Source organism: Rhinolophus hipposideros (assembly GCF_964194185.1).
Source record: "Rhinolophus hipposideros genome assembly, chromosome: 2".
Classification (NCBI taxonomy): domain Eukaryota; kingdom Metazoa; phylum Chordata; class Mammalia; order Chiroptera; family Rhinolophidae; genus Rhinolophus; species Rhinolophus hipposideros.
In genome coordinates, this window is record NC_138048.1 from 31,953,171 (window position 1) to 32,097,349 (window position 144,179).

At 36.6% G+C, this 144,179-nt stretch overlaps 1 pseudogene across 1 annotated transcript; it reads left to right on the forward strand.

The window, feature by feature from the left end:
- Window positions 1–36,541: 36,541 nt before the first annotated feature.
- On the forward strand, window positions 36,542–36,998 carry LOC308508325 (synaptosomal-associated protein 23-like; annotated as a pseudogene). The gene has a single exon. The product of its transcript is annotated as a synaptosomal-associated protein 23-like (transcript).
- The last annotated feature ends 107,181 nt before the right edge of the window (window positions 36,999–144,179 follow it).

Here is a 144,179-nt window from a genome sequence, read left to right on the forward strand (position 1 = left end):
GAAGTGGGCACAGACCCCCATCTTGCCCTGGCTAAGGAGAGCTTCTACCTCTGTGGCTAATTCCTTCCCACATCCTGCTTAAGAAGAGATTCAATGACATGATAACATCAGCTCTCCATCTATTCATATTAGTAAGTTTCAGCATAAAGGTTTTGTCCCTTGGAAAGGTACTTGTAACAATTACTAAGACATCCTGGGCTTTCGAATCCAGCTGTCTGCAGGCAAGGGTGATTTGTTTGAATCAATTTCCTAGTATAATGTATGAGATTCACAGATCTTGAGATTAACAAGCTTTATTTCCTTTACTTCCTTATTTGTTAATCAATAAAAACTATGTGTTGGCCTGATTTGGGGCTCAGTCCTTTGAGGCTCATGTCCCTTCACCCTGCTTGCTCTCTATTCTTGGCTACTGTATTTCTTAACCCTGTGCCACCCTCCTCGCTTCCCATAGCTCTTGTTGCGCTGGATGCGACAACTTTGAGTCATCAAATGCTAGGATATAAATTTGATTTACGCTTTGGTCAGTTTTGCTTTGAAAAGTATTCTTCCATCGCTATAAAACTTACTCTTATATTCTGATGTTGTGTTATCAGTCCAGGTAAGAGTGAATGAAAACTTTGATTCAAACGCTTTCCTTGGGTTGGAACAATAGCTCAGTACACACTGCTGGGTAGTTGGTGGCCATGTGTTTACATTATCAGTAGAAAAGAGTACACAGCTGAGAGTAGCCTACTCATAAGCAGGAAAACACAGGGTTGTTAGCTTGTGTCAAAGGCCATATCTAATGATTAGGTTGGAGGAATTGTGGGAATAACTCTGGACTCGGAATTGGGAGACCAGCATTCTTGATCTAACTCTTCACTGACCAGCTAACTTACTGTAGGAAAGGCACTAAATTTCTTTGAGTCTCAAATTTTCATCTTGCAAACATAGCCCATATTGACTGTGGAAGAGCAACCTCCCTCTTACTTTTCTTCTTAACACAGGTATTTATAATGTCATGGTTGTGTGTGATGGATTGCTGGCTGCTTCTTAACAACCAGCAAGGTGAGCTGGTCTATCAGTCAGAGAAGTGACTGCTTTGTAGAAAAGAAGATCAATTTAAAAATAATAGTAATACTAGATTTGTGCTTCAAGGTTTGGTAGATTCACTTACTTAAATTCCAATCTGTTAATTCCATGATGGTAAGGACCCTTGGCCTAGTGCCATGTACAAGATGGGCACTTAAATTATTGACAAAGGTGATAATGGAGGTAGAAAGCAGTCTGTGATCATCACCTAGAGCCAGATACATAGTAGGTGCACAACAAAACAATAGTTAAGAGAATGAATGAATCAGATCAATGATGGTTATTGAGCCACTGCACACTCCTTTTCTGTTTCCATGGTGAGCTCTAGCAGTAGAGAAGTTACCTCATCCCCACTGTGATCTCACAACTTGTCCGCCTTTCAGGCTTCCTCTCCTCTGCTGTGCCTATCAACACTTGTGAATTTTCTAAAATGCTCCCTGAGTGCTATACACTGGTGAGAAAGGTCTGTGTCCTCATAACCACATTCACATGACAAATGAGCCTGGGTTATTCAGGACTGTCAAACTTTTCTTCAACTATCAGTAGGGTCTGTAAAATTATGATCTTACACCATGACTTTCCAGTTAAAAATAATCTCTTTATTGCTTGTACAGTAAAACAAATGAAAAAAAATATCAAGAGCCATGCATTTGCATAGATAAATGTGAAGATTTGAGTCAGCACACACTCTTAGACATTTAAACAAAGATAAGTGGGAAGGAAGGTGATCAATGAGGCATAAGCATAAACTGTCCAGAGTCTCCATGATTTCAGATTTAAAAGTAAACTTTAGGTAATTCCTACAAGGAATTTCACTCGTTAGCTTTCTCTCTCTTCTCATTTCCTTCCCCTTAAATGAAAGAACATGATTGTTTTGATAATTGATATATAACTAATTAAAAACAATTTTTGTCTTAACAGCTAAAATAATGCTGCATCTCTCCTTTTATATTTGTCTTTACATTGGAAAAGCCTTGTTACCACTGACAGTAGGATGCTCTAGATTTGTAGTACCTGCTAGACTCTGGTCAATAACTTACCATTCTCTGCTAAATTTCTCAGATAATGCAAAATCAATTAATCCAAGCCTGATTAACTTCTGACAGAAGGTTTCTTTTAAAGATAACACAACTGGGTGGTGAACACACAATGTGATATATATATATAGATGATGTATTGCAGAATTGTACACCTGAAACCTATGTAACTTTACTAACAATTGTCACCCCAATTAACTTTAATTAAAAAAACCAGAAGCCAAATATATATAGCTCCTTCTCTTCAGGAATTTAGACTGCTTATTCTTTTCACTAAAAAAATTAATCGCACTATTATTTCTTAACTCCTGTTCCTCCCTTGCCTACCCTGGCTCACTTCATAGCAGTGTCCCAGCTAGGGGTACTGCATCAGAAAGTGGGGTGGGCCACTACACATTTCAGGAAGAACGGCAGGCCATTCTGGTGCCTGCTTCATTTTGACATTTGAGAAGTGTGGTTTATATCATCACTCTCCACAAGGTCACCTAAGCAGAAACCTGGAAGGAATTCTTTTTAATTCCTTTTCCTTACTTCTCACATTAAATTTATGTGTTCAAACCTCAAATAGAGCTTTTAAAAATCCCTTTTTTTTCTACATTTCCATATCCACTGCCTTAAGTCAAGTCCTCCTAATTTGTTTCCTGGTTCATAGTGGTGACCTCCAATCAGTATCTCTGCTTCCTTTTTCAGCCCTCCAGTCCAGTCTCTATACTGTGATCAGAATAACTGTAAAACACATGTGGGGTTAGGCCCTTCATGGCAAGCAAGGTCCCTGTGTGCCCTTAAGTCCATGCTTGTGGGCATGGTATAGAAATCCTTTCTCTGACTGTTCCTAACCTTGCCCATCTCATTTTGATATCCTTGAGTCCTTCCCTTTGCTTGTATCCCAGGTTCCAATTACTCTGGGCCACTTCAGACTCTTCTGAATATAAGAGTCTGATATAATATAATGGGTTCATCTATTGCCCTGTATTTTCATGTTCTTTACTCTGCTTCACTTTCTTTGTCTATTTGGCATACACTTAATGATTCTTCAAGATCCATTTCGCAGGTCACCTTCTTTCTGGAACTTTATATCACTCCCTCCCTGCCCGTCTTTCTTAACATAATTAATTCCTTCATATCTGTATTCCCAAGGGACTATGTGCATAGCTCTATTACAGTGCTTAGTGTGGAATAAAATGTATGAATGTATGTGTCTGTTTTCTACAAGAGGTTAAAATCTCTGAGGGTAAGGGTCAGTTTTATTCATCTTCGTATCTCCTGTTCTTGGCACTTAGCAAAATGTTCTGTACTGTGTATTGAATTGAATGTGTCAAACCTTGTTGCTTTTCCCTTTAATATATGAGGAAGAAATTGCCAGCCCTGTATTACCAAAGGAGGGAAAATTCTTGCCCCAGAGCCACAAGCAGGCCAGGCAAAGTCCTTAGGAGGAATGCGGTTTTCTGTGGGGCTGAAAAATTGACCTTGGTACTGAGGCAAATGTAGATCTATAACCTGAGATTATCCATCCCATTTGCCTATGAACTTCTTGAGGACAAGGACATGTCTCTTTTATCATTGTGTCCCCAGAACCTAGTAGTATTAGTTTTCCATTGTTGCGGTAACAAATTATTACCCAGTGGCTTAAAAGAACACAAATTTATTGTCTTTTAGTTCTAGAGGTCGGAAGTGCAAAATGGGACTAACTAGGCTAAAATCAAGGTGTAGCAGAGCTGAATTCCTTTTTTGGAAGCTCAGGGAAGAATCCACATTCTCACCTTTTCTAGCTTCTATAAGGTTGCCCATATTCCTTGGCTCGTGACATCCTTCCATCTTTAAAACCGGCAATGGCCGCTTGAGTCTTTCTCACACTGCATCACTCTGACACTTTCTTCTGTCTCCCTTTTCCACTTACAAGGACCGTTGTGATTATATTGGACCACCTTGGTAATTCAGGATAATTTCCTCAATTCTATCTAGGTCAACTGATTTGCAACCATAATTTCATCTGCTGCCTAAATTCTTCTTTGCCCTTTTACGCAAACATATTCATATGTTCTAGAAATTAGGACCTGGACAGCTTTTCTTTCTTTCTTTTTTTTTTCAGTTTTAGATGCACAAGACAAAGTAATACTTAGACGTTTATCATTTAAATCCCTCACACTGTGTGAACGCCCCTCTCCCCATCCACTATCCCTCTGACATTGCACAGAGCCATTACATTTCCACTGTCTCTGTTCCAAATGCTGTACTCCAGTACTTATAAGTACATACATATACACATATATACATATATATACATATACATACAAATTTGTAGTTGACATTCATTATTGTTCAGCTTCAGCTTCAGGTGTACAGTGCAGTGATCAGGCATCTAAATCATCCCTGAGGTGGTATCTCTAAAGAGACAAGTGTCCATCGAATACCCTATAAAATCTTTACAACATTACTGTTTACATTCCCCAAATTAATTTTCAAAACCCCATGGCCATCTTGTGGTTACTGACTGTTTTCTAATCCCCTCACCTTCCCCCTTATCCCCACCCCCTCATCTAGCAAACCTCAGTTTTTCCTGTTTCCCAAACTGTTCCTGATTAGTTCATTCACTTCTTTTCTTTAGATTCCACATATCAGTGAGATCATATGGTATTTGTCTTTCTCTGTCTGACTTATTTCACTTAACATAATGTTCTCTAGGTCCATCCATGTTGTTGCAAATGGTAAGATTTCTTTCTTCTTTATGGCTGTGTAATACTCCATAGTATAAATGTACCACAGTTTCTTAATCCAGTCATCTACCGATAGGCATTTTGGTTGTTTCCATAGCTATTGTGTATAGTGCTGCAATAAACATAGGAGTGCATAAAGTTTTTTGAATTAGAGTTTTAGATTTCTCTGGATAGATACCTAGGAGTGGAATTGCTGGATAATAAGGTAGTTCCAGTTTCAGATTTTTGAGATACTTCCATACTGTTTTCTGTAGTGGCTGCACCAATCTGCAATGCCACCAACAGTGCAAAAGGGTTCCCTTTCCTTCACATCCGCACCAACACTTGTTGTTTGTTGATTTATTGATAGCCATTTTGACTGGGGTGAGGTGGTATCTCATTGTGGTTTTTATTTGCATTTCTCTAATGATTAGTGAGTTTGAGCATTTTTTTCATGTGTCTGTTTGCCATCTGTATGTCCTTTTTAGAAAGATGTCTCTTCATGTCCCCTGTCCATTTTTTAGTTGGGTTGTTTGCTTTTCGGGAGTTGAGTTGAGTGAGTTTTTTAAATAAATTTGTGATATTAACCCCTTATCAGATAAATCATTGGCAAATATCTTTTCCCATTCAGTAGGGTCCCTTTTTGTTTTATTGATGGTTTCCTTTGCTGTGAAAAAACTTTTTAGTTTGATGTAATCCCACATGTTTATTTTTTCTCTTATTTCCCTTGTGCGAAGAGATATATCAGTAAAAATCTTACTTCGGGTAATGTCTGTGAAGTTCTTCCTATATTTTCTTCTATGAATTTTATGGCTTCAGATCTTACATTTAAATCTTTAAGCCATTTTGAATTTATTTTTGTATATGGTGTAAGGAGGTGGTCCAGCTTCATTTTTTTGCAAGTGTCTGTCCAGGTTTCCCAGCACTATTTATTGAATAGACTGTCTTTACCCCACTGTACATTCTTGCTTCCATCATTGTAGATTAAATGGCCATATAGGCTTGGATTTATTTCTGGACTCTATTCTGTTCCATTGGTCTATGTCTCTGTTTTTATGCCAGTACCATGCTGTTTTGATTACTCTAGCCTTGTAGTACAATTTGATGTCAGGTATTGTTATACCTCCTACTTTGTTCTTATTTCTCAAGATTGCTGAGGCTATCCGGGGTCTTTTATGGTCCCATATAAATTTTAGGGTTATATGGTCTATTTCTGTGAAAAACGTCGTTGGTAATTTGATAGGAATTGCGTTGAATATGTATATTGCCTTAGGCAGTATAGACATTTTAACTATATTAATTCTTCCTATCCATGAACCTGGTATATGTTTCCATCTATTTGTATCTTCTTTCGTTTCTTTCTTCAGTGTCTTATCATTTCCTGAGTACAGATCTTTTACTTCTTTGGTTAAATTTATTCCAGGTATTTTATAGTCTTTGAAACAATTGTAAATAGGATTGTTTTTTAAATTTCTCCTTCTGATGTTTTATTATTGGTATATACAAATGCAACTGATTTCTGAATATTAATTTTGTATCCTGCTACTTTACTAAATTCATCTATCAGCTCTAATAGTTTCTTGGTAGAGTCTTTAGGGTTCTCTATATATAGTATCATGTCATCTGCATATAATGACAATTTTACTTCCTCCGTACCGATTTGGATGCCTTTATTGACCGACAAATGACACACCCAGAGGGAATTCTCTACAGGCACAAGAGCCCATAGAGGCCAAACCACAATTAAGCAGTCAACCTTCATGCAACAGAACACCCTGTGGTGGGCAGAGCCAAGTCTCACAACTCATCAGCCTAGGAGTTAACCCCACCTACTTACAAGCGAAGAGCAATTAAACATCTTCTTTAACAGGACAATATACACAATGCAAGAGTCATCATTAGAGCATATGCAGAGGAGAAGAACGAAGTAGTGCAAGTCAAATATAAAGGACACATACTACATAAGATAACCCAGCAAGAACTAAGAACTCTAGGGGATCTACCTAATACATCAAAGCAAACACAGAGAGTCAGCCAGAATGGGGGAAACAAAGAAACATGTCCCAAATAAAAGAACAGAAGAAACCTCCAGAAATGGAACCAAATGAAACAGAGGTAACCAACCTATCAGAGACAGAGTTCAGAACACTGATGATAAGAATGTTTAAGGAGCTTAGAGACGACATAAAGGACAGAGAAATCATAATAAACAACCAGTTAGAAAAAAAAACCACAATTACTGAAATAAAGAACTCACTTGAAGGAATTAAAGCAGGTTAGATGAAACAGAGGATCGAATCAGCGACTTATAAGGTTGTTGTTTCCATATTGATTTTTCTGTCTGGAAGACCTGTCCCTTGTTGTCAGAGGTGTGTTGAAGTCCCCTACTATGATAGTGTTACTGTTGATCTCTGTCTTTATGTCAGTCAATATCTGTTTTTATATATTTAGGTGCTCCTATGTTGGGTGCATAGATGTTTACTAGGGTTATGTCCTCTTGTCAGATCAATCCCTTTATTATTATATAATGCCCATCTTTGGCTTTTAATATGTTCTTCATTTTAAAGTCTATTTTGTCAGATATAAGTATTGCAACTCCAGATTTTTTCTCATTTCCATTTGCATGAAATATCTTACTCCAACCCTTCACTTTCAGCCTGTGTGTGTCTTTTGATCTGAGGTGAGTCTATTGTATAAAGCATATACAAGGGTCTTGCTTTGATACCCACTCAGCCACCTTATGTCTCTAGATTGGAGTATTTAATCCTTTCACATTTAAAGTGATTATTGATAGGTACATAGTTATTGCCATTTTAAAATTTGTAGTTAGGTTGTTCTCATCTTTCTTTTATTTACAGAAGTCCTTTTAGTATTTCTTGCAATGCTGGCTTGGTGGTAATAAATTTCTTTAGCTTATTCTTTTCTGGTAAGCTCTTTATCTCTCCATCAACTTTAAATGATAGCCTTGCTGGATAAAGCAATCTAGGTTGTAGGCCTTTGTTTTCCATCTCCTGCCACTCCCTCCTGGCCTTCAATGTTTCTGTAGAAAAGTCATTTGATAGTCTTATGGGAGTTCCCTTGTATGTAACCCTCTGTCTTTCTCTTGCTGCTTTTAGGATTCTCTCTTTGTCTTTAAGCTTTGCCATTTTAACTATAATATGTCTTGATGTGGACCTGTTTTGGTTATTCTGGTTGGAACTCTCTGCACTTCCTGGGCTTTTGTGTTGGTTTCCTTCTTCAGGTTAGGGAAGGTTTCAGACATTATTGCTTAAAATATGTTCTCAATCCCTTGCTTCCTCTCTTCACCTTCTGGTATTCCTATGATGCGCATGTTGTTACGCTTGATGTTATCCTAGAGGTCTCTTAAACCATCTTCATTTTTTTTTTTTTTTCTTTCTGTTCTTCTGTTTGGGTGATCTCTGCTTACTTGTCTTATAAGGCGCTGATTCGATCCTCTGTTTCATCTAACCTGCTTTAATTCCTTCAAGTGAGTTCTTTATTTCAGTAATTGTGGTTTTTTTTTCTAACTGGTTGTTTATTATGATTTCTCTGTCCTTTATGTCGTCTCTAAGCTCCTTAAACATTCTTATCATCAGTGTTCTGAACTCTGTCTCTGATAGGTTGGTTACCTCTGTTTCATTTGGTTCCATTTCTGGAGGTTTCTTCTGTTCTTTTATTTGGGACATGTTTCTTTGTTTCCCCCATTCTGGCTGACTCTCTGTGTTTGCTTTGATGTATTAGGTAGATCCCCTAGAGTTCTTAGTTCTTGCTGGGTTATCTTATGTAGTATGTGTCCTTTATATTTGACTTGCACTACTTCGTTCTTCTCCTCTGCATATGCTCTAATGATGACTCTTGCATTGTGTATATTGTCCTGTTAAAGAAGATGTTTAATTGCTCTTCGCTTGTAAGTAGGTGGGGTTAACTCCTAGGCTGATGAGTTGTGAGACTTGGCTCTGCCCACCACAGGGTGTTCTGTTGCATGAAGGTTGACTGCTTAATTGTGGTTTGGCCTCTATGGGCTCTTGTGCCTGTAGAGAATTCCCTCTGGGTGTGTCATTTGTCGGTCAAACCTGGTAGTACTCTGGTTTGATCTGGAGTTGGCCTCTGGGTGTGTTGAATCTTGTGCCTCTTAAGCTGGGCCCTAGTAGGGCAATTTCAGAACAAAGAAAATCACCAAGCACAACAACAACAAAGAAAAAATCAAATACATTCACATGTAAAAACAAGCGACAACCCACACTCAACACAGGCAAAGATATCAAAGATATAAAGACAAAACAAAACAAACAAACAAACAAAATGTAGCACCATTCTTGGCTTAAGCCCAGCAAGTAATCTCCAGGTTGTCCTCTGCTGTACCAAATAGTCCTTTGTGTATTGTGCAGGCAGATGCGGTCACCTGGTGCCCAGAGTGACATTGAGACTGCAGATTTAGATGTGTGGGGCTGAGGGGTCTGGGTGATAGTTTCTACAAAGTCAGTGCAATTTCTGCCCTTGCCTGCAACTATGTGTACTGAGAGTAACACCACCAGCCCTGTGTCTAGTTCTCCTGAGTCTTAGGACACTTCTTCCGTGTGTGTGGTGGGTGGGAGATTTCTGAGCTGCTGAAAGCCCAGAACTGCATCTGCCACCTACTGCTGATCCCTGGGTGTGCCTCCACAGTTGTAATTGCCCTGGCTTAGGCAGGCCAGAAAGGGTGGGGCCTGGGGATGGAGGGGTTTTCTCTCTCCCAGCCCAGCCGTGTCACACTCTTCCCGCAGGCCAGAGAAGTGGTGGCTGGGGGTGGAGGAGTCTCTTCTCTCCTAGCCCAGCAAAATTCACACTCTTACCAGCCTCTTCCTGGGTCAGAGCTGCACGCAGGTCTTCTCAGAGCCTGAGCACTAAGGCTCCTCTGTAATCTGGCACTACTCCTCCATTCAGGGGCCAGGTTAAATCTCTGGAAGTGTGGGGGTAGGATTGGAAGAGTGGGGGGAGGGGCCCAGGTATGGAGTTTGTGTCCTTTGTTCAACCTAGGGCCCAACTTTTCCTTGGCGGGAAAGATCAGCTGTGGGACTTAGGGAAAGAGACTACCTGCTGGCTTTTGTGTTCTCTGTGTGATCCATCTTGGGATCCCCTGCATCTCTGCAGCTGCGGATGCTGGCTGCTTTTCCACTGCTGCAGATGCCGCCGTCTCTCCACTCTGCTCCCTTCACTCTTCCCCTGCTCGCCCAATTTGCCCACCTTCAAGTAATCCTTGCATGAGTCTCTTAGCTGTTCTGCGTGATGAGCAGAGTCCTTTGATGTGTTATAGATGTCCCATTTGTGATAAGTTCCGGAGGAAAACTCAAAAAGTGTGCCTCGCTGCCGCCATTCCTATGACGTCCCAGCTTTTCTTTTTTTGAATGTTGATATGACATTATTCTGCCTGTCATACTAGTATGGGGCCTAGCTCACATTAAGAGATAAATAAACTTTGCAGATTGAATGGAGAGGGTCTATGGTAAGTGTGGCCTGGCTTTAAGCCTGAGGGCTGTCAGAACAACTGTAAAAACAATGCTGATTGGAGTGTGGTTGGGGGTGAGGGAGAAATCCCCTGATAAGAATTAAGAGCTTCAGCTACATAGCCTGATGGTTGGTTTTTCTGTTAGGAGCCAGTGTCACAGACTGACCCTAAAGTAACCCCCAATGAATTCCATGTCCTGGAGTTCACAGATTTGTGTAATACTCTTCCCTTGACTGTAGGCAGGATCTATAACTGGCTTGTAAGCAATGGAACATGGCAAAGATGTTGGGATATCACTGTCATGGTTACATAATTTACATGGAAAATGTGGTAGGATCTCATTCCCATGATTATATTGCATTATATGACTTTGGCTTTAGACTGGTGGCTTTCCTTATGGGCTTGATAAAGTGAGTAGCCACATGGGAGACACCTACATTGCAGGTGGCTTCTAGAAATGGGAGACAGCCTTTAGGACCTGTGAGCCACCTCTAGCCAGTATCTAGCAAAAAACCAGGGCCATCAATAGTGCAGCCCAAAGGAAATGAATACTGTTAACAAGTTGAATGAATTTGGAAGCAGATTCTTCCCCAGATGAGCTTCTAGATGAGAATGCAGCCCAGTCAACACTTTGATTTCAGTCTTAAAACCCTAAGCAGAGGGCCAGTTAAACCATGTCCAGACTCCTGAGCTACAGAAACTATGAAATACTATATGTGTGTTGTTCTAAACTGCTAAATTTGTTTTAATTTGTGTGCAGAAATGGAAAACTCCTGCTGGCAGTTTGGGAATCATGGAAGAGATGGAGATAGAGCTGGGCTGCCCATGCTTGTGGGGCAAAAAAGACCTGACTGTATTTTGCTGGAAAAATGAGGAAGAGCAAGTTGAAATTCATTACTCTATCCAATGGTAAGTGAGAAAGATGGGAAGAGAATGTATAGCTCTGACTTCTGCGGGGCTTCCTCCTAGCCCTTCCTGAGGCAATCAGTTGGAATTTAACTTCATAGCGGGAGACTTTGCTTCATTAATCCTCACAGTGCTCTGAAAGAAGGCTTCTTAGGCTTCCATTTTCTTTCAGACAGAATCAGAGAGAGGTCCCACTTTCTAAAACCATAAAAATGATTCAGGAAAATAGCTAGGCTTAGATGAATAACACTCATTATACCTAACAGTTAAGTTATTAAAATTGTGTGCTGGGCATACTGAATATACTGTTTAACATCCTATTCTGTATTTATAAAGATCAGTCAAAAGTCAGCTTGGATTTTTGAAAAAAAAAATGTATTTGAAGAGTCTATCTTAAATTCATCAATAATATTTAGATGATAGATTTTTTAAAAAAATTTTTATTAAAATTTGGCTGACATACAATATTATATTAGTTTCAGGTGTACACCATAGTTATTCAACATTTATATACCTAAACAAGTGATCACCATGATAAATCAAGCAACCACCTGACACAGTGCAACACTATCAGAATATTATTGACTATATTCCCCATTTTATACATTATATCCCTATGACTTGATTTGTTTTATATTTGCAAATTTGAACCTCTTATATGCCTTCATCTTCCCCCCCTTTTTAAAATTTTCATTTACACTCAATATTATTTCATATTAATTTCAGCTGTACAGCATAGTGGTTAGACATTTACATAATTTAAGAAGTGATCCCCTTGACTAGTCTATTAAGCACCTGGCACTATACATAGTTATTGCCATATTATTGACTATATTCCCTATGCCTTACTTTATATTCGCATGACTATTTTGTACTTCTGCCAATTTGTACTTTTTTTGTTTGTTTGTTTTGTTTTTCCTCTTTGAATTTTTTTTTTTTAATTTATTTTTTGGGGTGACAATTGTTAATGAAATTACATAATTTCAGGTGTACAATTCCGTATTACATCATCAATAAATCCCATTGTGTGTTCACCACCCAGAGTCAGTTCTCCTTCCATCACCATATATTTGATCCCCCTTACCCTCATCTCCCTCCCCCCACCCCCGTTACCCTCTGGTAACCACTAAACTATTGTCTGTGTCTATGAGTTCTTGTTTCTCATTTGTCTTGTTTTTGGTTTATATACCACATATCAGTGAAATCATAGGGTTCTCTGCTTTTTCTGTCTGACTTATTTCGCTTAGCATTATATTCTCAAGATCCATCCATGTTGTCACAAATGTTCCTATATCATCTTTCCTTAACGCGGAATAGTATTCCATTGTGTATATATACCACAACTTCTTTATCCATTCATCTATCGAAGGACATTTTGGTTGTTTCCATGTCTTGGCTACCGTAAACAAAGCTGCAATGAACATTGGAGCACACGTGTCTTTATGTATAAATGATTTCAGATTCTTTGGGTAGATACCCAGGAGAGGGATTGCTGGGTCATATGGTAATTCTATTCATAATTTTTTGAGGAACCGCCACACTACCTTCCATAGCGGCTGCACCAGTCTGCATTCCCACCAACAGTGTATGAGGGTTCCTTTTTCTCCACAGCCTCTCCAACACTTGTTGCTATTTGTCTTGTTGATGATAGCCATTCTGACTGGGGTGAGGTGATATCTCATTGTGGTTTTCATTTGCATTTCTCTGATGATTAGTGATGTTGAGCATTTTTTCATATGTCTATTTGCCATTTGTAAGTCCTCTTTAGAGAAATGTCTCTTCAGGTCCTCTGTCCATTTTTCAATTGGGTTGTTTGTTTTTTTGTTGTTGAGTTTCATGAGTTCCTTGTATATTTTGGATATTAGACCCTTATCGGAGGAACTGTTTGCAAAAATCTTCTCCCATTCAGTCGGTTGCCTCGTTATTTTGTCGATGGTTTCTTTTGCTGTGCAGAAGCTTTTAAGTTTCATATAGTCCCATTTGTTTATTTTAGCTTTTACTTCCATTGCCTTTGGAGTCAAATTCATAAAATGCTCTTTGAACCCAAGGTCCATAAGTTTAGTACCTATGTTTTCTTCTATGCAGTTTATTGTGTCAGGTCTTATGCTTAAGTCTTTGATCCATTTTGAATTAATTTTGGTACATGGTGACAGATAACAGTCCAATTTGTACTTCTTAATGCCTTTACCTTTTCCACCCTGTCCCCCAATCCCCCTCCCATCTATTATCCCAACAAATCTAGTGCCCTTCTGACACCATTTGTTGTTATTACAATATTATTGACTATATTCCTTATGCTATATCCTACATCCCCATGACTACTTTTTAACAACAAATTTGTACTTCTAAATTTCTTCTCCTTTTTTAACCTGCCCCCAAACTGCCTCCCATTTATCACCCCAATAAATCTAGTACCCATATGACACCATTTGTTGTTATTACAATATTATTGACTATATTCCTTGTGCTATACCCTACATCCCCATGATTACTGTGTAGCAACCAATTTGTACTTCTTAATCCCTCCCCCTTTCTCACCCAACCTCCAAGCTCCCTCCCATCTGGCAACTATCAAAATGTTCTCTGTATCTATGAATTTGTTTTTGTTTTGTTCATTTGTTTATTTTGTTCTTTAGATTCCACATATAAGTGAAATCACGTTGCATCTGTCTTTTGTACTGTCTGTCATACTCCACTCAGCACAATTCCCTTCAGGTCCATCCACACTGCTCTAGATGGCAAGAACCCATTCCTCTTCCTAGCCGAGCAATATTTCATTGCATATATGTACCAGCTCCTCTGTATCCATTCATCCATTGACAGACACCCAGGCTGTTTCTACATCTTGGCCATTGTAAACAATACTGCAATGAATCTATAGATGCACACATCCTCTTGAAGTAGCATTTTGGGTTTCTTCAGATAAATCCCACCTAGAAGTGGGATTACTGGGTCCTTCTTTATCACTTGTTATAGTCTTTGTTTTAAAAACTATTTTGTCTGGTATAAGTATCACTACCCCAGCTTTTGTTAGTTTGTTTATTTCCATTATCATGAAACGTGTTTTTACCATCACTTTACTTTCAGTGTGTGTCTTTTGATCTGAAGTGAGTATCTTGTAGGCAGCATATAAGTATCTTGTAGGTTTTATTTTCTTATCCATTTAGCCACTCTATCTTTTGATTGGAAAATTTAAACCATTTACATTTAAAGTAACTGTTGATAGATATGTAGTTACTGCCATTTTATTATTCATATTTTTGATCTCTCTCCTTTTTTTTTTTTCATCTTAAAGAAGTCCGTCTAAGACTCCTTATAATACTGGTTTGGTGGTGATGAACTCCTTCAGCTTTTCCTTGTCTGGGAAACTATCTATCCTTCGATTATTGTAAGTTCTTGCTTTTCATCACCTTTAATATTTTGTGCCAGTCCCTTCTGGCCTGCAATTTCTGTTGAGAAATCAGTTGACAGTCTTCTGGGTGCTCCCTTGTAGTAACTAACTGCTTTTTCTCTTGTTGCTTTTAAGATTCTTTCTTTGTCTTTAACCTTTAGCATTTTAATTATAATGTGTCTTGGTGTGGGCCTGTTTGGGTTTATCTTGTTTGGGATTCTTTGTGCTTCCTGGCTTTGTATATCTATTTCCTTTGCCAGGTTGGGGAAGTTTTCCATTATTATTTCTTCAAATAGGTTTTCAATTCCTTGCTCTCTCTCTTCTCTCTCTGGTTCCCCTCTGATGTGAATATTGGTACACTTGATGTTGTCCCAGAGGCCCCTTAAAATCTCATTTTTTAAGATTCTTTTTGCTGTTCTGATTGAGTGTTTTCTGTTACCTTATCTTCTAAATGACTGACTCAATCTTCGGCTTAATCTAATCTACTGTTGATTCCCTCTACTGTAGTCTTCATTTCAGTTTTTATATTCTTATTTCTGAATGGTTCTTTTTTATGCTTTCTATCTGTAGGGACGGAGTCCCAGAGAGCAGTTTCCAGGTTCTTGGCCTTACATGGAAAGGTGCTGCCTCGGTTATTAGATACCCATCAGCTGTAATCAGATGGCTATCAGCTGTAACCAGTTATCCACTAGCCACTAATAAAACTGCCATGGATACGCACAAGGTGGTTGGCAGAGAAGCAGATGGAGGATTGCAGATCGTGTGGATCCTGTTTCCAGTATCTCCAACCCAGCTGCCAGCAAGAATATAGTGGTATGAATCCCCTATCCATGGCTCCATTGGTGTTCCTTTTTGGCCTCACCGTATTTTGTGTCCACCCACCGAGAACGGAACATGAGTCCCTGTATTACACTATCTCCATTTTTATGTTTTCTATCTCTTTGTTGAAATTCTCCCTTAGATCACTGAACATCCTTACAACCAGTGTTTGGAAATCTGTGTCTGGTAGATTGCTCGTTTTTATTTTGTTTGCTTGTTTTTCTGGAGCTTCGTTCTGATCTTTCATTTGGGACATGTTTCTTTGTCTCCCCATTTTTGCTGCCTCCCTGTGTTTGTTTGCATGTATGAGGTAGGGCTGCTATGTCTCTTGGTCTTAGTAGAATGGCCTTCTGTAGTATGTGTGTTGTGGGGCTCAGTGGCAGTCTTCCTGGTCACCTGAGCTGGGTGCTCCAGGTGTATCCCTTGTGTGGGTTGTGTGTGCCCTCCTACTATAGTTGAGCCTTGCTTGCTATTTGCACATCAGTGGGAGTGATTGATGCTTGGGCTGATTAGTTGTGAGTACTGGCTGTGACTACAGTGGAGGAGTCTCTTTTCTCCTTGCCCAGCAAAATTCACACTCTTACCAGCCTCTTCCTGGGTCAGAGCTGCCAGTGGAGGAGCTGTTGTGCAGGGGATAACCCTATGGAGCAGGATTTGCTTGAGCTCTGGTACTTGCCCAATGTGCCCTTTGTGTGTGTTGTCTCTGGAGGTGTTGCTCTGGCTGGGTTGAAAGCTGGCTACCAGGCATGCCAGTCTCAGTGCCTCCTGGGAGGGGCCTCATCACAGGCCAACTTCAGCCACAGCCTGTGCCCTACCTGTGGCTACTTGGTATGAGCCACAAAGCAATCTGGTGATTGCTGCCACCTGCATTGGGCTTGGAGGTGCCATGAGAAGCCAACTGAGGCTGGCTGTCACTAGTGCCGGGATTGGGATTGCTCAGCCAGGTATATGGGACATGCTGAAGCCAGGTGCTACTTATTTGGGTTTTGTGAACCTTTCAGAGATTTTAGGAAAGTCTGTAGCATGTGCCAAGACAAGCTGTTTATATGGAAAAGCCACTGGAAGCAACTTGGGTGGGCCTGAAAGTTGGATGTGGCAGGGTCTCAGGGAATGAGGGCAAATGAATGGTGTTAGCCAGGTTTATGGAGACACAGATATGATGGCCACCTGTGTCTGCATGCAGGGAGGGGGCAAGACTCAATTAAGAAATAATGGCTTCTGTCAGCTCCTGCTGTCTGGGAGAAAGTTGCACATCAAGACCTCAGCCTGAAGCCTGACATTTCAGTTCCTCCCTGTATATCCCTGGTGCCTTTCGAGTTGCTGCCCTAGCACTGGAGCTCAGAGCAAGTGAGTTGGACAGTGAATAATTCCATGCCTGGGCCCTTTAAGAAGAGCACCTGGGAGATTGTGTCTCAGCCTCAATCTCTGCTGCTTTTCACAGCCAGAGTTGTGGAGACTTCTCTCTCTGGTACTGAAACCCTGGTCTTCCAGGGAGGACCTCTGTAGCAGAGATATCCTTTCCAATTTTTAATGGTCACATGCACATTTGAGACCATACCGTTACATGTCTCTGCCCCTCTTGCCAGTCTCAAGGTGGCTTCTTCTATATATTCTTAGCTGTAGGGCTTTGTTTCAGCTAGACTTCTGTAGTTTAGTTGTGATTTTAATGTGGTCATGAGAGGTGGTAAGCACAGCATTAACCTACTCTGCCATCCTTACCAGATCCTAGAGGATAGATTTTTATACAATGACTTTTGCCTAACCAGTTTCCTCATTCACATATGGAATTATTGAGTGTGAAAGATTAATTGAAGTGTCCCACATGATTGCATGGCTAATTCTTACTAGAATCCAGTTTGCAAGTTTTCATATATAAATTCTATTATCAGAATTTATGGAAGATATTAACAGCCTGCTAAATCCATGCTCCTGCTTTAAAAGAACTTAAATATATCCAAATTATCCCAGACATATAATGATCTCTCTTTAGAAATATTTCCAAAGGAGGTGATATGATTCTTTAGTGCCTAAGCTTCAATTTCAATTGATGTCTCCTGGCATTTTGAATAATAATCATCCTTATCTTCCTTGGTTAGGTATTGATTATGGCCTGAAGTTTGGTGCCACTTTTCATAGGCCTGTTTCATAGACTTTCTTGTTTTGGACTGAGGGACAAAGGATGAGTTGCTTGGGTCATGCCAACTTTGCCTTGGGTAGGGCATCAGGTTGTATTTGGAGCAGAGCTAAAAGGGGCACTCCGTATGGGCTGAGCATCTAGATATGATTTGATCTAAACTTCTTGTATGGCAGCAAGAAGAACGTGACTGTTGTGCCCGGATGAAGAGCTACTAGGTTGTTTGATTCTGGCTCAGAAAGAGGCAGAGATGAGGTTCTGGCATAACCTCCTTCCAGAACTAAATATGGAATCACAGAATATTAGGCCTGGAAGACACTTTAGAATTTATCTTGTTCAACCCCACATTTTACAGTAATTGGTGTGAGGCCTGGAACACGACTTTTCTAAGAATCTATAGCTGGTTAGTGGCAGTCTTCGAACTTGCAAGCTCCTAAATGTCATAACTATTGTTCATCTGTTTTTGTTCATTTTCTTTCTTTTTTTTTTTTTTTTTTTTTTTTTAAGGCAGGACCAACTTTTTTTTTTTTTTTTTTTTAATTAATTTTATTGGGGTGACAATTGTTAGTAAATTTACATAGATTTCAGGTGTACAATTCTGTATTACATCGTCTATAAATCCCATTGTGTGTTCACCACCCAGAGTCAGTTCTCCTTCCATCACCATATATTTGATCCCCTTTACCCTCATCACCCACCCCCCACCCCCTTACCCTCTGGTAACCACTAAATTATTGTCTGTGTCTATGAGTTTTTGTTTCTCATTTGTTTGTCTTGTTCTTTTTGGTCTATATACCACATATCAGTGAAATCATAGGGTTCTCTGCTTTTTCTGTCTGACTTGTTTCACTTAGCATTATTCTCTCGAGATCCATCCATGTTGTCACAAATGTTCCTATATCATCTTTCCTTAACGCCGAATAGTATTCCATTGTGTATATGTACCACAACTTCTTTATCCATTCATCTATCGAAGGACATTTTGGTTGTTTCCATGTCTTGGCCACCGTAAACAAAGCTGCAATGAACATTGGAGTACACGTGTCTCTATAGAGAAATGCTTTTATATTTTTGGGGTAGATACCCAGGAGAGCGATTGCTGGGTCATATGGTAATTCTATTCGTAATTTCTTGAGGAACCTCCACACTGCCTTCCATAGCGGCTGCACCAGTCTGCATTCCCACCATGTTTTTGTTCATTTTCTATCTTTGCTATTTCTGTTTTTTATCTACCTCATTCAGTTATTGACATAACACAACATACACACAACACACACACACACACACACACACATCTTTGCTTCTCTACCAAATTTCTGGGGTTGATAGTGGTGCTGATAGCCAAGGTCCAAATCTACAAAAATGTTTTGAATGCTTATTATGTAGGTAGTGTGGTAAAGTAGTGTGGTAAAGTAGAAAGATCACTAGATTTAGGGTTAGAAGAACAGGACTTGCCTTCGGTTCTCATATATTTATAGAGGGAATATGCTTTTTTGAGTCTAGGTGTCCTCATGTATAAAATTCAGATAGAGAGTTAAAGGTAAGATAGACAGGAGAGGAATGGCTTGGGAGCGTTTCAGGGTGAGGCTGGGACAGTGGGGTCCAATGATTATGTTGCTGTGAGTTTGGCTACCTTTGAGACCTGTTTGTGAAAGTGCATTGTATACTTCAGTGTGCTTTCCACTGCTTACAAAGTTTTGCTTAACTTGGCCTTGAGACTGGGGCTCTAAGCGCAGCCTGCCACCAGTAGCACCATAGGCTATCCATTGTGATTCAAGACATTTGCGCCCTTGGTAACTCTTCTGTGGCCTTGGCTGTGGCACCAAGCAGCAGGTATGGTGGTGACAGTAGGGAAGAACATTCCAGATCTGCTGAAAGGGAAAGCACACAACTTGGGGAGCTTTCCAATCGGAGCCTCATATTTACCAACAAAATTGTTGTGAAGAGTTAAAGAGGAAACATAGGTTAAAATACTTTTAACGACTATGGGGAGGTAACATTGATTAAGAGTCTAATTTCAATGGCCATCTTATTATTTTCCTTTTTATTTGTTAGATTTGTAATGAAGCAGAAGTAACTTTCGTTACTCAGGGAACATTGGAACTACCCTCCCTTGCTTCCTTAGCACTCGAGAAGTTGACTTTGATATCGCCATGTAGGTCATTCCAGGCAAGTACAAGGAGAAGCTCAGAGCAGTACTTGGCACGGGAGAGAATTAGAAAATGTACCAGAACTATACCTCACCATAATGGAAATAAGAAAACAATCTTGGATTCCGGGGAGAAATTTACCAAAATGAAAATTCAACCATGGGGAACTCCAGTTTGGAAAGATTTTTTTGAGCTTTGTAGTTCTTTTACTTCACTTCTTAGCAAAAAAGGGAAATCAGTAAGCCACAGCAGTTTATGAGGGGCAAAGGAAAGCATGAATTTTTTTTTTTAATTAATTTTATTGGGGTGACAATTGTTAGTAAATTTACATAGATTTCAGGTGTACAATTCTGTATTACATCGTCTATAAATCCCATTGTGTGTTCACCACCCAGAGTCAGTTCTCCTTCCATCACCATATATTTGATCCCCTTTACCCTCATCACCCACCCCCCACCCCCTTACCCTCTGGTAACCACTAAATTATTGTCTGTGTCTATGAGTTTTTGTTTCTCATTTGTTTGTCTTGTTCTTTTTGGTTTATATACCACATATCAGTGAAATCATAGGGTTCTCTGCTTTTTCTGTCTGACTTATTTCACTTAGCATTATTCTCTCGAGATCCATCCATGTTGTCACAAATGCTCCTATATCATCTTTCCTTAACGCCGAATAGTATTCCATTGTGTATATGTACCACAACTTCTTTATCCATTCATCTATTGAAGGACATTTTGGTTGTTTCCATGTCTTGGCCACCGTAAACAAAGCTGCAATGAACATTGGCGTACATGTGTCTCTATAGAGAAATGCTTTTATATTTTTGGGGTAGATACCCAGAAGAGCGATTGCTGGGTCATATGGTAATTCTATTCGTAATTTCTTGAGGAACCTCCACACTGCCTTCCATAGCGGCTGCACAAGTCTGCATTCCCACCAACAGTGTATGAGAGTTCCTTTTTCTCCACAGCCTCTCCAACACTTGTTACTATTTGTTTTGTTGATGAAAGCCATTCTGACTGGGGTGAGGTGATATCTCATTGTGGTTTTCATTTGCATTTCTCTGATGATTAGCGATGTTGAGCATTTTTTTATATGTCTATTTGCCATTTGTATATCCTCTTTGGAGAAATGTCTCTTCAGGTCCTCTGTCCATTTTTCAATTGGGTTGTTTGTTTTTTTGTTGTTGAGTTTCATGAGTTCCTTGTATATTTTGGATATTAGCCCCTTATCAGAGGAACTGTTTGCGAAAATCTTCTCCCATTCAGTTGGTTGCCTCATTATTTTGTCAATAGTTTCTTTTGCTGTGCAGAAGCTTTTCAGTTTCATATAATCCCATTTGTTTATTTTAGTTTTTACTTCCATTGCCTTTGGAGTCAAATTCATAAAATGCTCTTTGAACCCAAGGTCCATAAGTTTAGTACCTATGTTTTCTTCAATGCAGTTTATTGTGTCAGGTCTTATGCTTAAGTCTTTGATCCATTTTATTTTCCTGACCCAACCCAATTTCTCAAATTCTACATCCTACGGGAAGATCAGTTGGGTTAACATCCATTATTATTGAGCTTCAGCTTCAGGTGTACAGTGCAGTGATCAGGCATCTGCATCGTCCATGACATGGTCTCTCTAACAAGACAAGACAAATATCCTTTGATTTGGGAGAAAGTGTTATCACTTTGTGAGGGATATAAATATCTAACTATTATATTGTTTTGTACACCTGAAACTAAAAAAAACCCCAAATGATAACCAGTAAATAAAATAAATAAATAAAAGATAAAGAATAAGTTGGGTTAAGACTATGAGTTCCCCAGGGTTTTCTTCAGTATTTGCTTTCCTTATTGAGGTCTCCTTTACCTAAAAATTTTACAGACAACCACACAAGTAGAAAACAAGCAAAGCCCAAAACGAGAGAAGTGATGGATTTTACCAGGGATTACCACCCCCCCTTCCTTCCCACTCACTCAAATTTAAGCTGTCTTTCAAGGGAGTCCTATTCAACAGTTTCTGGGCAGGTTTTCCAAGACCACTCCTGAATTTTTCCATCTCTGAATTCTTATAATATTAATAATCTACCTCATGCTACTGGGATTAGTTTGACTCATGTCCTTCCTGATCTCTTGGAGGTATGTATTAAGTAGTCATATATCTCAACTTGAAATTATGGGCTCTGTGAGGGCAAAGACATTCTATACTTCTCTTCTATACCTGCACATTATAGGATGTAATAACTGCATTTGAGTGCTGATAAGTACTGAAGAACAGAGAAAGTCCTCAAAGATAAGGATATATATATATATATATATATATATATATATATATATATATATATATATATATATATATACATACACACACACATACATATATATCTCCATATACAGAGGGTGCCAAAAAATGAATACAATTTTTTAAAAAGGAGAACTGTATTAAAATTGTAATATTCAGTATATACCGGTAACAAAAGATGAATACAAGTCACATTTGTCTTCTGCAATTGCAAGAGATGCTCAAAGTGGTTATCATCAGTGTCCAGACACTTCTGATTACGGCAAACTACTGTCTTTTCAGTCTTATTCCTGAACTGTATTTCCTCTTACTGTAAGTAACAAGCACATTGTTGGGCTACATGATTCTTCTATTTAAAAGCAACTGTTCTAAATTCAGAAAAACAAAATAAAATGAATTCTGAGAAGGGAATGAGCAATGGTAATAGGCTCAACACCCTTTTGTTAGAGGATTAAAGCATTAATCATCCTATTATCTGCTATTTTGAGCCTTGCCAAAGTTGCTGGGGGTCGATAGGAATTAGTTCCAATTAAAGAACTTTAGAACTTTCCCTCTTGTATCACCCACTGTTTTGGATTGAAAGACGATGAATGATGATAACACGGTCTCAATAGTCTAACTGCCGTTGCTTTCCATTTTTTTTGCTAAGAAATTGTAGAAAAGGTCACTTAGGATTTAAAAAATTAAAAGCTTCATTGTCAGCAAGTATCACTAATGCATATAATTACTATTTTAGATTATCAAGAAGGCCTAAAGACAGACATTTTATTTTAATGCTCACTATTCAATTGCATTAGTGACATTTGCTAATAACCCAAGGAAGTTTCCTACTGTGCTGGTGAGTTTTGAGTTGTAAAGTGTCACATTTTGACATGGGATGCCAGCCTGTGTATAATACACATAAAGAGAGCAAGAATCAATAAGCATGTCAATTTAAAAATGTTAAAAACCTGCAATATTCCCCAATAACTCCATTAGGAAAGACAAAATGTAATGGACAGTAACAGTAATTTCTTGACAGACTGCCCACTAGACTGCTTTGCAGAATTGGCACAATTTACATTTAAAAAGTTAGGAGAATGCTGGCAGATTGAAGTTGGCAGGTAAACTAATTCTGCAAAGTAGTAAACATGGGTAGGTTAATTGCTAAAGCTTCAAGAAACGTTCTTCCTTGGTGCATTGATTAAAAATAAAAAAAATTCAATGTTTCCAGCCTTTAGAGAATAACCTTGTATGATTAAGAAAATATTGGATAGTTAATTTATTCAGTCTTTGATATCTTTCAATTATTCCTCTAACAGCCTCCCTGGACTTTGAGATGAAAGCTCAGTGTGTCATTACCAGATGTTAAGTTTATTTTGTTATTTGGAAAAAGAAGAAAGATGACTCAGTTTAGAACTTTAGATGTACTCCAATATGGTGCTTTGGCTGAAAGAAAGTGTTGTCTAGCTTCCTATAATGAGGAATCTACTTATTGTGCCGAGTGGGATGTCATGCGTATATATTTTAAAAGTTTCTTAATTTTCCTGATTATGAAAGTAACAAGTGTTCATCATGGAACATTTGAGTTGAAAAGGAAAAATAAATTACTGGAAATCTCATATAAAAAACACTTAACATTTTAATTTTATTTTTCACTTTTACTGTGCAGAGCTTTTTGTGCACAGTTGTCCATCTATGTGCTCAGTTTTGGATATTTTTTCCCCTAGCTTAACATTATAACCTAAGAATGTGTCTATGTTGGCTCAAATTATGAATGGATAGGTGAGTTCTGTTGAGTGGGGGGTTCCATAATTTACCTAGCCATTATCATATTGTTGAATATTTGAGTAGTTTTTAATTTTTCACTATTTTAGTAGAGCTGCAAAGGAAATCTTTGTGAATATCACTTTTTGGTATTTTTGTATTATTTTTCTACGGTTGAGTCACTAGAGTAGAATTTTTAGTCAAAGGGTATGATAATATATGGGATTATAAAATGGAAGTTGTGGCTGAGGCAACATAGTACAAGACGTAATATATTCCTTAGGAAATGTTAGACAAGATGCCAAATTTTAAGGAGATTATTAAAAGCCAGTTACATTTGACTTAATTCTTTTATAACATCGAGTGTAAAAGGGTTATGATTTGATTATTAGAGGGAATTTTGGGTGCAAGTTTTCTTTGCTGTGGGTTTCCCTTCTTTCCCTCCAAGGAAATGAATAGGGTATGCCTGCACCTCACCTCACCTTAGATAACTTATTAATGCCTCTGTTGGTTTGAATGACATGTTGAACCAGTTTCTGACTTATATCCTAGAGATCTAAATGGTGGGTGACAGTCTGGCTAAATGCTGTGATGAGGGCACAAAGGAGAAATTGCCAAATGGGACAATTTGAACTCCCAAAGTTTGTCCAGGAAAGGATTTGTGGGAGTTTCTCATGGGCCACATGTTGGCAGTTACATGAGAGAAAGCCAGCTTAGCTTCATCTTTGGTTCCATCCAACAAAGTTATATGGCAATGCAGCAGATTCCTGGAGTCTGAAAAAGTACAAGCCTGGAAAAAGATACATTTGCCATTGTTGAGGATACTCAGGTCTCTGAAAACCTATGGAAGAAAAAAGAAAGAGGGAAAACAAATATGGTGGCAAAATAGAAAAATTTTAAAAATTTGAACATTTGTTGAGTCGAAGGTACCGGTGAGCCATTTAGATGGAGGTGCCTAGAAGGCAATGGAGTGTCCCAGTTGGAGTTCAGAGAGGTCTCAGCTAGAGATGTGGATATTGGCTCAATCATGTGTACAAGAATGTTGGTGGCTTGAAACTGTCTAAAGAGGGTATTGAGTGAGGTGAGAAGAATCCTGGCTTCTGTCTGTCTGGAAATGGATGAAAAACTAGCAGAAGAGCCTGAGAAGGGAAAAAAAGATAAATCCAAGGAGATCCAGGACTGAGCAGTTTCCTCACCAAGTTGGGAGAGGATTCTAAGTAGGGTGTAGTATATAAAGAGGCCAAGTAGGTTGGATTTTAAGATTAAGTTGTTGGGGCAAGTAGTGGGACACTGGGAATTGTATTGGCTAAGCCTCCCTGTAATGATGGAAGCAGGCGCATGACTGAATAGTGAATGGGTAGAGAAAGTGACTCTGTGTGAAGATCATTTTTTCTAGGATCTTGATTGTGAAAGGCAGACCAGATATGTTATAGTGAGAGAAAGGCTTAAAAAATCAAGGGAAAGACTTGAGTACTTGTGTAGGTCAAGGTAAGATGTCAATGGAGTGCTTTGCTTTATTGTACTTCACAGATTCTGCATTTTTGACATTGAGATAAGACTCTATACCAGCAAAAAGATTATGTCTCACTGAAGGCTCAGATGATGGTTAACATTTTTTAGCAATAAAATACTTTTTAAAATTAAGGCATGTATATTTTTTTAGACGTAACGCTATTGCACACTTAATAGACTATGTAGTATAACATAAACATAACTTTTATATGCCTGGGAAACCAGAAAAATCATGTGACTTGCTTTATTGCGATATTTGCTTTGTTGTAGTGGTCTGGAACTGAACTTGCAATATATTAAACAGAAAATTCTAGAAATAAACAATTCATAAGTTTTAAATTGGGTGCCGTTCTGAATAGTGTGGTGAAATCTCATACCATCCTACTCTGTCCCACCAATAATGTGACTCATCCCTTCATCCAGAGTATCCACAGTGTGTATGCTACCTGCCCATTAGTCACTTGGTGGCCATCTCTGTTATCAAATCGACTGAAATGGTATCGCAGAGCTTGTGTTCAAGTCACTCTTATGTAGCCTAACACTGTATCACACTGCCTGCGTTATTCATCTCACTTCATCTCATCACGCAGGCATTGTGTCATTTCACATCATCACAAGAAGAAGGTGAGTGCAATACAATGAGATATTTTGAGAGAGCGAGACCACGTTCATATAACTTTTATTACAGTTATTGTTATAATTGTTTTATTATCAGTTATTATTGTTAATGTCTTACTGTGCTTAATTTGTAAGCTCTATCATAGGTATGTATATATAGGAAAAAAACAGTATATATAGGGCTTGGTATTATTCCAGTTTCAGGCATCCACTGGGGTTCTTGGCATGTACATTCCCTGTGGATAAGGGGGTCTACTGCATGGGAGAGAGAAGGATTAACTAATGGATTTAGAACCTAGAGAAAGCAAGGAGAGATTAGATTAAGAGTCTCCCGGTCCTCTGAATTGGGAACTATTAGATAATTTAATGTACATAAAGCAAGGAATGCTGTGCAACCCTAAAAAAGAATGATACCTTTCTTTAGCATTGATATGGGACAGACTCCAATATATATTGTGAATGCCAACAGCAAGATAAATAGTGTATTTATTAATAGTATGCTACGAGGGCTATGATAAATGGTAATGCAGATTGTATACCAATATGTGAATGATGCCCTCTGTAATTGTGCATTGCACGGTCCTCTAAGTGACATACTCCAGGTGTGAGATAGCACCTCACATTATTTTTGCTGGGGGACACTTTTCAAGATTCTTGGTATTCCTTTGTTCTGGTCGATGTTCATAATAGTAATTTTTTGATCATCTAACGTTTCATTTATTTATTCATGGATATTCACCAATCGAACTGGTGGATAAGAATCTCTGTTCTGCTTGTAACCATGTTTTTAAATTGAACTTTAATAAAGTGGCCTACTGGGGATAATTTGGTTCTTCATGTCACTTGTTCACAGAAAGAGAATGCGTCGCCATGCTGACAAGAGTAACTCTGCTTAATGGTCAGGCCTCTCCTAAATGAATACATTGTCATTCTGGTGTATATTATTAATATCAATCTGCGAGAACTTGATTAATGAGAGTCTAACCCTCAGAGTCAGACCTACTTCAGTGTTCTAACAAAGCCACGTATCCCCCCCTGTTCCTGCAAGTTAAAGGCCAGTTTGTAGACTGTGGTGAATTCATTAAGCTCAGTTTTACTTGTGCAGGCTCATTGCCGGCAGTCATCTGGCCTTTCTTGTTGAGGCTATTAAATAAAAATTTACTTATGACACTTATTGAAGATTATAAGGAAGACTTTATTCAAATAGGGACTACCTCAATAGGTGTAGGGACCACTGCAATGGGGTTTTGCAAGTGGGGAGACAGATTGAGTTCAACCCTGAATACAACATAAGCAAGTAGGAATTTATGGCCAAGGAGTAGGGTGGGGTCAAAGGATGGAAAATTACTAAGAGGAAACATCAGGAGTAAGTGGAGTTTCTTGTTAAACTGCCGTAACAGGATTCTTGTGGAAAGCAGACATGGGTGATCAGGCATCCCCTGGGGGATGATGGAGGATGAAGAACCTCATCAGATATTGAGGGTTATCAGATACTGAGGATGGGGAATTCTGACTAAACTGTTTTAGTAGGATTCTTGCTAAAACTGGACAATGCAGAAACAAACAAGACCGAAAGTCAAGGGCTAGTTTAAAAAGAGTTCAGAGTAGCCTGAGTAGAATTTGGTCAAGAAGAGAATTCTTGTCAGTGTCCCTTTGTTATACGGGTCACTTTCTATTCAAATGCAATGGCTTGATGGCCTTGGTCTTCTCTGTAAAGAAGGAGGAAAAGTCATGTGCGTTGGGGAGTGTGGGACAGTGGAGGGTGTGTGAAATGGGGAGGAGAACTGAAAAGAACTATTGAGCCTTGTTAAAAACCTAGCTGGAGTGTCTGAGTTGGCTGAGGACTGTTCAGTTTTTAAGTTCCACATTCTAGGAACCCCTTCAGGTTTAGTAAACCAGGCCCACTGGTCACCCTAGATGCAGCTGACATTGGAGACTAAAAATTTATAGAAAAATGAATCAGTAGGATTCAGTGATTTCTTCTAGAGGATTTCAGTAGCTAGGGAGTTGAGCCAAAAAGATGGGTGTTTGGATTGAACCCACATCACAGGGAGGTTGCTAAATGAGACAATGGATCAGGGATGTTGAGAAAGTTGAAATGATCTAGGTGGAGCAGGGCAGGATGTAAGGTGAGGTTAGTAAGGTGAGGTGTCTGAGTGGCACCTTTGGTCTGTGTCTTCTGAGTCTAGTCTCCTGTCCTATACTTGCAAAGGGAGCAAACACTGACTGAAGAGGAGCAGACTGTCCTAATCAGCTAATCTTGTTTCTCAATCAGTTAAGGTGTGGAAATACTGCTCTGGTAAGAGAATTTAGGCAGACAACAGCAGGGGACCTCAAGCAAGAATAACAAATAAGAGTCCTCCTCACATCCTTTTGGAAGGTTCTGTAGAATGAAATGTTGGAACTTGAAGTGACTTCAGCATTCTTCTGGTCTAATTTCTTCCTTAGATATCTGGGAAGGTTAAATAAATGTTTCTATTACAAATGAGTATGTAAAGGTTCATTGACATTTTCCCTATTATTTTGAGAGTGATTGAATCAATCACTGAATGAGCAGTTCAGTTTGGTTAAGAAGAGAACAGAAATAACCACACAATACTTAGCCAGCTTTTTGCATGTGTCTTAACAATATTGCTCCAATGCTTAACATTTTGATTCATGCTAAGATAATACCAGATTGGAGAAGAGTTAGATTGATTCTACATACTATATAGACCGAGATTCAGACCAGTCATACTTCTGATAAAAGAGTGATCAGTGTTTTAAAAAAACAAACTCATTGCTCAATATTGAATAATATTGTGATTAGCATGTCTACAATAGTAGTCTGAGTTGCTATTAAATTCAACTCAGAGGCAATTATTAAGTGTCTATAATTATGGAACAATACTTAGATGCTGTAGGACAGAAACTGACAATTCAGTTTGGCTGCATGGGTTAGTCAAGCGTGGTAGGTAAAACAGGACCACTTCTCTTCCCTGTCCCCCTCCCTTCAAGATGTACATGTCCTAATCCTCGGAACCTGTGCATATGTTATGTTACATGGCAAGAGGAAATTAAGATTGCTAGTCAGCTGACTTTAAAATCGGAGATTATCTTTTATTACCTGGGTGGGCCTTTTCAGAATCACAAGGATCCTGAAAAGATGGAAGAAGAAGGCCGAGTCGGTATCTCGGTATCAAAGTGACGCAATGTGAGAAAGCCATTGCTGGCTTTGAAGATGGAAGGGAGCCAGTAATCAAAGAATTCATGAAGGCTCTAGAAGCTGGAAAAGGCAGGGAAACAAATTCTCTCCTATATCCTCCAGGAAGGAATGCAGCCCTGCTGACACCTTGTTTTTAACCCAGTGAAACCCATTTAGGACTTCTGACATCCAGAACTGTGGGACATGTTGTTTTAAGAACAGAACATGTTTTAAGCCACTAAGTTTTTGACAATTTGGTAGTGCATTCCTAAGAAATGAACAGAGCACATAACATAAAGTAGTGAAGGGGTATCTTGAAGACAGCATGGGGAAGTAACACTGTAGCAATCTAGAGAGTGCCTACTCCACAAACAGCTCTTCTTCAGCTCCAGCCAATGGTTCATCATGGGAATAAAAAAGCTCAGAGTTGCCAAATTTTTCCATTTTTCAAAATAAGGTGAAAATACACTGAAAGTTACTATTTTTATTTAACTGTTCACAATGAATTCAAATAATAAAAACAAACTCTTGCACATGTACTTGTGTAGATGTTTAAGACGATATTCATCACAGTATTGTTTGTGACAGCAAAGAATTGGAAACAGACTAATTATCTATCAAATATGGGTTTATATAGTAAATATAAATACGTATGATGAAAAATGCATACTGTAGTCAAAAGCAATGAATTGTATATTCTAAACATGTAAGTAAAGATGTACATAACAGGATAAGATATGTAGCATGACACCTCATTCATTAGTATAAATTATACCCTTAAAACAATATGTATTGGTTAGGGGTAGTTATGTGTGTAAATAATGGGAGGAATGTGATTAAGGATGGTAGCTGACTAGGTGATAAAAGCCAGGATGAAAGAGATAAGAATAAAAGGAGGAATGTATAGGACTGCTGATGATCATGTGCTATGAACTGAGGGGCCCTGCTCAGTTTTGGTTGATTACTGTTGGCCAGAGCAGAGAAGACTGGAGGTCAGGTTAGATCCATGGGTTTCCACTGACGGTACAAACATAACAAGGACATAGTCCATCTCTTTAAAAGTTTTATGGAGAATTGGGGCAGAAAGATGTGTAAATGAGGCAGAATTAAAAACAAAGCAAAACACAATGCAGTTATAAAAAAATGAACATTAAGTAGTTAATTAATTAATTAATTTTATTTATTGATCCAACAATTCTTCAAATATTTATGAAGGACCTGCTGTACTCCCAGCAGTTTGTTTCATTGCAGTATATCTGTGTCGTATAGGATTTGGTTATAAGAGTAGTAAGAGCTGTATGTGATTTTGTTTTTAAATTCCACCCTGCCTTTCACTCTATGAGCAGGTTCAATACTAGTGGCACAAAAGTTAGCCTTTCTGAATTTTGGATTCCTCCTGGCATAAAGGGCAGTACTTCTGTTCTAACTCCATGTAGGATTGTTGTGAGAAAATAAGTGGGAAAGCTCTTATGAAATGCGAAGCATTCCGGAGATGGTAGACACTTTTCCTGGGCTTCGTTTCTCCTTTTGGCATGGTTCTGTCCTGACTCTACTTCTCTGACTTTGCACTGCCGCTGCCTGGTACTGCCACTGCCACTCCCCAAGTCACTGCTATGGGCACTCAGGCTCCTTGCTCCATTTCCCTTCCACCTGGCTTGTGATTTGAGCAAGACAGGTATTCCTAAAACACCTACTTTATCGCTGAGCCATGAACTCACAAGGGAAGCCATTTAGATGTTTTCCTCAGTTTTATGCACATTACAGGAAACCCAGAAGGCTCACCTTGCAAATTTCCTCTTTTTATCTGTTTCCAATCGTTCCATTAAATTTTTCTAAATTGTCTGCTGTGGTGAGGATGTGGCCTTGCTTTTCCTTTGTTCTAGATAATTCCTTTATCCATGTTTCACCAACTAAACGATCCTCTCCCCTACAAGCAGTTATGAAGATTCATTTGTGGGAGAAACTTTCCTGGAGTCGAAGTATTCATGCTGTGATGTTGCCTGGAAAAAAATTTATTCCTGATAATAAGCCTCAGAGTGTCTGCCTAATTCCCACTGATACACATCTGTTCTATAAAGAGACATCTCTTTGGAATCAGTGGGATTTTAGAACAACTCATCAAAGGAGGTATGAAAATCAGGTTGGGGGCAAATTTTCACTTTGCAGCCAAATACCTCTACCAGAATAATAAAGGAATCCATATGTTCAAATGTATTAGCTCTTATTGACAATCTAAACTATAAGCCTCGGATGAAATGAAACATTTACCTGAAAGTTATGAAAAGATGGCTCTGTTTCATAGTTGGAGTTCTCAAGCATTTTTGGTGTTAAAGCAATGCATAATTATATGAGTATGTTAGCTATAAACTGAAGCTGTTTCCTGGAGGGAACACATTTTTGCAATAACTCCCATTCAACCGAAGTTCTCTGCAAACCAAAAAAGAGTTGAATTCCTCATATTTACTTTTTATTGTTTGAAAATTGCTATAGCATTACAAGTGTTATAGATGTTTGGAAAAGAAGAATGGGGCATTATTAGGAATATATCTCTGGGGCATAATTTAACATCACTAGTAGGAGATGGGAGATATGGCTTCATACTGAAAAAGCAATGTCTGAGAAATATTATCAGTAACATACTACTAAAACTAAAGGCTGGACTGATTAAATCAGTGAGAGTTTGGCTACATAAAAACAGCATTATTGCAACTTGTGGAAAGAAGCGAAACAGAAAGTAGCTATACTGGTAAGATAGGTTATACTAGGATAAAGAACACATTCCAAATAATTATTAAAGGGTGAATAAAACACTAATAAGCCCCTTGCAGAGTTATTGCACATCAATTTATTTTTCCAAAGGACTCAGTTATGCAGGTGGGAAATATAAAAAGGGGAAGTAAGATCACTAAAGTTTTGATTCGCCTGTGGACATAGAAAGTTGAAAGTGAAACTAGGAATCCAGGTTTTTTTGTTTTGTTTTCCTTTTCTTTTTTTCACAGAAACTCGTTTATTGCTAAATGTGATATTTGAAATATTTTTTGCACAAACTGAGAACTCACTTACCAAAACATTTAAACTATAGTATTCCTGATGGCCTTTCTTTATTTATTCCGACAATATAAATTATTTTTATTGCAAAATAATTGCAATGAAAAGGAAATTAACCTAAGTAATTAGGGCAGTAAAATATTTGATTTTTGAGTCATACCTCCTAGAATCTGGGTTAATTAAAACAATTTTTAAAATTTAAATTATGATTTTAATTATAAAAAGTAAATCATGCACATATTAAAAATTCAAATAGTGCATGATTAGTTTAAAATTAAAATTAAAAATTTCTTTTTCTCTGACTCCTATTCTCATATTCCAGAAGTTAACAATAACTTTCTTTTGTATGCCTTTTTATGCTCCTGTAAGATTTTACTGTGTTTATATAAAAATTATGTAACATATATTCTAAATTCCTTTGGTTATACAAATTGAATGATTATATGCATAGTGTTTTATGCCTTGCCTTTTTTACTTACCAGAATATCTTGGCTTGTCTTATCTTTCTAAATCATTGCCTTTAGATATCTCTTTTTCAATTTTGGTACATTATTCTATTTTGTGTTTTTCCTGTTTTTGTTTAACCAGTTCTTTATTGATAAATATTTAGGTCGTTCCTTTTGTCATTTGTGTGTGTATGTTTGTACACGTGCACACACATGCATACATGAATGCTAAAAAAACAATGCTAACAGTTTATATCCTTGTATATGCATTTGTAAATGTATTTGTACACTCCTGCGAGTATTACTGAAGGAAATGTTCCTATGTGCAGGATTTCTTGGCCAAATGAAGGATGCGTATATTACAATGTACCAGATGGTTCCAAATTGTCCTTACAGAGATGTATCAGCATTTGTTCTTTAACAAAAATGCAGCAGAAGAACTGCTTACAAATCCCTCCATAGAACTCATCCAAGTATCTGAAAGACAACAATGGTAACTTATTGCTACATTTTTATATCTTTAATAAAGAATGAGGTTGGGGATGTTTTCCTATGTTTGCTTCCCAATTAAGTTCTTTTTCTCTGAAATGCTAGTTCATATCCTTTGACTAATTTTCTAATATGTTACTTAACTATTTTTTATTGATTTGTCAGAACTTTTATATATTAAAGAAATTATTGATGAATAATTTCTTCTCTCATATTTCAAAAATACTTTTCCTGGTTTGTTCTTTGCATTTTGACTTTGTAATAATTGTTTTTTGCACAGTTAATTAAAAATTTTTATATAACAACATTGATCAAATTCTTCTTTTAGGGTCTCTGGAGTTTGTTTGATGTTTAGGAAGGTTTTCCTCACTCTAAATTTATAAAAATATCCACTCACATTTTATTCCAGTTCTTTTAAATTTTAATTATTTTACATTTAAATCTAGAATATATTTTGTAGTAAGGAATAAGGTAGGAAATTTTTAAAATTCCTTTTCCCAAATGGCTAGATTATCTTAGCTTACTTATGAATAATTTATTACTTCCTTGATAAAATAAAATTCTGTGATTATTAAAAATGAAATTCCTATATATATTTAGCTTTATTTTTTCCTTCTTTTTTTTAAAATTAAAGTTTATTGGAGTGACAATGGTTAGTAAAGTTACATAGGTTTCAAGTGTACAATTCGGTAATACATCATCTAGCTTTACTTTTATGCTACTGATTCTGTCCCTTTTAGCTGTGTATATTATTCTTTGCTAGTACCAAATAACTTCAGTGACAGTTGCTTTAAAGCATGTTAACTATTTAATGGGGCCAGTTCCCCCTCATAATTCTCCTTTCACAGAATTTTCCAAGCTAAACATGTGTGTTCATTTTTCTAGATGACCTTGATCATCGTTAAGAGACATTGCAAAATAGTCAATAAGATTACATTAATTTCATAGATTAATTTGGGGGAGAAATGACATCATTGCAGTATCAAATTTTCTTCATATTAATCTTGTATCATTCTTGTGAAGTTTGTTTTTGTTGTTTCCCCAGTTTTGTTATTGTGAATGGGGTTTTTCTCTTATTGTACTTTGAATTTTTTATTGTATTTAAAAATTAGATTGATCTGCAGTATTGTATATATATGATTAGGTTGCTCTGCCGTATTGTATGTATGTGTAGAAACTATTATATATTATCTATCTATCATCTATTTTTGTAGTTGTGTTATTCTTTGTAATAAGAGTTTGAAAATGTGTCTTCTTTTCCATGCTCTGGAATCTTGAGCCTCAGAATTATGTTTCTTGTAGTTTGGATAACATTCACACAATCTAGACAATAACTTCACACACATTTCTAATGGATTTGCACAGTATAGAACAATGTATCCTACTATAATTCAATTTCTTTTCTGTGTTTATGTCCCATATTTTAAATTTTGTCTTTTTTCAAATCTTGATTAGTTTATTTAAAAATAATTTTTATTGGATTTTTAAAGGAATCAGCTCTTGAATATATTTCCTTGCCTAATTTATCCTTTTCCTATTTAACTTTTATTTTCTTTCTTTAATTTTCAATTTTTTTCTTTCTTTTTTCTAATATTTGGTTGACTTGTTAATTTATTTTTATTTTTCCATGTTTAGTAATGCAACGTAGATTATGATTATTCCATTAGAACATTACTCTGTTTTATGAGTTCCAATGTGTAGGGTGTTCACAACTGTTATTTTCCAGATATGCTATAATCTAAAATTTTGATTTTTTTTAAACAATTTTTCAAGTGGTTGGAAGGTTCTTTTTGTTTCATTTTTGTTGTTGCATTTAGTGTTAGTTTTATTGTATTATTGCCAGTGAATGCTTTCTGTACTATTTACGCTTTGTATACATTATTATGGTTTTCTCTGTAGCTTCATACACGATTAGTTTTTGTACACATTCCATGGGTCCTGGACAAAAAGATACACTCTTTTTGGGAGACATATAATTCAGTGAATCATTCATTCATTCACTTGATAATTAATTTATGAATGCTTGTTTATTCATTGTAAAAAGGAGTGTTTATATTTGCCAGATTCCATTCTAGGCACCAAGGATGAGGGAGTGAATAAGACAAAACATAACCTCTGTCTTAGTGGAGTTTCTATTCTAGTAAAAGAGACAGAAACTTATCATGCAAATAAATGCAGGTAATTTCCATTACTAACAAATGCTTTGAAGAAAAGTAAATCAGGCAAGGAGGTGGGGAATGGCTAGGTGAGGACTATGTTAGAAAGTCCTCAGCAAAGTCCTCCTTGACTTGTGACATTTGAGCTGGGACTAGCATGAAGTGAGTGAGGGAGCAGTAAATATTGAGAGAACAGCATGCCTGCCAGCGAAGAACTGGCAGTGATAAAACCTGGGTATTTGAGGAGAGCAGCACTTAGGTCCATATGACTAGTGTGGGATGAGTGAAGTGGAACCTTGTAGGAGGTAGATCAAAGAGACAGGCAGGAACCATGATAATGAATTTGGAAAGCCATTCGAGATTTTTGAAGTAGAGGGTGACACAATCTTATTTATATTTTTAAAATATAAATGGCACCCTGGTAGTTGCCTATTAAGTTTGCTTTATTATGATATTTAAATATTCTGTGTATCTTTTCTTATTATACTTTTGTATACGTGATGTGTCAAAAGTTCAGAGAGGTGGGCTACAAACTCCTACTATGCTGCTTTCTATTTATTTTTGCCTTGCATGCCATATTTTTTATACTTGCTTTGGTGCTAAGTTAGTTAGGGATAAAAGTTTCAAGCAGATTAGATCTTTATTGTAAATTGTATTTTCATTATTTTAAAGATCTCTTTCTTTTCCTGTGTAATGATTTTTTTCTTTCAATTCATCTACTATGTGTTAATATTGCAATGCTTGCTTTGTGTTCATTTGAATTTGTTTGGTATGCCTTTGCTTATTCCTTTTTTAAAAAAAACATTGAGTTATATATTTTTTCCACTTTATCTGTGTTATTGCAGTCAAATAGTTGGATTTTTAAAATCCAATCTAGCTCTTCCACTATGTGGGGATGCAGTAAGAAGGCACCAGCTTTACATCAGAAAGGGTTAGGGGGAGGATGAAGAGGATAAAGGGGGTTAAATATATGATGATGGAAGGAGACTAGACTTTGGGTGGGAAGAAGTACTAGGCAGCACTTTGAGTTCAAAATGACCTTGCTACCGTGCCAGGAGTGACTGTTCATATTCACCTCTCAACTACATCTGATATTTTTGATAATTAGAAAACAGAACTCTTGGAATTTTCAAGTTTGACAGAGAATATCTCCATTTCAGTTTCTGTGCCTATCAAGAGTTTTAACTCATCAAGGATAATATTTCATCAGAAGAAATTCAGTTGAGGGCTCACCAGGTTACTGAGGAGTCTTCTGGAAAAATACAAGGAGAATCCTGGGTTTAGCTATTGAGTCTCAGGTAGCAGGATTCAAGACTATCACTATGAAGGATGAACAAGGGGAACAACTAAACTGCACAGAAGAAAGCATGGACCAAATAAATAGAGACATGGGAGAGGCAGAAAAGACTTTAACAGAGTTCAACAAGTGCTGTGGTCTTTGTGTCTGCCCATGAAATAGGACAAAGAACTTTGAGTCTGGTAAGGCCGATAAGGCAACATGGGAAGATGGTGGAGATAACTCCTCTAGCAATGTAGCATCTCAGCCCACAGGCCAAGTGACAAATGGTCAGCCTTAGCAAGCAACCACAGGAGCAGACAGCAGTAGATACATTAAACGTATAACAATGATGCCAGAAAAGATGAAATGGAAGAGAGTCTGACTCAAGTGGGCAGTATCCTAGGAAACCTAAAAAATGTGGCCCTGGACAAAATGAAATTTAGGCGCAAAATCGAGAAATAGACTGGATCACAGAAAAGGCTGACACCAACAAAAATCGTATTGACAATGCTAATGCCAGAGTAAAGAAACTCATTGATAGCTGAAGTACTGCTGTACTTCTCTACCATTTATTCACTTGCTTCAAAGTTGTTGCTTTTTCAGAGTTTAAAATTTTGGTTCCACACTCTTCTAATCAGGAAATAATGTGGAAGAAGTATGAAGAGTAACAGCGCCCCCATTTTTTATTTTGTCTTTTTTCCGTTGAGGGTAGATTCCTGTTCAGATTTGTAGTATTTTCTTTCTCAGTTTATACTCTTAGATTGGTTTTCATACATTACATATAGCATTGTTTTTGTTTTGTTTTGTTTTGTTTTTTTCACCCTCCTCATTTACTGTAGCAGGTTCTTCTACTTTCAAGATGTGGAAGCATTGCCAAAGACAACCATAAAGAAGGGAGCTGTGGACAGGGGCGGGGGAATGCAAGGAGAAACAAAAGATAAGAGGTTGTTACCTCAGTAAAACTTTCAGGCCACACAACAAAAGGTTGTATAGCCACAGCAAACATTTAGTTGGGTTTAGTTCTTAATTTAAGTTGCCATTATTGCCAATTTAGGTTAATACTTGGTTTTGGAGATTTTATATGCAATGTTTTGGTTACATAATACATCACAATTTGGCAACTTTTGCTTCAAAAAGGAATAGAATGAGTTTTCTCAAAGTGAGTTTAATTCCTGAACTCTTGGGATTCAGATATGTACATAGATTCTGTGATCACATTTCATATTGCTCCATACAGGAACACTTTGTGTAAATGAATACCTTTTTATTTTCGTGTTATTAGTATAATGGTTCCATTACAGACCTATTAACCTCAGACATTTATCATTAGTCTCTGAAGAAAAAATATGTAAATATGTATGTGTAACATGAAAATTTTTCTCTAAAGCAGGGCTTAAATTTTTTTTTGGAAAAGTTTGACAGTATATCACGTGAATTCAGATTTACCTCCATGCCAAGAATCATGTTTTAGATAGGAAAAAAGAAACTTTTTTGAATTGCATGTAGAAAAATTATTAGATTTCTTTGAGTTTTATGTAGATATAGACTATTAGAAAGCTAGAATTCTGTTTAACTGTAAAAGTTATTATGTAAAAGTAATTTGGAAAATTAAAAAAAATCCAATCTATTTTTTCTTTTGCTGAATGATGTTTTGTTTTCTGTTTTTTAATAATTAGGAAGATTTATAATCTGTGTTTAAGTGTTGGTGGTTAGATCCCTAAATTTGCATATGGATTTAAGTAAATTTATTGACTTTAGATGGTTTGTATTGAATTGATACTCTGAAATTTGCATAAATTGACACACTCACATATCTCCACCATTTCTCCTCTTAATAATCTGTCTCCTTTAAGAATGTTTTTATTCTGCTCTACAATTCTAATCCCCTCAGTTATTTAGACATTTCCAGTTTCTTCATTTCACAGCAAATTTCCTGGGATCTTTATCTTAATTTTTTTGTTTGTTTTTACTCAAACAGTTTAAAAAAATTTCAAGAAAACCACAGAAGTGTTGTATATCTATTAGATTCTTGCTTTTCTGATAAAGTCTCTCTGCTACTTTTATCCCTTAATCAACTTTGGCTAAGTATAAAATTTTGGGGCTTAATTTACTTCCCATGACAATTAATAAACATTGTTGTACAGAATTGGAAAATTTTTTCCTCTATTATATCTTCCCCATCAATATTAATGTAAGTACTATGATTCTCCATGTGTCTCTTCTCAAGCTATCATCTTCTATTTAATTACACGCATCTTTTGATCTTAATCCCGTTCTCTCTGACTATATTTTCAAAACTGTCTTCTAATTTTAAGTGCTTCTCATGTGGTTTCATTTTTGTAATGATTTTATTTCATTGTTTGATTCCATGTGTCATCTATTAAATTACTTATCTCTCCTTCAGTTTCTTTGTCCTCTTTGAGCTCTATTTTCCCCAGTGTCCAACTTGACTTTATTTGGAATTTACTTTCTTTGAAATTTATGTTTCTTTGAAATCTCTCGTCTGATGTTTAGTTTTCAACTAATTTTTTTTACATTATTTTCCAAATTCTATGCAATACCTCAATAAAGACCTTGTTCTCTCTCTACTGTTCATCTTTGAGTGAGATCTCCTGGGCAGGGCCACCTATTTGCCCAACAGTGGTGTGGTGAGGGTCAGGAGGAATGAATTGATCTTGGATTGCAGTCTCACACACTTTCTTGCCAAAACCTCCCTGTCATCTTCCCTCTGAAGCATGTCTCCTCTTAGTTTGCATGCTTCTCTTTTGGGGCATAATCAGGAGGTCCTAATGGGTTTCAAGGAAGGTTGGAAAGTCAAAAGTCCTTCATGAGCATATCTCACTGCCACCAACGGTAGAACTGCATTTGCCACTTACCCTCTCTGCTGTCCTCTGCTACTCCTCTAGTCTGCTTTCACACTTAGGAGACCCAATCATTGTTTTGGGTATACATTCTTCCTAGTTTCAGGTTTGGAGCTGTGCATTTCCAGTTTTGTGAGAAATTTTTTCTCCCCCTACATTTTGCTGCTTTTAGTGTACTTTGGGAGGACTGGTAAACAAAACACCCTTTACTGCTTAACCTTTAATTGGAAATCCCCATACCAGTAGTATATTGTTTTTTGTAGTCTAAAGAAATCTCATCACAAATGATTTTAAAGAATTTACAGTGACTCAGCTGTGTGAAAAATTTATTAAAATATAAATCCACAGGGCATTACCAAAATCACTGAGAAGACCAAGGGTTTCCAGTTAGCTATAGTATCCATTCAAGCTCATATTCCCAAAACATTTATTATTGAATTATTAATGCATGAAATGATGGGTTAGAATGTATAAAAGCAAAGACTGGGATCAGACTGACTAGCTTTAATTTTAGCCTCATTAGTGTCAACATTATTTAGTAGGGAATGAGGGAGTCATTGACGTTTTTACCAGGGAAGTCATTTGATTAGGAGTCTGTTTAAGAAAGACGGATTGGAGAGAGAGGAGGGGAAGGATTAACAGAAAGGAGTCTGGTTAAGACTACTTTTGAAATTTGCATCGTGTTTCTCACTCACTACTTGAGGTTTACCAATCCTGAATTATAGAATAAAAAGAATATTACTTACAATTTGGCAAACTCTCTAGTATAGATGACATTTCTAACAGTGCCTCTGTTTACCCATTAGTAAAATACTACAAATTATAATTTTTAGTCAGATACAATTGATAACTACCTGAAATACAGGTAGACTCTGGACCAAGGTGGTGACATAGGAAGCTCCTGAATTTCTCTTCTCCCACTGACACACTGAATATGTAGCTACACATGGAGCAATTCCCTTAGGGAGAAATCCAGAAACCAGTTCAGTGACTCCTACACATTGGGACACTGAGAGACTACCCACACTGACACGGGCTGAGACACACGGGCTGAGACACATTCTTGCCATAAACCCCACCCAGCACAATACCATACAGTGGATAGGGAATCCCCAACTTCCAGATGACCCTTGAGGTGTGAAGGGTTTGAATCACACACACAACACACCAGCTTTTAAGAATGCCACCTTAAAAGTTGGGGGCAATAGGCTTCCCAAATCGCCTAGTTCTGAAAAGCCAGTGGGGCTTGTATTCATGAGTCCTACAGGACCAAAGCAAACAAAAGAACAGTTGTTAGCAGGTGTGCAAACACTTACTGCTGCTATCAGCTATCAGTGTTCCAGGGCTCAGTGCACAGGGAGCAGTCATAAATGCCCATTGTATATTGTTAGTATACCAATATCCCAATGTATATTATGGATACACAAGGTAAGCAAATTTAAATTGTAACTTCAAAAACATAAAATGTGGGAATGTAAAAATGTCAAGCGTTTGTATGCATTTGAAGTTAACTTGTTGTCAGCTTAACATAGGCTGTTACAACTATGTTTTATGTAAGCCTCATGGTAACCACAAAGCAAAAACTATAGTAGATACACAAAAGGTAAAGGAATCAAAGCATACTACCACAGAAAATCATCAAATCACAAAAGAAGAGAGAAAGAGGGGAAGAAAGGACCAGTGGTACTACAAAATAGCCAGAAAACAATGAATAAATTGGCAATAGTAAGTCCATACTTATCAATAGTTACTTTAAAAGTAAATGGATTAGGTTCTCCAATTTAAAAACAAAGTGTGGATGAATGAATAAAAAGAAAAGACCCAACTATATGTTGCCTGAAAGAGACTCACTTCAGCTTTAAGGATATACAAACTGAAAGTGAATGGATGGGAAAAAAATACTCCATGCAAACAGAAACCAAAAGAAATCAGGAATAGCTATATTTATATCCGACAAAATAGACTTCAAAACAAAGACAGTAACAAGAGAAAGAGAAAGTCATTATAATAATGATAAATGGGTATATTCATAAGAGGGTATAACATAAATATTTATGTACCCAACATCAGAGCACGTCAATATATAAAGCAACTATTAACAGATCTGAAGGGAGAAATAGCAATACCATAGGAGTAGGGGAACTTAGTAGTCTACTTGCAATAATGGCTAGATTATCCAGACAAAATCCATAAGGAAAATTGGACATAGACTACACGTTAGACCAGATAGTCCTAATAAACATGTATAGGCACATACATTCCATTCACTAGCAATAAAATATGCATTATTCTCAAGTTCACACAGAATATACCCCAGGATACATCATGTTAGGCCACAGAACAAGTCATAATTTACTTAATAAGACTGTAATCATATCGAGCATCCTTTCTGACCACAATGCTGTGAAACTAGAAATCAATTACAAGAGGAAAACTGGAAAATTTATAAATATGTGGAGATTAAATAACATACTCCTGAATAACCAATGGATCAAAGAAGAAATCAAGGGAGAAATAAAAAAATATCTTCAGACAGATGAAAATGGAAATAAAATATACCAAAATTTATGGTCTAGGAGACCATACATTACTATGAGAGAAGGTTACAGAGATAAATAGCTAGCTTAAGAAACAAGAAAGATCTTAAACACCCTAACTTTACACCTTAAGGTACCAGAAAGAAAACAGCAAACTAAGCGCAAAGTTGATAGAATGAAGGAAATAACAAAGATCAAATCAGATATAAATGAAATTGGAACTGAAATATACAGTGGGTGCCAAAAAAATATATACACATTTTAAGAAAGACAAAAACTGTATTAAAATACACTGATGGTAACCACTTTGAGCACCTCTTGTAATTGCAGAAGTCAAACGTGACTTGTATTCATCTTTTGTGATTGGTATATATTGAAAATTACAATTTTAACACAGTTTTTTCCTTACTTAATGTGTATACATTTTTTGGGGCACCCTTTGTAAATATAATGATACACTTATTAGTGACATGCCTACTTTGCAGAAGGCACTGTTAGACATTGTGGAGAAGAAATAAGAAATAGAATATTGTTTTACCCTTGAGAAGCTTACATTTTATAGTGTTTAGACAGAATAATGAACCCCTGAAGATGTCCAGGTCCTAATCTTCTGGAATGTGACTATGTATGTTACCTTATATAGCAAAGGAACTTTCCAGATGTGATTAAGGTTAAGGACTTTGAGATGAAGAAATTAACTTGGATCATCCAGGTAGGTCCAATGTAATCACATGAGTCCTTAAAAGTGGAGATCCTGTCTTGGCTTTGGTCAGAGAAAGATATAACGATGAAAGAAGGGGCAGAGAGATGTGGCATTTCTGGCTTTGAAGATGGAGGAAAGGATTCATAAGCCAACGAATGTGAGTGGACTCTAGAAGCTAGAAAAGGCAAAGAAATGGATTTTCCCTTATAGATTCTACAAAGGAATGCTGTCCTGCTGATTCATTTTTGGCCCAGTGAGATCCTAGGCTATGGACCTATAGAATTGGTGGATAATAAATTTGTGTTGTTTCAAGCCACTAAATTTATGATGGTTTGTTATGGTAACAATAGAAAACAATGCTTATAGGAACAAAAAGTCTAGAATTGTGGCACAAAATATGGCACTCCCTTTATTTTTCCAATTCAATTTTGACAATTTGAAACAAGATATGGGAAGTGCACTAGAGACATGACCAAAACCCTGTAAGTGTTGAGAGCAAAAGAGGGAACAAGGAGGACTTCAAGAAGGAGGAGGTATTTGATCTGGATTTTTGAGGTTGAATAGAAATTCAAGAAGTAGAGATGAAGTCAACAAATTCCAGGCTGACAGAATGAGATTAACAAGTCAAACAAGTGTGAAAATATGTACTGTGCTTGGGGAAAAAGTGGATTGATCAGTGTTGTGGTATGGGTGATTAGATTAAAATTGCTAAAATATTTCCATTATTGAATATTTTTATTAAATCACAAATATATAAAATATTCAGAATGCAATGATATAAAGAAGCTCCGGTTGGAACCAGATTATGAGCGGTTCTATTTTTTTATTTAATATATATTAAAATAGTATAGGCATATATTAAAAACCTGTTGCTTTTTAAAAAATGTAATGCTTTGGTCAAAGATTACTTTAAAGAGAATTGGCTGGGGCAGAAAGAGGAGAAAGATTAATTGGCAGGAGAAGAGTGAGGAGGCCACTGAGGCTGTCTAGATGAGGTAGTAGCATCTCAATAAAACACAGAACAGATGCCAGCAAATTTTTGCACCCATTTTCTGCTTTGTTTCTTTCAAGAAATATTGCTCTATGGTTAAGTTCCCTTATCTTGTGGACCTTTGGACATATGTGAACTGCAAGACAAATAGGCATAACAGAAAAGTATATTTACAAGCAATTTGACTAACTTGAAACGCATTATTTCAATGCCTGGCAAATTAAGCTGGTAAATCCCTTTCCCCCATGCGGACATTTTTCTGATCTTTAGAGCCTGCCTGCTTTTCTTGGTTGAACCAGAGCAGAGTCTCCTAAATTTTCCACTTTCCTTGCTTTGGTCACAATCCTCCCCAATACTCTGCCATGATCCCTGGCATGATCCTACTTCCACCCTGTGAGATCCGTTACCTGTATCACCAGGCGCTGCCTGCCTCAGCTGTGGGCAACTTGCACTTCAAGTATCTTGAAAGCTTGCCAGTTTCTCCAGGAAGAATAGAAATAATTTCCTTGAGCTTACTTTTGCTCTCTGTGCCTTTCTATTTACCAACTGCCTCCTCCTCTTTTTACCAACTGTCTCCTCCTTCTCCTCCTTCTCTTCATCTCCTGTTTTCCATGGAGCTCTTACACCTTCAACCATTTCTACAGACTCCTTTCTTTAGGCCACTTCTCACATGGAAGGTGAGCCTTCAGCTTTATTTTGATGGTGTCATTACAGACTGGAAGCATTGTAAGGATTGGTGATCGAATAGATTAGGATGAGAGGGAGTAAGAGGAATAAACAGAGGATAAAGATGGTTGGGCTTTTCCAGCCTAAGTGCCTAGCAGAATATGATTCATCGACAGATAATGAAAAGTAAGAAGCTGGCTCTGATGGCCAGGGTTTGGTTTTTGGACATGTTAAATTTGAGGCTCTAAATGCCTAATTTAAATGGAGCTGTATGGCAGACATTTGGAAATGACCCACTGGCCTGCCAAAGATAATGAGTCTATGGTAAAATTTGCTGGCAGACATATAGAGAGGATAATTTTAAAGGTGAAAATATGTGAGGAGAATGAGTTTGAGAGGATACATGGAGAAGGAAAGAGGGCAAAGGAAAGCAAAAGGTCATGGACATGTTGCTTTTTCATTATGTTTCACAATCTTCCTTCCTTTCTACTGGTAAGTAGTCTAGTTGACTCACTGAAGGTGTCCTCCTGGCCAACTTTTAGCAACTGGAAGCCACTATTCTTACTCTTGGACCCACTGCCCTTCTTGTTGGCCTGGAATATGGGGAGTTCACATACCTATTCTCTGTTGGTTTATCTCATTCAGTGCCATTTTTGCCTAGAATTAAAATTCCCCAATCTGAGCTGCATATCCCAAGTATATATTCTGCCTTTACATCATAGCAAAGTTCCTCCAAGTTAATCCACAGAGGGAAAACCCAAGTCTTCTTTTTCCCTTCTGAGTCTATGACAATAAGCAGTAATGAAAGTGCAGTCTTTGTGAATGAAAAACATGATCTACACCCATATTGGTATGCTCTGAGAATACTCCAGTGCTTCCAAATAGCTTTTGCTCTAATATATTTCTTTATAGTAATGGCCATCTCAGCTGCACCCCTATGAAAAGCTTTTAATTTGGTTAAATGTATGCTAGGAGCTGTTGGAAATTGAAGCCTTGTGGGGGTTTCTCCCTGCCTCTCATTGTAATTCTCTTGTGAATTTCTCCCCTGCAAAGTTATGCAGCTCTCCATCTGGCCATATTCATAAGCGATCTTTCTCATAGAACTTTGATAAAATGCATCAGCTTTCCTAGAATTAGATTAGCATCTTGATCTGAGAGCTTTCCAGGCTCGTGCTGATGACAGGAGATGAAAGCCTCATAAATAAAAATGCTACTTTGTTTGCTTCTGTGTTGTGATGGACCCTATGGAAGAGGAAGACAATTAGATCTAAACATCTTTTTATTCTATGTTACAGATATTCTTTTGTTCCATAGCTTGACACTAATGCCCTCTCTTAGAGAGTTATCTACTGTGAAGATTGTATAATAGCCCTGGAAAGTTAAACAGCACCTACAAACTAGCATTTGCTTCTTTTAAATACTTCAGAATCTTCACAGTACAGAATGTGAGTTCTTTGTGCTACATTATCAATTACCATCATTGTGAAAAAGACAATAATGAGTTGATTTATTTTTTCCTCATAATTTTATGCTTTTTTAAATTAAAGTTTATTGGGGTAACAATTATTAGTAAAGTTACATAGATTTCAGGTGTACAATTCTGTATTACATCATCTATAAATTACATTGTGTGTTCACCACCCAGAGTCAGTGCTCCTTCCATCACCATATATTTGATCCCCTTTACCCTCATCTACCACCCCCTTTACCCTACCCTCTGGTAACCACTAAACTATTATCTGTGTCTATGAGTTTTTGTTTCTCATTTTTTTCTCTTGTTCTTTTTTTGTTTTTGGTTTATATACCACACATCAGTGAAATCATATGGTTCTCTGCTTTTTCTTGTCTGACTTATTTCACTTAGCATTATAATCTCAAGATCCATCCATGTTATCACAAACAAGTCTGATGATTTTTTTGTTCTATTTCTTTTAAAAATGCCATTGGGATTTGATGGAAATTGCATTAAATCTGTATATTGCTTTGGGTAATATGGCCATTTTATCTATATTGATTCTTCCAATCCATGAGCACGGACTATCTTTCCATTTCTTTGTGTCTTCTTCAATTTCTTTTAAAAATGTTTTATAGTTTTCAGCATATAAATCCTTCACACCCTTGGTTAAGTTTATTCCTAGGTATTTTATTCTTTTTGCTGCAATTGCAAAGGGAATTGTTTTTTGTATTTCTTTTTCTGAGATTTCATTGTTAGTATATAGCAATGCAATTGACTTTTGTACGTTGATTTTGTAGCCATCAACTTTACTGGATTCGTTGATGGTTTCTAATAGCTTTTTGGTGGAGTCTTTAGAGTTTTCTATCTGTAGCATCAAGTCATCTGCAAAGAGTGACAATTTAACTTCTTCATTCCCAATTTGGATGCCTTTTATTTCTTTCTCTTGCCTGATGGCTCTGGCAAGGAATTCCAACTATGTTGAAAAGCAGAGGTGATGGGGGTCAGCTCTGTCATGTTCCTGAATGTAGAGCAAAGGGCTTCCATTTTTTACCGTTAGTTATAAGATTAGCTGAGGGTTTGTCATATATGGCCTTTTTTATGTTAAGGTATTTTCCTTCTATACCTACTTTATTAAATATTTTAATCATAAATGGATGTGGTATCTTGTCAAATGCTTTTTCTGCATCAATTGATATAATCATATGATTTTGTCCTTTATTTTGTTTATGTGGTGTATCACACTAATGGATTTGTGGATGTTGAACCATCCTTGTGCCCTGGGGATGAACCCCACTTGGTCGTGATGAATAATCTTTTTAATGCATTGTTGCATTTGATTTGCTAGAATTTTGTTTAGGATTTTTGCATCTGTATTCATCAGAGATATTGGTCTGTAGTTCTCTTTTTTTGTGTTGTCCTTACTAGGTTTTGGTATCAGGGTAATGTTGGCCTCATAAAACGAGTTAGGGAAGAAAACAAAGACGAGGACGGAAAAAAAAATGGCTGCGTGAGGTGAGCCTCTGTAACGCTCCCCTGGAATTTACAACGAATCGGACAACAATAACTCCACAAAGGACTCCTTGCACAGCAGACAGGCAAGACGAAGAGGCCGACTACTGAATTCACCTCCAGGTGGGTGAATCGCGCGAGCGGGGGAGGAGGGAGAGGAGAAGTGCGGAGACGGAGCCGCGCGGGCGCAGGACACAGACCTAGCTCAGTGCTCGGAGCCCGCTGTGCCCGGATCTTCCGCAGCTGCGGGAGAGGGAAGGACTCGGACTGCTAGGGCTCCGCTTACGGCCCACAGGGCTGAGGGGGCAGCATACAAAACCGCTGAACACAACGCTCGCTCACGGCAGACCTCGGAGCAAAGACTGAGGGAAGAGGGCTGAAATCGGTGGTTTAAGCCCTCACTGCCGAGCGGAGAACGGAAGCCTTAGGCACAGAGACTAGCCGCCCCCTCCCTACCCTCCCAGAGCTCGCCCCGCCCCCACCTGCTCGGTGCTAGAAGCGATAAAGTAGCAGTGTCGGATCAAAGGACAGAATATTTGCTGCTCTGAGAACTGTGGACCGCAGACACAGATTCGCAGCTCAACTAGTTCCGGCAAAGGGGAGGGAGCTGTGGAAGCAGGACTGGCTGCGGTGGTGGTCGCCGCCATTGCTCTGGGCCACCTCTCACAACTCACCCCGCCCCTGGCCCCACCTATCTGGGCGGATCCCTGCAGGAGTAAACAGAACTGCTGAAACAAATGGGCTCTGAATCTGGTGCAGAAAGAGCTTTGGAACTCCAAAAGCTCTTTGCATACCTATCAACCTGTTGCAGAAGACACTCCTGTAGATGTCTAGGAAGAGAAATAGTAAATCAGTGATTGCCATGAATAACCAAGGCAACAAGATAGCTCAGAAAGAAAGTGAAAAGTCTCCAGAAAAGGAACTTAGAGATATGGACCTTTGTGATTTAAATGACAGAGAATTCAAGATCGCAATTCTGAAAAAACTGAACGAAATGCAAGAAAACACAGAAAGGCAGTTTAATGAACTCAGAAACACAATCAAAGAACACCATGAGCATTTTACAAAAGAGATTGAAATCTTGAAAAAGAACCAAATAGAATTTCTGGAGATTAAGAACTCAATAGAAGAAATTAACAATAAAATATCCAGCTTAGGTAGTAGAGTTGACCAGATGGAGGAAAGAATCAGTGACATCGAAGATAGGAACCTGGAATTTACACAGAGGGAAGAAGAAAGAGACTTGAGACTTAAAAGAAATGAAAGAACTCTACAAGAACTTTCTGACTCCATCAGAAAGAGCAATATAAGAATAATGGGCATACCAGAAGGAGAAGAAAGAGGGAAGGGAACAGAGAATATATTCAAACAAATCGTTGATGAGAACTTCCCAAACTTGTGGACAGAACTGGATCCTCGAATCCAAGAAGCAAATAGAACACCTAATTACCTCAATCCCAACAGGCCTTCACCAAGGCACATTGTATTGAAGCTGTCTAAAATCAATGATAAAGAAAGAATCCTCAAGGCAGCCAGGGAAAAGAAGACGGTAACTTACAAAGGAAAGCCCATTAGATTATCATCAGATTTTTCAGCAGAAACTCTACAAGCTAGGAGGGAATGGAACCAAATATTCAAACTATTGAAAGAGAGAAATCATGAGCCAAGAATAATATATCCAGCAAAGATCTCCTTTAGATATGAAGGAGGAATAAAGATCTTTCCAGACATCCAGAAGCTGAGGGAATTTTCTAATACACGACCTGCACTACAAGAAATACTAAAGGAGGCTATTAGACCACCATCAACAGGGACAACTTGTGGCAACCGAAACATAAAAAGGGGGAGCGTAAAGGCCTGAACTGAAATATGGGAATAGAGAAAGTAAGCGTACTGAAGAAACTGGAATACTCTAAATATCAAACTTTCTTTTATATAAACTCAAGGGTAACCACTCAAAAAACATCCAAATCTGAAATATATACTGTAATAAAAGAAGAAACAGAGGGAAACATCATAGAATACTACCACACAGAAATAACAGACAACAACAAAAAGGCAAAGAAACAATGGAGACACAGCCTTACCAGAAAACTAAAGACAGAATGACAGGAAATCCTCACATATCAATAATCACCCTGAATGTAAATGGACTGAACTCACCAATAAAGAGACACAGAGTAGCAGATTGGATCAAAAAACTAAACCCAACCATATGCTGCCTACAAGAGACACATCTCAGCTACAAGGACAAGCATAGACTCAAAGTGAAAGGGTGGAAATTGACACTCCAAGCAAATGGTACCCAGAAAAAATCAGGTGTAGCCATAATGATTTCCGATGAAACAGACTTCAGGGTGAAAAAGATAACAAGAGACAAAGATGGACACTTCATAATGGTAAAGGGGACTATACAACAAGAAGACATAACAGTCATCAATATTTACGCCCCCAATCAGGGAGCACCGAAATATACCAAGCAACTACTAACAGAACTAAAGGAAGAAATTGACCAAAACACAATTATACTAGGGGACTTAAATACATCATTGACAGCTATGGATAGATCATCCAAACAGAAGATAAATAACGAAATCGCAGCCCTAAATGACACATTAGATGAATTGGACATAATTGACATATATAGAGCACTTCATCCTAAAACATCAGACTATACATTCTTTTCTAGTGTACATGGAACATTCTCAAGGATAGACCATATATTGGGACACAAAATCAGCCTCAGCAAATTTAAGAAGATTGAAATCATACCAAGCATATTCTCTGATCACAAAGCTTTGAAATTGGATATCAACTGCAAAAAGAAAGCAGGAAAAAACACAAATACATGGAGATTAAACAACATACTTTTAAAGAACGACTGGGTCAAAGAAGAAATTAGAGGAGAGCTCAAAAGATACATAGAAACAAATGACAATGAAAATACATCCTACCAAAATTTTTGGGATGCCGCGAAAGCAGTTTTAAGAGGGAAATTTATATCATTACAGGCCTATCTCAAGAAACAAGAAAAATCCCAAATAAATAACCTCATGTTACACCTTAAAAAACTAGAAAAAGAAGAACAAGCGAAACCCAAGGTCAGCAGAAGAAAGGAAATAACAAAAATCAGAGCAGAACTAAATGAAATAGAGAACAAAAAGACAATAGAAAAAATTAATGTGACAAAAAGCTGGTTCTTTGAAAAGATTAACAAAATCGACAAACCCTTGGCTAGACTCACTAAGATAAAAAGAGAGAAGACACTAATTAACAAAATCAGAAATGAAAAAGGGGAAGTTATCACGGACACCACAGAAATACAAAGGATTATCCAAGAATACTATGAAGGACTATATGCCACCAAATTTAATAACTTAGAAGAAATGGACAAGTTCTTAGAAACATATAGCCTTCCAAGGCTGAATCATGAAGAACTGGAAAATCTTAACAGGCCGATCACCAGTAAGGAAATTGAATCAGTCATCAAAAACCTTCCCAAAATCAAAAGTCCTGGACCAGATGGCTTCACCAGTGAATTCTACCAAACCTTCAAAGAGGATCTAATACCAATCCTGCTCAAACTCTTCCAAAAAATTGAAGAAGAGTCAGTACTCCCTAACTCATTTTATGAGGCCAACATTACCCTGATACCAAAACCTGGTAAGGACAACACAAAAAAAGAAAACTACAGACCTATATCTCTGATGAATACAGATGCTAAAATCCTAAACAAAATTCTAGCAAATCGAATACAACAATGCATTAAAAAGATTATTCATCACGACCAAGTGGGGTTCATCCCCGGGGCACAAGGATGGTTCAACATTCGCAAATCCATCAATGTGATACATCACATAAACAAAATAAAGGACAAAAATCATATGATTCTATCAATTGATGCAGAAAAAGCATTTGATAAGATACAACATCCATTTATGATTAAAACACTTACTAAAATTGGTATAGAAGGAAAATACCTCAACATAATAAAGGCCATATACGACAAGCCCTCAGCAAACCTCATAATTAATGGTGAAAAGCTGAAGCCCTTTGCTCTACGTTCAGGAACACGACAAGGTTGTCCCCTATCACCTCTGCTTTTCAACATAGTGTTGGAAGTCCTCGCCAGAGCTATCAGGCAAGAGAAAGAAATAAAAGGCATCCAAATTGGGAATGAAGAAGTTAAATTGTCACTCTTTGCAGATGACATGATGCTATACATAGAAAACCCTAAAGACTCCACCAAAAAGCTATTAGAAACAATCAATGAATATAGTAAAGTTGCTGGCTACAAAATCAACGTACAAAAGTCCATTGCTTTCCTATATACCAACAATGAAATCTCAGAAAAAGAGATAGAAAAAACAATTCCTTTTGCAATTGCAGCAAAAAGAATAAAATACCTAGGAATAAACTTAACCAAGGATGTGAAGGATTTATATGCTGAAAACTATAAGACATTTTTGAAAGAAATTGAAGAAGACACAAAGAAATGGAAAGACATTCCGTGCTCATGGATTGGAAGAATCAACATAGTTAAAATGGCCATATTACCCAAAGCCATATACAGATTTAATGCAATCCCCATTAAAATCCCAATGGCATTTTTTAAAGAAATAGAACAAAAAATCATCAGATTTGTTTGGAACCACAAAAGACCCCGAATAGCCAAAGCAATATTAAAAAAAAAGAACAATACTGGAGGTATCACACTCCCTGATTTTTCCTTGTACTACAGGGCTACAATAATCAAAACAGCTTGGTATTGGCGGAAAAACAGACACATAGACCAATGGAATAGAATTGAGAACCCAGAAATAAAACCACATAAATATGGACAGATAATTTTTGACAAAGAAGCTAAAAACATACAATGGAGGAAAGACAGCCTCTTCAATAAATGGTGCTGGCAGAATTGGATAGCTACATGCAAAAGAATGAAACTGGACTGCTATCTGTCACCATGTACCAAAATTAATTCAAAATGGATCAAAGACTTAAGCATAAGACCTGACACAATAAACTGCATTGAAGAAAACATAGGTACTAAACTTATGGACCTTGGGTTCAAAGAGCATTTTATGAATTTGACTCCAAAGGCAATGGAAGTAAAAACTAAAATAAACAAATGGGATTATATGAAACTGAAAAGCTTCTGCACAGCAAAAGAAACTATTGACAAAATAATGAGGCAACCAACTGAATGGGAGAAGATTTTCGCAAACAGTTTCTCTGATAAGGGGCTAATATCCAAAATATACAAGGAACTCATGAAACTCAACAACAAAAAAACAAACAACCCAATTGAAAAATGGACAGAGGACCTGAAGAGACATTTCTCCAAAGAGGATATACAAATGGCAAATAGACATATGAAAAAATGCTCAACATCGCTAATCATCAGAGAAATGCAAATGAAAACCACAATGAGATATCACCTCACCCCAGTCAGAATGGCTTTCATCAACAAAACAAATAGTAACAAGTGTTGGAGAGGCTGTGGAGAAAAAGGAACTCTCATACACTGTTGGTGGGAATGCAGACTGGTGCAGCCGCTATGGAAGGCAGTGTGGAGGTTCCTCAAGAAATTACGAATAGAATTACCATATGACCCAGCAATCGCTCTCCTGGGTATCTACCCCAAAAATATAAAAGCATTTCTCTATAGAGACACGTGTACGCCAATGTTCATTGCAGCTTTGTTTACGGTGGCCAAGACATGGAAACAACCAAAATGTCCTTCGATAGATGAATGGATAAAGAAGTTGTGGTACATATACACAATGGAATACTATTCGGCGTTAAGGAAAGATGATATAGGAACATTTGTGACAACATGGATGGATCTCGAGAGAATAATGCTAAGTGAAACAAGTCAGACAGAAAAAGCAGAGAACCCTATGATTTCACTGATATGTGGTATATAAACCAAAAAGAACAAGACAAACAAATGAGAAACAAAAACTCATAGACACAAACAATAATTTAGTGGTTACCAGAGGGTAAGGGGGTGGGGGGTGGGTGATGAGGGTAAAGGGGATCAAATATATGGTGATGGAAGGAGAACTGACTCTGGGTGGTGAACACACAATGGGATTTATAGACGATGTAATACAGAATTGTACACCTGAAATCTATGTAAATTTACTAACAATTGTCACCCCAATAAAATTAATTAAAAAAAAAAAAAAAAAAAAAAAAAAAAAAACGAGTTAGGGAGTACTGTCTCTTCTTCAATTTTTTGGAAGAGTTTGAGCAGGATTGGTATTAGATCCTGTTTGAAGGTTTGGTAGAATTCACTAGTGAAGCCATCTGGTCCCGGACTTTTGCTTTTGGGAAGCTTTTGCATGACTGATTCAATTTCCTTACTTGTGATCTGTCTGTTTAGATTTTCTAGTTCTCATGGTTCAGCCTTGGAAGGCTATATGTTTCTAAGAACTTGTCCATTTCTTCTAGGTTATTGAATTTGGTGGCATATAGTCCTTCATAGTATTCTTGGATGATCCTTTGTATTTCTGTGGCATCTATGATAACTTTTCCTTTTTCTTTTCTGATTTTGTTTATTAGTTTCTCTTCTCTTTTTATCTTAGTAAGCCTAGCCAAGGGTTTGTCAATTTTGTTAATCTTTTCAAAGAACCAGCTCTTTGTCACATGAATTTATCCTATTGTCTTTTTTCTCTCTATTTCATTTAGTTCTGCTCTGATTTTTATTATTTCCTTTCTTCTACTGACCTTGGGTTTCATTTGTTCTTCTTTTCTTAGTTCTTTAAGGTGTATCGTGAGGTTATTTATTTGAGATTTTTCTTGTTTCTTGAAATAGGCCTGTAATGATATAAATTTCCCTCTTAAAACTGTTCTTTACCAAAGAGATTGAAATTTTAAAAAGGAACCAAATAGAATTTCTGAGATTAAGAACTCAATAGAAGAAATTAAGAATGAAATAGTCAGCTTAGGTAGTAGAATTGACCAGATGGAGGAAAGAATCAGTGACATCGAAGATAGAAACCTGGAAATTACATGGATGGAAAAAGAAAGAGACTTGAGACTTAAAAGAAATGGAAGAAGTCTACAAGAACTTTCTGACTCCATCAGAAAGGCCAATATAAGAATAATGGGCATACTAGAAGGCGAAGAAAGAGAGAAGGGAACAGAGAATATATTCAAACAAATTGTTGATGAGGACTTCCCAAACTTGTGGACAGAACTGGATCCTACAACTCACCCATTTAAACCCATCAGGCAGTTCTGGGACATAAGATTCATACTTAGGATCCACTTGACTTGAGATGTAACTGAGTAAATTTGAGATGGGACTTGATTTTATTAATATGGTATTGTTTGTGATTATTCTACTTTTGCATTCACAATAAAGTTATTTCTCATGATAATTTGTATTATTTAAGAATATGGTGGTTAGGATCTGGAAGAGAACTGTGGCCATAAGATTTCAAGAAATCAGTCTTTCTGAAGACAAAGTTAAGGACATATAGGGAGTGAAAAAGAGGATTGTGATATCATGAACAGAAGTCTGAAGGACATCACAAAGAACAGTAGCAGGTTTTAGATAGTGGTGTATCTCCCTGGTCCTTGGAAAACTTGCTTTGATTGAGGGATGAGGAAGAAGACAGCTTAGGAATAATCAGACTGATTCAAGAAAGAGCTGATGTAGGGCATGTGGAAATGGCACTAGAAATAATTTTGGGTCAATGAAGCATATTCAAATTCCTCATCCTGGAATAAAATAGAATTCTAAAGTTTTTCTGAAAATGAAGTTTTAAATGTGATATTTGTCTGATTTATATTCTCAAGACTCATGTCTCTTTCAAACTACTTTCTACATTTCTATAACTCCCATTTATCTTCCACACCCTTTGAACACAATTTTTAAACAAATTTTAACAGAAAATAAGTTATTTTATTTTCTGAAGTATGGAGAAATTTATAAGGCATTGCCTTTACATAGAAGGATTTCTTTTTTTTTTAATTAAAATGTATTGGGGTGACAATGGATAGTAAAATGACATAGATTTGAAGTGTACAGTTCTGTAATACATACATCATCTCTGTACAAATATTAGGATTTCTTAAAATTTAACTCTATTTCATGGAAAAACAATGCCTAAGAAGGTAGTTAAAATTACAGGCCATTTTGATCAACAATTTATACCTTAGTTATGCTGTCTAGTGATAGACAACCAAGAGTGAGTTTTTTAAAAATACTAGCTACGATTTCAGAAAACTGCCAGTTTCATTGTGTTTTTATTATGGGAAGAGATCCTAATTGCAACAGAAAAAAAAATAGACAGGAGCCATATGGAACTTTATGCATTTGCTGCCAAGAAATTGTTTTCTGTTTTAAAAACCAATGACATCCATGATGTGTAGAGAAATGCAATCCTTTATATTCAATGATGCATTTGATTGAGTAACATTGACTGGAAAGATGGAATGAGATGTTTGTTTTTAAGAAATTATTTAAATGTACTGGTTATGAATTGAATTATACCAAATGGATTTTCTGACTATAGGTTTTTAATTTGTTTTTGGTTAACTTTAAATTTCCATTTATAAACATATGTCAATTGGCCCTTTACTTGTTAACTTTTACAGGATTGTGTGTATGAATGTGTGTGTGTGTGTGTGTGTGTGTGTGTGGCTGTATGTGTGAGGGAGTTTTTGTTTAACCTGTAGAAAGCAGAATGATTTTATATTTTGTAGGATATTTAAAATATATGTAAAATTAGTATGAAATAAATTGGCCCTAGGAACTTGTACTGGCTTTGAAATCACAGCATGAAACTGAGTAGTAGAATCAAATTTAAGTTTTATTAAATTTTATATACCAACTTTTGACATGAAAATTATAGACTGAGGAACAGAGGAACAAATGGATAATAGCTTCATGTGAGATGGTGGTTTTCATAGTGTAATAAGGTCTTATTGCAGGAGGACTCAGTTTCATCTCTGAGGAAGTTGGAACTTCTCATGTGAGAAAATTGAGTCCATCCCTGTTGTGGGGGGATGTTGTGGCTATCCCTGCTGCTGGGGCCCATCTACTGTCACTGACTTCCACAGGTTTTTAGGAATTTATCACTCATCTTGATGGAATTTTTCTTCTTTATAGTGGTCCTTACTTTTCCTCCTATCATCACACAGATTGAGTATGGGTACTCTCCTCATTTTATTCTTCCTTCTTTAGAGTGTAATGAAGGACCTTATTCTTTGTTTCTTATAGAATTCCTTGTGTTAAAACTCTTTCCTTCAGGTTGCTCTTTCAGTTTCTCATGGCCTCTTGGGGATGTGTAGTTTGTCTTAAGATAACGTGAGCCATACTGTATAATTCAGCACCCCCAATCTTCTCTTGCAATATGCAGTTGCAGATGACCCCAAATGGTATGGAGCAGCTTGGGTTCCCTTTTACCTTAGGATGCCCTCTTACCTATCAGGTTAGAACTTCTGGGACCACATATGAGGTAGATTAATTCTCCATGGTGCCCGTGGGTAGACCTACTACACCAATGGAACAATGAAATGCTAAAAATGATTGAGTGATAGGCTTGCTGTGCTGATTTTTTCCAAATTAAATTCTCTTTTTCTCTCTCTTCCCCAGTTAATGGGTATATGAAAGAATGGGTGTTGTATGGGTGACTCACACATTTTAATGTAGAACTTTATAAAAGTGAATTTCAGTAAGATTATTTTTTTTAAACACAAGACCACATCAAAGGAAAAGAAACACTCTTTTAGCTGTTGACTGGCTTTCAACACTTGTTATGTGAAAAAGGAAATGTCAGTAACTTAAAAGAAATTTTAAGATCAATGTGCTTGAGCTTTTCTGATTTTAAAATTCTTTACAAAAGCTTGTTAAAAAAGATTATGTAATGGAAGCAAGATGGCTGAAACTTCTCAAGGCACTGGGGAAATTTCTTTGTTTCTCATAAATGCAAAAGATAGAGAAGTGGAGTCTTATTCTGGGGAGACCACTAGCCAGGGTCGGTATACATGTTAAGTTATGTGCAGGCATTGCTTTGTAGGAACTACTGCTCTGATTTACACAGAAACGAAGACTGGGCTACAACCACGTATTCACAAGAGCTATGGTGAAATAATTGGAGAGGCAAAGGTGGTAAATGAACGAGTTGTTGGGGAATTCAGATCTAAATGGATTTTCTGCTGAGGTGACCTGAAGTGGCCCCAAGTCTTCGTTTCTTTTGTTTGTGGAGATCTGGTCTTCGAAATGTGGTGGAAGGTTAACAAGTCAGAATGTGACTTTATTCTGTCACTGGAATAACCAAAGATGTTTTAGAAAATCAATTTTCTTTCTCCAGGAGGACTCCACTAAAGTATAGGAATATAGTCTATTGGGGAAATTTTCTCTGTAGATGGACATGGTTTCATTTCTATTTCATTAGCTCTTGCTGCAGAGAAGATGATGAATCAACTTAGTTATTTGCTACTTTTCTTATTAACGGTTTTATCCTTATCCATTTCTTTTCAACATAGAAGAGTATGGAAGCCTAAATGGGATTGCTGAAATTTGTCATTTCAGGAGCATCGGGATTGCCCTGAAATAAACTAACAGCATCTGCTTTCAACACTGATGTCTATAAAACTGCAATGGAGAGGGATATGTGTGAACCTTCAAATCCCAGACACTGCTGCATTTAAAAAGAATTGTTGCTATCAGTGTTAAAATACTTTCCTCCTGGTTGCTGTTTATACCTTTTTGTGTGTTTGCTCAGATGCATTTCACCACTCCAGATTTTTGAATACAAGAATCTTGCATTAGGTGAAGATGTAGAATTGTGTTAGTATTTTATTTAATTTATATTTTTTAGAGTGTACAATTTGATAAGTTTTTTTATGTTTAGTTTCAGGTGTACAAACCAATATAGTGATTAGACATTCACACACCTCACAAAGTGATAACCCCAAAAGTAAACTACCCACCTGACACTATACATAGCTATTACAATACCACGACTGTATTCCCTATACTATACTTTACATTCCTTGACTATATATTTTTAAAATTATAGTTGACATTCCATATTATTTTATATTTGTTTCAGGTATACAGTGTAGTGGTTAGGCATTTATATAATTTATTAAGTGATTCCTCCAATATGTCTAGAACCCATCTGACACTACACATAGTTTTTACAATATTATTGACTATATTTCCCATACTGTATTTCACATCCTCATGATTATTTTATAACTACCAATTTGTACTTCCTAATCCCTTCACCTTTCTCACCCAATTCCCAACCCCCCTTCCTTCTAGCAATCATCAGTTTGTTTTCTATATCTATTCATCTGTTTCAGTTTCTTTGTTCATTTATTCTGTTATTTAGATTCTACATATGGTATTTGTTTTTCTCAGTCTGACTTATTTCACTTAGCATAATATCCTCTAGGTCCATCCATATTGTTGCTAATGGCAAGATTTCATAGTTTTTTATGGTAGAGTAATACTCCATTGTATAAATGTACCACAATTTCTTTATCCAATTGTCTATTGATGGGCTTTTTGGTTATTTCCATATCTTGGCTATTGTGAACAGCATTGCAGTAAACATAAAGATGCATATATCTTTTTGAATTAATATTTTGGATTTCTTTGGATAAATATCCAGGAGTTGAATTGCTGGGGCATAAGGTAGTTCTATTTTTAATTTTTTGAGGAACCTTCATATTGTTTTCCATCGTGGCTGCACTAATTTGCAATCCCAACAGTTCACAAGGGTTCCCTTTTTTCCACATCCAACCAACACTTCCTGTTTGTTGATTTACTGATGATGGACATTCTGACAAGAGTGAGGTGATATCTCATTGTGGTTTTTATTTGCATTTCTCTGGTGATAAGTGACACTGAGTATCTTTTCACGTGTCTATTGGCCATCTGTAGGTCCTTTTCGGAGAAATGAATACTCAGTTCCTCTGCCCATTTTTTTTTTTTTTTGGAAGGGATTATTTGTTTTTTTGTTGTCAAGTTGTATGAGTTTTTTTAAATAAATTTTTGATATTAACCCCTAGTCAGATGTGTCATTGACAAATATCTTCTTCCATTCAGTAGGATGTCTTTTTGTTTTGTTGATGATTTCCTTTGCTGTGAAAATACTTTTTAGTTTGATGTAGTATCATTTGTTTATTTTTTCTTTTGTTTCCTTTACCCAAGGAGATATATCAGTGAAAAATATTACTAAGGGTAATGTCTGAGAGTTTACTTCCTATATTTTCTTCTAGGAGTTTTATGGTTTCAGGTCTTACATTTAAATTTTTAGTCCATTTTAAGTTTATTCTTGTATATGGCATAAGAAGATTGTCCAGTAATTGTTTTTGCATGTATCTGTTCAATTTTCCCAGTACCATTTATTGAATAGGCTGTCTTTGTCCCAATATAAATTCTTGCTTCCTTTGTCATAGATGAAATAATCATATAGGCATGGATTATTTCTGGGATCACTATTCTGTTCCATTGATCTATGTGTCTGTTTTTATGCCAATACCAGGCTGTTTTGATTACTATTGCCTTAGTATAATTTGGTATCAGGTAGCTTGATATCTCCAGCTTTGTTCTTTCTCAGGATTACTGTGGCTATTTGGGGTCTTTCATGGTTTCATATAAATTTCAGGATTATTTGATTTCTGTCTGTGGCTAGAACTTTCAGTACTATGGTGAAAAAAAGTGATGAAAGTGGGCATCCTTGGCTTATTCCTGATCTTAAAGGGAATGCTTTTAGCTTTTCCCCATTGATTATGATATTAGCTCTGGGTTTGTTATATATGACTTTTATTATGTTGAGATATGTTCCCTCTATTTCTATCATAAGTGGATGCTGGATTTTGTCAAATGCTTTTTTCTGAATCTATTAATATGACCACACGATTTTTTAAAAATGTATTGGGGTGACAATTGTTAGTAAAATTACATAGATTTCAGGTGTACAATTCTGTATTACATCACCTATAAATCCCATTGTGTTTTCATCAGCCAGAGTCAGTTCTCCTTCCATCACCATATATCTGATCCCCTTACCGTCATCTCTCACCCCCCAACTTCTTTACCCTCTGGTAACCACTAAACTGTAGTCTGTGTCTATGAGTTTTTGTTTCTCATTTGTTTGTCTTTTTCTTTTGTTGTTTATATACCACATATCAGTGAAATCATAGGGTTCTCTGCTTTTTCTGTCTGACTTATTTCGCTTAGTATTATACTCTCAAGATCCATCCATGTTGTCACAAATGTTCCTATATCATCTTTTCTTACCGCCGAATAGTATTCCATTGGGTATATATACCACAACTTCTTTATCCATTCATCTATCGAACGACATTTTGCTTGTTTCCATGTCTTGGCCACTGTAAACAAAGCTGTAATGAACATTGGAGCACATGTGTCTTTATGTATAAATGTTTTCAAGTATTTTGGATAGATACCCAGGAGAGGGATTGCTGGGTCATATGGTAATTCTATTTGTAATTTTTTGAGGAACCTCCACACTGCCTTCCATAACAGCTGTACCAGTCTGCACTCCCACCATCAGTGTATGAGGGTTCCTTTTTCTTCACAACCTCTCCAGTACTTGTTACTATTTGTCTTGTTGATGATAGTCATTCTGACTGGGTGAGGTGATATCTCATTGTAGACTTATTTACATTTCTCTGATGATTAGTGATGTTGAGCATTTTTTCATATGTTTGTTTGCCATTTGTATGTCTTCTTTGGAGAAATGTCTCTTTAGGTCGTCTGCCCATTTTTCAATTGGGTTGTTTGTTTTTTTGTTGTTGAGTTTCATGAGTTCCTTGTATATTTTGGACATTAGCCCCTTATCGGAGGCACTGTTTGCAAAAATCTTCTCCCATTCAGTTGGTTGCCTCTTTATTTTGTCGATGGTTTCTTTTGCTGTGCAGAAGCTTTTAAGTTTCATATAGCCCCATTCATTTATTTTAGCTTTTACTTCCCTTGCCTTTGGAGTCAAGTTCATAAAATGCTCTTTGAACCTAAGGTCCATAAGTTTAGTACCTATGTTTTCTTCTATGCAGTTTATTGTGTCAGGTCTTATGCTTAAGTCTTTGATCCATTTTGAATTAATTTTGGTACATGGTGACAGATAGCAGTCCAGTTTCATTCTTTTGCACGTGGCTATCTAATTCTCCCAGCACCATTTATTGAAAAGGCTGTCTTTTCTCCATTGCATGTTTTTTGCTTCTTTGTCAAAAATTATCTGTCTATATTTATGTGGTTTTATTTAATAGAATTGGGTTCTCAATTCTATTCCACTGGTCGATGTGTCTGTTTTTCTGCCAATACCATGCTGTTTTGATTATCGTAGCCCTGTAGTACAAGCTAAAGTCAGGGAGTGTCATACCTCCAGTATTGTTCTTTTTTCTTAAGATTGCTTTGGCCATTCAGAGTCTTTTGTGGTTCCAAACAAATCTGATAATTTTTTATTCTATTTCTTTAAAAAAATGCCATTGAGATTTTGATGGGGATTGCATTAAATCTGTATATTGCTTTGGGTAATATGGCCATTTTAACTATGTTGATTTTTCCAATCCATGATCATGGAATTTTTTTCCATTTCTTTGTGTCTTCCTCAATTTCTTTTGAAAATGTCTTATAGTTTTCAGCATATAGGTCTTTCACATCCATGGTTAAGTTTATTTCTAGGTATTTTATTCTTTTTGCTGCAATTGCAAAAGGAATTCTGTTTTGTATTTCTTTTTCTGAGATTTCATTATTAGTATATAGGAATGCAATGGACTTTTGTACGTTGATTTTGTAGCCAGCATCTTTACTGTATTCGTTGATTGTTTTTAATAGCTTTTTGGTGGAGTCTTTGGGGTTATCACATCATCTGCAAAGAGTGACAATTTAACTTCTTCATTCCCAATTTGGATGCCTTTTATTTCTTTCTTTTGCCAGATTGCTCTGGCAAGGACTTCCAACACTATGTTGAAAAGCAGAGGTGATGGGGGACAGTCCTGTCATGTTCCTGAACGTAGAGCAAAGGGCTTCAGTTTTTCACCATTAATTATGAGATTAGCTGAGGGTTTGTCGTATATGGCCTTTTTAATGTTCAGGTATTTTCCTTCTATACCTATTTTATTAAGTGTTTTAATCATAAATGGATGTGGTATCTTGTCAAATGCTTTTTCCACATCAATTGATATAATCATATGATTTTTGTCCTTTATTTTGTTTCTGTGATGTATCACATTGATGGATTTGCGGATGTTGAACCATCCTTGTGCCCCAGGCATGAACCCCACTTGGTCGTGATGAATAATCTTTTTAATGCATTGTTGTATTCGATTTGCTAGAATTTTGTTTAGGATTTTTGCATGTGTATTCATCAGAGATATTGATCTGTAGTTTTCTTTTTTTGTGTTTTCCTTACCATGTTTTGGTATCGAAGTAATGTTGGCATCATAAAATGAGTTAGGGAGTACTGTCTCTTCTTCAATTTTTTGGAAGAGTTTGAGCAAGATTGGTGTTAGATACTGTTTGAAGGTTTGGTAGAATTCACTAGTGAAGCCATCTGGTCCTGGACTTTTTATTTTGGGAAGCATTTGCATGACTGATTCAATTTCCTCACTTGTGATCGGTCTGTTTCGATTTTCCAGTTCTCATGGTTCAGCCTAGGAAGGCTATATGTTTCTAAGAACTTGTCCATTTCTTCTAGGTTATTGAATTTGGTGGCATATAGTCCTTTATAGTATTCTTGGATGATCTTTTGTATTTCTGTGGTGTCCGTGATAACTTTCCTTTTTTCATTTCTGTTTTTGTTAGTGTCTTCTCTCTTTTTATCTTAGTGAGTTTAGTCAAGGGTTTGTCAATTTTGTTAATCCTTTCAAAGAACCAGCTCTTTGTCACATTAATTTTTTCTATTGTCTTTTTGTTCTTTATTTTATTTATTCTGCTCTGATTTTTGTTATTTCCTTTCTTCTGCTGACCTTGGGTTTCATTTGTTCTTCTTTTTCTAGTTCTTTAAGGTGTAACATGAGGTTATTTATTTGGGACTTTTCTTGTTTCTTGAGATAGACCTGTAATTAAATAAATTCTCTGTGTCTGTGAAGGCTTAAACCACCATTTTCAGCCTTCTTCCCTCAGTCTTTTCTCCGAGGTCTCTGCCATGAGCGTTGGGTTCAGCTGTGTTCTATGCTGTCCCCTCAGCCCTGTGGGCCATAAACGGAGCCCTAGCAGTCCAGTTCTTCCCTCTCCCACAGCTGCGGTAGTTCCGGGATGCAGCAATCTCGCAGCACTGAGCTTGGTCTGCGTCCTGGGCCCACGCAGCTCCATCTCCGCACTTTTCTCTTCCCTCCTCCCCCACTCACGCGATTCTCCCACCTTTAGGTGATTTCTCTAGTGGGCCTCTTCCTCTTGCCTGTCCGTAGTACAGAGGGTCCTTTGTGGAGTTACAGTTGTTCGATTAGTTTTAAATTCCAGAGGAGATATACAGAGACTTACCTCACGCTGCCATTTTGATCAATCATCTTGACCACACGATTTTTATGTTTCAGTTGTTTATGTGGTGCATCAAGTTAATTGACTCATGGATATTGAACCAACCTTGCATACCAGGAATGAATCCCACTTTGTTGTGGTGTATGATTTTTTTAAAGGTATTGCTGAATTTGGTTTGCTAATATTTTGTTGAGGATTATTGCATCTATGTTCATTAGAGATATTGGCCTATCATTTTCTTTTTTTGTAATGTTTTTGTCAGGTTTTGGAATCAGGATAATAGTGGCCTTGTAAAATGAGCTTTCCCTGCTCTTGAATTTGTTGGAACAGTTTGATGAGGATAGGTGTTAATTCTTTTCTCAATGTTTGGGAAAATTCACCTGTCAAGCTATCTGGTCAAGGACTTTTGTTTGTTGGGAGCTTGTTGATTACTGATTCGATTTCATTGGTAGTAATCGGTCTGTTCAGATTTTCTGTTGTTCTTGATTCAGCCTTAGAAGATTGTATGCTTCTAGGAATTTATCCATTTCTTCTAGATAGTCTATTTTATTGGCATATAGTCGCTCATAGTATTTTCTTGTATTTCTGTGGTATCTTTTGTCACTTCTCCTCTTTCATTTCAGTATTTTATTTATTTGAGTCCCCTTCTTTTTTCTTGATGAGTCTGTTTAAAGGTTTTTCAATTTTGTGTATTTCAAAAAAAACCCTAAAACTACAGCTCTTGGTTTCATTGATCTTTTATATTGTTTTTTAGGCTCTATTTCACTTATTTCCACTCTGATCTTTATTATTTCCCTCTTTTTACTCACTTTAGGCTTTATTTCCTGTATTTTTTCCAGTTCCCTTAGGTGTAAAGTTAAAATGTTTATTTGAAATTTTTCTTGTTTCTTGAGGAAGGCCTGCATTTCTATAAATATCCCTCTAAGGACTGCTTTTGTTATGTCTCATAGATTTTGTTATTTTGTTTTCATATTTGTTTGTCTGAATGTTCCTTTTGATTTCTTCCTTGATCTCATTTTTGACCCCCTCATTGCTTAGTAGCATGTTATTTAGCCTCAAATTGTTTGTGTGTTTTTCACTTTTTTTTTCTTTCTTGCAGTTGATTTCTGGTTTCATACCATTGTGGTCAAAGAAGATATTTGATATGATTTCAATCTTCTTAAAATATACTGAGACTTGTTTTGTGGCCTAATATGTGGTCTATCTTGGAAAATGTTCTGTGTGCACTGGAAATGAATGTATATTCTGACACTTTGAGGTGAAATGCTCTAAAAATATTTATTAAATACGTCTGGTGTTGTGTGTCATTTAAGACCACTGTTTTCTTGTTGCTTTTCTGTCTGGAAGATGTGGCCATTGATTTCCATGGGGTGTTAAAATCCCCTATTTTGATTCTGTTACTGTTGATCTCTGCCTTTATGTCACTCAATATTTATTTTACATATATATAGATTCTTCTATGTTGTGTACATAGATGTTTAGTAGGGTTGTGTTCTCTTGTTGGATTGACTCCTTTATTGTTATGTAATGTCATTTTTTGTCTCTTTGTTCTAAAGTCTATTTCCTCTGGTATAAGTATTGCTACCCCGGATTTTTTTTCATTTCCATTTGTATGAAATATATTTTTCCATTCCTTTACTTTCAGCCCATGGTTGTCTTTCAATTTGAGGTGGGTCTTTTGTAGACAGCATATGCATGGGTTTTGTTTTCTTATCCATTCAGCTACCCTATGTCTTTTTTTTATTTTATTAAGATTTTATTGGGGAAACGGAACAGGACTTTACTGGGGAACAGTGTGTACTTCCCGGGCTTTTTGGACTGAAAAAAGACTGAAAGGACAACAACTTCCAAGTCAAGTTGTTGTTCTTTCAATCTTAGTTTTGGAGGGTGCTGTTCAGCTTCAAGTTGTTGTCCTTTCAGTCTTAGTTGTGGAGGATGCAGCTCAGCTCCAGGTCCAGTTGCCGTTGCTAGTTGCAGGGGGCATAGCCCACCATCCCTTGGTGGGAGTCGACCGGCAACCTTGTGGTTGAGAGGACGTGCTCCAGCCAACTGAGCCATCTGGGAGCTCAGCAGCAGTTCAGCTCAAGGTGCCATGTTCAATCTCTTTTGCAGGGGTTGCTGCCCACCATCCTTGCGAGACTTGAGGAATCGAACTGGTAACCTTGTGGTTGAGAGCCTGCGCTCCAGCCAACTGAGCCATCTGGGAGCTCAGCAGCAGCTCAGCTCAAGGTGCCGTGTTCAGTCTTAGTTGCAGGGGCAGAGCTCACCATCCCTTGTAGGACCCAAGGAATTGAACCTACAGCGTTGTGGTTGAGAGCCCACTGGCCAATGTGGGAATCGAACCGGCAGCCTTCAGAGTTAGGAGCATGGAGCTCCAACCGCCTGAGCCACTGTGCCGGCCACCCTATGTCTTTTGATTGGAGCATTTAATCTATTTACATTTAAGTAATTATTGATAGATACATACTTATTGTCATTTTATTCATATTTCTTTTTATCTTTTTTGTTTATTTCTTTTCTCCTCTTCTTCTTAAAGAAGTCCTTTTAACACTTATTGTAATACTGGCTTGTTGGTAATGAATTCCTTTAGCTTTTTCCTGTCTGGGAGGCTCTATATCTCTTCTTCAATTTTTAATGATAGCTTTGCTGGGTAGTATGATCTTGGTTGCAGGCCCCTGTGTTTCATTACTTTGAATATTTCCTGCCACTCTCTTCTGGCTTGCAAAGTTTCTGTTGAGAAATCAGCTGATAGTCTCATGGGAGCTCCCTTGTAAGTAAGTAGTTGTCTTTCTCTGGTTGCTTTTAGGATTCTCTCTTTGTCTTTAACCTTTGTCATTTTAATTATAATGTGTGGTGGCATGGGTCTATTTTGGTTCATCTTGTTTGGTGCTCTGTGCATTTCCTGGATTTTTATGTTTATTTCCTTCACCAGGCTAGGGAAGTTTTCAGTCATTATATTTTCAAATCGGTTTTTGATCCCTTGTTTCCTCTCTTCTCCTTCTGGTACTCCTGTGATGCAAATGTTATGCTTGATGTGGTCCCAAATGTTCCTTCAAATATCGTCATTTTCGTCATTTTTTAAAAATTCTTTTTTTGTTGTTGTTCTGAGTGGGTGTTTTCTGCTACCTTCTAAATCACTGATTTGATCCTCTGCTTTATCTAATCTGCTGTTGCTTCATTCTACTGTATTCTTCATTTCAGTTATTGTATACTTTAGTTCTGACTGGTTCTTTTTCATGACTTCTGTGTCCTTCTTTATGCTTACTATCTCTTTGTTGACGTTCTCACTAAGTTCCTTAAGCATCTGTATAATTAATGTTTTGAGCTCTGTTTCTGGTAGGTTGGTTGCATTCATTTCATTTAGTTCTTTTTCTGGAGGTTTCTCCTGTGCTTTTATTTAGGACCTTTTTTTTTTGTTTCCTCAGTCTGGCTGCCTCTGTGTGTTTGCTTCTATGTATTAGGTAGATCTCAGCCTTTGCTGGGTGGCCTTATGTAGTGGGTGTCCTGTGAGGTTTAGTGGCTTAGTCTTCCTAGTCACCTTTATGTGTGTTCCAGGAGTGTCCCTTTTGTGTGTTATGTGTATTCTCCTGATGTAATTGAGCCTCAATTGCTTTTGGCATGTCAGTAGGTGGGATTGATTTGCAGGTTGAATAGCTGTGCAGATTGGCTACTCCTACAAAGCTGCTGTGTGGGGGCTGAACCCTCAGAGGGAGATTCACTCCATCAGGCTCTTGTGTCTGTTGAGCCCACGCATTTGGAGCTCTACAGGCATAAGAGCCTTGTGCCTGTTCGTAGGGCTGCTTGTGGGACTAACCAGGTAGTGTTCTGGTGTGATCCTAAGCTGCTCCCCACCTCTGTGTGTGTGTGTGTGTGTGTGTGTGTGTGTGTGTGTGTGTGTATTTGGTGTCTCTCACTCTGGAGAGGCTTCCATGCTGGCTAATTTCAGCCTTTCCTGTGACTGGCTGGGAATACTGGTAGGAGCCACAAACAGTATGTTGTTGGTTGCTGCCTGTGCTGGACCTGGAGGCATGTGGGAGTGGCCTCACTGTGAACTGAGGCCAGCTGCCACTGGCATTGGGCCTGGTTCAGCTTACCAAAATGCCCAGGCCCCCATAGACTTGTTGCTCCCTTCTGGTTTCTCGTAAGGTTCATCTTTTGAAAGAGCCTCCTTCAGTATGTGAGCTGGGCTGGTTGACCTGGTGATGAGAGTGTTTTTCAGTGATGCAGCAACTACCTGGGCAGGGCAGGGTCCCAGGGAATCATGGGCTGTGGGCTGTGTTTTTTACAAATTTAATGCAGATTCGGTTCTTGCACCAGTGTAATTCCTGTGACCACTCAGGCAAAATGCCCTGAAAACACTGCAGCCAGCCACCAATCACCTCAGGCCCTTAGATTCCTCAAGAGCTGCCCAAGAGAAGCTGTAACACTGGTCATGGTTGACTTCCTACCACCAAAATTTCTCCAGGCTGCCATGGGCTATCCACTGCTATAAATGACTTCTGCAGCTTATGGGGCAGGCTTATGGGCCACCTAGGATCTGATAGTTCCCTGGGAAGTGCAGTGCTAGCTGAGTGAGGTGGGACATAGGGTGTCACCAAGTTGGTAAACATGCATAGATTTTACCGGACCAATGCAATCTTAGATTTGGCCCTTTGGGGAAGGTTCAATATAAAAAAGATGGCACCCTTCTGTAGACTACATGTGAATCATGCTCCACGTAGGAACAATGGTGGTTGTCCCTTCATCCCTCAGCCTGAATCCATATAACTAAGTCTTTCCCCTTATGTCTCTGGCACTGCTTGAGTTGCTGCTTCTCCACTAGAGCCCAGGTGAGTGTTTGCAAGTGAATGAATCTATGCACGGGTCCTTTCAAAGGACATCTACATTTCCAGCTACCTCCTGTGTCACTGTGTCACAGAGTCTTCACTGCTTTTCACTGCCAGAGATTATGGTGATTCTTCTTCTTGGTCCAGGACCCATGGGCTGGGGAGCCTGCTGTGGAGCTGTGACCCCTCTCTCTTCAGAAGGGACCTATTCTATGGAGGTGTTCTTTCTGGTGTTCAACCACTACTGGTGGGTTTGGAGTCAGCCCATTTAATGTCTCTGCCCCTCCTACCAGTCTCAATGTGATTTTTTCTTTATATCCTTAGTTATATGGGTTCTGTTCAGCTAGTCTTCAGATGATTCTTGAGATTGATTGTTCTATAATTTAGTTGTAATTTGGATATGATCCTGGCAAACAGGAGGCATAGCATTTACCTAATTCACCATCTTCCATTCATGATCTTGTGTTAATGTTTTAAAACAAGTTGCAAGTTGTGTCTATGTGATTAATGTGAAAGGAAAAATTTAGCCAAATTGGCTTTTAACACACATATATTATTTACAGAAATTAGAGCACATTTCATTTTTGTGAAATATTTTTTACTTTAAAGTAATTTTAAGAAAACTGATCTTTGTCTCTACTTTGCCATACTAAATCTACCTTATTAAAAAATTATGACTTTGAAAAGATGTGACACTCTTAGTCAAAATGAAATGAAATAAATGAAATAAATAAAATAAAATTCAATAGCACCCAACCTTTCTTTTCCTATTAAACATTGTCTGTGGTGGAGGCCTCCTGGAATGAATCTGAACAGACCAGTTCTGTGGGATGGAGGCAATTGCACTTAACCTTCTTTGGCCTCTGTTTTCTCTCTTACAAAACTAGCACAATAGAGAAATAATCTCTATGGTCTATCTCCCATGTCTCCCTCCAGCTCTAAACACTCTATTTTGCTTTTCTCTGCTATGCAAACACAACTACCTAACATTCTCTTGGGTACAATACTTTCCATGTGCAGCTCCATTTTCAAATAGTATTCAAGAGAAAGTAAACTCTGAAGCAGCAGATCCAGCATTTTCAAATTTTAAGGCTCAACCAAGAAGAAAATAATTCATCCAGAGAAGGGTATAAATTCCACTTGACTAAATCTTAGCACTTTCCACACACCTCCATTAGGGAAGGGGTTGACATTACAAAGATTTTCCACATCTCTAATGGTTGAGGTTAATTCTTGACTGAACAGTATTTTGACTTGCACTTCAGAGTTCCCTCAACATCTCCATCTATGTCCATGCATAGCTCTCTAAATACAGAAGCTATGCCATCTGTTTCAAATATTATTTCAGTCCTTGATGTTTTGGGATAAATTTCATGAAGTGTATTGTACACACACACATTTAATTGAACAAACGAGAAGGCTTTCCAGTTTAAAAAAGCTTCCTAAATGACAAGAAATGTCCAATTTCCATTCAAATGATTACTCCAGGGCTTTAAAATGTGTGAATTCATCGAGCAGAGGCTGCTGAAATATTTTGAAGCAGATGGCTTGATTCTGTGAAGAAAAAAAAATTTAAGTGGATTTACTATCAATCTTTTTTTTTTTTTTTGGTTTTGGCAAAAGACTGACATAATAAAGATGTGTGTATTACTCAGAATGCTTTTTAATAATGATTCTACCTTATGTTTCCCCCCAAGAATATGGTTAACAGACTAGGAAAATCTATTTAGAGAGTTTATGTTTATCCATAATGACCAGCTTAGGAAAAACAAAACAAAACAAAAAAGAAAGCCACTAACAAAATTGCTGAAATACAAAAGGAAAATAATACTCTACAACTTTCCCAAAGGAATCCAATAGGGAAGGAATGTTGTTTATTTATTTCTCCTGATAAAAGGTTGTGAAGTCAAGAAATTAAAGATTTTGAAGCAAGGAGAAGGAATTTCATGTCTTATGAGAATATCTTTAGAGGAATATGTTCAGTGGCTATTACAGATGTGGTGCTTCTGAAGTCTAAGGCACTTCATGTATTTAATACCAGCAATTTTGAAGGCAAGTCATTGGAATGATTCTCAGTCACTATCGCTATGTACAAATTTATACTTACGTTAGCATGTGTCAAAATTATGTCAAAAATTCCATGCTCTAAAGGTCTTTTCAAGTCTTGTCTATTATATGGTACATTATAGTTTACTCCCCCAGATTTACTCTTCTTCCATTTGGAATTTGCAGAGTTGCCTGAGCTCTTGGTTAGTTCCTGATTAGTTAAAACCAAACATGTGTCTCACCCTTCTTAGAAAAGACGGTTCAGCAACCTAAGCCTAAGCCAACAAACCCGTTGCTTCCTTTGGCATCAATTATTGTTTTTGGGATGTGCATATGACTTAAGTTGTCCCAATCAGTCAAAAAGAAAAAGCATTTCTTTGATAGCTTGGAAAAGGTGCTTTCTCTCTTCCAGTGGACATGGGCAGGGAAGCAGTCCATGTAACCCTTATTGCTACTGATAACTTCCTGGAAACACAAGGAGATCTGACTTTAGGATAAAGTGAATGATGTGATAGCAGAGTGAAAAGTAGAAATAACCTGCATCTTTGATGATATAAGTGAGCCTTTGGGTTCACTGCCCTGAACTCTATTATGCCCCTGGACTTCACCTTGTTAGCCAATGCTCATTGTTAGTCAGGTTTTTTGATACTTGCAGCTAAAAGCACCCCAAAATATACACCTGATGATGTAGCTAAAGGGGAGGCTGTGTCACGTTCAATCATGTATGTCCATGAGACCTTCTCCCAGTCATGGGTGGTGGATACTATCTCCCTGCTCTGGCACTACTCTGTTGGTTTTGATACTCAAGACATTAGGTGGAGGACAGCAATACTACAAAAATGACATAATTAAGGTGGGTATTGGAGTTACCATGTAGTAGAGTCTAAAAATTTCATGTATTCTATGACTGACTGGAGGTCGTGATTTCTTCATTAAGCCAGTGGTTCTCAAAGTACAGTCCCCCCAAAATCCTGATTTCTGATGTCCTCCCAAAATGCTTAGAAATTATCACTCCTTTCCTTACAAGAAAAACACTGAATGAATTGAAAATCAACAACTCTTCTCAGACCCATCAGAGAATTGAGGTGACAGGAAAGCTGCCTCCTAAAAAACAAGAGAGACAGGCAAATGTAGGGAGTCATAGCTTAGGAGGAGTACAATGAGTGGAGCCAGTACTGGGTAGAAACTTACATGGTAATTCACAAATTGATAGAGGTTGAGTGTGGACAAGTTTAAAAGTTAAGAACTCCTAGGGACCCAGTCTTAGGGGGAACCCTCATGCTTTTATGAGATTTACCTTTAGGAACCCTACCAAGTTCTCATAGTGAAGATCAGAGAAAAATCCCATATGCTTTGGGCAGGGCAAAAGTAGCCATTTTGACAGAAGTCCAGGTTTTCACCATGGCACAGGCCTACTTTTATAGAAAACAACTTCACCAGGGCCTCCTCTAACATGGAAGAGGGCATTTAGACAACTGGGCCCCATGTAGCCTTTCTGCCTCACCTAAGGGGAGAAAAGAAAGGCTAAGAAGCACTTCTGAAAGTCACAACTCAGGGACTCAGGCCCATTAAAAGCAATGGAGATTTAATTTAAGATTATAAAATGCTTACCTTATACCTTAACACCACATCAATAGGGCTCCTATATGCTAACAGTGAATTACAACTGAGAGCTCAAAAACACAGACTCTACCTATGAAGGAGTTTCTAGGGAAACTCAAAGAAAATGGGAGACAAAAACAGTCACTCAAGGAAACTAAACCTCTGACATCTACAGCAACACAGCTTCATTCCCAATCAGATAAACATAAAACCTCACACTAAAGTCCCATTTACCTTAGTTCCCATTGTCCAATACATCACGTCCAGCTGTCAACAAAAAATTACAAGGTGTTCCAAGAAAAAGTCTGAAGAGTCAAAGCAAGCATTGGCAGTAGACTTAACAATGTTTTGATTTATCTGTCTGTCGTCTCAGGATCAGCAGTGTGGTATCACTAGGGAAACTACTAGAAATGTAAATTCTTGGATTCTACCTTAAACCTATTGAATCAGAAACTCTGGGGCTGGGTGTGGTGGGGGCAACGGTCTGTACTTTAACAAGCCCCCAGGTAATCATGTTTGAAGATTACTACATTAAGCACATCAAGCAGATGTGAAATTTGTAAACTCTTGTGTTTCCTTAGGTGTCTCAAGAATAGAATACTTTTATTATACTAACAAGGTGTTTTAAAATGTAAAGAACCCACTAAGACATTGTTTATGATTTTGATTTTTAGTTTTGTCAAGCTATATTATTGCTAATGAATTGTTTTGGATGACAGCATGTGGTCTAGAGTTACCCCAGTTGTGTGTGTGTGTGTGTGTGTGTGTGTGTGTGTGTGAGAGAGAGAGAGAGAGAGAGAGAGAGAGAGAGAGAGAGAGAGAGAGAGATTTATAACCTGACGTGAGAATCTTATCACCAGTGGAAAACCAGGCAGAGGGTGTTTAAGTCAGGATGGAGGGTGTAGGACTTTAGGAATTTCTCAGAGCAGGATTGTCAGGCCCTGTGACCCCAGAGGATTTTACCTATGGTAATTTTTATGAAGTGGGTTTCTAAAAGGGAGAGGGTGTTAACATGGATCCTTCTAAAGGCAGACTGTGTTTTCATCTCACTGTTGGCTAATTCAGTGCTCAGCTGCCCTTTGGCCTGATTACAGTTCTGTAGTCCCCTGAGAGTCAGCTGTTCAGCCTAATTGTGATTGCTTTGAACTTCCCTGAGACTCTGATGTCAAAGGTTTCCTTTTAGGTTTTTGATCACAGATTTCCTTTACGTGCCTGCATATCACTGCACCCCCGTGCACACACTGGGAGCCTCTCTCCTTCTGGTGCCACCTGTTAGGTGATAATAAATGTGTTTTTTTTTTCTTTCTCTCTAGCCTGAGAAGAATCATAGGCTGCTATTATTTACAGAGTTCCTAATTTTACATTGGAGATAGCTGAAGCATGGGGAGGGATGGTACTTTCCTGCATGCATTCATTAGTTCAGAAATACCTATTGAATACCTACTATGTGCCGACACTATTTAATAATGGCAAAAATAAGATTAGAATAAAGGAATCATAACTCTTATCCCAGTGTTCTTGTCACTATCCTGTTTCTTAAGAGGCATTTGAATAAAACAAAAGAAACTAAATAAAAAGTAATGAAATAAAATAAATAAGGAAAAGAAAAAAATAACAGAGAAAAAATGTCATTTGGGAGCTAGGTGCCTTCTAGATGACTGACTAAGGACACACATTTTCTTTTCTGTCCCCAAAATTCTATAGGGATGACTGAATATGTATAAAAATAAGCAAAACAATGCAACAGCTCTAGGAAATATAAAGGGTGATACTAGTAGAAGCAACAGATTTCTGGAAGATGTAAAGCAGATGGGATTGGATCAATGGAGTAACTAAATAGAATTATAAATGGAGTTAATATAAATGAGAGAGACTAGTAATGGAGCAAGTGGAGATTTTTTTTTTTTTTTTTTGGAACAGAACTACTTTGGAAAACCCCCAAGATTATCATCATTAGGAGATGGGGCAGGAATCATCTGTTAAACACTTAATAGGAAGACCAATTAAACTAGGAAATTCCAAGTACCTGGAAAAGCCATACCCACCCAGCTCCAGCTGGGCTGGCATGAACAGTTTGAGAACTAATAAAGAGGTAGGTGGATTCTACCATTGAGGATGAGCAGGGGAGGTTTCAAGTGAGTATTGGAGCCAAAGAGAAGTTGGGTGGTGCTCCCATGTAGTATCCAGACAGCAAGCTCTCATCTACCCTAACAGTGAGATATCTCTTTCACCTACCCTGATAGTGAGGTATCTCTGATGACAGATTGCAGCTCACTCACCATCGTCATGGCTTCTATCCTTTGCAATCACACTCACTATCAAGGGAACTGTGACTTTCACATCGGACACTATTAATCATCCTAAACCCTCACTTGTAAGTGAGCAATGAAGAATCTACAGATACTTAAGGGAAAATAACAGCATAAAAACGAGTTACTGAACACATCAAAGTAATTCTTGAGAGAACTGAATTACTGGTGAAATATAGAAAAGATTATTAAAATAACTTAATTAGTGTCTTCAGAGAGATTCAGAGGCGACATTCATATAGCTAGATAGAAGTCTGCTAAGAAAAAAATAAGAGAATTTATAGAAATTGGAAAATCCCTACATGATTGTTGAAATAAATATAACAGGGAAACTGATGAAGTAGAATGTAAAGTTCTTAATTCCCCAAAGCTTCTTCATATATGTGGATAAGCCCAGTCACTCTGGAGCTAAGTTTTATTCAGAAAAGGGCCACCCGAATGGACACAATTAAACCATTATCCAGGTGAAACTGGATAATATGAACTTTGGCTGAAAAAAGCTGCCTTTCATCTGACTTTGGAATGCTGAATTGATTACTAGAGAAGAATATTTGTGTGGCACAGGAGGGATTACCAAGAGGAAAGGTTAACTCTTTTCCTTTTGAAGTTCAATGTTGTTAGCACCTCTATGACTGACCAGGCCTGTTAAAAATCCAGTGGCATAAAGGACACCAAGTTTCTCTGGCAGGAACTCATCATGGGAGAAGGTAAAATCTGGACAGGTAAGTAAGGGTCAACATTAACGTGAAAATTAACTTGGAGAGGATTGGATTTGGGATATGATGCAGCCAAGAGCAGAAATACCTGTGAACCGAACCATCTTGGCAAATTGGTTATGGTAGCAAACAATGATTAAGCTGGAGTGTGAGCTAAAAGCACTACATTCTTTTAGTTTAAGTCTTGGGCATCAGTGAATGTTGCACAGAGACCTGTACCTATTCAGTCATAACTGAAATGATGGACAAGATACAAGAATAGTTTTCAAAAGTGTCCCTGTGTGTCAGTGACAGAAGAATAGTATTAGCAGATTCATCATACTCAAGTTTTCTCTATCAGCTTGTTGACAAAAGAACTAATACTTTAGACTGGAGCAAACTCTTTGGATTCTTGTAAAATTTAGAGAGAAGGACTACCTCAAGAAAGGGTTAGTAAGGTGTCAGGTAAAGAGCAATTGAAAAATACTAAAGATGTGACTAAATTCATACTCCCCACCTGCTGAAGTAAATCACACAATCTAAAAATATCAATTGAAAAACTGGATAGTAGAATACCTGTGGTCAAAAACCAAATCAGTTCTATGGAATATTAAGCCAAAATTTTTCTTAGAAAAAAAGATGAAAATTGTGAAAGAAACTTGGAAGAAAGGATGTCATTCGGGATATGAGGTATACATATTCACAAAGCATGTAAGATGTTCAGAAATCTCAATATCTACTTCATAAAAACACCTATAAGGAGAAACTGGAGAAAAATGGAAGCAATGATATAATCAAAGTAAAAACAGAAGAATACTTTCTTCCAAGCCGAGAAAAGATATTAGGTTTTTGATTGAAAAACAAACAAAAAACGTAAAGTAAAAAGTGTTAGCAAGGATGTGGAGAAATTGGAACACTTGTGCACTGCTGATGGGAATGTAAAATGATGGAGTAGCTGTGAAAAATGGTATCACATCTCCTCAAAAAATTAAATATAGAATTACCATATGATTCAGCGATTTCATTTCTGGGTACATACCCAAAATCAAGGAAAGCAAGAAATTGAATGGATATTTGTACACCCATGTTCATAACATTATTCATAGTAACCAAAAGGTAGACAACCCAAATGCCCACTGATGAATAAATGGATAAACAAAATGTGGCACATATATACAATGGAATATTATTCAGCCTTAAAAAGGAAGTACATTCTGACATATTCTATAACATGGATGAACCTTGAAGACGTTATACTAAGTGAAATAAGTCAGTCATAGAAGGACAATACTGTATATTCCCCTTATAAGAGATATATAGAGTCCTCAAATTCATAGAGACAGAAAGAAGAATGGTGGTTTTGAGGGCTGGGGAAAGAGAGTAGTGGGGAGTTAAATGTTAATGGGTACAGAGTTTCAGTTGGGGAAGATGAAAATGTTTCAGATATCGAAAATGGTGATGGCTGTACAAAGCAGCACAAAGGAGCGTTATGATGAAGGGATTGAAAATTTGGGTCTGCGTTTGAGTCTTAATGACACCACTTATTAGCTCTGCTTTGGATAAGTCACTTAACCTCTCTGTACCTCAGTTTCCTCATCTGTCAAATATGGATAATAATAGTAACTACCACATGGAATTGTTTTGAGAACTTTATTATTAATGAGAATAGCATGTAGAAATAATACAACTCTATGGTCTAATTTGGAGAACATATCAAAATTTAAAAAGCATTTAATCTTTGATCTAGCAATTCCACTTTCCCACAGAGTCAACACTTAATAAAAACTAGTTGTCTAATTAAGAAACAAAAACAAAAAGAACATAGAATAGAGAACAATATTGCAAAAAGGAACCCACGATTATCAGGGTGAAATTTATGGGCTAGTAAGAGAAACACAAAATGTTATAATTTTCTAGCGAGATAAAAAGAGGTTTCCTACGAAAGTAGAAAAATTAGAATGATATTAGCTTTTTTATGACACTTAATTCTGGAAAATATGAAGCGATATCTATAAAATTCTGACAGATTTAAATCTTGGATTCTCCATTAGGCAAGCTATTATTCAGATGTGAGGGCAAAATAAAGATGATTTTAAACAATAGGATTTGTTCTTGAAAAAAATGAATTACTATACAATATTCTCTAGTGAAATGAAAAAGGAAATAAAAAAAGAGGGATATGAAGGATGATGAGTAAAGTAACCAATACGACATCAGTAAGTCTGAATAGTCATGAACTATTCACTTAAACTAGATGTGAGTTTAATACAATTGTTAGGAAAGAGTCCCTAAAATAGAAGAAGCATAGAAGCATAAGGAAAGTTATTCTAAGCATTAAAAAATCATTTGGGAGATTCATGGTAATAAACAGTTACTATGTATAAGCACACATCTAAAAATTGATATATGTTAGGAATATAAGCCAAGTGAAGCTATTATAAATTAAACTGAAAAGGGAAAATTTGTTGTATAATAAAAAAGGTAGTAATCAAAACCCCAAGAATATATAGTGAGACAATATACTATTATTAGTAGTGAATCTTATTTGAGGACTTATTACATGTCAGATATTGTGCCAGATGGGTGCTATTATTGTTTCCCTTTATCAACAAAGACAGAGAGATTAAGCAATTTACCCAAAGTTATCAGCTAGCAAGGGACAAAGCTGGGCAATCTCACTATAGCCATGCTCTTAATCACTACCCTAAATATTATGTCCTTATTGGAATATAAATTATTCAAAAATGACTTCAAAATAGAGAAAACCCAACACTGTTTTATATAGTTTACAGTCAGTTTTCCAACATGTGTCAGATGTATTTCTTATAGCCTGTATCCCCTGGAGTAACAGTAACCTATTGCCACACACTTCTGTGGAATAACCTGCCTCATATGTGGCAACATGGATGAACCTTGAGGACATTATGTTAAGTGAAGTAAGCCAGTCACAAAAAGAAAAATATTACATGATTCCATTTATATGAAGTCTCTAAAATAGTCAAATTAATAGAATCAAAGAATGAAATGGTGGTTGCCAGGGACAGGGAGGAGGTACAAATGTGGAGTTACTAATCAACAAGCATAAAGTTTTAATTAAACAAAATGATTAGTATCTAGAGATCTACCACACAACATTGTAGCTTTGGTCAACAGTAATATGTATTGTACACTTAAAAATTTGTTAAGAGGGTAGATCTCACATTAAGTGTTTTTACCACAATAAAAAAAAAAGTGAAACAGGGCCGGCCCGGTGGCGCAGGCGGTTAGAGTTCCATGCTCCTAACTCCGAAGGCTGCCGGTTCGATTCCCACATGGGCCAGTGGGCTCTCAACAACCAAAAAAAAAAAAAAAAAAAAAAAAAAAAAAAAAAAAAAAAAAGTGAAACAAAAAACAAACACACCTAATGGCTTGAAACAATTATCATTTGTTCTCATGGATGTGTGGGCCACCAAAGGGCTTGGCCCAGCTGGGTGGGTTGGCTCAGTTCCTTGTGTCTTTTATCCTCTTTTTGGGACAACAGGCTATCCTGAACATGTCTTTTTCATTTCAGGGGAGAGGCACTAGAGAGCAAGCCCAAACATTCAGGTGCTTTGGAAGCCTTTTGTCCCCTCACACCTGTTAACATTCCATTGACCAACCCACATGGCCATAAGAGCTACAGGAAAGTTGTATGGCAAAGGATGTGAATACAGGGCGGGGTGATGAATCAAGCCCATTAATGCTACAAAATATCACAAATCTACTTGCTACTTGGGGGGAAAAATCATAAAAACAAAACACACATGAGGATTTGCAAGACAATGGGCTTGTTGAGAACAGTGTAGATGTTATATTCACACTAGTATTCCTAAGGCCCGGGAAGAGTGTCTGTCAAATACTATGCACTTGAAAGTGTTGCATGAAATAATAAATAATCATTCATTCAAAGACAGGCTCCCTTAACCAGAGGATCCCTTGAGGTTGGGATGCTGGGGTCCTCCTTCCAGTTTAGTATTGAGACTACTGTCTGTGCAGCATCTAAGGTGAGGACAGGCAAAGAGTTAAAAGTATCTAAGGCAAATACAGATAAATCTGCATCTATATTTGCCTTAGTATAAATATACATCGCCTATCCTCAATTAGTAAAAATTAAAATGATGAATGTGTAATTCTGAGTGGGATGTACTTTTCCTGATTCTAAGTGGGGGTTTGGGAAAAAGTTTTTCAAGTAGTGGAAAGACTGCTTGAAGGAAATTGGCTTTTTGCCCTAGGTCTGTCATTAATAAAAGATAAAACCTTGAACAGTTTCCTTAACTCCTCTGAGTGACAATTTTCTTATCATTAAAATTGGGCTGGAGGATCTCTAAGATCCTTTACAACCCTAAGGATTTAAGAAGAAACTTTTGAAAACTAGAAATATGACAACAGTATAGATAAGAATTCATTTGAAATGCATTTTGTAAAATTAGGAGCAGCAGCTGATTTATAAAAAGTGATAACACGTTCTCTAAAATGATTAATTATAATTGAGCAGTTACTATTGATATAAGGATGCATAGATCTCTTGAATAAAATTGCAAAGCTCATTCCAAACTGGTATTCTTTTTCAAACAAAAAGGAACAGCAAGGTGCTTTAGAGTTTTAAAAATCAGTACTAAAGAAATTATGAATAGAAAAAAAAATGAAGATTATAAAGCTTACACTAGGTTATAAGTCACTGACTAGTCTCTGATTCAAAGTGACAATACTAAAGTAAGAAAGTAAGAAATATCATAGTTGCCCTGCACTGAGATGTATCCTTTCTAGTGGACAATAATTCCTATATTATATTATGGCAGAACACAGTTACTATTTGTTCTATCAACTCTAAATCTATGGCTGTGTTCCAAACATCTCCACTTCCCTCTAAGAAGCAGTTACAAATCCACAATCCACTAATGTATATAAATATACATTATAGATTAGCTTTATAGATACAAAATGACTCACTTCAACTAGGAGTAGTAATATATCACGTCTTTATTATTTTGCCAATTAATCATTGAAGCAACAATATGTCCTTATTAGCTGGAATCCAGCATCTCCTACTTGAGTGCTTCTCCTTCCCTACTATCTGAAGTTGTTCAGTTGTTTTTTCTCAGATCAGAGGCTGTCAATCACATTTCCAAGATAATTGCAAATTGACATTGGTCTTCTACTTATTCTCATTACCATTTGGAGTCACTATGGAAGATTGGTCTTGTGCAGTTCCACAGATGTTCATTCCTTGGTGGTGATACCTTTCTAAGTCCCTACATTGTCTTCCCTACGTACTGGGGTTCAATGTGTAGATTGCCCAGTATTTCCTGGAGTCACACGAACCGGATTTGAATTTTTGCATTTGCTTCTTTTTAGCTGTGTGACTTAAGCCAACTTATCTAACTTTCTGAGCTTCAGGGTCCTCGTCTATAAAATAGAGATAATAATAGAATTTATCACATAGAGTTGTGAAAATTAAATGAGAACACATAGCAAGAGGAGTACCTGGCACCTACAAGATTTGTGGAAGATGCTGCTGCTATTATTATGAGTATGATTACTGATATTCGTAATATAGTAATCATTTCCAAAAGTGTAGCAATACCGTAAGGGTGCTGTGATGCACAGTTTAGTGTTTCCATTATTTTCCTCTTGGAGGGAATCTGGGCTGTCAGTATGAATTAGTCTGCCTTTACCCCAAAGCTCTGCATACGAAAGCAGTTGACCTCCTGGTTAAATGTGTCTCTCAGAAAAATGGGCGAAGCTTATGAACAGGCAATTCATGAAAGAGTACATTTGAATGGCCAACACACATAATCTCACTAGTCCTGAGGAAAATACAAATTAAGGTTAAAAAACGAGATAACATTCTATACCAAACAGATCTACAAAAATAAATTTCTGATAATATCAGTCTGGGGGGGGCCTGGAGCAAAGGTGAGCTTCATGTGTTGTGGGTGAGAGGCTAAATCTTTACAACCACTTAGGTTCATATGGTCTCTAAGAAGTAGGGTATGGACAAAGAAACTGATTTATTTATAAAATAGAGCACTGCACAGTATTAAAATGAACAAAATGTGTGTATGGTGTGTGTGTGTGTGTGAACATGGATACATCTGAAAAACATAATATAGAGTAAAAAAATGTTGCTAAAGAATAAATAACGTATCCCATTTATGTACATTTCATAAAACACAAATATACACAGTCATGTAATAAAATATTGAAACAATCAGGCTAAAGATATATTCCAATTTTGAGATGTTAACTACTTCTGGAGAATGAGGAGAGAGGACAAGATAGAGAGAAGGGTTATGGCTCTCTATATAACATTTTATTTTCTTCAAAACATTTTAGGACAACATGGTAACCTGCTAACATCTGTTGCCTATGTGTGATGGGTTTATATGTATCTATGAAATCATTTTTTGTTCCTTTCTATACCCAGAATATTTAATAATATGACAAAACATAGAGAAAATTAGAAAGAAAATAATAGCTCATTTAGCCTTTGGGATAATTAGAAAACATTTGGGGAAGAATAAACTTAGATTTCTACCTTATGTCTTATACAAAATAAAATTCCCAATGTGTTAAATTTTAAATGAAGAGAAAATAGACCAGAAGATAATATAGGTGATTATTTGTCTATTTTCAGGTAAGGAAAATTATCTGTAAGTATTTATAGAAAAGAAATATAGACAAAAGAAATTTAAACAAAAAGAAAAGATGAATAGATTTTTCTGCAAAAATTTTTAAATCTCCTTTATGTCCCCAAAGTGTAAACAAAATGTGACAGACATATAATAAACTAAGTTAATATTTGTAACATGTAAAGGATTTGTAGGAACAAAGATATAAAATCCTCTCAGGAGAAAAATATGATAATGACATGGACAATTTGCAAAAGAATTAATACCGATGAACAACATGCAAAAATGATCCAAAACAAATTTATCAATTTATTGCCTCTTAGCTCTAAATTCACCCTTCAGTACCTGCTTTGTAATAACGGACCAGGTTATCTACACATTTCTCTTTTTCAGTAAGCATAATGTTAAACTTTGTCAGTAGGACAAAATGTTGCTGGAGGGATAGTACTAGAGTAAGCGATTTTCTCTTATTGGGTCTGTTGTGTTGTGTTTTGTTTTTTTTCTTGCTAGTGCTGCATGATGGGTCATCTGTACAGTAGTGTGGGGACATCCAGTGGTACTGTGTCCCAGATGCATGTCCACATTGCACACTCCCTCAGCGATCTGGCTGTTTCAGCCTAGACTTGGTGACTACATTCCTGAGGTCCTCCCAAATTAGACACTACAGAGGTCAAAGTTGAACCTGAAAAAGTATTCAGATCCCCTCTAAATGCCGGGCCACCAGTCTTGGCTCACTGGTATCCTGGAGGGTTGTTTCTGATGGCTTTCCCAAAGCAGACACCACACACTCCTGGCCTGTGCCCACAGTGGTGCTTTGACATTCCCTCTCATACCTGCCTGCCCACCAGCCTTGGTGTACCTGTGTACTAGAGGACTGTTTCCTGCGTGGTAGGTGGCTAAGGACCAGCTCTGGCCTCAGTAACCCAGTAAACTGCTCTGTGGATTTTTAATGGATCCAAGAAATTTTACATTTCATGGCAAAGAATTTAACATGGTTTACTATTCTTTGAGTTTTATAATCATTCCCAAGTAGTGTGATCCATACCTGTCATATAACAGAAAGAAAGGACTTGATTCTACAAATTTTAGTAATTTTAACTTAGGACATTTTTAGAACCAAGATTTAAGACATTATAATGAGAAAACATAAATGATACAGGTAATCTTCACTTGAAGTCCTCCGTACTCACTTGTAATCTAACTGTAATAAGCAGATATTGACTGTAGCTGATATCAACAATCAAGATTTATCGATCTGAGCTAAATATCACCTAAAATAATGCCAAGGTCAATACATGCTCAAGAGACATTGATCTTGCATGAAGGCTAAAAGGTCATCAATATCTCTATTATTGCACTCTATGTATTATAAAACTTTCATTTCTAAAATGTAGCTTTCAGGATATATATTTCATTCTGAAAGGGAGTAAGAAGACTATTCAGAACCTGTTATAATTATGGACATAGAGACAATAGTGCAGTTCAGTGGAACTTCACCTATTCTTTCTTAAAACCACTTCTCCAGCTTATTTGTATTTCGGACTGAATTTTTAGGTGGGCTGTGGTTGGAGCTAGGGTGGTGTTGTCATCAGTCATAAAGAGGCTGAAGGAAGAAGTGCAAAGGAAATCAATAGTTTCAAGAATAAAGATAGCAGAAGAACCAGGAAGAGAACAGAGTTGAGAGGCATTAGATTCTCACTTTTAATAACACTTCCCTATTCTGCATAACTCTGTTGTGTATGGTTCTACTGTAGTTAGCAGGATAATGTCACAAAGTGGAAATCAGAAGCAGAAACAACAGATGTCACCAAAACAAATTCATATTTTTTATAACAGAGAGGAAATTAATGCACATGAACTAAAACAAGATTTTGGTAGCTAGTGCAAATTATCCTTTTTTAAAACCATAGGCTTACATTAAAACAGGACTGACTACTGGTTAGAGATGAGCAAGAACCATCAGCACAAAACCAGCAGAAAAAATTTATTAGAACTTTATTACTTCTACTGAACTCCTGTTGAACCTACTTAGAATTTCTAGTTTCAAATATTGGAAAATATGCTTTGTTTGATCAGCAGGGTGATCTTTCCAAAGTGGGTTCCCTAAAGACATGCTAATGAGATACTTTACAGTGATTTAATCTATGTGGCAGTAATTAGAAAATCATTAATTCTTTCAACAGGTTAATATTAAAATAATTGTGGACATTAATGGGTAATATATATCTATAGTGGTATCACTGAATAAGGAAGAAGCTTATGGGGATTGTTAAAAATATATCTATAACTTAAAATTTAATGAGAAAAGATATAATCCCAGGAGAATTACATTTTATTCATAAAAGAAATACAAATTCCAACACATGTATTGGAAATTTTACTTCAGCAATAATCAAAGAAATACTAATTAGCATCAACAATGCGATTTTAAAGGAATCTTCCAAATTTTAAGAATACAAAATTACCTAGTATTGGTAAAAATTTGTAGAAATGGGTTTTTTCATACAATAGTTAAGTGGAATATGTATCAAAGCCTAAGAACAAAACAAAACGAAACCCAAAAACCCCGCAGAAAACTACTTACCAAGCAATTTTATTTCCAGGAATGTATCCTAAGTAAATAACAAGAGACATATAATAGAATTTTAAGTACAAGATGGTTTTACTGTGGCATTATTTAAAAGAATAAAGTTAAGTGATCTAAATCTCCAACAATTTGGAGAGGCAGTCTGCTATGGGCCCTACATGTTCTTGCAAGGTGTACAAGATTGCAAGCCTTATGTGTCTTGTGATATTGAGCAAGTTTTGCGGCCAGTCACGTAGGCAATTAAGTAGGTCAAGGTGACGGTAGCCTGACTACCATGTAACAGCACCTATCTCTAGAGAAGGGAAACTGGCTTATTTGCTGTTGGCTACAATGATTGCTGCTTGTCAAAAAGTCCTGGACCTTTGACCCTGGAGTCCTCTCCTGTAACACAACCTTCTCTGTGAGTGCAGCTGTCAGCTGGAACTATGACATACCTTTATGGGATTTAGGGGCAAGGGAAACCAACGCAAATATGATGATGCTCCTTTTGCATGCTGTGCAGTGAGTGATAGTCTTTTCCTCTAACCTCGGAGTTCTGTGTCTTCTGCCAGCATCCATGAAACAGCAACAAGTTAATTTGTTAGCTTACAAGTAGGGTAAACTATCAGGTCCTTCCTGGTTCTTGACACAATATGGATTTTGTTAGCAAATTCTGATATGTGCATAAAATAGAGTACTGTTTTAGTCAGCTCACACTGCTGTGACATAATACCATAGATTGGAAACTCCAAGATCAAGGTGCTAGAGATTCAGTGTCTTGTGAGGACCCTCTTCCTGGTGTGTAGACTGCTGTCTTCTTATTGTATGCTCATGTGGAGGAGAGAGAGAGGGCTCTAATCTCGTCGTTTTATAAGCATATTAATCCTATGGGATCTCCACCCTTCTGATGTCATCTAAAGATAATTACTCCCAACAGTCCCACCATCACACTGAGATCTCATCACACTGAGAGTTAGGTCTTCAACATATGAATTTTGGGGAGGAAACATTCAGTCCATAGCAGAACTAAGCTGCTATTGAAAGTTAACTTCTCAAAAAAAGAAAAGATCGATATATGAAAATGCTTATGATATTGATTAGAGAAAAAAATAAATTACAGAATAGTAAAGTTTAATATATATTTTAAAAAAGTGTATACATGCTCAAAAAATCCCAGAAGTTTATGTATGAAAAGATGAATCTAAGATCATCTTAAAAATGATTTAATCATTTCTTAGTTCAGTGGTTCTCAAACTTGAGCATCTATGAGAATCAGGAGAGGGCTGTTAAAACACAGCGGCTCAATGTTATCCCCACAGATTCTGATTCAACGGGTCTGACGGGGCCCAAACATGTGCATTTCTAGCAAGTTCCTAGGTCACGTTGCAGCTTCCTGTCAGGGAACCACACTTTGAAAACCACTATTTTAGTCCATGTGCCAGTTTAGTGCAGTAAGTATGAGCATGGATGCTGGAGCCACTTCCTTGGGTTTATATTAAATCGTGCCGCTCCCGAGTTGTGTGACTTTAAGCAACTTTTAAAATCCTCTGTGCCTCATTTTCTCATCTGGAAAATGGGAATAAAAATAATAGTTAACACATAGTATTAAACTATGAAAATCTTAGCACAATACCTACAATATTATAAGTACTCTTATTATGTTTTAGCTTGCTCAGAAATTTGAAGTATATTAACATCAAGAATTTTACAACTGGCTCTACCAAATTCTTTGTGTTACAGTTGTATACCACTGTAGAGAAAAGAGGATGAGATTTTAGAAACATGCAAACTGTACATGCTGTCATGTACTAGCTTTAGTTTCCTCATCTATAAAATGGGGCAATAATTTCCCTCCTGCATTGTTTTTGGAAGGATTTTTCCAGCTATTCTGCAACTAATTTAATGTTGAGCAAATCATTTATCTGTGCCTCATTAGTAAAACAAGAAAGTTGGGCAATATATTTCTAAGATCCTTTAAACTCTAACCTTCCTTCAACCTAAAACCTCTAATGCTTTATAAATTGGGTGTTGAAAACTGAAATGCCTTTGTGGAACAGCTTGGTAATAGAAATGTGTAAAATGGCTGGCCAGTTATAGAAAGTGGTGGAGACATGGTAATTTGGAGAGGTCATCATACCTAAAGACAATTACAATAAAATTGTTTTAAAAACATTTAGCTTGTCAAATGAAATATATTGGTAGGCTGGATTCTGCAACACTCGGTCTAAGTATTGGTCCTGATATTAACCATTCAGGGCATTATATTTCTTCATGCTTCAGTTTTCCTATTTGCACAGTAGGTTCAACAAATGTTTTTTTTGTTTTTTTTCTAGCTCTCAGAATAGTCTAAGTGAGAATTAGGAAAACTCAAGATTCACTTATTTATGTCCCAACATCTTGAAGAGCATTTGGGTCATTTAAAAAGAAGACATATTAAACAAAAAGGGAAAATACTAATAATGCTAGCATTGTACAGTAATAAGTGAAAAGATAAGGTTGGTATACAGATAAAATGTACATATCAATAACTATTTGTAATATAATATAAGCAGGAAAACAAGAAAACTCTTAAAATATATTGCCTAAAATGAAAGCAAATCACACTTATTTATAATATTTTAAGTAGACAGTAGGCTAAAGAATGCAATCATAATTTCTGCATGTGTCCATTATGTTAGAAGCTGTAGGATAAAGGGGTAAAAAGGAGGGTAGGACCAGGGTAGCAGTGATGAGGAGGAAGTGAAATTTCTTTTTTTTTTTAACCATAACAAAAAATTAAAAATTTTGATTATAGCAAATTAAGAAATTTTTTCTTTACAAAGTGAAAAGACAAACTATAAACTGGAAAAAGATATTTGCAGCATATAAAACCTAGAAAGAGTTAATATCACCAACAGTATAATGAGCTCCTATGAATTTATAAAAAATGACAACGCAATAGAAAATTGGCCAAAGACATTAATAGAGATTTCACAGGAGAAAAACTATATGGCCAATAAACATAAAAATTTAGGTTCAACAAATGTTAATCTTAAAAAGATCTTAAGGACTTTTAAGGTATTCGTCTTCTAAATGTTTTTCTGTTCGAATCAGGAGAAGGAATGATATTCTGCTTTTAAAAATCAAAATGAGTTTGTTCTATAAAATTGAATATACTAGGACTGTTACAAACTATTCAATGGTTTGTACTACTCATTTCAATGTAAACTGAAATCAGAAAATGTTGAGCAACAACATATCATCTCTAGGCAAAGAATTTAAAAACTCTGACAACAAAGAGTCAGCTTATCCCCGGTGGGTTGAGATGTGAGGTGGAGTGTTCTGCACTTGCACTGCAAGTCGCTGATAGTTGAGAAGCATATTAATCATGTTGTCTCTGGGAAATAATAAAGAATGGAAGTGTGTTACATGTATATAGAGATTATGACACTGAATTTATTAAAGAAAGAATACTCTTTGGAAGAATTACTGCAAATGGCAGGGTTCATAAAATAAAAATCTTCCCTCTTATTAAAAAAGAAGCATTGTTCTGACAATTTTCTGATATGGTATTTTCCTGGACTTATGATTTTGGAAAACGAAAACAGAGATAAAAAGATTTTATTGCATACTTGCTATGATTTAACTGAGAATGGTCAGGTTTTCACTAACCAAAGTGATTGGAGAGAGAATTTCAGATGCATTTTAGATGTACAAAATATAGATTACTCAGGAGAAAAAATTCTCCTGGAAGATATTTACAGGGAAGAAGGCTTCAAACTTCCCAAAACAATACTATTTGGCATCATATTGTGGTTTATTAATAATAATATTTTTCCCATTAAAATGTTAAAATTTTTGGAACATAATAAAAATCATTATTATTTTAAACAGTTGAATTTGACTCTGGTTAGGAAGTGAAGTCATTCTTATTTTTTTATAATAATTTTATTACTTTTCAATTACAGTTGACATTCAATACAGTGTTAGTTTTAGGTGTATGACATAGTGATTGGACATTTATATAACTTTTGAAGTGATCACCCTGATAAATCTAGTACCTATCTGATACCATATATAGTTGTTACAATGTTATTGACTATATTCCTTATACTATATTTTACATACACATGACAACTTTGTAACTACTAATTTGTACTTCTTAATCCTTTTCCCCTTTTCACCCAGCTCCCCAGCCCCAATCCCATCTGGCAACCCTCAAAATGTTCTCTGCATCTATGAGTTTGTTTCTGTTTTGTTTGTTCTTTTATTTTGTTCTTGATATTCCACATATAAGTGAAATCATATGGCATTTGTTTTTCTCTGTCTGACTTACTTCACTCAGCAAAATACCCTTTAGTTCCATCCATGTTTTTGCAGTGGCAAGATTTCATTCCTTTTTATGGCTGAGTAATATTCCTTTGTATGGATATACCACCTCTTCTTTATCCATTTGCCCATTGATGAACACCCAGGTTACCTTATATCTTTGCTATTTTAAATAACGCTGTAATGAACATATGGATGCACGTGTCCCTTCCAAGTAATGTTTGGAGTTTCTTTGGATAAATACCTAGAAGTGGTGTTACTGGGTCATTCTCTGTCTCTTGTTATAGTTTTTGCTTTAAAGTCTATTTTATCTGGTGTAAGTATTGCTACCCCAGCATTTTTTTTCTTTCCCATTTTCATGCAGTATTGTTTTCTAACCCTTTTCTTTCAGTCTATATGTGTATTTTGATCTGAAATAAGTCTATTGTAGGCAGCATATGTGAAGGTCTTCTTTTCTTATCCATTCAGCCACCCTGTGTCTTCTGATTGGAGCACTTAATTTATTTACATTTAAAGTGATTGTTGATAGATGTGTTATTATTACCATTTTTTTATTATTCATATTTTTGATCTTTGTTTTTTCTTCTTTTTAAAGTCCCTTTAATATTTCTTGTAAAGCTGGTTTGGTGATGATGAGCTTCTTTACCTTTTTCTTGTCTGAGAAGCTTTTTATCTGTTCTTCATTCTAAATGATAGCCTTGCTGGGTAGAGTAATTTTGGTTGTAGGTCTTTGCTTTTCATCACTCCTGGACAGCAAAATTTCTGTTGAGAAATTAGCTGACAGTCTTATGGGAACTCCCTTGTGGGTAACTGCTTTTCTCTTGCTGCTTTTTTTTTTTTAAATGTAAGAGAACATAACAAGTTTATTGATATAGTTTCAGATTTGACATTGCAACTACCTTTTTTAAAAATTAGTTTCAGGTATACAAAACAATGTAATAGTTAGACATTTACACCCCTCACAAAGTGATAATCTCTCCCCCAATCTACTAACCCTCTGACATCGTATATAGCTGTTACAATTCCATTGACTCTATTCTTCATGCAGTATTCCACATCCAGTGACTAGATTATATATATATTTGACATTAAATATTATTCAGCTTCAGCTTCAGGTGTGCAGCGCAGTGGTTAGACATCCATGAAGTGGTCTGCCTAATAAGACAAGTGTTCATCTGACACCCTATAAAATCTTTACAACATTATTGATTATATTCCCCCAAATGTCTTTCATATCTCCGTGGCAATATTGTGGTTACCAATTTGTGTTTTCTAATCCTCTCACCTTCTCCCTCAACCCCACCCCCCACCCATCTAACAACCCTCAGTTTTTCTCTATATCTCTGGGACTATTTCTGTTTAGTTTGTTCATTTATTGTAGTCTTTAGATTCCACTTATAAGTGACATCATATGGTATTTGTCTTTCCCCACCTGACTTATTTCACTTAGTTTTAAGTTTTAGGTTTTAATTATGATGTGTCTTGGTGTGGGCCTCTTTGGGTTCATCTTGTTTGGAACCCTCTGTGCTTCCTGAGCTTGCATGTCTATTTCCTTCCCCAGATTAGGGAAGTTTCTCATCATTATTTCTTCAAATAGTTTTTTCAATTCCTTGCTCTCTCTCTTTTCTTTTTAGTAACCCTATCATGCAAATGTTGGCACATTTGATGTTTTTCCAGAGGCCCCTTAAACTTCCCTCATTTTTAGGATTCTATTTTTTGCTGTTCTGGTTGAGTGTTTTCTGCTGCCTTATCTTCTAAATACTAATTCGATCCTCTGTTCATCTAATCTACTGTTGATTCCTTCTAATGTATTCTTGATTTCAGTTATTGTATTCTTTATTTCTGACTAGTTCTTTTTTATATTTTCTATCTTTATTTTTATGTTTCCTATCTACTTGTTGAACTTCTCTCTGAGGTCCCTGAGTATCCTTATAACCAGTGTTTTGAACCTGCATCTGGTAGATTGCTTGTCTTTATTTTGTTTAGTTGTTTTTCTGGAGCATTGTTCTGTTCTTTTATTTGGAATATGTATTTTTGTCTCCCTATTTTGGCTGCCTTCCTGTGTTTGTTTCTGTATATTAGGTAGGGCAGCTATGTCTCCCAGTGTTAGTAAGGTGGCCTTATGTAGTAGGTGTCCTGTGGGGCCCAGTCTCCCTGGTCACTTGGCTATTGCAAGTGTGCCCTTGTGAGGGTTGTGTGTGCCCTCCTTTTGTAATTGAGCCTTGGTTGCTCTATGCATGTCAATGGAAAGGATTGGCCTCCAGGTTGACTGATTGTGAGAACTGGCTGTGATTACAGTGTAGGAGTTATTGTGCAGCTGTTGTATTGTTCTGACCTGCAGAGCAGGAGTTGTTTAGCATGGCTCTGATGCCTACCGAGTGTGCCCTTTGGGTGTGCTGTCCCTGGAGGTGGGCAGGTGTTGCTCTGGTGGGTCCAAATCTGACCATTGGCATGCCAGCCCCAGGGCCTCTGGGAGGGGCTCTGTAGCAGGCCAAGTTCAGATGTAGCCCCTGCCCTACCAGGAGACACCTGGAATGAACCACAAAGCAATCTGAAGATGGCTGCCACCTGTGCTAGGCTTGGAGGTACCTTGAGAGGCTAAACTTCAAATAGAGGTTGGTGGGCTCCTTATGAGTTCGTTTGCGCCTCGTTGTACACCAAGGCCAGATGGTGCTTGTTTGGGGTTTGTGAACCTTTGAGAGATTTTAGGAAAGTCCAAAGTATGAGTAAAGACAGGCCATTTGTACGGAAAATTCACTGGTAGAGGGTTGGGTGATCCTACATTTTGGGTGGGGCGGGGTCTCAGGGAATCACCAGGGAGGGGCTAATGGTGTTAGCCAGGTTGACGGAGACTCAGATATAGTGGCTGCCTGTGTCTGTATACTGGGGAAGGGGTGGGGGCCTCAACAAAGGAACAATGGCTCTACCAGCAGTTCTGTCTGGGAGAAAGCTGCCCTTCCAGCAATCATTGCAAGGCCAGATGATTCAGTTCCTCCTGGTATGTCCCTGGTACCTTTTGGCCTGCTGCCCCAGTGCTAGAGCTCAGAGCAAGTAAGTCTGTCAGTAAGTTGATGCATGGGCCTTTTAAGAGGAATGCCTGGGACTCCAACTTCCCTCTGTCTCACTCAGCCACAGTCTCTGCTAGTTTTCACAGCCAGAAGTTGTGGGGACTTCTTTTCCTGGAAGTTCCATACCCCAGCTGGAACCCTGGGGTGGTGAGCCTGGTGTGGGGCTGGGACCTCTCATTCCTTGTGGGGAAACCTCCACAGCCAAAACATCCTTCCCAATTTTTGACCTCCACATGTGGGTGTGGATCAGCGTGTTTCACATCTTTGCCTCTCCTACCAGTCCTGACATGGTTTCTTTTGTATGTCCTTAGATGTAAGGGTTCGGTTCAGTCAGATGTCGGGGGATTCTCAATCAAGTGAATTCATTCTTGATAAAAGTCTCTTAATTTTGAGGTTTTGTATTAAACATATTTTTTTAAAGGTGCAAAAACAGTTTTAATTTTGAGAACCGTATATTTTGGCTTAGTTTAGAGCATACTTGTGTTAAATAACAAAAATCCAGTTGAGTAAACTTAAAGATGAAGTTGGCTTTATTCAATGATTCATGAATCAGGCAACATCTCATCTAGCAATAAAAAGTAGCTCCATTGAGCTGCAGAAAAGGAAAGATATTTAAAGGTAGAGAGGGTGTGGAATCAGGGAATTATTAGCAAAGAATGAATTACTTCAGGCAAGGTTGCCATCTTAAGGCGGCATGGTCTATCGATTACCTTATAGTACTGAGCAGGATGTTCAAAGTTAGCTGGTTAAAGGGGAAGGATATCCTGGGGAAGGATAAAACTGTAATTAGGTAGGTATTAAGGCTTGGTTTGCTAAAGTGGGCCTAACACAAGTAACTCTACTTTGGGCCTGTTGTCTCCTTTTAAACAATTCCTCGCTTTTTATCAGATTCTCAGTTTAACTGAGAGATATTATCAAAATTTAAGGCATTAACGCCACTGTCAGCTACCATGCTGTAGTTCTCACAGCTTTTTGAAATTTTGTTGATCCTTTGTGTACTATTCACAGGTAATGACTTTTTTGTTTAATCTCTGTGGTTTTCACAGACCACAGTTTTTCAATCTTTAAATTAGTTGTCCTTTTCATTCCTTTTCTGATGTTTCAGTCTTAGAGAAATCATGTGCTTCATGGTTAGAGACTGTGAAGGTTCATTTAAAGCCTTTGAGAAACACAATGCAACACGGAGATTATTATGGTTATTATAAGCAGGATTGGAGTGTAGTTTTGAGCCATGGTCTCTAAGACCAAAACCAATGAAAATTAAATAAGGCAACGATAGATTCTGTGGAAGGAGACACCATTTTAAACCAAGTGGCTTGTTCAGTGATGTTATGTAACTGAGTTTTAACTTACCCAGCTGTGTTAATCCAGATACAGCCATATCATAGGTGTAGGCCATATAATAGACACTTCCTTGCTCAGCTAAAAGATAATTGAGAGCTTTTCTAATACTAAAAACAACTTTGGTCAGAGAGTATAAGGACTTTTGTTGGCCACTATTGTCTTAGCAATGAATTCTGCAATATCTTCAAGAGTTAGGACATGTTTCTGATCATATTCTCTTTTATATTTGCTGCTAACCAGATAAGTAGGGACCTGCCAAAGAAAGTGAATCCTGAGTCGTGAATGCTTCTTGTTAGGTCCTTTTTAACCCAACGATGTAAATCCAGGGGTGTCAACCAATGAGATGTCTTAGTTTGTTTTTTGGAAAGTCAGGGGGACAGTTAGATAAACTAAAGGGCATTGCCCGTCTGTATGACACTATCTAGGCATTTGTAGGTCCAAGAAGAATGATAAACACCACAAATAACGACAAACCCTGCCAGGGTACAAACCATTCTCCTTAAGGTAGTACCACTAATGGATTCACAAGGATTGCTGTGTTTACCCATTCAAACCAGGTGTCAGTTAGGTTTTTAATGCAGACAGGAAGAAAATCTCCTAGCCTGAAATAAAGAGTTGTTTTAAATACCTTGCAAAGATGGGTGCTGCTGGTGAGATATCTTAGGGTTTAGGGGCAGGTCTGATTTAAATACTCATGACAATGTGGGGATGCAGTACACTGAGATTCACATAAGCATGTGTGTTTAATTGGGTGTGTGTACAGTTATAAGAAAAGAAAGGTTAAAATGAGGCACAGGTTTTTCTGGTCATAAAAGTTGAACTCAGTAACAGTATTCCAAGGAGAGAGAGATGATTGTAGTTTGTAGTGACATTGGGAAGAGGAGAGAAATTGGTAACAGGGAGGGCCAGGAGGTCTTTAGCATCCTAGATAGATCGGAATCTTTGACCACAAATCCAGCAATCTGAAAGTTTACACCTCTACCTCTCCAGACCAATGCCAGAGTAAAGGAAAGAAAGAGAAGAAGAAAGGGTTTCTTGTTTTGTGGAAGTAGGGAAGTCTTGATCTGTTGTCTTCGGCAGAGGCAGTCTACCTTAATGTCAGCTGCTTCTCTTCCTTGTCAATTTTGCTTGGAGGACTCCAGCATCTGTACAGGACCAGATATTAGGTGGAGCTTTCTTTAACTGTGAGATGTTTATCCAAGGCGCAATGCTCTCTAGTTTTGCAGCAGTATCAGTAATACTAGGTAAGTTCCTTTCCAAGGGGGATTAAGAGCTGTTTTTCCCTGATGATGTTTTCAGAATATCCAATCACCAGGCTCCTGACCATGACCAACAGGATCCTTTGAATTTGTATCTGGAGAACTTCTTTAACTTGTTGGTGATAGGCTTTAGCATAAGACATTAAAGACTTACAATAGCTGGTCATATTATCATGGGGTAACAAAGGATCAGCAAAAAGTTGTATACAACTAGACATTGACTATCTCATATGGAGTGAGTTTGTTTCCCAAAGGGAGTACTGCAAAGAGTTAGCACGACCAGAGGCAACACCAAAGCCAAGGGAGGCCAGTAGTTTCAGCAAGTTTAGAAATTTCAAGTTTGGAGATACCACTAGTTTTCTCATCCTTGCCTGATGGTTAAGGGTAGTAGGGACAGTAATATGTAATTCCGAAAGGTTTGCAAGGCATTCATTAAGACTTGTATGATTGACCAGTTAAGTGGATGCCTCAATCACTGGAAATTTTGGAAGGCGTACCGCAAGTAGGAGACATGTTTTCTAATAGTCTTTGCCATTGTAAGGGCATCAGTCTTGCAGCAGGGGAAGGCTTTCACCCATCCGGAAAGTTTACATACAATTAAAAGAACTTACTGAGTATCCAATCTAGGTGGCAGTGGAATGAAGTCCAGTTATAGGTTTTCAAAGTGTCCAGAGAGTTTTTCCAGGATTTTTGATTTGACACGTCAGGTTTTGATGGTAAACTGTTTTTGTAATTTTATAGAAGTCTCCCCACCAATGTTTATTTCTAATGTGAGTCATCTTAAATGCACGATGGTGGGTAAAGGAATGTACCAACCAAAAAATGAGGCTTACCAGGCCGTGTAAGGTTTCCCATTGCTCTGACTGTTTATGAATTTGCATTCATTACTTTTCCATCTTAATGTCTCTGATTTGGGAGCAGACTGTTGCCAATGTTGCAAAGACATCAGGATGGCAAAAGTCTGGCAACAAAAGGTTAATTTTTTTTTTGTAGATGCATAATGGACTCTACCATATGTGCCACAAACTCTAGAGTTTCTGTTGCTGCTGCCTTTGCATGAAAGTTAGCTAGGGCATTTCCTTGATAATCAGGTTCAGCGATAGACCCACATAAATATAACCAACTGGTCTTTGACAAAGGAGCACAGGCAATACAATAGAGCAAAGATAGTTTCTTCAACAAATGGTGCTGGACATCCACATGCAAAAGTATGAATCTAGGCACAGAACTTATGTCCTTCACAAAAATTAACTCAAAATGAATCACAGGTCTAAATGTAAAACAAAACTATAGAACTCCTAGGAAACAGCATAGGAGAAAACCTAGATGACCTTGGGTATTTCAATGATCTTTTAGATACAACACCAAGGCACAATCCATGAAAAGGGAGAAAATGGATGAAAATAAAAAATAAACAATCATTATACACAGACTCTGTTTTATTTATCATACTTACAATATCTTATAATTCACAACAACCCCTAAATATAAGAGAAGACCGAAGTGTAAACAGGTGAAATGATTGCACAATTTCAACAGGTAGGAAGTAGAAGAGAAGGGATTTTTACTCTTGTTGATCTGATGTCAAATCCCTCACTTTTTAAATATTTTTAATTTAAAAAAAATTTTTTTATTGGGGAATATTGGGGAACAGTGTGTTTTTCCAGGACCCATCAGCTCCATGTCAAGTTATTGTTTTCAATCTATTTGTGGAGGGCGCAGCTCAGCTCCAGGTCAAGTCGCTGTTTTCAATTTAGTTGTGGAGGGCGCAGCTCACTGGCCAATATAGGAATCGAACCGGTGACCTTGGTTTTATGAGCACTGTGCTCTAACCACTGAGCAAACTGGCTGCCCACTGGTGGCTCAGCTCCAAACTCAAGCCATTGTTTCTCATTGGCCCATGTGGGAATCAAATCGGCGACTCTGGTGTCACGAGCACTGCGCTCCAACCACAGAGCCAACTGGCCGCTCCCAAATCCCTCCCTTTTAGCACTATATCATTGTGCTCCCTTATGAAATGAAAACGGTGACAGTGGCTGGCTAAAGAGATTGGTTTTGGCAGAGCTAGGAGTTGTAAGTCAGGGGTAGTGTAGATATCTCTCCAGAACATACAAGCCACACTGAAAAAGAAAGCCAACCTTTGAAATCTGCAATGTCCAACTTATGTCAAATGAGGACTTTCTGACCCTAATTTCCCTTGCCTTTCTGTGATCCAACATTAGAAGGGCCAGATTCAGTGCAGGAAAGCAGGATAAGGAAGTCGAGCAAGGTGGGAATATAGAGATGAAGTCTCCAACTTAACTAAGCCCCTGAAGTGGCCCTTAGTTGGAGGGAGTGAAAAGTTTGACTCAGATGATGGATAGCAAGTTATGTCATTATATTAGACAGGACTTTTTTGTTGCCTAAAAGTTACTAAGAAACTGTAGGGTTTAGCAAAGCTATCATCTAGGGGTGGAGAAGATCAAGTTGAGGAGTCAGTTGTGGAAACAATTAGTTTTATTGTATTATCTCTGAGTTTAGCTCACTCAATAAACTGATACATTCCCATTATTTCTCCTTATGGAAATCTGAACATTAAAATATACCTTTCAGAGATTCAGAGATTTAATTTAGTTTAGATGATCATATAAATTATTTCATAATGCAGGGGAAAAGATCTAAGATTCCAGCCTCCTTAAGTTCTAGAAGTCCCTAATTCCTAAGCCGTACTCTTTTGTGTATTCATGACTATTCAGAATGTTTCACTTTGGTGGGACCTCTTTTGACTGGTTGCTCCCTCTGACATACCCTTTATTTTTTGTTCCCTATTATCTGTTCCGTGACTTTCTGGAGGATTGAGTAAATCTACAAGTTGTAAGAGTAAATTTAGAGAGTTGAGGTCAAATATTTCTCTTTTCCTTAAATATCAGGAGCTTATAAAAATACGTTTGATGATATTTTCAACTTTTCTCTTTGTATTGCTTTCATAACTAAAGTCTGGATAAGACATTGATTGCTTTTCTCTAAAATGGTATTGACCAACTGAATTTGTGCTGTCATGGAAATGTTCTATATTTTTATTGTTTGATATGGTCACCATTTGCCATATGGCTTCGGAGCACTAAAATATGGCTTTTGTGGCTGAGGAACTAAGTGTTTAATTTCATTTTAAATTAAACTAAATTTAATTTAAGTGTAAATAGCTACATGTGGCTAAGTGGCTACCATATTGGATAGCACAGCTCTAGAAAATACATTTTTAAAATTAAATAAATCTCTGGCATCCACAGAACCCCTTGTGGACTTCTCATTTTATTGTACTTACTCATTTCATTTTAAAGAAATTACAGATAGGAAACTTCTTTTATTCTTAAAGGTAAACAGATAAGCAAGCTTCAGCATAGGGAAGAACTGCTTTGGTAAAAGCTCAATATTTCAGGCCAAAGTGTCAATTTGTCTTCAGTAATATCTGGCTTGGAAATGTTGCTGCTGTTAGCACTAAACACAGCCTCCATTTCCATGCCTCAGAGATGGTATTGATGAACATTAGCAGGGTGTGTGGTTCACAGAGTGTCAGGAAAGCAGCCACATGCATTGTGGTTTGTGCTTACAGTCCTGCTTCAGGACCCCTGCAGAATCTTTGAGTATCCTTTTAAAGACTCTCCTATCTGTTCTAAGAGAGGAACAGATGCATCTTTCCATATAGTGCAATCAGTAAAGTTCAGAAGATGTAAGGCCAGACTATATTCATATTTCTTTCACAGCACCGAGTACATTGGTGGTACTTAAACCAGCCTTCTAAACAGCTAGCATTGCTCTCTTTCTCTGTTTTTTAATTGGTTTCTATTTTAGCTGTTTGAGATCAGGAACTATTAAGTTTTCATGTGAGTGAATTTCTTTCATTGTTTATAATCCTTTTTAATGCAGTGCCTTAAGGTATACTAGTATTTCTGTTTTAAAACCTGATTTTCAGAACTTTCCATCTTTATGAAGAGAACATTTTTTGTTTTCTTCTTACTCCTTTGAAAACAAGACAATGATTTCAAATTAAAATAAAATTTTTGGCTCACAGTATTGTTTTTCTTTCAGAAGATATATGCATCTTGTCGCGTGGATAGGAGGAGTATGAGAAAAAAATGTCTGTATACACACATAACTTATTATATATATTGCACATACACACCCCCACACACCCACGTACAAATCAAATCGACCCAGTAAATGAGAGCAGCAGCACCATTGAAATGCACTTGTATGTTTATATGAATGTGTAAATATGTAATATAGACTTGTCGTTTTACTTCATAGATGACATAAAGTTGGGCAAAACTCTTTAGATGACAGAGAACTGAACCTCACTGAATTTTATTGTCTTAGTATATATTTTCTTAGAGCTCATATATTCAAATTACCTATATAATACTCGTCTCCCTGACAATAGGTGTGATTGGTTGTTTTTAAACCATTGCTTGGATGTTTCCAGTGATAGGGAGCTCACTATTTCACCAGGTAGCCCATTCTATTGTCAACTAGTTATTGTTTTTAAGAAAGTGTCAATATGAGTTGTGTCTTCCTCCCTTTAGGCAATGGTTTTTTAGATCTGACACAAAAGCATAAGCAACAAAAGAAAAAAAAATATAAACTGGACCTCATCAAAATAAAATCTTTGTACTTAGAAGGACACCATCAGGAAAATGGACAACCCACAGACTGAGATAAATACATTAGGAAATCATATATCTGATAAGATACTTGTATTCCAAATGTGTAAAGAACTCAAAAAATAAAAAGACAACCTAATTCAAAAATGGCCAAAGGATTTGAAAAGTCATTTCTCCAAAGGTGTACAAATGACCAATAATCATATAAAAATATAGTCAGTATCATTAGTCTAGGGGAAATGTAAATAAAACACCACAGTGAGATAGTACTTCACACCTAATAGGATAGCTAAAATAAAAAAGACAGACAATAACAAATGGTGTCTAGAATGTGGAGAAATTGGAACCCTTATTTACTGCTGTGGTATGGTCAAATGGTGCAACCACTTTGGAAAACAGTTTGGCAGTTCCTTGAAATGTTAAACATAGAGTTAACATATTGCCCAGCAATTCCACTTCTAGGTATGTACCCCAAATAAATTTAAACACATGTCCACACATAAACTCACACATGTATGTTCATAGCACCATCATATGTAATACCAAAAACAACCCAAACAGCTATCAGTTAACCAATGGATGGATAAATAAAATGTGGTGTAGCCATACAATGGATATTATTTGACAGTGAAAATGAATAAAGTTCTGAAATATGTTATAACATGAATGAAAGTTGAAAATATTATGCTCAGTGAAAGATATCAGTCATAAAAGACCACGTATTATAATATTCCATTTATATGAAATATCTAGAATAGGCAACTCTATAGAGACAGAAAGTAGGTTAGTGGTTGCCAGATGGGGAAGGGAAAAATGGGGAGTGGTTGCTAATGGGTACAGAGTTTTGTTTGGGATAATGAAAATGTTTTAAAATTATATAGTGATGATGGCTGTACACCTCTGTGAATATAATATAAACCACTTTAGATTTCCACAGACTGGGAAAAAAATATTTGCAACACATTTATATGGCAAAAGAGTTATATCCAAGCTATAAAAAACACTTGTTACTTTAAAAGGAATACATAACAAACACAACAAAATTTGGCAAAATATTTGAATATACACTTCACAAAATAGATATACAAATGGCCAATAAACATCTAAAGAGATTCTGGGCATAATTAGTCACTAGATAATGCAAATTAAAACCACAATGAGCTATAACTATGTACTTCAAACAATAAAAGGATTTTTTATGTGTTGGCAAAGATGTAGAGCAATTGGAAGTTGCATTCATTGCTTGTAGAAATATAAAATTGTATTATTTCAGGAAATATTTTGTCAGATTCTTATAAAATGAAACATATACTTACCATATGACCCAGAAATCCCACTCCTAGGTATTTAAGACAGAAAAAAGAAAACATTTGTCTACACAAAGATCTGTACAAGAATGATCACATCAGCTTGAATCATAACACCAAACCAAAAACATCCAAATGTCAACAGGTAAATGGCTGAACAAATCATGGTATAGTCACACAACTGAATAGTACTCAGCAACAAAAGAACAAACTAATGATACGTGCGACAACATAAATGAATCTCAAAAAGTCATGCTGGGTAAAAGATACAAAAGAGTATACACGGTATAATTCCATTTATATTAAATTTTAAAACAGACAAAACTAATTTGTAACACTGACAGCAGGTCAGTATTTTCCTGGGGCCCAGGTGTCGAATACTGAGGGTTAATGGCAAATGGTTTAGGATGATAAAAGTGTTCTGTATCTTCCTTATTGTTGTGGTAGTTACCTGACTGTACACATATGTCAAAATTTATTATCAATACAATTAAAATGGGTGGATTTTATCATATTTAAGTTATACTTCAGTAAAGTTAATTAAAAAGAAGATCAAATGTTTCATCTTTTACAGAAAGAACTTTGATTCCATGACTTGGATGAAATTATTAAACCATTATAGGAGTTAATTGATTTTCTGCTTGTAGCATATGATAACACTAATATATAACTGGCATCACTTAACTATTTACAAAGATTATAGTTAATGGAGCCTACCCACTAAACAGCTATTATTTCACATTTCATAGGTTTACAAAAATAAGTGAAATTTACTTATAAGCATAATAATTTGATCTTAATGAAAAGTTATGCTTGATAGAGTTGTGCATGTTAAATTAGTGTATTTGAGCAATTTTTCTTAAAATAGCTATTAACTTTTGAAGTGGATGCTGATAGTTCTTCAGCAGAGTCTGACATCTGGTTTTCAAGGAGTCCATGAAATCACCATGGCTCCAAATGTAGATGGTAAACACTGACATACACATTACAAATAATATGTGCATCATCAATTTTCTTGAGAAACAGAACTTAAAAGCTCATTTTTAAAAAATAAACATGCACTTATGCCTTTCAAGCTCATTATCAATGAAAGAGTTTATTGAAAAACAAACTAGAACACATAACCAAACAACAAAACAAATAGGTATGCAATAAACTTCGAAGCCATTGTGGTTGCAGTGTTCTGACTGCTCGTTATACGGCGGAACAGCCTCTGATTCCCACACAAATTTCATATACACCTAGCCTATAAATTCCCACATTTCCCATAAACCCTGCTATATGGCAATGTGACAGCTTCTCACATTTCTCCTAGTGAAATCCAGGGCCTGCTTTAGGGCTGTGTGACACATACATTTGCATACACTGCTCTCAGTAGGACCCCATGATTGTTAAAATTTCTGTTGTTGTCCTCTTGAAATTCTTAATTTTATCTTTGAAATTGTATTTTGTAAGTGAGGTCTGAGGGGATAATGAAGCATGTGCATGAGCACATTTCCATATGTGGCAGAAAATTCTGGTATAGTTTTCTTCCTAATCATGACTGCTGATGGTTTTTATTTCCATAGATTGAGGCATAGTTCAGGGGGTATTTTAAAATTCTGGTATTGCTGGTTTTCCTAGATTCTTAAGGGTTCTCATTATTTTGGGGGTATAGCTGTTCTAAGGATTACAAAGCAGTTTTATATTGTGCATGTCACCTATCATTCACTCTATGTTGGAAACAAACTGGCCACTTTTTCAGGGAATAATTTATCTGCTCCTAGACATTCATTTTTTAAATCAAAATGGATATTTTAAATGATAAAAGCAGCATTCATTTTCTTTAAAAAAAGGATATAGAAATATGTAAAACATAAAAATTGAAAAGTCATACTTTTAACTTTCTTTACCTCATAATATGCTTCCTAGAGGGATCCACCATTACTGGTCAGTAGCTATCCTTTTGTAATTCCTCTCTGTGTGCATGTCTCATCCTGTCCCATAACTTGCTTTTTCACTCTCAACAACATATTGCAGCTGTCCTTCCATATATATATACACTGTATTTTTATAAATATATTATAATTTTTAAAACCAACCATACATGAGTTGTTTCATAATGTTCAAAATTTAAATAAGCTGCAATGAACAAACTTCTTTTAAAAACATCTACCATTTATAATAAACTTTAAGGACACAAAAATGACATGACATGAAATGGATACAGTTTATCGTGAATTGTTAACTATTTTACAACAACTGTCCACCCTACCTCTGCATCTTTCTAAGAATAGCATCTGCTAGCTGAAAATTACTGCTGTAGGCTAATCCACTAGTTCTGAAAACAGAGGTTCTGCTGCAATTGTTCTTAACACGAAGGATGATAATGATAGTGATAATAATGAGCTTATTTTGATTGTTGCAAATGCACGTCATTAAAAGCTGGCTTCTGTGTTCCCCTTTCTTGAATTAGTGCCTCAGGACAAAAGATCAGAAACGCCCCTGCAGAGTTGCCCTAACAATGTTCAATGAGCAGTTTTCAAAATGTTCAAAAAGCTTAGTTTTCTGCACTGAAGGCTTCACCACTTTTACTGAGAAGTAAGATCATAAGGACTGCAGCCTGAAAGGGGTTTTTCATTATGACTCCTATACAACTTCAGATTGAAACTCTCATTAAGGTTGCCATTGTGATGTATGCCCAGAAGGAGAGGATTGACTGATATTTTGATCAACAGGAGTTGACAATTTGGATTTTGACTTTTGTGATGGTGTTGCTTTAACATTCAGTACAGTACAGTAGTCCCTCCTTGTCCACGGTTTCACTTTCCATGGTTTCAGTTACCCACAGTCAACCATGGTCTGAAAATATTAAATGGAAAATTCCAGAAATAAACAATTCATAAGTTTTAAATTTCATGTCGTTCTTGGTAGTGTGATGAAATCTCACGTTGTCCCATTCTGTGGGGAAGTGAATCATCTCTTTGTCCAACATATCCACACTGTATATGCTACTCACCCATTAGTCACTTTGTAGCTGTCTAGGTTATCCGATATGTTATGAGAGAGAGGGGGAGAGAGAGAGAGAGAGAGAGAGAGAGAGAGAGAGAGAGAGAGAGAGAGAGAGAGAGAGAGAGAGAGAGAGAGACACACTGGTGTAGGGGGGTGTAGAGACCACATTCACATAACTTTTATCATAGTATATTGTTATAATTGTTCTATTTTATTATTGGTTGTTGCTAACCTCTTGCAGGGACTAATTTATAGATTAAACTTTATCATAGGAATGTATATATAGAAAAAATATAGTACATATCTATATCTATCTTGATATTATTGACATGTATAGATATATATCAATATAGATAGACATACATACGATTCAGTACTATCTGTGATTTCAGGCATCCAATGCGGGTCTTGGAATGTATCCCCTGTGAATAAGGGGGGACTGCTACATCTTTCAGACGCTACCTACCATCACTCATTTGTAGATGGCAGGTCTATCTGGTAGACCTGGCTTAGTGCTTCCTTTCACCAGTGCCCTGCCTTCCCCTCTCCCCATTCTGGGTTGAGCCATGATCTCTAGCCCTACTTTACATCAAGGGGTCCAAGAAGACTTTTGTTCTGTGTGGGCACTTGGTACGCTTTCTCTGTCATTAGTTTGAAATCTCAATAACTTTGCAGTGTTCTCTCCCTTCCCTACACATCAATCTGGTATTGCTTTCAATTCTGCTGAAAATTCTCTTCTGACTTTTTTCCTTTTTTCTCTCTCGAGTCGAGTCTACCCTTTGAAGTGTTAATCAGTATCACATTAAAAAAAAGGAGAGACTTTATTGCAAGAGGGAGTGAAGGGACTACTGCAATAGGGGAAAGGAAAGTATTGCCATAGGGAGAATGCTTGGGCTATTAGCGCTACAAGCATCTCAAGGATTAGTCAGTCATTGAAGGGCTTTTGCTGTTAGAGAAAGGAGTAAACAAGGTTAGAAAGAACCAGGTTTGGAAAACAGGATGAGTGAGAGTGGCCCTGTAAAGATAGTAGATCAGAGGATGTTTGACCCTGAGGTTAGTGTATTCTCAGGAGGGGCCATTAAGAAGGGATTCTGTGCTGGTTGAGGCTAAGGGTGGATCAAAAGCCAGTGGCCGGGAGGAAGGAAATTTAACCTATATTTGGTTAACAAGCATTTTTGTTCTGACTTATCAGTGGGGACGAAACAGTCAGCTAATCATAACACAAATAATGGGAATTTGGAGGGTCTGTCTCTAATCTTCTCATGGTAGACAAGAGGAGCATCGAGGAGTCTGATCTAAGTCATATGGGGAAAGGTATTTCTTTGCAATAAGACATTTTCTGGAACACAAAATGTGGAGGAATTTCTTTAACTGTTGCTGTTTTCCAGGATCACAGGGTTCAGGTAAAACTCAACATTGTCATATGTTTCCTCATTTCTTTCTCCCTTGTCTGGTTTCTTTCCAGAAATGTGCTTTCTGACTCACTCATGCCTGTTATTTTAGATTCACTGGGTTTTTCTCTATCTCTCTCAGCTCTTATGCAATTTTTTTTAATCTTTAACATTTTGTTGCTATTATTGAAAAAATATTTTCCCTTATAAAAGTATATAAAAATCTGAAAAAAATACAGAAGACTGTAGTAAAAATAAAAATACTACTTTACTTCATATCTCTAAATATGTTCCGTCTCTAAATTAAACCCCATTTATATAAGAACACGGAAGAATAAAACTAAATTATGAAAAATGATTTTATATTGTAATATTGTTCTGTAATGTTAAACATTTTCATTAAGCAAAACATGCATTGATTGGCTCTCTGAACTCTATTGGTAACTCTAAGTGAAGGTACAGCTGTACCCAGGTTCTCTACGAGGTTATCAGGACTTTGCCTCCTTCCATATTTAGGCTCTGCTTTCCTTTGCATTGGCTTCATTTTACCAAATGGTGAAAAAGATGGCCACTAACAGTCCAAACCTGCATTCTTCTGGATGAAAACTTCTAGATATTTTTCCTCAGTTAAATTCTGGGCTTTGACATCATTGTTCCCAATTGAGCCATGTTTTGATCCCTGAACTGGATGCTGTTAATCTGACTGTCCAGGTCTCTTCTCAAGAGCTGGGGAGTGAACTGAGCTCCACTGGAGCCCTAACAACCAAGAATTCGAGGTGGGTGGGGGCGGTGGAGGAGGCTCTCCAAAGGAAATGGAGAGCAAACAAGTGGGAATAGGAAGGACAAGATGATAATCTTGTCTTTTTTGTATATGATCTTTTTTGTATATGATTAAGTGAAAGCTTTAAGTGTATACCTTTTTTTGGAAAATGAATAATTGTTATATAAAAATGCAATACATGCAGATGATACAAGTGGTATTTAAGGAGTTATAGTGAAAAATGACTGACCCTGCTCATTTACTAACTTTAGATACACTCTCCAGAGACAACATTTTGTACTCCTTTACTTATTTACTCTGTAATTTATTTCCATCTTTTAATAATATGCTAATGTAGCATTTCTTTATTTATCAATCCAAACAGTGTCTATTAATTCCCTGGTAGCACCACACAGTCCTCTGTCCTGCTCATATGATGCACTGCTTTTTTTTCAAATTGAAAAATAGTATATATTATTAGAATTATATAAATATTTTAATTGAGAAAACAAAATTATAATATTTATTTTCCTATGTGTATTTCCCAGCACTGGAGTTACCAATGACCTTTTAACCTTTCATTCTTTTCCTTTCTTCATAGACTCACTATGAAGCCTTTGTTTTTTTCCAATCCTCATTACATCTGATAGTTCATCTCAACCACATTTTCCATGATCCTGGAGTCCTCTCCTACTCTTTTCCAAGCCGAATCATTGAACTCTATATGTGCTGCACAACTGCCAACTAGGCAGTTCTAGACTTTATCTTTTCTGGGTTATATCCGCCACTTCCTTGTCTTTCCTGGTTTACTTTCTCCTTTTGCAGAAGGAACATTTTAAGTAAATTCCTAAGGAAAGTTGGGTGGGAGGTACATTTTTTGAGTATGAAAATGTTTTCATTCTGCACTTTTATGTAATTAATACTTTGGATAGATGTAGAGGTCTAGGCTACAAATCATTTTTCCTTATAACTTCGAAGGCAGTGCTTCAAAACAAAGGCTTTCTAGCATTCCATGTTACTGTTCAAAATACTGCTATCATTTTCTTGCTGATTCTTTGTTGATGTTCTGTTTTTCCTCTAAAATCTTCTTTTTATTCTTTGTATTCTAATATTTCACTTACATTTTCCCTAGGTTTGAGTCCATTTTTTCATCTATTTGCAAGGCCCTTGATAGGTTCTTCTGTTCTAAAATATTGTTTCTGTAACAACTTCCTCTCTCTTTTTAAATCTCTCACTGAAAATCTTGTTGTTTGGATATTAAGTTTCTTGGATTTAACCTCTGTGTCTATAATCAGTAAATCTAGTATCTTATATCTCCTTTTCTTTTTGTATGATTTTAGTGCGATTTCATAAATTTTATTGTCACCTTATTTATGAATTTATAAATTTATAATTTGGGGATGTTAATTTTTATTTCCAATAAACAATATAACGTTTTCTTTTTCTTTGTTTTGTTTTTGTTTTTTATGAGTTTCAGGTGTACAAAACAATGTAATAGTTAGACATTTATCATTATATCTCTCACGCAGTAATAATCTCCCTCCTCCAATCTGCTACCCCGCTCTGACATTGCATACAGCCATTACATTTCCACTGTCTCTATTCCTAATGCTGTACTCCACTTCTTGTAACCATATATATATAAAATTATAGTTGACATTCATTATTCTTCAACTTTAGCTTCAGGTGTACAGTGCAGTGATCAGGCATCTACATCACCCCTGAGCTTTTCTCCCTAATGAGACAAGTATCCATAGGATACCCTACAAAATCTTTACAACATTATTGATTACATTCCCCAAATTGACTTTTGTATCCCTTTGGCAATTTTGTAGTTACCAATTGTGCTTTCTAATCCCCTCACCTTCTCCCTTATCCCCCACCCAGCCTCCCATCTAGCAACCCTCAGTTTTTACTCTATATCTCTAAGACTGTTTCTGATTAGTTCATTCATTTATTCTTTTCTTTAGATTCCACATATAAGTGAGATCATATGGTATTTTTCTTTCTCTGTCTGACTTATTTCACTTAGCATAATGTTCTCTAGGTCCATCCATGTTGTTGCAAATGGTAAGATTTCTTTCTTCTTTATAGCTGCGTAATACTCCATTGTATAAATGTACCACAGTTTCTTAATCCAGTCATCTACTGATGGGCATTTCGGTTGTTTCCATGTCTTGGCTATTATGTATAGTGCTGCAATAAACATAGGAGTGCACAAATTTTTTCAAATTAGAGTTTTGAATTTCCCCGGATAGATACCTAGGAGTGGAATTGCTGGGTCATAAGGTAGTTCCATTTTCAGTTTTTTGAGATACCTCCATACTGTTTTCCATAGTGGCTGCACACCAATCTGGCATCCCACCAACAGTGCACAAGGGTTCCCTTTTCTCCACATCCTTGCCAGCACTTGTTTGTTGATTTATTGATGATACCATTTTGACTGAGGTGAGGTGGTATCTCATTGTGGTTTTTATTTGCATTTCTCCAATGATTAGTGAGGTTGAGCATTTTTTCATATGTCTGTTTGCCATCTGTATGTCCTCTTTAGAAAAATGTCTCTTCATGTCCTCTGCCCATTTTTTAATTAGGTTGTTTGTTTTTCTGGAGTTGAGTTGAGTTTTTTTATAAATTTGGGATATTAACCCCTTATCGGATATATCATTGGCAAATATCTTCTCCCATTCAGTAGGATCCGTTTTTGTTTTATTGATGGTTTCCTTTGCTGTGAAGAAATTTATAGTTTGATGTAATCCCACATGTTTATTTTTTCTCCTACTTCCCTTGTGCGAGGAGATATATCAGTAAAAATCTTACTCCGGGAATGTCTGTAAAGTTTCTTCCTATATTTTCTTCTGGGAGTTTTATGATTTCAGATTTTACATTTAAGTCTTTAAGCCATTTTGAATTTATTTTTGTATATGGTATAAGGAGGTGGTCAAGCTTCATTTTTTTGCATATATCTGTCCAGGTTTCCCAGCACCATTTATTGAATAGACTGTCTTTACCCCACCGTAAATTCTTGCTTCCATTGTCATAGATTAAATGACCATATAGGCCTGGATTTATTTCTGGGCTCTCTATTCTGTTCCATTGACCGATGTGTCTGTTTCTATGACAGTACCAGGCTACTTTGATTACTGTGGCCTTATAGTATAATTTGATGTCAGATATCATTATACCTCCCACTTTGTTCTTATTTCTCAAGATTGCCGAGGCAATCTGGTGTCTTTTATGGTTCCATATAAGTTTTAGGATTATATGTTCTATTTCTGTGAAAAATGTACTTGGTAGTTTGATAGGAATTGTGTTGAATCTGTATATTCCTTAGACAGTATGGACATTTTAACGATATTAATTCTTCCTGTCCATGATCATGGTATGTGTTTCCATCTATTCGTATCTTCTTTAATTTCTCTCTTCAGTATCTTATAATTTTCTGAGTATAGATCTTTTACTTCTTTGGTTAAATTTATTCCCAGATATTTTATAGTCTTTGAAGCAATTGTAAATGGGATTTTCTTAATTTCTCCTTCTGATTGATATATACAAATGCAACTGGTTTCTGAATATTAATTTTGTATCCTGATACTTAACTAAATTCATTTATCGGTTCTAATAGTTTTTTGGTGGAGTCTTTAGGGTTCTATCTATATAGTATCATGTCATCTGCATATAATGACAATTTTACTTCCTCACCAATTTGGATGCCTTTTGTTTCTTTTTTTTGGTAAGGAGGAAGTAAAATTGTCATTATATGCAGGTGACATGATTGCTGTGGCTAGAACTTCCAGAACTATGTTGAATAGAAGTGGAGAACGTGGACAAACTTGCCTTGTTCCTGATCTTAAGAGGAATGGTTTTAGCTTTTCCCCATTGAGTATGATGTTAGCTGTAGGTTTATCATACATGGCCTTTATTATGTTGAGATATGGTCCCTCTTTTCCCACTTTTTTTTTTTTTTTTGATGAGTCTGGCTAAAGCTTTCTCGATTTTGTTTATCTTCTCTAAAAATCACCTCTTGTATTTATTAATCTTTTGTATTGTTTTCTTGATCTCTATTTTTCATTTATTTCTGCTCTGATATTTTTTAGCTCCTTCCTTGTACTCCCTTTGGTCTTACTATGCCGTTCTTTTTCCAGATCCCTTAAGTGTGAAGATAAATTGTTGGTTAGTGATTTTTCTTGTTTCTTTCAATACTATGAATTTCCCTCTTAGGAATGCTTTCGCGGCATCCCATAGATTTTGGGTCGTCGTGGTCTCATTTTTGTTTGTCTCGAGATATCTTTTGATTTCTTCCTTGATCTCATGGTTGACCCATTCATTATTTAGTAACATGTTATTCAGCCTCCATCAATTGGTGTGTCTTCCAGTTTTTTCCTGTAGTTCATTTCTAATTTCATAGCACTGTGGTCAGAGAAGACGATTGGTATGATTTCAATTTTCTTAAATTTATCAAGACTTGTTTTGTGGCCTAAAATATGGTCTGTCTTGGAAAATGTTCCATGTGTACTTGAGAAGAGTGTGTTCTGCAGCTTTGGGGTAAAATGTTCTGAAAATATTGATTAAATCCAACTGGTCCAATGTGTCATTTAAGGCCATTGTTTCCATATAGATTTTCTGTCTGGAAGAGCTATCCCTTGTTGTCAGAGGTGTGTTTAAGTCCCTTACTATGATAGTGTTACTGTTGATCTCTGTCTTTATGTCAGTCAATATCTGTTTTATAGATTTAGATGGTCCTATGTTGGGTGCATAGATGTTGACTAGGGTTATGTCTTCTGTCGGATTGATCCCTTTATTATTATTATGTAGTGCCTATCTTTGTCTTTTAATATGTTCTTCATTTTAAAGTCTATTTTGTCAGATATAAGTATTGTAACTCCAGCTTTTCTCTCATTTCCATTTGCATGAAATATCTTACTCCAATCCTTCACTTTCAGCCTTTGTGTGTCTTTTGATCTGAGGTGAGTCTCTTGTATACAGAATATGCAAGGGTCTTGCTTTCTTATCCACTCATCTACCCTATGTCTTTTGATTGGAGTATTTAATCCGTTTACATTTAAAGTAATTATTGGTAGATACATAGTTATTGCGATTTTTTTTGTAGTTAGATTGTTTTTACATTTTTCTTCTGCTTACGGAAGCCCTTTTAATATTTCCTGCAATGCTAGCTTGGTGGTAATGAATTCCATTAGTTTATTCTTTTCTGGGAAGCTCTTTATCTCTCCTTCAATTTTAAATGATAGTCTTGCTGGATAAAGCAATCTAGTTTGTAGGCTTTTGTTTTTCTTCACTTTGAATACTTCCTGCCGCTCCCGTCTAGCCTGCAATGTTTCTGTATAAAAGTCATTTGATAGTCTCATGGGAGTTCGCCTGTATGTCTGTCTCTTGCTGCTTTCAGGATTCTCTCTTTGTCTTTAACCGTTTCTGTTTTAAATATAATGTGTCTTGGTGTGGACCTGTTTGGGTTTATCCTGGTTAGAACTCTCTGAACCTCCTGGGCTTGTATGTCGGTTTCCTTTACCAGGTTAGGGAAGTTTTCGGACATTATTACTTCAAATATGTTCGATCCCTTGCTCCCTCTCTTCACCTTCTGGTATTCCTATGATGTGCATGTTGTTGTGCTTGATGTTATCCCAGAGGTCTCTTAAACCATTTTCATTGTTTTTTATTCTTTTTGTTGTTGTTGTTCTATTTGGGTGATCTCTGCCAACTTGCTTTCTAAGTTGCCTATTTGGTCCTCTGCTTCATCTAACCTGCTTGTAATTCCTTTAAGTGTATTCTTTATTTCAGTTATTGTATTCTTTAGTTCTAACTGGTTGTTCATTATGATTTCTCTATCGTTCTTTATGTTGTCACTAAGCTCCTTAAATATTCTTATCATTAGTGTTCTGAACTCTGTCTCTGATAGGTTGGTTACCTCTATTTCATTTTGTTCCAATTCTGGAGGTTTCTTCTGTTCTTTTATTTGGGAACTGTTTCTTTGTTTCCCCATTCTGGCTGACTCTCTGTGTTTGCTTTGATGTATTAGGTAGATCCCCTAATGTTCTTAGTTCTTGCTGGGTTATCTTATGTAGTATGTGTCCTTTATATTTGACTTGCATCACTTCCCTATTCTCCTGTGCGTGTGCTCCAAAGGTGACCCTTGTGTTGTGTATATTGTCCTGTTAAAGTTGAGCTTTAATTGCTTTTGGCTTGTCAGTAGGTGGGATTGACTCCTAGGTTGACTAGTGGTGACACTTGGCTCTGCCCACAGTGGATAATATGCGTGAGGGTTGACCGCATAAATGAGGCTTGGCCCCTATGGGCCCTTGTTCCTGTAGAAGATTCCCTCTGGGTTTGTCACTTGTAGGTCAAACCCAGTAATACTCTGGTTTGGTCTGCAATTGGCCTCTGGGTGTGTTGAATCTTGCGCCTCTTGGGCTGGGTCCTTCAAGTAATCCTCTTAGGAGTCTCTGAGCTCTTCTGTGTGATGAGCAGAGAGTCCTTTGATGAGTTATAGATGTTCAATTTGTGGTGTGTTCTGGGGGAGAACTCAAGAAGACTACCTCGTTGCCGCCATTCCCGGTATAACTTTTCCTTAACATTCATGTTTATGATTGCCTTATCTGTGTAAAGATAACAATATTTTAAATATATATATATATATTTATTTATTTATTTATTTTGTTCTTCTTTGTTCCCTGAATTAACTCCTTTTCTGTATTTGGAGTCAATTTTTTTCTGTTGGTTTATTTCTCTCTCTTTCTTTTACAAAGCTGGTTTTCCTTGAAAGCTGGGTAACTTATGATTGCCTGTTCAAATTTACAAATGAAACAATAAAAAGCTGACACTAGTCCACTGTAGGTTGATTTGATTTTCCACCAGTGGCTTCATTTCAGAGGACTGAATGGCAATCTGGCTATTATTCTGTGGGACTCTGCACATGCTAGTATGTCTCTGGAGCTTTTCAATTTCTTTAGAGAGGAACCTTTAGGTTCATTGCCTGGGAGAAATTTATTTAGCTGTTGAGGTTTGACCATTGGGTGTGAAGTAAATCTTTTATTTATACACACTTTCAATTTATCTCCCAGTTTTCAGCCTCATTTCTTACCTTTGCCTTCTGAAGTACTTGACATTTCTGAGTAGCGAGGCTCTTGGGATTCTGTAGGGAAAGTGGTTTTCCCTCATCCATGTGTCCTCCTGCAAACACTCCAGACTATGCTCCTCTGTCCCCCTTCCTCAGTTATACACCTCTATCCACTCCTTATGTTCCAGAGATTTCTTGGAATCTATTTTCTATTGAGGCTCCTTCCCTAACCACATTCTCTTAATATATATTTATATCTTTTAAAACCCTATACCTTTATTTACTGGGATCTTGGGACGAAAGAAGATAATGGTGGTTAATCTTGAATTAGATGTGTCCTGCTGTAATTCTAAATGTGAAAATTTATTTTTCCAAAGCTTTGTCCTTGGGCATAAAAAAATCTACCTGGTCTAGTTGAAAACCTGATCTTCACAATTCTCTTTAAATATATCTATTTAGGAACTCACAGCAAAAAATTGCAAATGAAAGTTATCATTATTGATTCATTTTATTTAAAAATATATAAATGTACACTTTATATTTAACATTGATATCATTTCACATTCTCTGTGAACAATCCCTAAATTTACAACATTCTGGAGCCTGAGATATTTTACTGCTCATGTTCTCATTATAATGTTCTCCTTATGTAAGGTACAATGTACTCACAGTGAGATGTCTTCAACTGGGGCAAATTTACTGTACTCTTTAAGTTATGGGATTTGAACATGTTGTTCAACATCATTTAGCTTCATTTTCCTGGAGAGGTTGGGTTAAAAAAGTCATTTAAAAAGTCCTTTTATGACTAGATTTCATATTTCTCTAATTCTAAACAAGATAGAAGATTTAGCCTGCATTTTGCAGTCCAGTCAAATGCCAAGAATTGTGCTAATATCTGGTACACAGTGGGTGTTCACTAAATTTTTCTGAATGAAAACATGTGGAATTTATATTCACTCATGCAATCAATCAATGAACAAGCATTTACAGAGTGCTTCTTAGCACCAGGCACAACTCTGTGTTGGGGATGAAGCAGTGACTGAACAGGGCCTGAGGATCTGTCCTCATGAAGCATATACTCTACTAGGAGAAGACAGGTAATAAAAAAGAAAGAAAATGTGTATTAAAATAATTGTGATAGGTCCTGTAAGGGTACTATTTAGTAGAAAGAAAATCTTGGCAGATGGTTGTGCTAGTTGAGATTGAATACTCAGAAAAAGCATCTCTTATGTAGTGATATCTGAGCTGTGATGTGAAAGAGAAAAGCTGGGAAACAATGATCCAGATAGAGGAAACAGTTAGTGGAAAGGCCTTGAGGCAGAAACATTTAGAGTGCTGAGAAACTGAATGGAGGCTCCGGGAGTTTATGATGAAGGAGACATTGGAAAGGTGGGCAGGAGACAGAGTACGAAAATCTAAGCCAAAGTAGAATTTTTAGATTTTGCTGCAGGTTTTAATGTGACTCATTAAAATAATTTTAAGGTGTGCAATGATATGAACTTATTATACTAAAAGAAGTTATAACCTTCCATCTACTATATCAAGCATGGACCTGACCACTCTATTTATATTATGACTTACTCTCATATAGCATTTCCCAATGCCTTTGTTTGCTTAATTTTTTTCCTAGTACTCATCACCATCTTTCATTTTATATATATACACATGTATATATATGTGCTTTTTGTTTGTTGTGTGCTGTTCCTACCAGAATGAAGTTCTGTAATGACTGAGATTTTTGTCATTTTTGTACATATGTCCCTAGCACATACTATACTTTTAATAAATATTACTGAATTAAGTAATAGATTTTTTTTCGTGGAGAGTAATAGAGCTTAAGTACAGCAATCAGATCAGATAGGAAGCTACAATAACAACCTATGTGGGATATATATAGTGTTTTAGCCAAGAGTGGTGAGAATGGAGATGGAGAGAAGAGGAAAAATTCAAATTTTATTTTGAAGGTATAATTGATGGTATTTGCTTCTGGGTTGAATGGGGAGAAAGTGGGAAATTTGAGGATTCATGAATGGCTTTCTAGCTTTTTAACTAGCAATTGTATTGGGTTATGTTATTTTCTGAAATGGGAAAGTTAAGGGGAGAATTATGTTTTGGGGGAGAAGTGAGTTGGGATCAAGATGCTTATTCAAGAGCCAAGTGGAAATGTCAAGTGCACAACTGGCTTGGTACTCAGATGAATACCAATACTCTATCTGGTACTCAGATGAGAGGCCTTTGGGAGATATAAATTTGTTAGTTATCAGCATAAAGTTTGCATAAAAAGCTATAGAAGTTGATGAGATTACATAAAAGAAGGGTATAGACTAAAAAAGGTAGAAAGCTCAGGACCAACAAACGAGTCACTAATATTTAGTGGCAAGGCCATTAAAAGAAGTGGAGAAGGCTGCTTGCATATAGTGAGGCTAGACAGAACTATGTCTTGGAAGGAGAGCAAGGAAGGTGAGTCAGAAAGTTATGAACAGCTTTGTTGAATGCACCTGAGAGGCAATAAGATGAGAACACAGAAGTTTCTGTGGGTTCTTTACAAGAGCAAGTGAATTGTAGTGCCTGAAATGAAAGACAGTTTACAAATGGTTGAAAGTGAATCAGAAATGAGGAAGGATAAAACTTTCATTGTGAATAGAAGCAAGAAATACAGCAACAGGTAAAAGGAGATAGTATAGTAATTCAGGAAAGAGGGATTAGCATGGGAGTACATTCTTCAGCTGATACTGGAAGATGGGAAAGGTGCTATGGGGAAATAAAATAATTGTTTTGAAGAGGTGATAATTTATGGGTCCCAGAGATCAAGGCTATTTAATTGCATTATTTTTTAAGCATCTGCAACTTTAACGGTTCCAGTGTCAGAAGGGTGACTTGTTTCCACATGCAAAATTAACTTAGATAATTATCTGAATCTCAAGCATAAGGTTTACTGTCACTATGGAGCTTTGCCTAGAATCTTGGCTCTTCTTGGCACTTGCCACGTGACTCTCCTAGGCTGTTTTATTCATCTACTGAATGGGAACCATAAAACTCTCTATGTGGGTTCGTTGTGCACGTGAAGTGAAATAATGCCTGTATGGGCTGACTTACATTATTTGTGTCTGTATCAAAAGATAAAATGGACATATGCTGAAATACCTCTGAGAGTACCCAGTTCGTTACAGTGCAGCTATGGCATCATATTGTGCCCTAAAACAGTGCTAGATAATAAATGCCTTGAAGGAAGAAATTACATTTTACCCATCTTTTTATCCTCAGTACCCAGCAGTGTACTTAGCTCAGAGCTGATGATTGGTCTGTTGAATTACATGTAAAAAACAAAACAGAAAAAAAAGAAAGAAAAGAAACATAAACAAAATTCTTGCAAATTGTGAGAAAGATGGAATTAGGTATGACATTTATTCTGGCTTTGTAATTCTGTCCTTGACTCAATGGGATGTGAAATGGCTTCCTTACAAAGGATCCATTTGGTACTTGAATTAAAAGAGATGTTTAGGAACACCAATGTATCTTTCATATCTGCCTGAAGTTATACCACTGTGTTTTAGCTTCTAATTTCCTTAACTGTTTCATTATTATTCATGTATGACTATACTGAATAACTTGTTGTAATTTTACCTATTATCATGTTTTGATATCATCATTTCATTTCAGTGCTGAAAGTTTGTTATAAAAGGCTTTCAGGTTTGGTCCCTACATACTTTAGTCATTTATTACATGTTCTAAAGGAGTCTGCTGTTTTTATGAGGATTCCTTAATGCCCAGGCATTAAAACTATCATGGAGCTCTAGGGAACATGACCCAAAAAAGAACTTTCATTGACTCAAATTGTTGAAATTTGGTCTGAAAAATGTTGTAAGATTTTGGTCTAGGTGTGTGTCTCTGACTCTCCTTTCTGTACCTGCTGTGTTATCTTCATAGTTTCTCCTATTTGAAGATATGGAGTAATTTAAGAATACAAAATGGAAGTTTCAACAGATATACTTTCCTCAGTCTGTAGGGACAAGTCTGTACATTCATTGTATCCTGAACAAGGAGATAAATAGATCTCTATCAACAAATTAGACTTTAGATTAGATTACTTTAGAATTTAAGCGAAAGTGTGTTTCATTTGAAATTAATGAGATGAGATACTTAAGTTGACCGTTTATCTTCTGCCCATTGAAATATTTCTGTTTCTAATAAAAGCAGGTTTAAAAATGCAATATTCTCCGCTGTTGGTGGGATTACAAATTGCAGCCACTATGGAAAACAGTATGGAGATTCTTCAAATAATTGAAAATGGAACTACCTTATGACCCAGCAATTCCACTCCTGGGTATCTATCCAAAGAAATCCAAAACACTAATTTGAAAAAAAATGTATGCACCCCTGTTTATTGCAGCACTATTTACAATAGCCAAGATATGGAAACAAGCCAAATGCCCATAGATAGACGATTGGATAAAGAAACTTGGTACATTTATACAATGGAGTATTACTCAGTCATAAAGAGAATGAAATTGTACCATTTGCAATAACATGGATAGACCTAGAGAATATTATGATAAGTGAAATAAATCAGATGAAAGACAAAAACCATATGATCTCACTGATATGTGGAATCTAAAGAACAGAATGAATGAACAAACAAAACAGAAATAGACTCAGAGATATAGAGAAAACCTGATGGTTGCTAGAAGGGAGGGGGGTGGGATGGAGGGAAGGTAAAAAGATTAGAAAGTACAAATTAGTAGCCACAATATAGCCATGGGGATATGAAATACAGTTTGGGGAATATAATCAATAATGTAAGGATTATGTAGGGTGCCAGACAGGTACTGGACTTATCAGGTGGATCACTTCATAGACTGTGTAGATGCCTGGCCACTGCACTATACACTTAAAGCTGAAGTTGAATAATATTGAATGTAATATATATATATATATATATATATATATATATATATATATATATATATGTACTTACATGGGATGTGGAGGACAACATAGGGAATATAGTCAATGGAATTGTAACAACTATATTTGATGTCAGATATTCGGGGGGTGGGTTATCACTTTGTGAGAGGTATAAATGTCTAACTATTACATTGTTTTGTACTTGAAACTAAAAAAAAAGAAATAAAAAGAAAATATTGCCAATTGACTAGAGTCATCCTCTTGTCTTTAGAGAAGCTTTCTCTTTCAATGTACAGTGGCAAAAGTGTAACCGGGAAGAAGTTTGATAGGAAAAAAAATTGATTAATTTGAAATATGGTGTTGGAGGAGATCTCTCTGGATAATCTGGACTGCCAGAAAGACAAACAAATGGGTCCTAGAGAAAATTAAATCTGAAACACCACTGGAGGCAAAAGTGACAAAATGGAAGCTGTCCTACTTTGGGCACATCATATGAAGGCAAAATTCTTTGGAAAAGACAATAATGCTGGAAAAAAATAGAAGACAGCAGAAAAAAGTGAAGACTCGATATGAGGTGGATTGACTCCAAAAATAAGCCATAGGCATGAGTCTATAGTTGCTGAGCAGGGCTGCAGAGGACAGGACATCATGAATGTCACCCATTCATAAATTCTCCAGGAGTCGGAGTCCACTCAACGGCATGTAACACACACTCTTTCTTATTAAATTTCAGTTATGTCCTACTTGATGGTATCTACTGTTGGAGTATAAGCTCTTTCAGGTTGATGTTCATTAATCATATGGCTCATCATTCATTACGTCATAAAAATGGCTATATGAGATGAGTCTCTTGAAACTTCCCCTGAAATTTACAACAAATTGAACAGCTATAATTCCACAAAGGACTCCCTGTGCAGCAGACAGCCAAGACTAAGAGATGCACAATTGAAATCATCTAAATGTGGGCAAATTGGTTGAGTGAGGAAGGAGGGGAGGGGGAAGTGTGAAGATACGGGCTGGGTCGCAGGCTGCAGAGCAAAGATGGAGCTCCTAGCTCCCCATATTCCAGAGTTACTGTAGTTGAGGAAGAGAGAAGAATTCAGACTGCTTGTGCTCTGCTTATGGCCCACAGTCCTGCCTGAAGGATCAGCATATAACACAGCTAAACCCAATGCTCATGGCAGAAACCTCAGAGCAAAGACTGAGGAAAGAAGGGTGAAAACCATGGTTTAAGCCCTCACTGCCAAGCAGAGGATGGAAGACTTAGGCACGGAGCCTGGTTGCCTCCTCCTCACCCTCCCAGTGCCAGAAGTGGAAACATAGCAGTGTCTGATCAAAAGAAGAGAACATTTGCAGTTCTAAGAACTGTGGCCCACAGCCATAGACTCACAGACTAGCTAGTTTTGGCAAGGGGGAGGGAGCCTTAGGTGAAGGTCTGGCTGTGCTGGTGGTTGCCACCTTTGCTCTGGTCGAACTCTCACAACCCACCCTGCCCATTTTCCCACCTATCTGGATAGATCCCTGCAAAAGTAAATAGAGCTGCTGAAACACACAGGCTCTGAAACTGGTGCAGGAAAAGCTTTGGAAATTCAGAAATTCAGAAGCTCTCTACATCCCCCCATGGAGGTGGTGCCTTTTGACCCAGGTGGCCTGTTCACAGAGCAGAAGCCCACCTTCTCAGGAATCTCACCATTGTTTGAGAAGCCAGAATAGTGCAGAGAAAATACAACACAACAGAGTGAGAGAGAATAAAAGGCTGTAATCAGAGAGAAAAGAAAACATTCTATCAACGCCTACTGGAAAACGAAAGAAAGACCTCTTTCTATCAACCTGTTGCAGAACCGACTCCTGTAGATAAATAGGAAGAGAAATAATGATTCATTAATCACCATGAATATTTAAGGTAACAAGGCAGCTCAGAAATAAAATGAAAAGTCTCCAGAAAATGAACTTAAAGACATGGAAATATGTGACTTAAATGACAGAGAATTCAAGATTGCAATTCTTAAAACAATCAACAAGATGCAAGAAAACACAGACAGGCAGTTTAATGAAGTCAGAAACAAAATCAAAGAACAACATGAACATTTTACCAAAGAGATTGAAATTTTGAAAAAGAACCAAATAGAATTTCTGGAGATTAAGAACTCAATAGAAGAAATTAAGAATGAAATAACCAGCTTAGGTAATAGAATTGACCACATGGAGGAGAGAATCAGTGACATAGAAGATAGAAATCTGGAAATGACACAGATGGAAGAAGAGAGAGACATGAGAGTTAAAAGAAATGAAAGAACTTTACAAGAACTTTCTGACTCAATCAGATAGAGCAATATAAGAATAATTGGCATACCAGAAAGAGAAGAAAGGGAGAAGGGAGCAGAGAGTATAATCAAATAGTCGATGAGAACTTTCCAAACTTGTGGAAAGAACTGGATCCTTGAATCCAAGAAGCAAATAGAACACCTAATTACCTCAATCCCAACAAGCCTTCTCCAAGGCACATTGTATTGAAGCTGTCAAAAATTAATGACAAAGAAAGCATCCTCAAGGCAGCCAGGGAAAAGAAGATGGTAACCTACAAAAAAAAAAAAAAAAGCCCATAGATTATCAGCTGATTTTTCAGCAGAAACTCTATAAGCCAGGAGAGAGTGGAATCAAATATTCAAACTATTAGAAGAGAGAAATTATGAGCCAAGAATAATATATCCAGCAAAGATATCCTTTAGATATGAAGGAGGAATAAAGACCTTTCCAGACATACAGAAGCTGAGGGAATTTTCTAACACATGACCTGCACTACAAGAAATGCTGAAGGAAGCTATTTGACATGAAACAAAAAAGCAAAAGAATACAAAATTATGAGTAGTATTATAAACAGACAGAAGCAGGAAATGGCGACTCCTACATCAAATAGGACACTATACACTTAAACGTAACATACAGGGGAAAGAAGAAGAAATAAAAAAACACACCACACACTTAAAAAAAGAGGAAAAAGACAACTTATTACTGCAGTGCAGAAATCAACTCATAGCATAAATAAGGATAATTTGTGACAACAAAAACATAAAAGGGGAGAGAGTAAAATCTCAAATGGCACAAGGGAAAGGAGAAAGGAAGCATGCTGAAGAAAATGGAATACTCTAAATATCAAACTTTCTTTTACATAAACTTAATAGTAACCACTCAAAAAAATCCATAATTGAATTACATAACATGAAAAAGAAGAAATAGAGGGGAAAATCATAGACTACAACAACACTGAAATAATAGACAACAACAAAAAAGCAAAGAAACAATGGAGACACCATCTTACCAGAAGACTAGAGACAGATTGATACGAAATTTCTATATGTCAATAATCACCCTAAATGGAAATGGACTGAACTCACCAATAAAAAGACACAGAGTAGCAGATTGGATCAAAAAACTAAACCCAACCATATTATGCCTCCAAGAGACACATCTCAGCTACAAGGACAACTACAGACTCAAATTGAAAGGGTGGAAATTGACACTCCAAGCAAATGGTATCCAAAGAAAATCAGGTGTAGCCATACTGATATCAGATGAAACAGACTTCAGGGTGAAAAAGGTAACAAGAGACAAAGATGGACATTTCATAATGGTAAAGGGGACTATCCAAGAAGACATAACAGTCATTAATATTATGCCCCCAATCAAGGAGCACCGAAATATACAAAGCAACTACTAACAGAAGTAAAGGGAGAAATTGACCAAAACACAATTATAGTAGGGAACATAAATACATCATTGACAGCTATGGATTGATTATCCAAACAGAAAATAAATAATGAAAGAACAGCCCTAAATGACATGTTAGATGAAACTGACATAACTGACATTTATAGAGCACTTCATCCTAAAACTGCAGACTATACATTTTTTTCTAGTGTACATGAAACATTCTCAAGAATAGACCATATATTGGGACATACAACTAACCTCAGCAAATTTAAGATTGAAATCATACCAAACATATTCTCTGTTCACAAGGTTTTGAAATTGGATATCAACTGCAAAAAAAAAAGCAGGAAACCCCACAAATATGTGGAGATTAAACAACATACTTTTAAAGAACGACTGGGTCAAAGAAGAAATAAGAGGAGAGATCAAAATATACATAGAAACAAATAAGAATGAAAATACATCTTACCATAATTTTTGGGATGAAGCGAAAGCAGTTTTAAGAAGGAAATTTATTTCAAAAAACAAGAAAAATCCCAGATAGACATCCTCATGTTACATCTTAAAGAACTAGAAAAAGAAGAATACTTGAAACCCAAAGTCAGCAAAGGGAAGGAAATAATAAAAATCAGAACAAAACTAAATGAAGTAGAGAACAAAAAGACAATAGAAAAAATTAATGCAAAAACATATGGTTCTTTGAAAAGATTAATAAAATTGACAAACCTTTGGCTAGACTCACCAAGCTAAAAAGAGAAAATAAATAAATAAACAAAATCAGAAATGAAAGTGGGGAGTTACCATGGATGCCACAGAAATACAAAAGATCATCCAAGAATACTATGAGGACTATATGCCACCAAATTCAATAACCTAGAAGAAATGGACAAGTTCTTAGAACATATAGTCTTTGTAGGCTGAATCACGAAGAACTGGAAAATCTAAATAGACCGATCACCAGTAAGGAAATTGAATCAGTCATCTAAAGCCTTCCCAAAAGCAAAAGTCGGGGACCAGATGGCTTCAGTAGTGAATTCTACCAAACCTTCAAAAAGGATCTAATACCTGTCTTACTCAAACTCTTCCAAAAAAATTGAAGAAGAGATAATACTCCCTAACTCATTTTATGAGGCCAACATTACCCTGATACCCAAATCTGGTAAGGATAACAACAAAGAAAGAAAATTACAAATCAATATCTCTGATGAGTACAGATGCAAAAATCCTAAAGAAATTTCTCACAAATCAAATGCAACCATGCGTTAACCAGATTATACATCACGACCAAGTGAGGTTCATCCCAGGGGCACAAGGATGGTTCAATATGTGCAAATCAATCAATGTGATACACCAGATAAACAAAATGAAGGACCAAAATCATATGATTATATCAATAGATGCAGAGAAAGCATTTGACAAGATACAAAATCCATTTATGATTAAAATACTTAATAAAATGGGTATAGAAGGGAAATACCTTAACCTAATAAAGGCCATATATAACAAACCTTCAGCAAATATCCTAATTAATGGTGAGAAACTGAAGCCTTTTGCTCTATGTTCAGGAACATGTCAGGGCTGTCCCCGTCACCTACGCTTTTCAACACAGTATTGGAAGTCCTAGTCAGAACAATCAGGCAAGAAAAAGAAATAAAATGTATCCAAATTGGGAATGAAGAAGTTAAATTGTCACTCTGCAGATGACATGATGCTATATATAGAAAACCCTAGAGACTTCACCAAAAAGTTATTAGAAACAATAAACGAATACAGTAAAGTTTTTGGCTGAAAATCAATGAAGAAAAGTCCGTTGCATTCCTATATACTAACAATGCAATCACAGAAAAAGATATTAAAAAAGAATTCCATTTTTAATTGCAACAAAAATAATAAAATATCTAGGAATAAACTTAACCAAGGATGTGAAAGACATGCTGAAAACTATGAGACATTTTTAGAAGAAATTGAAGAAGACACAACCAAATGAAAAGACATTCTGTGTTCATGGATTGGAAGAACCAACATAGTTTTAAAATGGCTATATTACCCAAAGCAATACGCACATTTAATGAAATACCCATCAAAATCTCAATGGCATTTTAAAAAGAAAATAGAACAAAAAATCATCAGATTTGTATGGAACCACAAAAGACCCCGAATAGCCAAAGCAATCCTAAGGAAAAAGAACAATGCTGGAGGTATCACACTCCCTGATTTTAGCTTATACTACAGGGCAACAATAATCAAAACAGTATTGACAGAAAAACAGACACACAGACTAATGGAATAGAATCGAGAACCCAGAAATAAACCCACATAAATATGGACAGATAATTTTCGACAAAAAAGCCAAAAACATGCAATGGAGAAAAAACACCTCTTCAATAAATCGTGCTGGGAGAATTGGAAAGTCACGTGCAAAAGAATAAAACTAGACTGCTATCTGTCACATTGTACCAAAATTAACTCAAAGTGGATAAAAACCTAAACATAAAGGCCTGAAACAATAAAATGCATAGAAGAAAACATAGGTACTAAATTTATGGACTTTGGGTTCAAAGAGCTTTTTATGAATTTGACTACAAAGGCAAGGGAAGTAAAAGCTAAAATAAATGAATGGGGCTATATCAAACTAAAAAACTTCTGTACAGCAAAAGAAACCATTGACAAAATAAAGAGGCAACCAACCGAATGGGAGAAGACTTTTGCAAACACCTCCAATAAGGGGCTAACATCCAAAATATATAAGGATCTCATACAGCTCAACAACAACAAAAAAGAAACAATCCAATTCAAAAATGGCAGAGGGCCTCTATAGACATTTCTCCAAAGAGGACATACAAATGTCCAATCGACATATGAAAAAATGTTCAATATCACTAATCGTCAGAGAAATGCAAATAAAAACCACCATGAGATAACACCTTACACCAGTTAGAATGGCTATCATCAACAAGACAAATAGTAACAAGTGTTGGAGAGGCTGTGGAGAAAAAGGAACCCTCATACACTGTTGGTGGGAATGCAGACTGGTGCAGCCGCTATGGAAGGCAGTGTGGAGGTTCTTTAAAAAGTTAGGAATAGAATTATCGTATGACTCACCAATCCCTTTCCTGGGTGTCTATCCAAAAAATCTGAAAACATTTATCTGTAAAGATATATGCGCTCCAATGTTCATTGTAGCTTTATTTACAGTGGCCAAGACACAAAAACCACCATTGTCCTTCGATAGATGATTGGATAAAGAAGTTGTGGTATATATACACAATGGAATACTATTTTGCCATAAGAAAAATTGAAATAGTACCATTTGCAACAACATGGATGGATCTTGAGATTATAATGCTAAGCAAAATAAGTCAGACAGAAAAAGTGAGAACCTTATGATTTCACTGATATGTGGTATATAAACCAAAAACAACAAAAGAACAAGACAAACAAATGAGGAAACAAAAACTCATAGACACAATGGTTTAGTGGTTACTAGAGGGTAAGGGGGGAGGGGGATGGTAGATAAGGGTGAAGGGATCCAAATATATGGTGATGGAAAGAGAACTGACTCTGGGTGGTGAACACATAATGTGATATATACAGATGATGTATTACAGAATTGTACACCTGAAATCTATATAACTTTACTAACATTTGTCACCCCAATAAACTTAAAAAATATCTTATGGCTCATGCATTCATTTACAAGTGAATTATCATCATTTATTAATATGACTAAGAATGTTTGAGTTAGAAAAAATTGGGTTTCAGATTTGCGAAATGTCATATATTAGTTGCGTGAATGTAAGCAAATTAGTTGATCTCTCTGAAATCATATTCAGTTTACCTTGCAGAGTTGTGAGTGTTAGAGAGAATGCAAATAAAATGATTGCATTGTGTTCAGTTCATTTAAAAAAAGGAAAAAAAAAGCAATATTCTCTAAGAACCAGAAAAAGGACATTTACTGCCTTTTGGAGAATATTGACATATCTATAAAAATTATTACAGAATTCAGTAGGATTAAATTATGTTTTAAAAGATAAAAATATGGATCCTGGATCTACGAATATATCAAATTTTGGTATCATATCACTGAGGTTCATTGGGTTGGAATTGGTTTTCAGAGAATATCATATACATGGGAAAGGGAGTAGCTACCTCTTTATGTATCCGATTTATGAGACTGTATAGTAATTGGCAATGTAAATTATTTACTTTCACTCCTCAGGATAAACCCTGAGTAAAAAATCTGAATTCCCCCCAACCTCCAAAAACCAACACAACCAACAAATTCCTTAAATTTCAGAAACAGTTAATGTAGCATTAATTTGAAATAGTGAAAAAATTAAAACAATGTCAATAATCAAAATAGGAAAGAGGTGGAATACCATGTAGCCACCAAGAGAATGTATAATGAGATTTTTGTAATAAACTATGGAAAAGCTTATGTTTCAGTGTTAGATATAAAAAGCAGTCAATAAACAGTTAATTTTTGTATATAGAAGAGCTCAACTAATTAAAACAATAATTAAGCAGACAAAAGTAATCAAGCAGACAAGAGCGATCAGAAGGAAATTCACCAACATTTATCAGTGATTATGCCTGGTAATTTTAATTTCTTTCTCTATAACTTTATATGTTCAATTTTTCTAGAGTGGACAAGTGTTAATTTTTATCATCAGAAAAAAGTGAAATAAAACTGTATATAAATAAATAACTGAGTTTAGCGATGATGATTTATCCTTTGATAGTAGTCACTTGTGATAACCTCTTGATGTGGTGTCTTCCTGCCCGAATGTTATTTCTTAGGTTCTTTAAACCCTTTGATCTCATTCACTTTGAAAGTAGCATGACCTTGCAAGCAGGGGTTTGCAGCTTTCTTAGATAAATGATTTTCAGATGTGATTTTTTTTTAATCAGGTGAATTTTGTAAAGTGCTATTTTCCCTTTGTATCTAGAAATACATTTGTGTTAAATGTTTAACCACAAGCCAAGTATAAAGTAATTTGGTTTGGTGGTCACTAAGCTATTGATAAATACCTGACATTATTAACTTGTTTTGCTTTTTGGTTTTATTCTGAAAATGGTCTAACTATTCTTAGAAAAGTAAACTTCATTTTTAGCTGAGATTGAGACCATGTACTATACGGCAAAATTGTATTACAGCCCAACTATTTTCTAAAAGAATTTGTTACAGGATTACTAAATATATTACTGAGCTGTCTCCTAGAAAGCTCTAATTTATATATACTCACCTAATGAATCTTTATTATATGATGACCACTATTTCATTGCTCAAACTTTGGGATACTTACTCATCCATGCCTTCAACAAACATGTAATGAGCACTTATTAGATGAGAGATGCTATGCAGGCACAAGACCCAGTACTGTAATATATCTAGGTATATTAAGATTTGAACAGAATGCAACTGAAATATATATTTTGATCATACATATTCACATATGTTTAGCTCTATAAGGGAAGGGATTGTGTCTGTTTTGTTTTCCCTAGCTCCTACTGCAGTCCCTGGTCAATAGTAAATGTTCAAGAAGTATTTGTTAAATAGGTGAATAAGTGAGTGGACTGTTACAGAGCATATGGATGATATAGTGAATAAGGAGACATTTTGTCAAAAGGTCTAGAAATAGGAGATAGGCAAGATGAATTTGAAGGACATCCCCACTGACTTATGTCTAATTTCCAAGGAGAATCCAGAGCAGGCCCACTTCTGTCTATGGTGTCATAGTTTGTTCTCTCACTGCTTTCTCTAAGTACACTGCTCTCTCATAGCTCCCAGTCCTTGCATGGATAGGGAACTTTGCAGGATAGAGATACCTCTATCCTGATGTGGCGAATTCATCCTACAACTTTATACACAGATTTTGTACAAAGGGGTGATGTCTATATCTCTTTGTCTCTCCAAAAACTTAATATGAAAAACGAATCTTTCCATTTCTATTTGCTCTCCATTCTCTTTGGGAATTAGATATAGCTGGTGTTTTTAAGAATTAGGTCTTAAATTCCTAAACAAACTGGAAGACAAGGAAGTCTTTTGATTAATTAACAACAATGGTATCTAGCAATTCCAGTATGTGGTATTTACTGAAAAGAAATGGAATCATTTGTCTACAGAAAAAAAGATTGTAAAAGAACATTCACAGCAGCTCTATTTATAATTGCCAAATGTGGAAACAATTCAAGTATCCTGTAAAAGGAGAATGTGTTAACAAATTAAGGCATATGCATACATTAGAATATTATACACCAATAAAAAGAAATGAACTACTGATATATTCAACAATAATACATTTCCCCAAAATATATAAGCAAAAAATGTCAAACAGAATTATATAGTATTTGGCATAAAATTATTCCATTTATATGAAGGTAAAGAGCAAGTAAAACTAATGTATGGTGAAAGCAGAAATCACTAAGTTATCTCCAGAGGGTGGAAAGGGAGTAAAAAAAAAATGACTGTACAGGGGCACCTTGAGATTTTCTGGGGTGATAGAAATATTTTATGTCTTGTTTGAGGTGACATAGGTATATATGATTGTCAAAACTTATGAAAACAAACACTTAAAGTCCTCATTTTTATTTTATGTAAATTTACCTGAATTTTAATAAATAAGAAAAATGTAAACTACCTTGAGAATTAAAATATAAGACAAAAAAGCACAGTAATACGTATTTACTAAGCACCTCTATCTCAGCCACTGTTCGAGGAGCTAGAAATGTAAACACGAACAAGAAAGAGTACCTCCCATAGTGAATTCAGTCTAGGAGGGAGAACAGATGTGGAAAAACAGACATTGACAAATATTTTATTTACACAAAACTTTCCAGAAGTATGCTTCTAGATTATACCTAGGCATAACTAGATTGCATTTTAAAATTGTATACTATAATAATCATCTTAGGTAAAGACTGTTGTATGAAAAATAGTCACTCTGCCAAATCCTGTATTTGTATCCTTGTGGATACCCCCTCCACAAGTCCAAGGCTTGGTTTCTGTTACCAATAGCATATGGCAGAAATGAGGGTAAGTCATTTCAAGATTAGGGTATAAAAACTGTGGCTTTTACATAGGGTTTCTCTCTCTCTCTCTCTCTCTCTCTCTCTCTCTCTCTCTCTCCCCTTCTCCCTCACCTTCCTCTCCATCTTTCTCCCTCTCTCCCTCTCAGTCTCCCTCTCCATCCTCCTCTCTCTCCTCTCATTAGTTACTTTGGGAGAAGCCAGATGAAATGTTGGGACAATACTCAGGCAGCCATAGAGAGGCCCATGTGGAGAGAACTGGACACCCGTGGCTGAAAGTCAGCAAGTAAGTAGGGCCTTCCTACAACCACATGAGTTAGCTTGAAAGCACATCCTCCCCCAATCAGGTCTTTAGATGAAACTGCAGCCCTGGCTGAGTTCTTGACTAAACCTCCTTGAAGACCTTCAGCCAGACCACCTAGCTAAGACAATCTTAAATTCCTAACTTACAGAAATTAGAAAATAATAAATACTTATTTTTTAACCTGATAAATTTTGGAGTAATTTTTTACACAATAAATAACCGATATATGTGATCTTTTCAAAATGTATAAGACATGAGTTCATGGGTTAGTGTATCATTCCTAATAGTAAATTGATTACTGCAATTTTTCAGTTTCACTGAAATACTAATTTGTTAATGATTGTACCATAAGATTTCTGGAAACTTTGTGGTTTAATTTGCTATTTATATCCAGAGAATAGTTTACTTTCTCAAAAAAAATCTAGCCTTCTCAATGAAAATTTAGGGTATATGTCAATCTAGCTACCAAACTAAAATATGCAAAATCATAATTTAATAACATTTAATTTCTTCTCAAGTATGAAAGGTCAATTTTATTTATTGAATTTATTGATGAAAAGCAAATGAAAATTAAAATGAATTCAAGTTAACATTTGAAAATAATCTTCACTTTGAACTTCAAAATATGTAATATAGTTCCAAGTCATTATGATTTAGAGGCCACAACTTAATTAAAAAAAATGCAAGGATGATTTATCGCTGATTTTTAAATTGAGGCAATAGAATATGGAATTTTAGAGTAATTGAGATTATTGTGCTACCACTTTGAGACGAGCAGACTTTATTCCTTCTGGAATCTTTAGATTCTAAAATTATTATTAATTCAATCTAAACTCATTTTTACTTTAAGAAAAGAGACTTTGATGCTGTCACTGCAAGAGTCTGATGTACCTCAAAGCGTTAAAGAGACCTCCTTTTCCCTTCAGCTAAGCAGAAATGAAAGAGTGTGTGGATCTTTGCCTAAGAATTCCTCCCAGGACTTTCCCTAGAGTTAGAGTAGCTAAGGAAAGTGTGTATAGATTTGGCAATAGGATCATTTCTTATTTCTGGGAGGCTAGAAGAGGGGTGTGGAGAACTACGAAGATACTGTGAAGTTTGGTGTTACTCCTCATTTGGTTCCAGACCAGTAATTCATAAACACTGGAGTACATCTGAATCACATGGAGGGCGATTAAAAAAAAAATTGCTGAGCCCCATCTCTAGAGATTCGTGATTGCAGCATGTGGCATAAGAATCAGTTCCTTGGTGGTGCTGCTGCTGCAGATCCAGCATCACATTTTCAGAATGACTAATACATCTTGATTGTATTATTTCTGCCTGTCTTTGGAAGAGCTGTGTTTATGTTTGTGGGGTGGAGGCAAGGGAGCTAAACTACATTTCTAACACACTCTAGTAGTTCAATAAGGCCTTGAAAGTGAGTTTTGGCCAATGGAATGTGGGTGGGTATAGTTTTAAATGGCATTTCCAGGTGACACTCCTAAAACATCACATGTGATTTTCCATATTCTTGTCATTCTTTGGGCAGCTGAGTGCAAAGGATTAAGCGGAAGTCTTTGGGAAAACCTGTCATGCTCTCTTCTGCTATTATTTTCCTTTGAAGAAGACTGTGGGAACTAAACTGCCCACTGTGAACTGTGTGTCATGAATTTGGCTTAGGCAATAGCACTGTCTTGTCATGCAGCATATGAGAGCAGGTTCAAGCATGTCCTGAAATCATATACAAGTGGCATGAGCAGGTGGCTCAGATGCTCAAGCCTCTACTTTTGCTACATTGCTGCTTGTCCCTCAACCCACACCTATGGCCTCATGGGGCATTTCCTACAACTAGTTGACGAAAAGGGGAAATATATATATATATATATATATATATATATATATGTATATATATATATATATATATATATATTATATATGGTCTTGTTTGCACATACTTCTGCACACATACTTCTACACATACTTCAAACACTGTTTTATATACCTGAAAAGAGTGATAGCTAAAGATATGTATCCAAAGTGATCACAGGGCTGTTAGTTACCAGTTTGGTTAGATGGTTGGGAACTTAAAAATCATAAGATTGGAGGATTGGTGACAAAAAGTCTGGGGAAAGAGTATGTAAATAGGACTCTTGAAATGGAATTGGTATTGTTTATTTGTTAACGGGGAAGGTTATGGTTAATTTCATGTGTCAAACTGGGCCATTCTGGGTGTGTCTGTTAGAGTGTTTCTAGAAGAGATTAATATTTGAATGGGTAGACTGAACAGATTGTCTTCCAGAATTTGGGTGGGCCTCATCCAATACATTGAGGGCCTGAATAGAACAAAAAGTGGGGTTAGGGAGAAATTGGTCCTTCAGCCTGACTGTTTTCCAGCTGGGACATTGATCTTTTCCTGTACTTGGACTATGACTTATACCATTGGCTCTCCTGGTTCTCAGGCCTTCGGACTTGGACTGGAACTGCACCACCAGCTTTCCTGGGTCTCCAGCTTGCAGACAGTAGATGGTGGGGCTTCTCAGCTTCTGCGATCCTGTGAGTCAATTCCTTGTAATTCTCTGTCTCTCTCTCTGTCTCTCTCTCTGTCTCTCTCTCTGTCTCTGTCTCTGTCTCTGTCTCTCTCTGTCTCTGTCTCTGTCTCTCTCTCTCTCTCTCTCTCTCTCTCTCATCTCTCCTATTGGTTCTGTTTCTCTGGAGGACCCTGAATAAGACAGAGACATGGAGAATATTTATGTAACAGGTGAGTGCTCACCACTCACATGTGAAACTTACCCTGAAGATAAGGCTCTTTATTATCAGGTAATAAGATGATCTATCCATGTCAATCAGCCTCTTTCTTTAGCCATCCTGTGCTTGCTCAGTGCACTAATGAACAAACTGGCTATGGCTGCAGGGATGGAAGTTATTCATGGGCTCAAAATTATAGGCTTATTTTTACCAAGACTAAACTGGCTATCATTACTGCTGAGTATCTAGCCTGCCAATAACAGGGTCCATTTTTGAGCCCCTGATAATACACTGTTGCCTGTGGGAACCAGCCAGCCACCAGGTAGCAAGTATATTGATTACATTGGGCCTCTTCCAGCATGGAGGCAGCAGCAGTTTGTCCTCACAGAAAAAGATACTTACTCTGCCTTTCTTGACCTCATTGCTTCTTCCAGTACCATCATTCAGGACTAACTAAATCTTAGTTTTTACTAAGAAAGATATTGTACAAGAACAACATAAATAGAGACAATTGGCTTAAACCCATGGAAGGGGTTGTCACTAGTTTTATCGTGTATTCCTTCACCCAAAACACAGGTGGCCGAATAGAACAGTGGAATGGCTTATTAGATACACAGTTACAAAGTTGTATGGTGATTGCACTTGTGGATTTGAGGAACTGTTATACATGATGAAATGTATGCTTTGAACCAATGACCATAAGCTCATATAATGTATTTCTTCCACAGCCAGAATACCAGAGTCCAGTAACCAAGAGATTTAAGTAGATTCACTGTTACCTAAATAATCATGTTTGGGCTACATAGTCCTTCCTTAATGGTTCTCAGATTGATCTAATAGTTCAAAGTCACATATGCTCTCTTATTACCTAAATTCTGACTTAGTTATTTCTAAGAGATTTCCTCAATGTCTGTGGAATAAAATCTCTTTGCAAGACTAATGTAATCTACCTGTACAAAAAAAATATGTACTGCCCTCTTACATGTCTTTCCAGTTTATTTGCCTCTGGACAGTATTCTTTTTTGGTGGTTCTTGTATCACCTTCCCCAATCATACTGCCTCCCCTTCCTTTTTTTAGTTCCTTTTTTTCTCAGAGCATTTCTATTTCTCTTCATCCTTAATTCCAGTGTTTATGGAGCTGAGCTTCTCCCTGCACTTATTTTATGTCTGGTAACATAATCCAGGAAGTCCCAACATAGACCAGTGTAGTAATGAAAATAATTGTGTTTCTAAAATAAACTTTGTATTATGATTATTTGGGCTGGACCAAAGGTGAATTACATGGTAAAGGAATCACAGAATGTTGTAGCTGGGAAGGTTAACGAGCACGTCCAATTTAGTCTGATCTTCTCATTTTATAGATAAATTGAGATGTTCAGGATTGCTCAGTGCCCTATTAAAAACTGATGTTCAAACATTTTTATTTTGGTTCAGTGCAAATTCTCTAACATCATGTTTATGCTCTGCTATTATTTTTAGTATGTAAACATAAAATTGATAATTTTCCGATCTCAAATTTTGTTCAATAATCTTTTATATGTGCACAGAATTTTAAAGCTTTTAAATAATTTGATAAGGATTACCTATCCTTAAAAGGCAATTATATATTCTTTTCAACCCTCTCCTCTCTTTTTTAAAGAGAAGCTTTTACTATACTTATATCCCTTTCCCCTGAAAAACTGTTAAGATTATTCCAAGAGATCAAAACATAGGATTTTTTCTTTTTAAATTTCAGGTAAGCAAAGTCATTTTTGCCTTTAGTTTCAAATAGATTTTATTTTCTTCCCTGCAATTCTTTTTTTTTTTTTTTTTTTTTTTTTAAGAATGCCCTAGAAAGTTACAGTGACTCGAAACAAAGATGTTTTCTAAAAATTGCCCATTGTTCTGTTACTCCCCATTCAGGCAAACTTCAAATTTACCGGCTTAAATTATATAAGGGATAATTATTGGAACTATATGTAGGATTAGCTTTCTTGGTTTCTGATGTCTGAGGCAGTAACCCTACTAATGAATGGAGCTCATCTTGTAGTCGATTGGAAGCTACATATCAAGGTTGGTTAAACTTAATGCTGAGGGCTTTCAGTAATGGGCAAAGTTTCAAAAGTCTGCATTACTCTGGGGCTATTCACAAAAGCCATCTCTGGACATGTAAATTGGAAAATTGAAACAATCTATGTATCTCGATAATTCAAATAAATGTTCTAACATTTACCTCAATTACCTTGAATCTACAAGAAAATGTGTTCTTATATTTGAATTAGTATGAAAATTGCCTTAGTGTTTTATTCCAATTTACATGTCCAGATATAGCTTTTGGGTAATAATAATAGCGATGGCTTCCATTATGTTCCAGGCACTATCAGGTGATTTTCATATATTATTTCTAACCCTCATACCAACCCTACAAACTAGGCATTGTTATTGCCATTTTACCCATGAAGAAACTAAGCTTCTAGAAGTTACAGAATTTATGAAGAACTTGAAGTAGTAATTTTCTTTGAAGAAAATTGGCAATGTGATAAAAGAAAGCAATATATGTTGATAAGTCTCAGGAAATGAATAAATTCTGGCAACATTATTTATCAGTTTGAAAAGAAAAGAAGTCAAATCCAAAGTCTTTCCTCCTCTTGTATTGCCATAGTATGACGGTAATTTTGGTGTATGCTTTCTTTTCTTTGTGAGTTTAGATCATTATTTCCACGCTTTTTTAAATTTAAGTTTAAAAATATTTTCCAAATCTTCAAGTGGCTAAGAGGAAAACGAAAGGCTGTAAAACAAAAAGATACTGTGCTCTACATAAACTGGCGTATGTCAAAATACCAAGTTACATCTTCCTTTAAGGTGATTATTTGCACAACCAAGCTACACTTGAATGCATTAACTTGCTACAGTTTTGACAGAGGCAGTCTGTGTGCTTGAATCCCTCGAATACTGATGGAATTGTGATTACACCCTGAAAAAGAGAAGAGTCTGAATACAAATTTTAGAGGGCCAGAAAGTGTTTAATGTCTCATTGTTTGCATCAAGATTCTAAATCACATTCAAGTTGATGACTCTGATCTTCATATCAATGCACAAATGGAACAGAAGAAAAAAGCCAGGAAAGCTGTTTTCTGAGCGAAACACTGATTTCGTTCTCATATTACTAGCAAGAGATCATTTGGGATATTTAAGCCTGAGGTTGAGTGCTGTGCGTTTGTTAGAGCTCCTCAGTGTTTGAAACAGGTTTTCCCTTTGGGGAGCCCATCCATTTGGACAAGTGCTACATCAGATCAAAAGACATGGGAAGAGATATTTTGCGCACAGATTGAATTTTTTTCTGGCAAAATAACATGGCTTTTTAGCACAACATTGTCTACTCTCTACTGAGTGTTCTTTTTTTTTTTTTAATAGTTGGAGTCTGTTTTCCAGTAAGTGTCAGGCTTTTTTCATGTGGCAAATTGGCTAGCAGCCACCTGGAGCTCATTTGAAATGAAACCTGGCATTATGGGATTTAGCTTCTCAGCTCCAGTTAGTATTGTTTTCCAGTTTATTAAATGTTGATCAAATTGCTCATAGTATTGAAATTTTCATCATTAGATTTTTGTGTTATTTACTATTTGAGAAACACAGATATTAGTATACACTTTTGGTTATAATTATATTCTGTTAAAAATGTCATGGATCTACTAAAAATAAATCATGTCTACAGTTTTGTTTTTTTTTTTAAATCTCTTTTAACTGAAAGAAAGGCAGTGTCACCAGCACCTTAAGTCTATCATTGCCTTAAATGGTTTGAAGGGAGTTACCATAAAACCAAAGTGCTATTTTAACTATCATGAAAGGTTAATCTAGCATTGGAAAGCAATAGACACATTTTATTTCTGAACAGTGATACCGATCCATTTTTTGGTGAACATTGTTTACAAGAGCCTTGCGCACAAATCCTGGTTCTATGGCGAACCAGCATCAAGTAGTTAGCCACAGTACTAGGAAGAGTGCTGCTGTGGGGGATGTTTAGGGAACGGAGGAAACGAGGGGAACCGTGTTCTGCTTTTCTGCACTGTGTATTTAGAATTCCTGGCATGACTGATCCAGTTTTCTCCTGTTGTCTTTAGCAGTCGCCGCCAATCACGGCTAATCATCTACTTCCAAAGTGAAAAGAGAGTTGGCTAAAGTGCAGTTGGAACTACTGCTGCTGCATCTCTGGGGATGTTACTGGAAATTTCACAAATTCCTGTTTCCAAACTACTGTCTTCTGATACAACATAATGGAAAATGGGAGCAATTATTCAGATGATATGTACAAACAGTACATTTTCACTTTTGATTTATTGAAGAAAAATCTCCATCTCTTAGTGACGGTCTTTCCTGACTTTCAGCACTTCTTGCTAGAACCATTGCCTTTTCTGAATTTCTACTTAATTGATAATTGAATCCCTCTACAATGTGTCCTCCACCATGTCTGGACTCCATTAGTTGCTGGATAACTTATTCATTATTTTCAAAGCTAATTATTATCTTTATAAATACGAGGCAGGATAGCATAGCAGTTAGGAGAACAGGAACTGGTGTCAGACTGCCTACGTTCAAATATTACCTCTTCCACTCATTAGCTGTGTGACTTTCGATAAGTCACTCAACTCCCTGGGACCTCATTTCTTCATCTATGAAATGGGGATAATAATATTACCAATCTCAGTAGCTGATATATACCTGTGTACCATTTGGTAAAACACTGAAATGCTTCCACATTAAGTTGGTACATAGCTGCAGCCTCAAGCTCCCTGAATGTCCACTCTTCTTCCTACTTCCTCAGTGTACCTTTGCTCTCCCAGTGATTCTGCAGGGCTTATTGGCTCAGTAGGGGGCCTCCAGGATCTGCCCCCAGCACTATGTTCAGCATCTGCCTCACAGGTCAGTGCCCATGTTGTACCTATTAATAAATGTTTTTCATAATACTGTCTTCATAGAGTCATTGTGAGTTTCACGTGAGTTGGTGTATTGATATAGTTAGAATAGTATCTAGTGTCCATTAAGCACTGTCCAAGTTGCTATTATAAATAGGTGGTAAGTCTCCTGTGTATTTTGCATCTTCCTGAAGCACAATCCAAATGAAGGGCAATCCATTCATTTCTTAAGAAAAAAATTACATTAAATTAAGTGAAATTTAGTTTAACTTAATTTTATTGTGTTAAGAACACTTAACATGAGATCTACCCTCAACAAATTTTTAAGTGTGTAATACAGCATTGTTAACTATAGGCACAATGTTGTACAGCAGATCTCTAGAACTTACTCATCTTGCATAAATGAAACTTTATACCTATGCAACAGCAACTCCCTATTTCCCCCTCTCCCGGCTCTTGGTAACCACCATTCTACTCTTTGATTCTATGAGTTTGACAATTTTAGATACCGCATACGAGTGGAATCATGCAGTATTTATCCTCTGTGACCTGCTTATTTCACTTCGCATAATGTCCAAGGTTCATCCATGTTGTTGCATATTGTAAAACTTCCTTCTTTTTTAAGGCTGAGTAATTTTCAATTTTATGTCTATACCACATTTTCTTTATCCATTTATCTTTTGATGGACATTTAGGTTGTTTCTACATCTTGACTATCGTGAATAGTACTGCAATGAACACAGGAGTGCTGATATTTCTTTGAGATCCCGATTTCAATCGTTTTTGATAAATACCTAGAACTGAGATTGCTGGACCACATGGTAGTTCTATTTTTATTTTTTGGAGAACCCTCCATATTGTTTTCCATAATGGCTGCACCACTTTGCATTCCAACCAATAATACGTAAGGGTTCCAGCTTCGCCACATCCTTGCCAATACTTGTCTTGCTGATAATGGCCATATGCCAGGTGTAAAGAGCTGTCTCTGTGGTTTTGATTTGTATCTCCCTGATGACTTTGAATGTCTTTTCATATAACCTGTTTATCTTCTTTGAAGAAATATTTATTCAATTTCTTTGCTCACTTAAAAAATCAGAGGATGTGTTTTCTTGCTATCAAGTAGTATGAGTTCTTTATATATTTTGGAAATTATCCCTTTTCAGGTATATGATTTGAAAATATTTCCCCCAATTTCATAGATTGCTTTTATATTCTCTTGGGCTTTTTTCTTTGTTTGTTTTGTTTGTTTTTTGCTGTGTAGCAGTTTTTTAGCCTCACTTGTCTGTTTTTTCTTTTGTTGCCTAAATACTTTTGGTGTCATATCCATGAAATTATTACCAAGACCAATGTCATGAAGCCTTTTTCCTACATCCTATAAGTTTTACATTTTCACATCTTTCTGATATTTAATACATTTTGAGTTGTTTTTATGTATGGTGTAAGATAAGTGTCCAGTTTCATTCTTTTGTATGTCAATATCCAATTTTCCTTACATCATTTGTTGAGTAGATTATCCTTTCCCATTGTGTATTTTTAGCACCCTGGTTCAAGATCAGTTGACTATGCATGGATTTATTTCCTGCTCTTTATTCCATTGGTCTATATGCCTGTCTTTTTGCCAGTACCATGCTTTTTAAAAAAATTTTGGCCACATTATTTTTTTAAATATATTTTTTATTGTTACTTTCCGGTGTACAAAACAACATAATGATTACACATTTACGCACCTCACAAAGTGATAACCCCAACAAGTCGACTACCCATCTGACATTGTACATAGCTATTACAATTGACTATATTCCCTATGTGTACTTTATATCCTGTGACTATAATATATATATATATATATATATATGTATATATATACACACACACACACACATATATATATATATATATATATATATATACACATATAGATGTCTACAATATTATTTTATATTAATTTTGGGTGTACAGCACAGTAGTTAGGCATTTATATAATTTAAGAAGTGATGCCCCTAGTAAGTCTAGTACCCATTTGACACAGTGCATAGTTTTCACATTATTGACTATATCCCCCATACTGTATTTCACATTCCTGTGACTCATCTGTGACTACCAATTTGTACTTCCTAATGCCTTTACCTTTCTCATGCATCCTCCCAACCCCTGTACCATCTAGTAACAATCAGTTTAGTCTCTGTATCTATGAGTCTATTTCTGTTCTGTTTATTCATTTATTCTGTTCTTTAGATTCCACATATAAGTGAGGTCACATCGTATTTGTCTTTCTCAGTCTGCCTTATTTCACTTACCATAATAACCTCTAGGTCCAGACATATTGTTGCAAATGGTCAGATTTCATTCTTTTTTATGGCAGAGTAATACTCCATTGTATAAATGTACCACATTTTCTTTATCCAATTATCTATTGATGGACATTTTCATTGTTTCCCTAGCTTGGCTATTGTGAATAGCGCTGCAGTAAACATAGAGCTGCATATATTTTTTCAAATTAGTGTTTTGGATTTTTTTGGATAAATAACCAGGAGTGGAATTGCTGCTTTATAAGGTAGTTCTATTTTTAATTTTTTAAGGAACCTCCATACTGTTTTCCATTGTCACTGCACCAATCTGCCATCCCATTAACAGTGCACGAGGGTTCCCTTTTCTCCACATTCTCACCATCACTTGTTTGTTGATTTGTTGATGATAACCATCCTGACAAGAGTGAGATGATGTTTCACTGTGGTTTTTATTTGCATTTCTCTGTTGACTAGTGACGTTGAGCATCTTTTTATATGTCTATTGGCCATCTGTATGTCCTCTTTGGAGAAATGTCTATTCAGGTCCTCTGCCCATTTTTTAATTGGATTGTTGGTTTTTTGGGTTGAGTTGTATGAGTTTTTTTTAAAATATGTTTTGTATATTAACCCCTTATCAGATGTATCACTGGCACATATCTTCTCCCATTTAGTAGGGTGTCTTTTATTTTTGTTGATGTTTCCTTTGCTGTGCAAAACTTTTTAGTTTGATGTAGTCCCATTTGTTTATTTTTTTCTTTTGTTTCCCTTGCTTGAGATGATATATCAGTAAAAATATTATTAAGGTTAATGTCTGAGAATTATTGTCATTTTTTTTTCTAGGAGTCTTATGGTTTTGAGTCTTACATATGTCTTTAATCTATTTTGAGTTTATTCTTGTATGTAGCTTAAGAAGGCAGTCCAGCTTTCATTTTTTGAATGTATCTGTCCAGTTTTCCCAGCACCATTTATTAAATAAACTGTCTTTCCCCCAATGTATAATCTTGTTTCCTTTGTCAAAGATTAAATGACCATATAGGCATGGATTTATTTTTGGGCTCTCTATTCTGTTCCATTGATCTACGTATCTGTTTTTATGCCAATATTACGCGGTTTTAATTGATATAACTTTGTAGTATAATTTGATTTCAAATAGCATGAGACTTCCAGTTTTGTTCTTCTTTCTCAGGACTGCCATGACTATTCAGGGGCTTTTATGGTTCCATATAAATTTTAGGATTATTTGTTCTAGTTCTGTAAAAAGTGCCATTGGTATTTTGATAGGGATTGAATTGAATCTGTAGATTGCTTTGGGTAGTATGAACATTTTAACTATATTAAATCTTTCTATCCATGATCATGGCATATGCTTCAATTTATTTTTAACTTCTTTAATTTCTCTCTTCAATGTCATAATTTTCTGACTAAAGATCTTTTATCTTTGGTTAAGTTTATTCCTACGTATTTTTTTTCGTGGTTATAAATGGGATTGTTTTCTTAATTTCTCTTTCTGATATTTGTTATTGTTATATAAAATGCAACTGAATCTGAATATTAATTTTGTATCCTGCTACTTTACTAAATTCATTTATCAGTTCTAATAGTGTTTCAGTGGAGTGTTTGGGGTTTTACATATATAACATTATGTCATTAGCAAATAATGACAATTTTAATTCCTCCTTTCCTATGTTGAATTTTTCATTTTCTTGTCTGATTGCTGTGACTAAATTTTTAGTACTCTGAATAAAAGTGGTTAAAATGGATATCCTTGTCTTGTTTCCGATCTAATAAGAATACGTTCAGATTTTCCCCCATTGAGTATGATATTAGCTGTGGGTTTGTCATACTGTGACAAACTGGGTTTGTCATATATGGACTTTATCATTTTCCTTTATCATTTTCCATAATGTTTCCTCTATTCCTACTTTGCTGAGGGTTTTTATCGTAAATGGATGCTGGGTTTTTGTCAAATACTTTTCTTGTATCTATCAATATGACCATATGATTTTTATGTTTCATTTTGTTTATTTGGTGTATCACATTAATTGATTTGCAGATATTGAACCAACCTTGCATACCAGAATGAATTTCACTTGATCATGATGTATGATCTTTTTTTCCTCTTCCTCCCCCTCCGCACCCCCACTCCTGTTCAAGCCATTGTTTCTCAGTCTAGTTGTGTAGGACTCAGCTCCCTGGCCCATGCTGGTATTATGAGCCTTACTTTCCCCCCAGCTGAGGCAGTTGGTCGCTGGTCATTGGTCAGCCGCTCACATCAGCTCATGGAAGTTCTCGCTGGCTGCCACTCACACTGGCTACCAGCCGCTCATGGCAGCACACAGTAACCCACAGCAGCACAGCAGCCAATGGCAGCACACAGCAGCTCAGGCCGAACTCCAGCTGCTCATGGCAGCCCAGTTCCAGGGAGAGCTGTTGTTCACAATCTTAGCTGTAGAGGGTGCAGCTTACTGGCCCATGTGGGAATCCAGCAGGCCACCTCGGCGTTAGGAGCATGGCGCTCCAACCACCTGAGCCACCAGGCCAGCTCAGTGTATGATCTTTTTAATATATTGATGAATTTGGTTTGATAATATTTTGTTGAGAATTTTTGCATCTATGTTCATTAGGGATATTGGCCTATAGGTCTTTTTTTCTTTTCTTTTCCATGTCTTTGGTTTGGGAATCAGGATAATAGTGGCCTCATAGAATGAGCTTGGGAGCCTTCTCTCCTCTTGAAATTTTTGGAATAATCTGAGAAGAACAGGTATTAATTATTTTTTGAATATTTGGTAAAATTCACCTGTGAAGACATATGGTTCAGGACTTTTGTTTGTTGGGAGCTTGTTGATTACTGATTCAATTTTGTTAGTAGTAATTGGTCTGTTCAGATTTTCTGTTTCTTCTTGATTCAGTTTTTGGAAGATTGTATGCTTCTAGTCACTTACCCATTTCTTCCAGATTGTCCAATTTATTGGTGTATCTCACTCAGGGTATTTTCTTACTTTTTTTTTTTTTTTTTTTTTTTTTTGTATTTCTGTGGTATCTGTTGTCACTTCTCCTCTTTCATTTCTGATTATATTCATTTGGCTCCTCTCTCTTTTTTTTCTTGATGAGTCAGGTTTAAGGTATGTCAATTTTGTATATGTTTTCCAGAAACCATCTCTGGGTTTCGTTTATTGTTTTTAGTTTTTTTTAGCCTCTATTTCATTTATTTCTGCCCTGATCTTTATTATTTCTATCCTATACTCACTTTGGGCTTCGTTTGCTATTCTTTTTCTAGTTCCCTTAGGTGTAGAGTTAGACTGTTTATCTGAGATATTTTTGTTTCTTTAGGTAGGTTTGCATTGCTATAAATTTCCCTCATAGGACTGCTTTTGCTGTGTCTCATACATTTTAGAGCATTGTGTTTTCATTTTCCAGAAAAGCCAGCACACCATTTAGTCTTCCTGTTTGATTCATGGTGACATGTGAAGAACCCTGGGAAGCTTGTACAGAGAGCTGTACAGATTTTGGTTAGGGTTAGTTAGGAAATGTTCATACTGTGACTTTTTTTCAATAATTAAAGATAAAACTGCCTGTTCTCTGAAAAAAAAAAAAAACAACAACTTTGTCTCAAGTTATCTTTTGATTCCTTCCTTGATCTCATTGTTGATGCATTCATTATTTAGTAATATGTTATTTAGTCTCCATGTGTAAATGTGTTTTTCAGTTTTTTCCTGGTAATGCATTTCTAGTTTCAGACCATTGTGGTTAGAGAAGACACTTGATATAATTTCAATCTTTTTAAATATATTGAGACTTGTTTTGTGGCCAAACATGTGGTCTATCTTGTAAAATGTTTCATGTGTACTTGAAAAAGATGCATATTCTGCGGCTCTGGGGTGAAATGCTCTAAAAATATCAATTAAATTCACTTGGTCTACTGTGTCATTAAATGCCACTATTTCTGTGTTGATTTTCTATCTGGAAGATCTGTCCGGGGTATTTTAAAGTCCCATACTATGATTGTGTGTCTGTCAGTCTCTGTCTTTATGTCAGTCAATATTTGTTTTATATATTTAGATGCTCCTATGTTGGGTGCATAAATGTTTACTAGGGTTATGTTCTCCTGTTGGAGTGATCCCTTTATCATTATGTAATGTCCTCTTTGTCTCTTATTATAATTTTCATTTTAAAGTGTATTTCATCTGGTATAAGTATTGCTACCCCAGATTTTTTCTCATTTCCGTTTATGCAAAATATCTTTTTCCATCCCTTTACTTTCAGCCTATGTGTGTCTTTCGGTCTGATGTGGGTCTCTTGTAGACAGCATATGCATGGGTCTTGTTTTCTTATCCATTCAGCTACCCTATATCTTTTGGTTAGAGCATTTAACCCATTTACATTTAAAGTGATTATTGATAGGTAAGTAGTTATTGCCATTGTATTATTCATGTTTTTTTTAATTTTCTTTGTTTGTTTCCCTTTTTCTTCTTTTTACAGAAGTCTTTTTAAACATTTCTTGTAATACTGGCTTGATGGTAATGAATTCCTTTAGCTTTTTCTTGTCTGGGAAACTGTTTATTATTTCTTCAATTTTAAATGCTAACTTTGCTGGGTAGAGTAGTCTTGGTTATAGGTCCTTACTTTGCATCACTTTGAATATTTGCTACCACTGCAAAGTTTCTATTGAGAAAACAGCCGATAGTCTTATGGGAGCTCTCTTGTAAGTAATTAGTTGCCTTTCTCTTTCTACTTTTAGGATTCTCTCATTGTCTTTAACTTTTGCCATTTTAAATATAATGTGTCTTAGTGTGGGCCTTTTTGGGTTGATTTTGTTGGTACTCTCTGTATTTCCTGAGCTTGTATTTCTATTTCCTTTACCAGGCTAGGGAAGTTTTCACTCTTTATTTCTTCAAATAGATTCTCAATCTTTGCACCCTCTCTTCTTCTCTGGTATTCTTATGATGTGAATGTTGCTATGCTTGATGTTGTCCCAAATGTCCTTTAAACATAGTTTTCTTAATTCCTTTTCCTTTTGTCATCCAATTGGGTGTTTTCTGCTACCTTGTCTTCTAAATCACTGATTCAGTCCTCTGCTTCATTTAATCTGCTGTATTCTTTATTTCAGTTCTTGTATTCCTTATTTTTGACTTTTTTATGGTTTCTGTGTCTTTCTTTATGCTTACCATATCATTGTTGAAGTGCTCACAAAATTCCTTAAGCATTCTTATAACTAGTGTTTTAAACTTTGCCTCTGGTAGGTTGATTGCCTCCATTTCTTTTAGTTCTATTTCTGGAGATTTCTCCTGTTCTTTTATTTGGGACATTTTTCTTTATTTCCTCACTCTGACTACCTCTTTGTGTTTGCATCTATGTATTAGGTAGATCTCAGTGTCTGCTGGGTGGCCTTATGTAGTGGGTGTCCTGTGTTAAGTCTCCCTAATCACCTGTGTGTGTGTTCCAGGACTGTCCCTTGTGTGTTGTGTGTATCCTCCTGTTGTAGTTGAGCCTTGATTGGTTTTGGCATGTCAGTGGGTGGGATTGACTTCCCAGCTGACTGGCTCTGTGGAATGGCTACACCTAGAGTGTATGAGCTACTGTGTGAGGCCTGACCCCTTAGAAGAGGATTCATCCCAGTGGGTTCTTGAGCCTGTTGAGACCACCCTTTTGTTGTGCTGCTTGTGGGGCTAACTGGGTAGTGCTCTGGTGTGACCTAAAGTCAGCCTCTGGGTGTGTTTTTTTCTGGTGTCTCTTGGGAAGGGCTCCTCTGCAGGCCAATTTTTAGTTTTTCCCAAATATTTCTAAAGAAAAATGTGTTGTGGGTTTGAATTTTCTGTGAATTCCCCCAATATGGAATTTTATTCCAATT